Below are 113,063 nucleotides of genomic sequence, written 5' to 3'. Positions count from 1 at the left end.
CGGGATTCTCAGGCAGTACTTTTAAACTTCAAATTTAAGGAGGAATAAAGAAGAGATGAACAGGTACATTTTGATAGTTTATTCATTAGCAATTATAGCATGCTTCATTTATCAAAACGAGCAGTTTTAATGAAAAAGCTGTGAATTCTAGAATTTTATTCTTTGCCTTTTTTATATCATAAATTGTAGACTTTCCAATGTCGTATGTTTCCATTAGAACAGTATTGCTCACACCACGTACTAGTTTCTTAATTATTTCAAGTTTGTCACTCAATTTCAACGTGTTCTTCTTTCTCTTCACACAACGAAGTTTATCTACTTTAGGAGCCATTATTATGGGCTTGTACAGTAATCTGTAAATGGAAAGAGTAGGACTCAAAATATTGTTATATTACAATACAATGGTATTCTATTCATACTGTGCTTGATATAATGCATTCACGGAAATGTAATATTTTTGCTAAAATGACGTACGTATTACAGGGAAAAGTGGGATCAAATCGTGACGAAAACAATGACTTTCGCTTTCTTTCGTTCAAAAGATGTTACCGTAATCGCTTTTCGAATGGTTTAGTTAAAAAACTGTTGTATTACAATAATATTCCCTCCTAATTGACTTGAATAAATACTTGAATGGAAATATACAATATTTTTGTTGAAACTACCCTCGTTTCAGTGTAAAGTGTCGTAATAATAAATGGTAAACAATTTGCCTTCGGCACTCGTGTTTCAGTTTATAGGACGTAGAGCGTTTTTACTGAAGGTTTTGTTGTTCCCTTACCCTCAAAAACGTGGATCGAACTATAAACGAGGAATATCATAAATTAACGACTTCTTGGTCAAAAAATCAGGGTCGACCGATAAACGAGGGGGGGTTATAGATGAGTATATACGGTATGTTGTCACAGTTTGATTGCTCGTTTTAAAGTGGCGACCACGTGGTCGCTTGTTGTCGCTGTGCAGCTGTGGCGCTCACGCATGCGCACATACACACAAAAGCCCACTAAAAAATAAAAATAAAAAATAATTAGTTTTCCAAAAGTCCGGATTCTCGGGTGGTCCGGATTTCTGGCATCCGGATTTTTGGACTTTTACTGTAGGAATATATTCGATTTACTTGAAACCATCGATGGTTAGGGTGACAGTGGCGTGTGGTGTAATGGTCAGCACGATCGCCCAGCAAGCGAGAGGATCCGGGTGCGATCCCTGAGCTGGGTGAAACTATGGGCAAGTTTCTTTATGCCTCTGTCTACTCAGCAGTAATTGGAAACCTGGATGTTAATCAATTTGCAGATCGTATTCAGGAGTTATGGTTAGCCAGCGCAGTTGGCGAGTTGTCCGGTCTTCTTGGACTATTCCTTGACATTAGATCATGCAACTCGTTAACATAGGGTGTGGTTATTGTGCTGGCAACAGCTTCTGCACCTTAAAAAATTCACGCCTATGTGGCCCGAGGGCCGGCCATCCTCATAATACGAGGGGCAACCATTATTATTATCAGTTATAAAGTTCTGCCTCTTATTTGGTGGTCAATTAGCCATACTTTTTTATCAATATACTGTACAATAGCACCTTCACATGATATAAATAATATAATAAAAAATTTAAATACTGTACAGGTATTTAATTTAAAACAAAATTCACAAATGCTCACTGAACTGGGCGGGTCTCTGACGTGACACCACCGACACACTATTAAAACCATGCTGTTCAGTATGGTTTTAATAGTGATGCTTCTGAAGCGGGTAGGATAGGCATTTTCTTGGCGGTCTTTTATGGCATTATTGTACCCCATTCAACAGAATGCGTGAGGAGAAAATAAAAGTAATACATTTGCACTAATAAATAAAAAAACAGAAGATATTACTTCATTGCCATCTGTCAATGTTTCACTAGCTACAGATGGGACACAGGAGACTGCAAACAGCTAAGATCTCCCACTCTGCTCCCCCTTCCCTGATCTGTGTGCTAATCCCACACTCGAAGAAATGTTTAATCCCCCTTTTATTTAATCTTATGATAATTATTATTATTACAGTGAACCCTCGCTTTATGCGGACAATTGAAGCCATGGAGGCCCGCGTAAAGCAAGAAACGCGCAAAGTGAACAACATAACAGATGGGATTAACTGAAATAGAGACCAGGCCGACCCCAAAACTCCACTTTTTCACGACACAATACGTACGTTTTAGTAAAAATAACATCTTAACTTTATGATGGTATGCACACACACATAATATAGAAGAGAACAATCAATAAGAGAACAATATACTGTAGGTTAGGTTAGAAAAAATCAAGGTTAGGTTTAACACTTATGTTAGTAGAAGAGATGGGTCGGCATACGGGAATGGAGGCTGGTTCCGAGGCAGAGGGTAAGCTACTGGCCCTCAGGTGAGTCATCATCACTGTCATCCACACTTACCAGTGCCTCCCTGACAAATCCCTCAAAGTCACCATCACTGTCTCTGTCACTATCACTGGCTTGGACTGGCTGTGGTGGGTTGCGGGCGAAGAACTCGGTAATGCTTTGTTGACGGCTAGTGTTGATGTTGTCGTGATACACCTTGATGTAGGGCTCCATAGTCTGCAACAGCTGGGTAGTGAAGACTTCATACCGGTTATCGTCTGGGTCGTCGGTAAGGAGGAGCTTCAGTTTCTTTACACACTCGATGGCACCCCTTACATTACTATGCGATAACTTGCGTTTTTCTTGGGATGACACACCACCTGCCTCTTCACTGACGTCATCATCATCTAACATCTCGTCGGCAGTCACATCAGGATCCCTTATCACCTCTATAATGTCGTTGTTGGTGGTCTCGGAGAAGCCTTTAGCTGTAACACTCTGCGCAGCTTCTCTGGCAAGGTCCACTGCTACTGCAACAGTCTGAACCTCACCAGTCACAGATTGACTCTGCCTCCCACCTAGAATACCTTGCAACACGTCTCCATGCGTGACGAACCGTTGCTACAGACAGCTGATCCCATGCCTCCACCAAGAAGTCCACAGCTTTCTTGACGTTGAATTTTCTCCAAAAGTGTTTCACAAGTACTTCTTGCTCTGCCAACTGTTGTTCCTTGTCCTCTTCGCTCTTGCTATCGGTGTCACCCAGGTTACGCAACTCATCCTTGGAGTTGGTATAGTCGTTCAGGAGCTTAAACTTCTTTGCAGAGAATGCAGCTTTCACACTGCAGATTAATTCTTGGTCCATGGGCTGTATTAATGACGTAGTGTTGGGAAGAAGGAAGACCACTTTTACGTTAGGGTGACGATCCAACAGTAGGGTCGAGTGTCCTGGTGCGTTGTCAAGCAGCAACAAAATCTTGAATGGAACATTCTGTTGTTCACAGAATTTCTTCATGTTGGGAACGAAACAGTCATCAAACCAGGAGAGGGACAGAGTAGAGAACATCCACACCTTACGTGCGGTCAGCCAGTGGACATTGAGCTTGGTCATGTCCATGCTCTTGTAGGCATGTGGCTTGCGTGCTGTGTGGATCACCGATAACTTGAGCTTACAGGTACTGGAGGCATTGGTGGTAAACAGGACAGTGATGCGTTCCTTCTGCAACTTCCGGCCCCGCCACTTGCTGGCAGTCTTGACAACGAAGGTCTTGGAAGGTAGCTTTTTCCAAAAAAGACCAGATTCGTCCATGTTAAACACCTGGTCGTCGGTGTACTGTCCTTCCTCCATAATCTCACGTAAAAACGGAGGAAAATCCCTAGCCGCAAAACGGTCAGCACTTGCTTCTTCACCACCAATGTTAATGTTGGTGATCTTGTTCCTCTTCTTAAACCTCTGCAACCACCTAGAGGAAGCATTGAAGGGTTTGGGCTCTGCAATTCCCATCTTACGTGACACTGCAGCATACAGTTCAGGTGCGTACTCCTTAACTGAGCGCGTGTCTACCGCCATGTTCCGTCTTGCCTGACAAATCAAGTAGCTCACAAGTAATTTCTCCGTTTTGAGAAGCGCCTGGTTGTGGCAATACTTGATCATAGAAGCAAGTGTAGACTTTGTGATGTTCATGTGCTCCTTTATCTTGGCTGCAACCTTCTTGATCGTCCGGATCGTAGATTCGTTAACACCATGCTGGCGTGCAAGATCAACCTGTCTTGTTCCTTTCTCCAACTCTTGGATGATCTTGTATTTAATTTCGTAGCTTAGGGAACGTCATATCTTCTTTGGCTTAGGGCGGCTGGGTCCAGGTAATGCAAGGTTTCTTTGTGGTGGTGGTGGTCTGGTGGAAGCCATTCTTATGGGACAATAGATACCGATATACACGGTGTAGCCGGGAGGGGTGTAACTGACGCGGGTAGGTCAACGGGCTTGAACGCTCCCGCGGTGGAACATGTCATATTACATTAAACCAATCACAGCTAGCGGGGGAGGGAGGTAAGGATGCTTGGCCCAATCACAGTCCGATACGTCATATGACGTCACCGATAACGCAACAAAAACATACACTGCGCAACCTACTCGCGCCGCTTACCCAACATGGCGGGAGAGATGGCAGGAGGTTTGAACCCAAAAATGGCGCGGCGCGAGATGACCGCCAGCCGCTCTCCACGTAAAAGAGTATACGCACCGCTTAAAGTGAGGACCCCGGGTCTAACAAGGTACCAAGTAAACATGGAAACGCGTAAAAGAAAACCGCGTAAAGCGGGGTAATACTATACAGTGAGTTCTGCTATAACGCGTGTTTTGATAACGCGAATTTGCTCTAACGCGATATATGAATTAGGAACGATATTTGTATAACGCGAACGCTTGTTTGCTATAACGCGATTTTTGCTTACTATTTCTCCAATTTTGTGGTACAGTGGGGTATGCTAACGAATCTAATTGGTTCTAGAACCTTGTTTGTTATAGCATTCGTTCGTTATAGGATTAATCCGTTCCAGGCCCCCAAATACAACCACTTAACACTGAAAAATATAATATAAAATTGTAAAAATTGTAAAAAAGTGCATAAATATGCATCTAAACCCCTGAAATAAAGAATATCATTAATATTTGTAATAAAAAAACAATAAATTAGAAAAAAACAAAAAAAAAATTAAATAATGTTCGTTGTAGGAGTTTCGTTCGTTATAGCATACCCCACTGTATTAACTGTGAATATAGTAAAGAATATCAACGAGAAGCGTTCTGGTGATAGAATTCCCGGTGATGATCGTGAATGAAAGGATATAACACTTGAAGAGAAGCTCGATTTTATCAACCTCAAAATCACCCTTCTCCCCCATCAACTAAAGTGTTACATTTACTGTATGATTTCATTATTAGATATGAATGTAACATTTATTTAGACTGTGCTATCCTTTGTATTAGGCTAACTACTAAATTTTTTCGATTTCGAGTAATCTGCACCTAACCCTATTTTCTCCATAAGCCCTGTTATTTCTATTACCCGATTTTCTATAACACGATATTTTACATGAACACAATTATCGCGTTATAGGAGAACTACCTGTACTTTTTTTTTTGCACATTTTGTGTGCATGTAACAGAGTAAGAAAAAAGCTGTTTAAAAAAAAAGTTTTTGTGATAAAGGCCTGAATGCGACATCAACAACCCAGCCATCTCCACCCCTCGAGAGTTGACATTTGTTTACTAAAACTGTTTTTTTTAGAAAAAAAAAACCGATTTTGTTCAATCCAGAATAAGACGTCTAGCTTTGATTACTCGAGCAGGAGGCGGAGAGGGAGGTGACATTGCATATAAGGTTCCGCTAGCTAAGGTCCAGATAATACAGTTAATTATAAACCTGTTTGGAATATTTTCCTGAATAGGAAACATTTACTGGAAGGTAAAATTATAAGCTACATAACCCATGTCGGAATTCTCACTTTATTTTGATACGGGAGAAGAAGGTCCTGGTTGTGGAGATGGACGAGGTGGAGGAAGAGACCCCAGATGAAGATAGCTGTTTTGAAAACTTTTTGAAGATTTTCAAAAGCCCACTTCTTTGATCTGACTGAGGCTCATATGCCACAAAAAGGCCACAGACCCTGCATATTTCCTGGTGTCATGTGCTAAAAATTTCTTGCCAGGGTCTGCTTGATTCACTAACTGAGATAAATATTTTATCATTTGACTAAGAGACAATTTCTTACCATCTTGTGATAAGAATACATAGGGGCCTCGATTAGGGAATTTGGTTTACCACTCTTGAAGGTTCTTAACTGGGCACAATATATGAGGAACCCTTGTCTCATCCATGGGCCATTTTATCCGGATAGGTTGAACTTGAAAATCCTCCCTTTCATTTTTTTTTTTTAGAATCTCCATAGGAAATAGTGACATTTTCCTCAGAAAATACCAATAATTATGGATTATTGAAAATTGCAATCAGCTCACTGATTCTTATACCTGTTGCTATTGCTAGGAGGACGGCTGCTTTCTGGAGCAACTTGTCCCTGGTCAGATTTATATTGTAGGTAGGCCCAATAAGAAAGTTAGTTACTTTATCTAGCTTTATCTAGTGACCAAGGTGGGATTCTTTTAGGCCAAGGGGGTCTCTGAATGAAAAAGGATGATCTGAGCATTTGATAAATTCTGGGGTTCAAAGTAATGTTAAAACCCCATGCCAGAGGGTCAACCAATGTTGATTTATACGTTGCAATTGTAGAACAATGAAGGCCTTTTAACTCTGAACAGGAAATCCTAAATTTCCAACACCACTGTTTTCGACAATGTGTCTGGAGCAGTTAACAAATATTGTTGAAAAAGGCTCCAATCTTTCTCATACTGTATAGAAGTTTGGGGGCCTATGACCTGCTATCACTTGGTTAACTTTATTGGAATTACCCAACAATCTATTTAAACTTCTTTTGAGAAACTCCAAGCATGAAGTGCCAAGGATGTCTCGAACTGAGGGTGCAGTACCTGGTCTAGACAGTCCTGTTGCAATCGTAGTGGATGCGGGCACCATTCTAACAGATCCAGACACCATGGTTGTAGGAACCAGTGCAGTGCAATTAAGAGGACCTTTCCCTGGAAGGATCTGAGTTTGTGAACCACTTTGGACAACATTTTCACAGATGGGAACAGATAAATTGAATTCCAAAGGTTCCAATCTAGGACTAGAGCATTTCCTAGAATATTCGATCGTTCCAGAGAAGCATAAATTGGCAGCTTTTGATTGCTTTGTGAGGCAAAGAGATCTATTTGTGGAGACCCAAACCTCCTCTCTAGACTCGTGAACTTCGATGGCTTTAGGGACCATTCTGTTTCCGTCGACACTGGCCTGAGACGGGACAACGCATCTAACCAATTGTTTTGCACTCCCAGTAAGTGAGTTGCCTTGAGGTATAGTTTTCGTGTTACACAAACCTTGAAAATTTTTTCTGACAGTGTAAGAAGAGTCCAAGATCTGGTTGAGCCTTGATGATTGAGAAAAAACACTGCCACTGTGTTATCCATGGCAAACAGAATCATCACGTTTTCGAAGTTTAGGTTCACCAACAAAAAGAATAGGACTACTGATAATTCTTTGATGTTTATGTGTTGGTCCCGAAAGGAGTTGCTTCACTTCCCTTGACGAATGGTATCCCCATCCTATCTCGGACGCGTCCGTACAAACGACCAAGTCTGTTTGAGGGGAAACCAGGGTGATGGTCTGATTAGATTGTCCAACCTTGTCCACCATGACAGATAATTCTTGATCTGAATTGGAAGAGAAGAAGCAATATTTCTGTTCCTGTGAAGCAACTTCGACCCGAGATGAGTTAGTTGCTTTTTCCTTAACGTGCCCAAGGGAACTACTATGGTGGCAAAATTCAGCAGACCCAATAGCTTTTCCCAATTGTGCCAAGAAACATTTTGCTTTACACAGAAGGCCTCTACTTGGGTTATCATATATGTTATCTTTGCTTCTGGTAGACTGACTGACTGCTGACTGGTGTCCCACTGGAGACCTAACCAATCTAGTTCCTGACATGGTAGGAGATTTGATTTGACCCAGTTTATCTTTAATCCTAGGTTCTGAAACACTACTAGCGTACATTGGGTCACCCTTTGACAGTCTTTGAAAGTGTTTCCCACTATCAGCCAATTGTCTAGATAAGCAAAAGTTCTTATGCCCTTCGCTGCAAGGATCTCTCTGGGGAAGTTTGCCAGTTTTGTAAACACTTTTGGCACAATTGTCAGACCGAATGGCACCACTGTGAATTGATAACTTACATCCCCCACTGCAAACAATAGAAACTTTCTGTACCTGGGAGTAATAGGCACCCTCGAGATCCACCTTTGAGATCCAAGCATTGGGCGGAAGTAGATGCCTCAGATGGTCGAAAGTGAGCATCTTGAAACGGGTCCAACTAATTACCCAAATGTAGCCAAATATAGCCGGAATGAAGTCAAATAATGGTCCTAGCTGAATAAATCGGACTGCCAATCACTTCTCGACTAGTATTTGGTGTCAGAAAGTAAAAAAAAAATTGGAAAACTTACTTTAATCTGAGTTAATAGATCGCGTGCACGTACCGACGGAGCGAGGAATTACCCAAATGTACCCAAATATAGCCGGAATGAAGTCACATAATGGTCCTAGATGAATAAATCGGACTGCCAATCACTTCTCGACTAGTATTTGGTGTCACAAAGTCACAAAAAATTGGTAAACTTAATTTAATCTGAGTTAATAGATCGAGTGCATGTACCTAACCTAATCTAACCTAACCTAACCTAACCTAACCTAATCTAATCTAATCTAATCTAATCTAATCTAACCTAACCTAACCTAACACAACTCAGATTAAATTAAGTTTACCAATTTTTTTTGACTTTATGACACCAAATAATAATCGAGAAGTGATTCATAGCCCGAATTACGCTTGTATGACCATCATTTGACTTCATTGCGGCTACATTTGGGTAATTCCTCGCTCCGTCGGTACATGCATGCGATCTATTAACTCAGCTTAAAGTAAGTTTTCCAATTTTTTGTGACTTTCTGATACCAAATACTAGTCGAGAAGTGATTGGCAGTCCGATTTATTCATCTAGGACCATTATTTGACTTCATTCCGGCTATATTTGGCTACATTTGAGTACATTTGGGTAATTAGTCGGACCGTCTTGAAACTTCTTATGGTAGTGAACTTGTTCAGGACGGACATATCTAAGATCCACCTCAACTTGTTGCGTTTCTTGGGGACTGGGTAACATGCAGGACATGAAACACTTCTCTAACTGCAACAGTTCTATCACACCTCTGTTTAATAGTTGAGATACATATTCTGTGAGAAATGGGGTTGGTTTCTGACCCCTTTTTGGTAACACTAGGGGAGGGCGCCTCAACCAAGTCCATGTGGGGCCCATATTGAAGAAGCCCACCTGTTTTCCCAGTCCCCCAGACGACCCAACTGTCTGGCTTCATTGGGAGGGAGTGGTCGCTGATGTGGTGGAATAAGATCTCCTTCCACTTCTGAACAAATGGCCACCCCTGCTATGTCTCAAATTGTTTTTTCCTCTAAAGTTTCCATTAGGTTGATGACTGAACTGTGCAGCTACTCCTTCCTCTCTGATCTCCCTGAAATTTCCAAAAGGTCTGAGAACTCCTGGGGACTGTAATATGAATAGTTTGCTCAACAGCTGATCTCTACTAACTAATGCTTGTTCCTCAAACACTGCAGGGGAAAGAGGGGAAAAATGTAGCAATAAATAAGCACTACCACTCAAAGCATTATTAGTGGCTTACTTCCTTAGTTGGGCTTTCAGTTTCAGGGCTTTCAGCAACATCTCCACGAATGAATTGTACAGAGAATATGGAATCCCTTGGATAGCAGCAGCAAAACGTCTGTCTATTTCTGAACTGTCCTCATAGTCCAGCACAAACTTAGTCAATGACTGACACATCATGATTGCAGACTAAATGTCTGCTGCCAACTTCCTAAATTTGAACTCTTCAAGCAACAGCACAGAAGCAACTGGTTTCAAATTTATTTCATAACTTATGTCAGTATATTTTGGAGCCAACAAATACTGGAAAGTTCATATAGGTAACTATTTTTATCAGTGCATTGGAACTTCAAAAAACTGATCTTGTGAGCATTCCTATCTGAGGGAGTGAATGTTAAATCCTTCAATATGTTAGCCCAGACTTCATCTATTTCAGAGTCATTTTGGGGCAAATTTCAGGCCAAAGAGATTGTTGTAACACAGTGGTTCTCAACCTTGTTTGCCCCATGCACCCCTTTCACCATATGTCAGAATGTCATTCCCCCCTCCTTTCCAAGATTGTCTGCCTCAAAAAGTGCATTCCAAATAATATGCATATAATACTGAAAATCCTTTATTTTTCCATATTAGTATCAGTTCCCCCCCCCCCTGAAAACCTGAGGGGGGAAATTCCCCCCTGGTTGAGAACCCCTGTTGTAACAGCCTCATAAGAACAATGAATGATGACCCACAATTGCCTTGCCTTCCTGTTTCTTTGTAAGCGCTGGGAAATCAAGAAGTTTAGAAACATTTTCATAAAATACCTTGAATAAGGAATCCACAGACTCAGATGTGGTTGAAAATAAAGAAGACGTGGATCTTGCCAATGTTACCCAAGGTCTGTTTGGATCATCCTTCCATTTAATGTTCTCAATCAGCTGAATGGGCATCAACAGCAGCCTGATTCCACACGTAGTAACCAACACTTTTGCCCCAGGTGGAAGAGGTTGCCAAGATGGGGACAGGATGAAGTCAGTCTCAACAGGTTCTCCCTGCCCTAGTGACTGAACACTATTCGTACCAACTTCCTCATCCTGATCCTTGAATCCACTAAAATTAGGTTGACTAGGTAGAGGTTTTTGCAACCTTCCTACTGCCTCATTATCTTGAATACCCAATAAGCTACTTTTCTTAGCAGAAGCAGGTTGGTCTAACTGGGGATTAGTCTCTTACCTATCACCCATAAGCTTAAACTTTCTGCCCACTTGGGATCGTTCCAGTGTTTTACATTTACAAATTTACTCTTTAAGGCCTTATTCCATCTATTTTTAATTTGACTTTTCAAAAAACCCACCTTTACTCCTGCAGCTTGATTAATTCTAAAAATTATGTTACAGTATATCAAACTGCACAATCCAATGGTGAGAAACACAGCTGCTATTTATGCAAGCCAAATGAGGATCTAAATTAGTAATCTAAGTAGCCCTACATCCTTGATAATTACATGTAGTATGGTCCCCTTGGGTCATAGGTGAACATATTACTACCGAATTCACATCCTCTAGTGACGAAGACTTTCTTGTCTGCAGTGTTTTTTTTTCTTTTTTTTTTCAGGGATTAGCCCACCCCGGCACAGGTCACGAACCCACATTGGGGCCTGGGGGGCAAAAATGTAATACTGTACAGGTAATAATAATAATAATAATAATAATAATAATAATAATAATAATAATAATAATAATAATAATAATAATAATAATAATAATAATAATAATAATAGTAATAATAGTAATAATAATAATAATAATAATAATAATAATACAGTGGTCCCTCGGTTAACGAACGGTTCGATTAAAAAAATTTTGGTTAACGAATTCACTCTCATTAGGATTTTCAATTCGGTTAACGAACAAAACTTCGATTAATGAAATCCTTACAACAAACACGTTTTGTTATGTGCATCAGCTGATCGGCTAGTCCGCCAATTAATCGGATCTATGTATACATTCGTTTCCAGTGGAGTAAATATCAAAAAGGTTGTATTCTTTAATATTTTTGCTTTTTTTTATATTAAAATTATTACTCATTTTAAAATTTAGTTAACATATTGATAATATATGCAGTACAGGAAATTACAGTGAACCCTCACTTTACGCGGTTAATTCAACCCACAGCGGCCCGCGTAAAGTGAGAAACACGTAAAGTGAACAACATACATATGGGATTAATTGAAATAGAGACCGGGCCGACCCCCAAACTCCACTTTTTCAGAAACAATACCTACGTTGTAGTAAAAATAACTTCTTAATTTTATGATGGTATGCACACACAATTAATAATTAAGAGAAATATCAATAATATTAGGTTTTTTAACACTTACATTAGTAGAAAAGATGGCTGGGCACACGGGGGTGGGGGGTTGGTTCCGAGGCAGAGGGCAGATTATTGGCCCTCACACTTGTATCAATTGTATCACTATCCACCACAGAGGCTTGCAGGGCCTCTTTGTCAAACCCCTCAAAGTCCATATAAGTCCATATCCTCACTATCATTATCACTATCACTGACTTGGGCCGGCTGTGGTGGGTGGCGGGTGAAGAACTCGGTAATGTTTTGATGACTGGGCGACCTTGTGCGCACCCTGCTTGCGCCGCTCTCCGCGTAAAAGGGTACACACACCGCGGAAAGTGAGCATTCTGGTTTCGACAGGGTACCGCGTAAACGTGGAAACGCGTAAAGTGGGACCGCGTAAAGCGAGGGTTGACTGTAGTTTTTTGTGCGCCCATCAGCAGCTTGACTCACCCGCCAAAAAGCGTCAGTTTAACTTTGTTTACAGTGGAATGAACATCGAGTTTGTTGGTCTCTTGAATATTTTTTTAATTTTTACATTAAAATTATTGGTCATTCTGAAATTTAGTAAACATATTGATAATATACAATGCAGAAATTATTATTTAACACGAAGAAAGCATAAGAACCAATGCACTCTGTAAAGGATATGGCATGTCATCATCAACTGCTTCTACAATCAGCTGTTTGATATGTAAACAAAGCTGCCGGGAATACGACATACTGTACAAACCTCAAAGTAAGTTCCAGTGAAAGAGTGTTCGAGGTAAATGATAGGGTGAGAGTTAGGAACATGGCTAAAGGTGATGGTACTGTACATGCAAAGTGGATAACTGGTGTCATTGACAAGGTATGTGGATCTAGGACATATTTAGTGAAATGTGGTAACTCTATTGAGATATGTTCATGTGGATCACATCATTCAGGCACATGACGAGATGAATGTAGCACCAGAACATGATGATAAACTTGACACAGTTTCAGATGATCATCATCATGATGATGTCAAAGATGATGTTACCCAGCATCCACTCACTGTGTCAACTGATTGTAGTGATGATATGTCTGTCACTGATAATGCACAGAGTGCAAGTGAAACCCCTGTAAAACTTGATGGAGGGAATAGTCCTAGAAGATCAAACAGAGTTAGGAGACCTCTAATTAAATTAGACCTCTAATTATCTGAATTGTGAACAGGCCTTTCAAAACCGTTTAGTTAGGAAGTTATATTTGTTGTGTTCTATTCCCTTCTTCCCTGCCATATGTAATTCTGTAAGTTTTGTTTATTTAGAATTTGTAGCAGCCATGCTCTCTTTTGAAAGGGAGAAATAGTGTTATATATGTGTATGTTTATATGCTGCCTTTATTGATTATACTATATACATAATATATTATGTTACTTCTTACCAAAGTCAGAAAGTGTTTAGGCTTGTGTAAACATGAAATGTGTTAGGCACGTCGTGCGAATAACAGAGAATAAACGCTCTAGGTAGACCGACCATGTGACCTGTCATTCTCCCTTTAAATAATGCAAGATACTTCACGAGTGAAAATGAGTAGGGACCCATTGAGGGAGAACAGAAATATATCCGATGTCCTCCCTCGAGGGAAGAAGGAATCATCAACGATAGCTCTAAATAACATCTTCCTCTCGTCAGGGTTATCAAACTACTGCCCAGAATAGGTGGCCAGAGAGCCGGTTACTTAATCCTTAGCTCACCACCAAGTGACGCGACTTCCCGTGGGCACACCTTATCACGTGCTCTGAACATGTACCTCATAGCTAGTGGATAGTTACAGGGGGTGATGGAGTACAGTATATAAAATTAAAGTACGATCCCACATTTATATAAAAACAAAGGGGCTATTACATCGCTTAGTCACACCTTCCGAGCTCTGCGAGGAATAAACTAATCGCGCAGAAAAATCCTAAACATATACCTAACCATGTTACACGCATATGTGTATAAACACTAAATTGGGGCAGCTGACACCTGCAGTTGAACAGCTACTCAAGCCTTAGTCTGAAATGCCTTATAGGAAAGTATATTATGTACAATGGCAAAATTGGAAGATTCTGACTTACAAAAAAAAAAATATTACTGCCAATATCAACATAATAGTGGAAATTGTTAACTTGGGTATAGTAAATCCCATAATACATGGCAGAAATAAATCTTGCCTATTTCGTGTTTAAGTACGCACCTTCTTTGCAATGTTCAACTTTTGCTATAAAATAATCACGCTGGATGAATGAGTGTGTGGTGCTTGAGACACTCTTCGAGGAAACATTCACCTTTGAGGAGAGCAATGGTACTGAGTTGCGAAGGGTTCTACAACGAAATAGCTTTAGATTCACAAAACAATAAAAATCACTAGCAAAATAAAATGGCAAAAATAAATCTTGCCTACTTCGTGATTAAGAACGCACCTTCTTAGCAATGTACAACTTTTGCTATAAAATAATCACGCTGGATGAATGAGTGTGTGGTGCCTGAGACACTCTTCTCCAAAACATTCACCTTTGAGGGCAACAATGGTACAGTTGTGAAGGGTTCTACCACGGTATGGCTGAAAATTTACAGTCTGTGATAATATCATTGTAGAACTGTCATATTTGCAGTTTGAAAAAAATGTGTCAATAACATTACCATTAATAACATTACAGTTAACCCTCACTTTACGCGGTCCCGCATTCCGCGTTTCCACGTTTACGCGGTGCCTTGCCAGAACCTAACGTGCTCACATTACGCGGTATGTGAACCCCATTACGAGGAGTGTGTCCGGCGCGACGCTATTTTTAGATTCGACCCACCCGCCACCCGCCCGCCTGTGCTCCTCGCCTCTCCCTCCTCCTCCCTCCGCTTGGGCAAGCCGCGTGGTAAGGTTGCGCAGTGTGTGTCTTTGTTGCGTTATCACTGACGTCATATGACGTATTGGACTGTGATTGGCCATGCATCCCTACCCCCCTCTGCTGCTAGCTGTAATTGGCTTAAAGTATTATGACGTGTCCACCCGGGGAAGGGAGGGAGGGAGGAAAGACGACTCTTGACCTAGCCGCGGCAGTTTCATCCCTCAAGGCCACACCGTGTAAACGTGCATCCATTGTTCCGTAAAATGGCTTCCGCCGGACCACCACCACCCCCAGAGAGAAACCTTTCCTTACCTGGACCCAGCGGCACTAAGCCAAAGAAGACACGACGTTCCTTAAGCTACGAGGTGAAGTATACCATCATCCAAGAGTTGGAGAAAGGAACAAGGCAGGTTGATTTGGCGTGCCAGCATGGTGTGAATGAATCTACGATTCGAACAATAGAGAAGGATGCAGCCAAGATAAAGGAGCACATGAAGATCACAAAGTCTACAGGTGCTTCTATGATCAAGTATTTTCACAACCAGGTGCTTCTCAAGACAGAAAAATTACTTGTAAGGTACTTGGTGCGTCAGGCGCGACGGAACATGGCGGTCGACACGCGCTCTGTTAAGGACTACGCACGTGAACTGTACATGGCAGTGGCACAAAAGATGGGAATTACAGAGCCCAAACCCTTTAATGCTTCCTCTGGGTGGTTACAGAGGTTTAAGATCCGGAACAAGATCACCAATATAAACATTGGTGGTGAAGAAGCGAGTGCTGACCGTGCTGCGGCTAGGGAATTTCCTCCGTTTTTACGTGAGATTATGGAGGAAGGACAGTACAGTGACGACCAGGTGTTTAACATGGACGAATCTGGTCTTTTCTGGAAAAAGCTACCTTCCAAGTCCTTCGTTGTAAAGAATGCCAGCAGGATTCGGGGCCGGAAGATGCAGAAGGAACGCATCACCGTCCTGTTTACCACCAATGCCTCCGGTACCTGTAAGCTCAAGTTATCGGTGATCCACACAGCACGCAAGCCACATGCCTACAAAACCATGGACATGACCAAGCTAAATGTCCACTGGCTGACCGCACGTAAGGCGTGGATGTTCTCTACACTGTCCCTCTCCTGGTTTGATGACTGTTTTGTTCCCGATGTAAAGAAATTCTGTGAGCGACAGAATGTGCCATTCAATATTTCGTTGCTGCTGGACAACGCACCAGGACACTCGCCCCTACTGATAGATTGTCACCCCAACGTAAAAGTGGTCTTCCTTCCTCCCAACACTACGTCTATATTACAGCCCATGGACCAAGAGTTAATCTGTAATGTAAAAGCTGCATTCTCAACAAAAAAATTCAAACTCCTGAACGACTACACCATCACCAGGGAAGAGTTGCGTAACCTGAGTGACACCACCACCGATAGCAAGAGCGAAGAAGATGAGGATCAACAGTTGGCACAGCAAAAAATACTGTTCAAACAATTCTGGAGAGTATTTAACATCAAGAAAGCTGTGGACTTCTTGGTGGAGTCATGGGATCAGCTGTCTATTGCTACAATTCGTCACGCATGGAGACATGTGTTGCATGGAATACCAGGTGAGAGGAGGAGTCAATCTGTGACTGGTGAGGTTCAGAATGTTGCAGTAGCAGTGGACCTTGCCAGAGAAGCTGCGCAGACTGTTACAGTTCCAGGCTTCTCCGAGACCACCAACGACGACATCCTGGAGGTGATCAGAGATCCTGAAGTGACTGCCGACGAGATGTTGGAAGAAGATCACGTCAGTGAAGAGGAGGAAGAAGGTGCGTCATTCTCCGAAGAACACAGTTTAACTCATAGTGATATTAAGGGTGCCATGGAGTGTGCAGAGAAAATGAAGTCCTTCCTTTCCCGCGACAATGACGATGACCGCTATGAAGTCTTCCATACCCGGCTGGTGCAGGCTATGGAGCCGTACATCACGGTGTATCACGACAACATAAACACCAGCCGTCAAAAAAGCATAACCGAGTTCTTCGCCCGCAACCCACCACAGCCAGCCCAAGCCAGTGATAGTGACAGTGAAGATGACTTTGAGGGATTTGTCAGGGAAGCCCTGACAACTGTAAGTGACAGTGATGATGCTTCACCTAGTAATGGTGATTCACCTGAGGGCCAGTAATCTGCCCTCTGCCTCGGAACCAGCCTCCATCCCCGTATGCCGACCCATCTCTAAGTTTTAGTTTTTCTAACCTAACCTTTATTTTTCCTATGTTAACCTTTATTTTTCCTAACCTAACCTCTTCTATATTACTTGTTTTTTCATACCATCATAAAGTTAAGATAAAATTTTTACTACAACATAGTTGCGTGTCGTCAAAAAGTGGAGTTTGGGGGTCGGCCCGGACTCCATTTCAATTAATCCCATATGTTATGTTATTCACTTTACGCGGGACCCTCCGGGTTACATTAACCGCGTAAAGTGAGGGTTAACTATATTAACCTGACATATTTGCATTTTGAACATTATTATAAAACTATCATATTTGTAGTTTAAAAAGATGTGTCTATGACATCATTAAAATTAATATAAAACTATCATATTTGTACTGTATAACAAGCAGAAATGGATAATAGCAACACAATTGAATTTAATTGATTTTATGTAGTTTTCAGTCTTCGTCTGTGAGATGTTAACGACGCATCACGCATGCTCTATTGACTGACGTCACCCAGTCATGACCAATGATGTATCAATATCATCACGAGAATTTTTTTCGACCAATCACATTTAATTTTTTCGAAGGAAGCAGTCTGGGTAATTTCATTGACCAGTCTAACAATGGCCGTGGTGAAGGTTGGTTGTCATTTGCGCTCCTACAATTATTTTAAGTTTATTGCCGAGTTTTACGAGGCGATTATTCTATCCAATTCTTACGTATCCTTGGTCCTTCCACTTCTAACTAAGGTATTGTACTTTCGGACATGGCGCGTCCCAAAAGTTTTAACTAATGAAAAATTTAGGTTAGTTTAAGCTTGGCCTACCGGGGTTCTGGGGGCAAAGCTGTCGGCTAGGGGTTAGGTTTGGTTAGGATAGATGACTCAGGCTCTCTCCTATTATTGTTGGGGAAATTTCCGCCAAATTGAAGGTCAGATTCGTTTAAAACACCCGAAAATACACTGGAGAAACATATTGGTCAATCCCTAGGGACTCATGTCCTTAAGTAAAATTTACCAAAAGCTGTAAACATGTCAATGGACCAACATCAACTATATAAATACAGATAACAACAATAAGCTCATACCACAGATGGGGGTCTGGAGTAAGTTGTTCCTTGATGTGTCCAGCGTCTGGGCTGGATGGGGGACTAAATAGACCAGGCCTGAAGCTTTATCAGTTACAAGACAGAACATATCCTGAGCTTGGGTCTGTTCAGTGGTAGAGATCTGTGACACATCCTGAGCTTGGGTCTGTTCAATGGTAGAGATCTGTGACACATCCTGAGCTTGGGTCTGTTCAATGGTAGAGATCTGTGACACATCCTGGGCTTTGGTCTCTTCAATGGTAGAGATCTGTGACACATCCTGAGCTTGGGTCTCTTCAATGGTAGAGATCTGTGACACATCCTGGGCTTGGGTCTCTTCAATGGTAGAGATCTGTGACACATCCTGGGCTTGGGTCTGTCCAATGGTAGAGATCTGTGACACATCCTGGGCTTTGGTCTGTCCAATGGTAGAGATCTGTGACACATCCTGGACTTGATACGGGTAAGAGTAACCTGGGATAGTAGCACCTTCACTGTCATTGGAATTACTTGAACTATATTGTTCATTATACAACTCAAGTGTATATGACATGTTTCCCTCCATTACCAGAACAGTCCACCACGACCACTTGCGAGTATAAATTCGATTCTTGATTTAGAACTTCTTAGGCTTATTATTTAGGCTTGCAGTTGTCATTTACACTAGCTTTGAAAGTTTGTTCAGCATTAACATGTGTATCACCGTAAGCTTCTTGTTTTTTTTTAACTTATTACTGGCACAACTTGATATATCGGTAAAAGGGCGAATCTCTACGACTTGAGGCTGATGAGTCATATTTTTCGAGGAACTGAATCAGAGGAACACGTAAGAAGGGCGGTCAGTCCGTAATGGTTTTGTTTACGTACGAGAATATATTATATTACTTTACCATTCATATTGTTGTATCTACATGTATATCGTATTGTACACCCCAATAACAGTAACACCTACTGTATTTATTTCGTGTTCTTTGTATAATTTGTAATTATATACTGATTTTTTTTGTAATTATTGTTTAAATTTCAGGAGATAACTCATATCACTGTAAGAATTGTGAACTCTTAGAACAATCCGCGGTGTGTTGTGACGGCACCAGGGAAACTATATACGAAGAAGCCTCTCTTAAGGCTACTTAATGTATGTCCCTGTATTGCGCGCCTGACCACTAGATGGCAATGATTAAATGGCAGAAACGGTCAATTCATCGTATAACACTGTTGGTCTTTATTTCGATATTAAAAATAGGTTTTTCATATGTATTTTGATGAGTTTCGAACGAATTTGATATTCATTTCCACTGGAAATCACGTGTTTTTTACATACCCTCCCCACCCAACAATCATAACGGGAAAAGTTGGATTTTTTAGAAAAAATAACAAATTATAATACCAACCAACCAAGAAACCTAACCTAACCTAACAATTTACCACCTCACTATTAAAATTTTCATAGATCTTCCTTTTTCACACCTCAGTGACCCTGAGTTTTTACTGTTCCTTAATCAATATCAATGTTCCCACAATGATGATGCTAGTGTCATTCCTTTAGATGTGCTAGATCGTATGTGTTACACCCCCTTTACCCATGGTGTCGACACAATACTCCCTCATATCGATCCTGATGCCTTTCTACAAAACTCACCGAGTTACACCAACCCCAACTGTAACTATTACTTTCCTGACTCTCCCGAGTTTAGTTCTAGTCTTCTACTACCTCATTCCTTCTCCTTGATTAGCCATAACATCAGCAGTATTCCCCTTCATCTAGATACCTTTATCGATCCGTGTTTATCTTCTATTGCCCACAAATTTGATGTACTTGGGTTCTGTGAGACCAAACTTACTAACGACATTGAACATTTGTATAACATTCCTAATTATAATAGACACTGCGTCAACACATGACGACACAGTGGTGGTGTTGTAGCGTACTGTAGGTGGCCAGTTGTCAAATTCTCTTTGTATGGGCTCACATACATACGTACGTGTAAATATCTTACGCTCAGGATTGAGGTAGGATAGAAACTCACAATGCGTTTTCTGTATATATTTTACGTACAGTGCAGAGCTAGTGAGTTGCCGTGTGGTGAGAAACTTGCTCAGAGGTCCTGTTGGGTGAGGAGCTTGCTGAGGGTCTGGTTGGTGAGGAGCTTGTTTGGAGGTCTTGCCGGTTCAGCAACGTGAAGTCGAATGGACTTCAATGGCGAGACTGAGAGCTTATGTACTGGGCCACCGGAAGTAAGACCAGATGTAAGCGTCGCAGGTGAACCCCCCGTCGCTATGGAATCGGCTAGGCTTCTCATTTGTAGGGGAGGGTATCCACTACAATACTCCCCTTCCCCTCTGAGCGCTGCAGGAAACTTGTTGTCGGCAGGGTTGTATCCCACATGTGAGACATAATGGGCAGGGGTGTGGACGACTCGGCCGCTACGGGTGACGACTCCGTCTAGTAATACAGAACCTGTGGGAGAAACAGAGGGGGAAGGAGGATTGTAGATGAGAGAAGGTTGGACAGGCGAGGAATGTGGTGTTTCTCTTGCGACAGGGGCAAGGTCCTCCGGGTCGCTGGTTGGGGTGTCTGGGTCCTCATCAGGAGCAGGGTCCACGACAGGAGCAGGGTCCATGACAGGAGCAGGGTTCACGACAGGAGTAGGGTTCACGACAGGGGCAGGGTCCACGTCAGGAGCAGGGTCCACGACAGGAGCAGGGTTCACGATAGGAGCTGGGTTCACGACAGGAGCAGGGTTCACGATAGGAGCAGGGTTCACGACAGGGGCAGGGTTCACGACAGGGGCAGGGTCCACGTCAGGAGCAGGGTCCACGACAGCAGCAGGGTCCACGAAAAGAACAGTTGGTACCTGAGGATGAAAAGAAGGTGCCCAAAATTGTTGTGGACGGGGTGTTGGTACCTGAGGATGAAAAGAAGGTGCCCAAAATTGTTGTGGACGGGGTGTTGCTGCAGGAGGAAACTGCGGGCAGACTGGTGTAGGCGTAGTTTGTTGGGGGTAGTAGCTGGGCTGGGGGTTCAACGGGTAAGGTGGCCGGCTTCACTCGATCTATGCTGACGGTGTCGTGTCTGCCATAGCAGATGATCGTCAGGAACTTCGCTGAACGTGCAACAACCTGGAAGGGTCCGTCGTAGGGGCGTTGAAGTGGGTTGCGGTGAGCATCGCGCCTGACGAAAACATACTCAGCGTTGAGTAGAGCAGGAGGGATGTGTTCAGGGCATCGGGAAGGCTGGCGTGGGGCAGTGGCTGTGGCTCTGAAAGCAGAAACTACTTGTCGTAGTGTTTGCAGTAGGTCGTGATGGGCAGCAGAAGTGAAGTGGTCGAGGTCAGGAGGGAGTGAAAAGTCTCCAGGTAGGCGAAGGGGCTCGCCTAGGGTGAGATCTGCCGAGCTGCAGTCCATGTCCTCCTTGTGTGATGCACGGATGCCGAGGAGCACTAAGGGTAGAGCATCCATCCAGCTGTAAGGGTCGTGCTGTGCCTTGATTGCGTCCTTCAGCTGCCAGTGGAACCGCTCTTCCATGCCGTTTGATTGAGGGTGGTAAGCAGTAGTACGGTGCCTAGAAGTGCCGAGGAACTGTAGGAGGCTGTGCCAGAGTTGTGACTCAAACTGGGCTCCTCGGTCAGTGATGACGGTCGTGGGGGGACCGAAACGGGAGACCCAACCGGACAGGAAGGCGCGGACGGCAGACTCTGTTGTAGCATTGGGCATGGGAATGGCTTCTGTCCACCTGGTGAAACGGTCGATGCAGGTGAAGATGTAGGTGTTATCGCAGGATGATGGAAGAGGTCCCACGATGTCGAGGTGTACTACCTGGAAACGTCCTTTGGGTATAGGAAAGGTTTCTAAGGGGACCCTCATGTGATGATGTATTTTGGAGGACTGGCAGGCCAGGCACTGGGCAGCCCATTTCCTAGTATCGGTCTTGATGCCGGGCCAGACGACACGTTGCGTGAGGAGGCGCTGGAAGCCCCGCACACCCGGGTGGCTGAGACCATGGATGCGGACGAAAACAGGGCGCTGGTGGACGTGAGGTACGAATGGTCTAGGCTGCCCACAGGACACGTTGCACCACAACTTGATGTTCGAGCCGGGAACGGGGAATTCTTGGAGTGTGAGACCTAAGGGAGATGTCTTGTATGCTGCAAGGTCTTCGTCGTTCTTTTGAGCCACGGCGAGCTGTCTGTAATCCATGGGTGGAGATGAGGGAAGAATGCTGGATATACAACGAGAGAGTGCGTCGGCGATCTCATTGTGGCTGCCCTTTATGTGTTGAATGTCGCTGGTGAACTCCGAGATGTAAGCCAAGTGGCGAAGGACACGATGTGTATGTGACTGGGAGTCTGAAGCAAAGGCGTGGACGAGGGGCTTGTGATTGGTGAATGTGGTGAACTGACGGGCCTCGAGGAAGTGCTGGAAATGCTTGACAGCAAGGTATATGGCCAGGAGTTCTCGATCGAAGGCGCTGTACTTGAGGTGTGGTGGTTGAAGCCGCTGTGAGAAGAAGGCAATGGGCATGAGAATTCCATTGATCTTCTGTTGTAAGACTGCCCCCACGGCAGTAGAAGAAGCGTCTGCTGTGAGAGTGATCCGGGCATTGGGTGCAGGGTGAACCAGGAGGGTAAGGCGTGTGATGTGCTGCTTGATAGTGGTGAATGCTGTAACAGCCTCTTGAGTCCAAATGAGAGGCTTGTGAGACGTCTTGGGGAGTCCCTTGAGAAGATCGTAGAGGGGGACAAGGACGGTAGCAGCGTGGGCAATGAAGCGGTGGTAGTAATTTACTAAACCCAGGAATTCCTGGAGTTTCTTCGCCGTTTCAGGTCTGGGGAACTCCTTAATGGCAGTTACCTTCTGTGGTAGGGGTTGGATGCCGCTCGGCGAGACTCTGTGGCCGAGGAAGTCGATAGAGGAGGCTCCGAAGACGCACTTGGCAGGGTGAATTTCATGTTGTTGTTCTGCAGGCGTTGGAGAAGGAGCTGTAGGTGGTGATGATGCTTGGCAGGCGTCGGAGATGCGACGAGAATGTCGTCTATGTAGACAGTGACAAAATCGAGGTCGCAAAGCATGTGGTCCATGTACCTCTGGAAAGTCTGGGCTGCATTGCGTAGACCAAAACTCATGAAGGCATACTCGAAGAGACCGAACGGAGTGGTGATGCCTGTCTTCTGGGTATCTGCAGGTGCTACTGGGATCTGGTGGAAGGCACGCTCCAAGTCGATCTTTTTGCCATGGAGTTTGTGGTGGAAGTCCTGGACATGCGGAATAGGGTACCTGTCAGGTTTGGTGACGAGGTTCAGGGCTCTGTAGTCACCACATACCCTCCAGTCGTTGGATGATGGCTTTGGGATCATGTGGAGAGGCGATGCCCAGGGACTCTTTGAAGGATGAATGATGCTGTCTTGCAGGAGTCTGTTGAATTCCGCCTTGGCTGTGTTCAGGAGCTCAGGGCGCAGGCGGCGAGGGCGTGAGAAGACTGGAGGTCCTGTAGTTTCGATGTGGTGGAAAATTCCTGACATAGGTAGTGGGGGTGAGACTCGTGGTGAGAACTCGTTGGACGGCGAGAGACAGGTGATAGTGTCGGTGTCTGTGGTACGTGAACCCTGGACCTTGCATGCTGTAGGCTCATGGGTGAGGTATAGATGGCTTGGGTCGACGCCGAGCTAGTGGAAGGTGAGGAAGTCGAAGCCAAGGATGGGTTGAGACACGTCTGAGACCACGAATGACCAGTGCAGAATCTTGGGAAGACCGAGGTCTAAGGCGAGGATGTGTGCGCCGTAGGAGGCGATGGGGGTACCGTTGGCAGCGAACAGGTCATAAGAGCGTTGCTTTGATGTGTCTTGTAGTGAGGGAGGGATGATGCTGACCAATGAACCTGTGTCGACGAGAAATTTCCTGCCGGAGGTGAAGTCTGTGATGTGCAGTAGTGAGACGCCTGAAGTGACGGGAGCTGTGGCGTCTACCAATCCCCATTGTTGCCGTTTCCCGAGTAGGTGCAGTGGGGCTCACAGTGTAGAGCATTGGCGCCGAAACGTCTGTGATAGCAGCAGAGGGTAGATCCGTTGTGCTGGGGGCTGGCGGTGGTTTCCGGGGCAGGAAGGAGGCGTCGGGGTTTGTAGGACGTGGTGCGTGAGTCAGGAACAGGCCCAGCAGCAGGCATGGAGGAGCAGAACTGCTCAATGGTGTCCATCCTGCGGTGTAGGGACTACAGCAGGCCTCTGATGTCTTGTGAGGTGTCGCTCGACTGAGGAGCGTTGATCCGGTTGACAAGATCGGAGGTAAGTAATGGTAAGTAACCCCTGCCGCGGCCTCTGTTCCTGAGTGCGGACCCACACACCCCTCTTTTCTCCCTCAGGTACTCCCTGCTAATGTCCTGCACCCTGCTGCTGTCGTGGACCCAGCGGCTGTCACGAGCCCTAATCCGCTTCTGCTGACGCAGCCCCTGCTCCTGACCCAGGCCCACACACACCCCAGCAGGCGCATCTGACGACTCCGTACCTGTCGTGAGGGAAGCACAACATTCATCGCCTCCACACACCCTTTTCCTACCTCTCTCTTCCCACAGATAGTGTGTATATTGACAGTTGTATTCAGCGACCGGCTCATTCACGCCATCGCCGTTGTCTCACATGAGGCATGCACTGCCTGGTCTGCCTCACATGTGCTAAGCAACTCTACAGACAACAAGTCTCCTACACCGCCTGGAGGGAAGGGGGAGTATTGTAGTGGACGTCTCCCCTACAAGTGCCTACAACTGCGTAGCCGCAGCCACCAGCTGCTACCATCTTCCCTAGCAACCAAACTAGCGGCCCAAGCGGGGGCCGTCACCAGATGCCACCGTATCCTAGCAACTGAGTCAAAAGACCGGCGACTTTCTCGGGTTTTCCCAACATGACTCATAGATGACTCACGGCTGCTGGGTATATAAGCTCTGTCTCTCCATTGAGATTCATTCTGGCCTCACTTCTACAACACGCAACACCTCCTCCTCCGCCGCTGCCTGGCGGTCCTCGCTCCCGCCAGCGAGCATGGCGACCCACCAGCTGTCCTTCTCTGAGCGTCCTCACCAACCAGCCTCTCATTCTGGCCTCTCTTCCTGAACAAGCAACACCTCCTCCTCCGCCGCTGCCTGGCGGTCCTCGCTCCCGCCAGCGAGCATGGCGACCCACCAGCTGTCCTTCTCTGAGCGTCCTCACCAACCAGCTCTCTCATTCTGGCCTCTCTTCCTGAACAAGCAACACCTCCTTCTCCGCCGCTGCCTGGCGGTCTTCGCTCCCGCCAGCGAGCATGGCGACCCACCAGCTGTCCTTCTCTGAGCGTCCTCACCAACCAGCTCTCATTCTGCTCTCGGTTCCTGAACACGCAACACCTCCTCCAGCAAGCTACTCGCTGTTCCGTTCTCATTCAACCTGGAGGCCAGCAACAGGCAACATCTTCTCTAACGAAGCTCCTGCACATCTACCTCCTTCAACACGCTGCTCACCTAACGTGTCTACTGAGCAGCTCCTCACCACACGGCACCTCCAGCACCAGACTGTCTACCATATAACTTATATTATATAAGAAAACCACCTTAGAGTTTCCATCCATCCTGAGTGCTGGACAACATCTTACCACGAAATTCTACAGTACAATTACTATTGGAGCAGCCCAATTGCTCTTGGCGGTTTTCACAATAATTCCCTCACTCACAAGTCTGTCTAATTCCTTCTCAACCTCACCTTTCAATGCATAAGGAACAGGTCTGTACTTAGCATATATGGGTGTAACATCTTTGTCAATGGTGATATGAGCTTCATAACCCTTTATACCATCCTGACCCTTTACAAATAAAATCTTGTATTTTTCAAGCAATTTCTCAAGACCTGGAATACTGTTACACATTCTAACACTAAATATCTCCTTCCAGTCCATCTCAAGTTCACACAACCAGTTCTTACCTAACAAAGTTGGTCTATTCACATAACTAGCTATAATTAATGGCAACTTTAAATTCTGATTTTTGTACTTTACCTCACACTCTAATTTACCTTCTGTGTTCAAAATCTCTCCAGTATAAGTTCTCAACTTGACACCTGAGTCTTCTAAAGGCACATGCGCAAATAGTTTCTCATACATATCTTTACTCATTATGGAGAAATCAGCTGCAGTATCCACTTCCATGGTTACAGGTGTGTCATTAATACACAAGTCCACATTATACCTATGTTTAACTTTCTCTTCACGACTGGCGTAAACAGTAAACACATGGGCACTCTCATCATTATCAGATCCAAAATTACTAACACTCTCATGAATACTGTTTTTCATTTCCTTCTCTCCACCTTCAACGGCATATACTCTACCTTTATCACTTCTACAGGCAGGAGCAATATGTCCAATAAGTTGATAATTGTAACATTTTGAATTCTTGAACTTACACTGAAAGCTTTCATGTTCCCTCGGCACCTCTTACATTTTAAATCAGCATTTGTTCCTTGTTTTGTGGTATAATTATTCCTTTTAGCTACAGTTACTTTACACACTGAGCCACTACTGCTAACTGTTTCACTACCAGCATTGGGAACAAATTCTCTGGTGTTTTTCTCGGCCAATTCCATGCTTGTAACTATCTGACATGCACTTTCAAAAGTTAAGTTAGTAGTGTTCATTAACTTATTCTGCATTTTTTCATAATTCAGGCCTATTACAAACCTGTCTCTTAGAGCTCGGTTCAAGAACTGTCCAAAGTTACAGTGAATGGATAACTTCTTCAAAGCTACTATATAATTACTTACTGATTCATCTTTACCTCTATCTCTGGTGCCAAATCTGTAACTTTCAGCGATCTCAAGTGGAGCAGGATCAAAATGTTGCTTCAGAATCTTGGTAATCTGAATCAGTGAGGAGTCCTTGGGTTTGTCTGGAGTAAGCAGATTGACCAGAGTAGAATAAACATTAGCTCCTACCTCTGTCAAAAAGATTGCTTTCCTTTTCTCTTGAAGGGCTTTCTTCTTTTGAGCATCACCACCGTCGTCCATTAATTCATTTGCCAGAAAGAAGAAGTCCATTCTCTCACAATATGATGTGAAATCTTCCTTGTCGGCATCATACTCCCCCACTCGTCCTATGTATCCAGTGACGCCAGCCATGGTAGCTCTCTTCACTTAAATTCTCCAGGTTCAGAGTAGCCTTCCCTTAAGTGGTCACTATCCTCTCTTCAAGGACTTCACCAACACTTTGTGAATCCCATCCTCGTCGCCAGTGTAGTATCTTGCGTTATTTAATGGGAGAATGACAAGCACATGGTCGGTCTGGCTGGGCGTTTATTCTCTGCTGTTGGTTACGATGTGCCTAACACATTTCGTGTTTACACAAGCCTAAGCACTTTCTGACTTTGGTAAGAAGTAACATAATATATAATATATGTATTCAATAAAGGCAGCATATAAACATACATATATATAACAGTGTTTGCCATGTATAAAGCAGCCACAAGACCTGAAAGGTCTAGTAGAGTCTCAATACAATACAGAGACTACTGCACCGACAACATGCTCCTTTTTGAAAACAACCTAATGAATGCTTACTGGGATCTTGTCTATGCCTCCGATAACCCTAACGTGAACAGCAGCAACTTCTCTTGCATCTTTAATGCTTGCTTTGATAAATGCTTCCCGCTCAAGACTAAGTCAGTGAAAACTGTATCCATTTCCAAACCCTATATCACAAACGAAATTAAGATAATGATAAAATAAAAACGCAAACTCCAAAGGAAATTTGTAAAAAGATCCATAACTTTCGGTGATGCTTACAGAAGTATTAGAAATAGAGTAACTCAAGCAGTTAGAAAAGCCAGACGTAGCTATTATACAAATAAGTTCCAGTCAGCATCAGGCGACAGTAAGAAAACCTAGAATGTCATAAAAACTATTCAGAACAGGAACACTCAGCCTTCGCCCCCACTCAGCTTTTATGATAAATGATTCAGTTGTAACGGAACCCTCCCTCATTGCCAACCACTTCAATTAATATTTTATTAATGTTGGCAAAAATCTTGCAGAGAGCATCCCTGATTACCATGAGGAATTTAGAGCCTACCTGTAAAACAGACAGCAAGATGAGCTGTTCTTATCCCCTGTCAAAGCAGATGAATTACTGGCCCTCATACAAATGTCCAAAGATGCAGCAGCAAGCGAAGACAATATACCAATGAGCTTCATTAAGAAAGTCGCCCACTTATTTCTACCTGTTCTCCTACACATTTGTAACAGCTCCTTCACTGGTGGTGTCTTTCCGGATAAACTAAAAATTGCTAAAGTTCACCCAGCATATAAAAAAAATGGGGACAAAGGTCTCTTCAAGAATTACCGCCCCATATCAGACCTCCCAGCCTTGAGTAAGATACTGGAGAAGCTAGCATGTAGTAGACTAAATTCCTTCTGCAATGCCAATAACATCTTTAAAGACTCCCAGTTTGGATTTAGAGCTAGAAGATCGACTGAGAGTTCTCTGCTATCCTTTACTAATGATGGTATATTTTTGGACCTCTCTCAAGCCTTCCATACTGTCGACCATACCATCCTCCTTTCAAAGCGTAAACATTAAGGTGTTAGGGGCCTGTCCCACAATTGGTTAACCTCATATCTGTCTAACAGGATGTAGTATGTCTGCTATAATAATCACCAATTTGACTCCTCGCCAATCTTGTATGGCATCCCCCAAGGTTCTATTCTCGGCCCATTACTGTTTTTGTTGTACATAAACGACATAGTCCACTGAGATGCAGCTACCTGTCCCCAGTAGCTGCCGGGTATTCAGCTAACACCCACTCTGTGCCTGGAGACAATGATGGGACAGCATCAGGGAAGTCTCACATAAATAACTCACGCACAAGTAAGCTTTCGTTGGGCAACGACAGACGATATTTACGTTACTTAAATTCTTTCACTGGGTACATGCTAATTTCACTATGATACAACATGAACACTGATATTCACAAAATTCAACTAAGTTACTGATTTAATATGGCGGGCGTGTGAAACATACCTGGACACAGAGATATGACTGATCGCTCGGGCGGCTAGCAAGCCGATCTTTTGGTGAAGAGGATAAAAGAAAAGGAAAAGTAATCAGAGACGTGACCGATCGCCCAAGTGGGTAACGAGCCGATCAGTGGTGAAGAGGATAAAAGTAAAAGTAAAAAGACAATGATGGGACAGCGTCGGGGAAGTATCACTGTTCTTCGTACATGCGTTTATACATGGCTAACTGGCAACTCAGCCATGCACCGAACATGTCAGAAGGGCTAGTCTCAAAATTGATTGAAATTCGATTCAACTCAGTTGCTGTACGTTTGACTATCAAATTCAGTGTCATTGATCAGGTGAATTTCTTATGTCTATTCTTATAATCTAATCAGAGACTGAGGTTACCAGGAAAAAGTGAATTGGGCGTCAAATGCCACACTGTTAACGTAATTTTCACAACATCAGCGGGATTTCAGACAAGGACCCTCTATGGGTATACGTTGAGATCTCAGAGATAAGTAGACTGACAGGTACTTTTCAAGAGAATAATAACTTTCTTAAACAGACAACTGACAGTAACTAAACTACAAACATCAGATTTTCTGAGGTTTAGGCATTAAAATGATCTAATTTTAGTAGTACTTGGAAACTCATGGCTATCCCCCACGGACGATATTAGGAGATGCTATTCTTGCTGGCATACTCAACACTCACTTATTTGACAAATTTTACTAACGATAAAGACAGTTAAAGTTTTAAAAATTACTCACAACGGATCTTGAATGCTTCATCTGTAATCAGACATATCTAAGTTGATGCAAAACAGACTTGACCAACACTGGAGCAGGTTCAGGTACATTCAGGAACTGGTGCATGCCCAGTACTTGCCAACAGTGCGTAACAGAGACGTGACCCATCGCCCAACGAACCGATCATTTGGTGTGTACTGCGCACATCATTGTCATCCTTAATATCTCTTTTATTCATATTATGCTACATAACATTCAAACCCACCGTGCTTGTAGAGTCACAGAAAACGGGAAACGTTGGTAAGGGATAACTCACCTTATACTGCCAGATTCTGGGGTCACTAATTCTAAGGGGATAACTTAACTCCCTTCTTAATTTTAAGGTCGCTGCCACCAGACCCCCTCTGGACAGTATGTAGCTCGTTAGGTAGCGGGCAGAGTGAACTAAGCAATGGGTTGGGTTTTTCATTGACCAAATCGATAAGGGAAAGAAGGGTGAAACAATAACATATCTTAACTAAGTTATTCCTTATAAAACATATTGCATCCCGTCAAAATACCAGAAGAGTTGGCCTTCCTCAGAAGAACAACTATGATTTTAGTTACACTGCTCAACAACAGACGTCTTTCATTAATTGCGTGTCATCAACATACTCATTACTCATAACAATCATTGACCTCCTTACCTCGGTCATCCCTTCTTACAACTATAAGGGCAGGGAACACGCTGCCACCATTATAAGGGCGGGGATTTTCTTCTTCTCCCTTATATTCTTATTTCATACTTCTTTCTTTGACTTATTTCCTTCAGTTGTTCAGTCTAAATATTTCATTTCATGGTTACTTCATAACCTCTGACCTTTGGTAGCATGGCGAGGGTTAGGGCACAAATGGGTGCTGTAATTCTGGTATCAATTCATTGGACCAAATAAAGGTGGATACTGAGAGAAAATGATACCCCTAATATACTCTAAGAAATGGTTTATTAATATGAAATTAAATTAGGTAAAAGATATCATTAACATACAACTACAAGGTTCAACTCCTTGGCTTTACCCATCTGCGACTCCAATCTGATACTCTCGCTTCTTCCAACATTACTGGTGGTACATATCATTACATACTGCTACAAGGATCAACTCCTTGGCTTTACTCATCTGCAATCCCAAGTGGATACTCTTACTTCTCACAACATTACTGGTGGTACACTACACAGACTAAACCACATGACAAACTTACATATGGTACTTTCACTAGAATTGTTGGTAGTACATATGGAGGATGCACTCACAACACATAACACGTGAATACTGATACTAACAATTCTTATGGGTTTACTACCCAACATGGGATAAGTATTTCCAGTTAATTATCCCCAATCATATACAACAAACACTGTGGACCAAATAACTTCAAGGAGTGTCTCAGGGTAGAACACTGGCATCTCAACAAATGAAGATTGCTTTTGTGGTCGGTTGTAGTCTGACACGTGGCGAGAGTCTGAGGTCTATTTCCCACGATGCAGACTGGAGCATTCCAACCCTGTCGAATCAGCGTCATCGTCTAATACAGCTAACTGTTAGGTAGCCACCGACACTGGGCAGCCTGTGGGGTGTTCAAATAACCCACACACTTAATCTGGGATAATTTGGAAGTCGTCAAAGGAAGGGCTGATGATGACTCAATCACAAACAATCTTTCGTCTAGCAACGACAGACGACATTTACGTTATAGTAATTCTTATACTGGATAAATGACAATTTCACTGTTACAACATGTTCATATTTGACTAAGTCAAATTGAATGACTATATAAGCGGGGAACACCTGTCTACATACCTGGGATAATTTTGAAGTCGTCAAAGGAAGGGATTTCTCCTTCACGCATGGGTTTATATACGCCGTGAGTTGCCAGAGGTGGCTACTCATGCAATGACAGAAATTACATTCAAAGGTGACCCTCAGTTGAACACGGGTCTGGCGAATTTCTTAAGTTGGTTAGCATAAACTAATTAGCGATTGAGCTTACCAGGAAAAAGTGGAATATATACTTTGACAACTGAAGTACCCCAAATGGGCGGGACTTACGGAGAAGGAAAACGTGTTTCTTCCTCGGGATAACTCACCAGTTATCCACATGTTTTGTGGGCGTGTAGTATAAAATGAATCAACAGGTTTCAACAGACCAGCAGTAATTGTGACCATGACACAACAACACCCAACACATCAGACTGCTTCACCTGTTTGGAATATAGCACCCTAGGTTATTGTACATTACAGCACCACCTCACCACATTACAGCACCATCTCACCTCTTTACAGCACCAACTCACCACCTTGGAGCACCATCTCACCACACCCCGGTTACACTCCACACCTACAAGTATGGAACCCCTTGTTATTTCTAGGTACACACAAGTGATCGTGGGCCCTTCGTGCCCGGTGGCAAGACCGGTGGTACAGGTTACCGAAGCGTGAAAGTTCGAACGCTCCTGCTTGGCTAGCGCGCAACCGTCGTCCGGCTGACAGCGTACAGCGACATAGTTTTCCAGGTGGTCGTGGTTGTTATAATCAAGGTTGTGGTTGTTATAATCATGGTCGTGGTTGTTATAATCAAGGTCGTGGTTGTTATAATCATGGTCGTGGTTGTTATAATCATGGTCATGGTTGTTATAATCATGGTCGTGGTTGTTATAATCATGGTCGTGGTTGTTATAATCATGGTCCTGTTGTTATAATCATGGTCGTGATTGTTACAATAAGGGTCGTACCTGAGACTAACACAGGTAGAATAAACCCCACACCTTATCTTTAATCTCAATAAACCCAGATTATCCTCACCTAATCAACAGGATTAGAGACCATTAGGATTGTACCACCAATACCGATACATTTCACACTGGATTAATAACAAAACATTTAATCACATTTCCAATAGCTAATGTCTTACAGATATCTTATCAAGTTGTGAGTCTTACATGTCTATATAATAATGTTTTATTCTTACAAATATTTATAGTTCGTTGTGTATTGTATTGTATGGTATGGTATTGTATTGTGTGGTATTGTATGGTATTGTACTGTGTTGTATCCGGCTGACAGCGTACAGCGAATGAGGGTGCGGCAAGTCCGTAGACTTGCATGGTTAATTAGGGTGCGTTTTCCTTCGTAAATAAAATGGTTTATTAATGGCTTCCTAAAGAAACCATCGAAATGGGGTAAGGTTTGTTCCACTCTACTAATTTTTTGCGATTCTTCCACCAAGTTTGATGAAAAACGATTGTGCCGTTTCAGCTGCACAGACAGACAAACAGACAGACAGACAGACATTCGGATAGCTCTATAGTATATTAGATATTAGGCACCTCGTTCGCACACCGCCCTCGGTCGGTAGAGAAGAGTGCTCCATTAATAGACATACCAGTACTGTTTCTACTCCTGGTATTATAGGTCGCTCCAAGTGACGACAACGGAGCTTCTCAAGCATTCCATTATGTATTCCTGCTCCTGTGTGGTGATATGCCGGAAATCCACATGTTCACAGTGGGGTAGCATAACTGAGAACAGATATCACACATGGTGGGACGCTCCCGGGGTAATGGCCGCCGTTCTGGTGAGTTCAAAACGCGTGGACCTGTGTTTGGGAGAGGGCCGGACGTTACTACCAAATAATGCCTGATGGGCCGTTATCACCCACACTAACACATTACTACTTCACTTTAACATCAGGCAAGGTTTTAAGATGTAACAACTGTTAGATATGTCTTTTAAGGGCTGAATTAAGCCCAATGTAGGACACTGACCTGTGTTTGGGAGAGGGCCGGACCTTACTAGGGCGATGTCCCATGCTACTCCCTGTCTAGGCCTACAGTTTCCAATTTCTAATTTTCACTTTGATTTCGTATGGTTCTCACTTGAACACTTTCCTATTTATGGTGACCTTATGCCTTATAAATACTTTATTTACATTTATCCTCTTCGCCACTGATCGGCTAGTTAACCGCTTGGGCGATCAGTCACGTCTCTGTCATGCACTGTTGGTAAATACTGGGCATGCACCGGCTCCTGAATGCACATATCTTAATCATAACTTACACACTAAGGGAAGGTTCTGGTTTGCTAGTTCCTGGGTAAATTCATTGGTGTTATAATATCAATGCAGTATGCGCGATGCGTTCTAGCGTGGGTATACGTCACACGAGATAACGAGATGTGTTAAGATCACACTGATGCGTACAAGATATTTCCTTTGAAATATAGCTTCTGGATCATTTCCAACACTTCACATAGGTCTGATACATTTATCCCTTTTCCAAATCAATGTTCTGTTATAGTTTCATTGCTCACCAGTGGGAACTATGTTCACTAATTGTTCACAGACGTCCATGGAATGGCCTTCAAACACAAACTACATTCAGCGCTTATAGTACACTAATCCGTACTGGTTGGACTCTCCCAACCATCTTATAGATACCTTAAGTTCTCCTTAATGCTATGAGTACATACACTTAATATTATATAACCGTACCTGGATACAATTCCTATAGAACTAACATCAACATTCAGTAGGCGAGTTATCCTTTATCAACGTTTCCCGTTTTCTGAGATTCTACCAGCGCGGTGGATTTGAATGTTATGTAGCGTAATATGAATTAAAGGGGTTTTTAGGGATGACAATGATGTGCGCAGTACAACCTACTGTATGTTGTTTTATACGAATTGTACCAAGGTGCAGTCATATAATATTAAGTGTATGTACTCATAGCATTAAGGAGAACTTAAGGTATCTATAGGATGATTGGGAAGGTCCAATTGTACTGCGCACATCATTGTCATTCCTAAAAAACCACTTTTAATTCATATTACGCTATATAACATTCAAATCCACCGCGCTTGTAGAATCTCAGAGAACGGGAAACATTGATAAAGGATAACTCACCTACTCAATGTTACTGAATCATGTGTTGTATTGTACCCAGGTACAGTTATATTATGTTTATTGTATGTAACCATAGTATTAAGGAGAACTCAGGGTATCTATAAGATGATTGGGAAAGCCCAGTTGATCCGAACTAGTGTACTTTAGGACTAAGTGTAGATCGTGGTTTGAAGGTCATACTATTTACGTCTGTGGACGTTTAGCGAACATAGCTTCCGCAGATATCATATGAAAATACATGAGAACAATGATCTGGAAAAAGGATAAAGGTATCAGAACTATGTGAAGTGTTGGAAGTGATCTAGAAACTATGCTTCAAAAAGAATATCTTGTATACCCACGCCATGAAAATACGATGCTAGGCTTTGTTTGGGTTGGCGCCTAGGCCGCCTCGGGTGTGCAGCGTTGATATTATAACCCAATGAATTTACCCAGGAACTAGCAAACCAGACCCTTACCTTAGTGTGTAATTTAGGAGTAAGATATGTATTTATAAAGCATGAGGTCACAATAGATAGGAAAATGGAGATGTGGGAACCATAAGAATCCAAAGTGAAAAATGAAGATTGGAAACTGTAGGGCTAAACAGAGAGGAGTGTGGGAGTCGGGACATCACCCTCAGTGATGCCTCGACTTCTCCCAACACAGGCCAGTGTCCTTCATCATGCTTTATTCAGCCCTAAAAAGACTTATCTAGCAGTTTTTACATCTTAAAACCTTGCATGATGTCATAAAGTGAAGTCATAGTGTACTAATGTGTGGTGACGAAAGCCCCTCCGGCAGTATTCTGAGTGATGCCTCTACTTCTCCCAACACAGGACGACGCATTCTGAGCGCCTACTGGGCGTCAGCTATGCCAATCCACTGTGAACCTGTGGATTCCCAGCACACCACCCCAAATGAGTTGGAACAAATAAGGAGACCGTGAGAAACTCCGAGGTCGTCACTTGGAGCGACCTATAATACCAGGCGTAGAAATAGTACTGGTATGTCTCTTGGTGAAGCCCTCGTCTCTACCCACCGAGGGCGGTGTGCGAACGAGGTGCCTGTTATGTATACCTAGAAATTACAAGGAGTCCCATACTTGCAGGTGTGGAGTGTAACAGGTGTGTTGAGATGGTGCTACAGGGAGTTGAGATGGTGCTACTGTGTATGATAACCTATGGTGCTATATTCCATACAGGTGGAGCAGTCTGACGTGTTAAGGGGCAGTGTAAGAAGGAATGACTGAGGTAAGGAGGTCACGGATTGTTATGAAATAAGTATGTGGATGACACGCCATTAATGTAAGACGTCTGTTGCCGAACAGGGTAACCAACATCTTCGTTGTTCTTCTGAGGAAGGCCAATTCACTTGCATGTTTTTTACCAGTATGTTTTATAAGGAATAAATTAATTAAGACAAGTTATGGTTTTACCCTTCTTTCCCCTTATCGATCTGGTCAATGAAAAATCTAACTCAATGCCTAGTCCACTCTGCCTGCTACCTAACGAGCTACATTCTGCCCAGAGGGGGTCTGGTGGCAGCAACCCTTAAAATTAAACTGTTGTTAAGTTTTCCCCCTTAGAATTAGTGACCCCAGTCTGGCAGTATAAATTGGTGGCAGCGGTGGGATTGTTTTTAATCATTGATTAAATCCGAGGGAATTGAAGATGTGATTTCAGTTGCAGAAATAGACAAGTATTTTAATGAGGGATTGTCTGATTTTTGAGTGATACTTGCATGTGAAAAACATTGATTGAGTACAGAAATGTCAGAAGCATTTTTTAAAATTTAGACAGTACTGATGTAATGTGTGTCATTGATTTGTTTTGTGTTGGTGTTTTACCCAGTGTTAATATGTATTAATAATTACAGAAGTTGTGGATTAACCTTGTTGGCTGAGTCTGAGAGGTGTCTCCAGTGGTTCACCTCTGATGTTTGTTAAGTGGTTCACCTTTGGAATACCATAGGACTTTCGGTCTCCAGTTGATGTGAGTTACAATTTTTGGTGCCATGTTAAGGTGTTGTATAGTGTTGTATTGTACCATTGATCAATTCAGATTGTAGTAGTACAGGAGAGTAGTTGTGTGAAGCGGTTCGTATTTTTCTTTGGCAGAGGGGTAGCATTTTAGGTCAAAATGGCTGAGCCAGTAGAACAGGAAAATAACTCCGTTAATGCCCAATTGTTAGAGAGATTGGAAAGGGCTGTGTCAATCACCGAGAGACAATACTCAGCGCTAGAAGAATTACAGAGACAGGTTAAGGAACTAAAACGAGAACTCCAGCATGCAAAGAACCCAGACACTGATCTAGAGTACGGTGTAGGTAAGGACACAACCCCAACTGACCCACCGGCAGAAAGTGCCCACTCTGTACCACAATCAGGGAACGACACCACACACCCAGGTAGCCTTAGAGTTGATCCAGGGGTTCATTCCAAACTAACGGACAGTGCCAAGAGGGATGATAGGGAAACAGCCGTGTTCAACCTTAGTTATGTTAAAACATTATCATTGGAAAAACTAACAGGGTCGGATTCTGAGAGCAATATTAGAATTTTTTGTAGACAGGTTGAGTGGTTACTTAAGCAGGATGACCATCGGGTAGAAGCGGCTCTAAGCAGAATGGAGAGTCGTGTAGAGCAGAGGGTTCTACAGGAATTGGATAGCAGGGGGATGTGGGATTGGAATACCCTTAAGCAAGCTTTGACAAAGTTCAACACAGGCCAGAATACCCTGAATAATGCATGGGCAGATTTTTTTAGAGAAGAATATCATGTAGAGGACGATCCGGAAAGTCTGACGTGTTAAGGGGTAGCGTAAGAACAGGAATGACCGAGGTAAGGAGGTCACGGATTGTTATGCAATAAGTATGTGGATGACACGCAATTAATGTAAGACGTCTGGTGCCGAGCAGGGTAACCAACATTTTCGTTGTTCTTCTGAGGCATTGAACAGCTTCTTTTCCTCAGTGTTCACAAGAGAGGATGCAACTAACCTTCCTGCGTTTGAGGACAGACGGTTCGACACAGCACTGACCCACATTGTGTTCACAGAAGAGGGTATTAGAAATAAACTGTCCAGGCTAAAGGTCCATAAGAGTCCTGGACCTGACATGGTGCATCCTAGAATGCTAAGGGAGCTGTGCAACGAGCTTGCAGAGCCCCTGAAGATTCTGTTTTGTAAATGCCTAGGATGAACAAATGGTCCCCAGTGAATGGAAAGTGGCTTATGTGAGTCCTATCTTCAAGAAGGGCGATAGGCACTCCACAAACAACTATAGACCGGTGAGCCTGACCAGCATAATATGTAAAGTACTTGAGAGTATTATCAGAGATGCAGCGATGGAACATCTACTACGAAACAACCTTGTAAAAGATTGCCAACACGGTTTTATGCCGGGGCGCTCTTGCTTGACACAATTGCTCAAGGTATTGGATATTTGGACCCATATTCTAGAACGGGGTGGTAATATCGACAATATTTACCTAGATTTTGCCAAGGCTTTCGACAGTGTACCCCACGAAAGGCTGAAAATCAAACTGGAAGGGTACGGAATTCGGGGAAATGTCCTAGCGTGGATAGAAGACTTTCTACATGACCGCAAGCAATGTGTGGTGATTAATGGCACGAAATCGTCATCTGTACCTGTAACAAGTGGGGTACCGCAGGGTAGTGTATTGGGCCCGCTGTTGTTTGTTTGTTTCATAAATGATATGCCTGACGTTGTACACGCCTCCATACAAATGTTTGCCGATGACGCCAAGTTATTTCGGGAAATTAAGAACCAAGCGGACTGTGAAGAGCTGCAGAAGGACCTCTGTGGGCTCCAGGAATGGTCGAAGGAATGGCTGCTGAGATTCAATGTCACGAAGTGTAAGAGGATGCACCTGGGGCGTACCAACGGTAAGGAGGCATACCATATGTCCCAACGGGATGAAGAAAATGTACTAGTTGAGACTGTGTGTGAGAAGGACCTAGGTGTGTATGTTGACAATGAGCTGAAGTTCTCGGGCCATTGTGAAAAGAAGGTAAATCAGGTAAATAAATTATTGGGTCTTATAAGAAGGTCGTTCAGATATCTAGACGGTCCGTCCTTCGTAACGATTTTCAAGAGTGAAGTGCTTCCCCATCTGGAGAACTGTCACCCCGTCTGATCCCCGAGATATGTTAGGGATTGTCAGTTGGTTGAAAATGTTCAAAGGAGGGCCACCAGACTGGTGCCTGCATTCGGCACCTCAGTTACCCTGAGAGATTGGAGCGCCTGAACTTAGCTTATACTACAGACGGGCAAGGGGTGACCTAATTGAGGTGAATAAGCATTTCAAGGGGCACTACTCAGTCGAGTGCACTTACTTGGAGCTGGCGGACGCTCGCCCCACAAGGGGTCACAGCTTAAGATTGAAGAAGCCGCAGGTCCAGAAAACTGTGAGGGCAAACTTTTTCGGAGTAAGAGTTGAGAACTCTTGGAGCAATCTACCAGAAAGTGTTGTGACGGCACCGAGTGTGAGCTCTTTCAAGACAAGACTTGACCAACGCTGGAGCAGGTTCAGGTGTAGTGGATTCCTCCCCTACAAGCACCGAACCTTCTCGAATTCCCCAGCCTACGCCTCCAGCGCCGCCCACGGAGCAGGGGTCAAATATCTACCCACGCCTACCCCTGCCTTATAAGGCCTGACACCGCTGTGACCACCCTCTTTCTACCCGGTGCCACAAGCAAGCAACACCTTCTCCATGCCAGCCTGGCAGCTGCCGCTCCCGCCAGCGACCATGGCGTCCTTCAAGCCGCGTGTCCCTCCTCTGGGCACCCTCACCACCCAGCTCTCTCTACTCAACGCCTATTACCATGCTACCTACCCAGCAACAAGCTGCATTGTACATCCAATACAATATGTATACAGTGAGCACATTGTGAGTTTTCTTTCTCCATCCCATCCTGAGTGTGAACCAAAATCTCATAACCCCACACAAGTATATTCAGGAGCCGGTGCATGCCCAGTACTTGCCAACAGTGCGCAACAGAGACGTGACCGATCGCCCAAGCGGCTAACGAGCCTATCATTTGGTGAAGAGGATCAAAGAAAAGGAAAACTAACAGAGACGTGACCGATCGCCCAAGCGGCTAACAAGCCGATAAGTGGTGAAGAGGATAAAAGAAAAGAAAAGAAAAGAAAAGAAGACCAGCTCTTTTTGTATTGTGATTGGTTGCAATATGTTTTTATAAGGAATAAATTAGTTAAGTCATGATTGATATTTCACCCTTCTTCCCACTCTCGATTTGGTCAATGAAAAACCCAACCAAATGCCTAGCTTATTCTGCCCGCTACCAAACGAGCTACTGTAGGGTTTCGTGGTATTAATGTTGTCTAGCACTCAGGATGGATGGAAACTCTAAGGTGGTTTTCTTGTATAATATAAGTTATATGATAGACAGTCTGGTGCTGGAGGTGCCGTGTGGTGAGTAGCTGCTCAGTAGAGACGTTCGGTGAGTAGCGTGTTGAAGGAGGTAGATGTGCAGGAGCTTCTTTAGAGAAGATGTTGCCTGTTGCTGGCCTCCTGGTTGAATGAAGGCTGGACAGCGAGGAGCTTGCTGGGAGGAGGTGTTGCGTGTTCAGGAACCGAGAGCAGAATGAGAGTTGGTTGGTGAGGAAGCTCAGAGAAGGACAGCTGGTGGGTCGCCATGCTCGCTGGCGGGAGCGAGGACCGCCAGGCAGCGGCGGAGGAGGAGGTGTTGCTTGTTCAGGAAGAGAGACCAGAATGAATCTCAATGGAGAGACAGAGCTTATATACCCAGCAGCCGTGAGTCAGCCGTGAGTCATGTAGGGAAAACCCGAGAAGTAACCGGTCTTTTGACTCAGTTGCTAGGATACGGTGGCATCTGGTGACGCCCCCTGCTTGGGCCGCTAGTTTGGTTGCTATGGAAGATGGTAGCAGCTGGTGGCTGCGGCTACGCAGTTGTAGGCAGTTGTAGGGGAGACGTCCACTACACTACATACTGTCCAGGGGGAGTCTGGTGGGGGCAACCTAAAAATTAAGAGTAGAGTTAATTTTTCCCCTTAGAATTATTGACCCCAGAATCGGGCAGTATGGGTGAAGAGGATAAAAGAAAAGGAAAAGTAAGAGAAACGTGACCGATCGCCCAAGCGGCTAACGAGCCGATCGGTGGTGAATAGGATAGTAAAAGGAGAAGTTGGTTTTGGGAAGTTAGAGAAAAGCTCGTGTAGTGGACGTCTCCCCTACAAACTGCGTAGCACCGCCACCACCTGCTATCACATTCCAACGTGCCGTTGCCTAGCAACCAAGCGAGAGCTGTCCCCAGATGTTACGGTATCTTAGCAACGAAACTATTCACCGGCGACTTCTCGGGTTTTCCCAACATGACTCATAGCGGCTGCTGGGTATATAAGCTCTGTCTCTCCATTGAGATTCATTCTGCCCATTTTCCTGAACAAGCAACACCTCCTCCAGCAAGCTCCTAGCTGTTAACATTTATTCAACCAGGAGGCCCTCGCCAAACTCGCGTCTAACAAAGACACCGTTGAATACAATTTGGGTCTGTCAAAAAGAACCCTTAAAACTGTAATTAGGAAAGAACTTATTGATGAGTTTGACACAAGTAGACAAGTGCAAACAGGCACTAGTCGATCCATAGTTTACCATGATGAGATGTATCAAGTGAAACATGTATATGGAGCAAGTAACAAGATCACTAGATTACAAGATTTTGTAACCGCTAGATTAAGGTTAGGATATAAGTACCTCTGGCAGTATGTTCCTCAAGCAGATGTAAACAAAACTAAATGTAAAGTGTGTGGCCATACATATGGCCACACACTTGAACACTACGTCCTCGACTGTGTGAAGATAGAACCTTTTAGGGACAGGTCCAAGCACACTGTGTGTGAAATGGCACAACACTTCATCTCTAATGGCAAGATAGCCGACATATTAAGATTGTATCCACTTTTTTGCACTCAGTAACTATATCAGTTCTCATGTACAGAACCAAATACGCAATGTGCTTGAATACCTCCCACGTAAATGTGAATAACAAAGTGTGAGGCCAGACATACTGCCTCACACGCCTGTTCTCACGCATTTGTGAATAAGTTACCCTTTATGTATAGAACTAAACAAATAATGTAAATGAAATACTGTGTAACTTTCGGTGCCATAATATCCTGACAACCGGGGTTAATTATTATGACCCTTTGTAAACCCTACTCTGTAATCCTTTTGCGCTACCGCTCACAGGATGAGTGTGGGGTGCACAATAAAGTAGCCGCTGCAAGCGGCAAAAAAATCAAATCTCCAGTCCCAGACTGTCTTCATATAACTTATATATTATACAAGAAAACCACATTAGAGTTTCCTTCCATCCTGAGTGCTAGACAACATTAACATCTCGATACCCCTACACTAGAGAAAACTGTTCTTTTATAGGGCTAACTCACCAGTTAATCACGTGTTTTGTGGGCGTGGAACATAATATGAATCATCAGGTTTCAAACAGACCAGCTGTGCCAACGTTACAATGACAGCCATACACTCAAAAGTCCTAGCCCGGAAGTCGGTCACTTTGAGATCCTAGATTCACCCCTCATGATTATACAGTACATGTATAGGAAATCCCTCAAGTTGATCATAGGAGGAGGCATCCCCCAGGATCTTTGCTATTGTGGACAATAATAATTTTGTACAAGAAATAAATCTAAAGGAAAATTTTGAGTCCTAGTTGTGTGAATTACGGTCGTTGCTAAATATTCATTTTATATCATCGTTTATCGTTAAAAGATAAAGAAAATAGTTCTCCTTTTTGGAGACGCCTGGCCCCTAGATGGCAGGCCAATCGGAGGCCGTAAAGAATTTTATGGAGACGTGCTTCCTTCAATATACTTTCCTTGGACTGCACTGTGTTAGTGTGTGAGCAAAGTGATTGAATCTTGACAAACACCGGAATAGGTACGGTAGCCAGTGCATAACCAGTACGTGCCAGCAGTTGTTAACAGACGTGACCGACTGCCCAAGCGGCTAACGAGCCGATCAGTGGCGGAAAGGATAAAAATAAAAAAAAGCTAGAAGTAAGGAAGTAAGGTCCAACGTGATGAAGTGTTTTTGTTTGTTAATTGTAATTCCTGGCCATGGGGGTTTGTTGTTGTGTTGCAATGCTGTGTGTTGCGTTGAGATCAGCCATTAGTGTTTACTGGTAGGCGTGTGTTGTTGAAGATGGGTTTGAGGCTTGTGAAGGTGATGAGAGTGTTGTGTATGTTGTTCATGCCAGTATTTGTCCGTGTTCAGTTTTGATCTTGGCCATAAAGTGTTTGAAGGTGAAGTCGGTGATGAATTTGTGTTTAATGGAGAATTTGATGAGGATTGCTACACCCTCGTGTTATTCTGTGGCGATTGTCTGCATGTGTAGCCAAACTGCTTGATTCTTGCGTTTGTGTTTGTTGAGTTGAGGAGGATATCTGGGCTGGGGTCCAACTAATTACCCAAATGTAGCCGCAATGAAGTCAAATAATGGTCCTACATGAATAAATCGGACTGCTAATCACTTCTCGACTAGTATTTGGTGTCACAAAGTTAAAAAAAAATTGGAAAACGTAATTTAATTTGAGTTAAGAGATCGAGTGCATGTACCGAACATAACCTAACCTAACCTAACCTAACACAACATAACTCAGATTAAATTAAGTTTACCAATTTTTTGTGACTATGACACCAAATAATAATCGAGAAGTGATTCACAGCCCGATTTACGCTTGTACGACCATCATTTGACTTCATTGCGACTACATTTGGGTAATTACTCGCTCCCTCGGTACATGCACGCGATCTATTAACTCAGATGAAAGTAAGTTTTCCAATTTTTTGTGACTTTGTGACACCAAATACTAGTCGAGAAGTGATTAGCAGTCCAATTTATTCATGTAGGACAATTATTTGACTTCATTGCGGCTACATTTTGCTACATTTGGGTACATTTGGGTAATTAGTCGGACCGTCTGGGCTGTGTTCTTGTAGGAGAGAGGGTATTATGGTATTATTTTAGTTTTGGTCATCCGGGACAAGCCCCTTGCCAGAAAAGGGGGTCTGGACTCTCTGGGGGGATCCAGTTAGGTAAATCTGCGCTTCCACCTCCCACTCTGTTAGAAAGTAAAAAATATGTTTTTCTAGTGTATTTGTGTGTGTTTAGACCGAATATGACCTTCATTTCCTTAGGAAATTTGCCGTTTTTTTAATCGATTTTTTTTCGTGGGACGTTTTTAAAAAAAAATGGCTAAGCGAATAAAAATACACCAAAACACACTTGAAAAACAAAAACCTAACCTAACCTAACTGACTCTCACCATATGATGGAATCGCCTATTTCTTACCTTATTGGCCTGGTTCTTGTTCGTCATTGGATTCTGAGATTCTTACACAACGCCACATATGTTGGTCTTTGCGATATTTACATTCAGTCTTGCACTTAGTACACTTTACTGAGGTTGGAAGAACACCAGACGATCGAAAAAATGCTACAGTTTCTTCGTTTTTTCCCCAAAACTCTAAATCAGCTCCATATAATTAAAGTGACACCCATCGCAGACTTCCATGGTGGGAAATGAATATGAATTTGGAAATATGACACCCAAAATAAAAGTCGATTTTGATTGGGCCAAAAATACCGTGAATTAAACCACAAATCATTTTAATTGGTTGCAAAAAAAAACCGCTTTTGATTGGTCGCGTGACGTGTACGGGAATGCATGCGCGTGATGATTTATGAAGGAGACACGCAGTGTGAGAGGTGAGGTAGGTGATAATGGTGGAAGATTAATGGAAGAAAATAGAGAAAATTTTGGATACGCTATCTCCGTTATTATACATTTGCAACGGTAATGTAATAGATGAAAATGATCTTATAATTAGACGTCTTATTAGAATATGATGATAGATTAGTGGTAGGAATGTGGAATGTGTAAATGCAAAAATACCTCCAGTTAAGTTAGATATAATTCCTGGGTTCTATGGATATAAGTTTGGTTACATAGATGGTATTAATACCGGTAAATTTAGAGTTTTCAGCCACAACTACTGTTTGACCACAAATTTTTGTTTTTACCTTAGTATTTGGTGTGATTCATTCGAATTTGACCTTCAATTCCATCGGTAATAAGTTCTTTTGAATTTATCACCCTCCATGCAACCTGACCTAACCAACCAAAGAAACCTACCTAACCTTACCTAACTTCTTAGCCATCCCTGCTGAATTAAATAGAAAGTACTTATTTTGATATCTGGTACCAATGAAAGCAACTTTGTTGAAACATCGTGGTGTAATTTTCCTTTTTTTGTGGATGTGAGAGTAAGCTCAGAGTCAATGGTCGTCTGTAAACAAACAGACGACATGCAGTGACTGCAGATTTATGTGAATTTACTTTCTTGGTTAATATCCATTTGCGACAGAAGTGATATTACAGAAAGTTGTTGTTCTTGACAAGATACAACTAAATGGTAAACCCAAAATTGCTCTAACCAAGTTGTGGCTGAAACTGTAATACAGTGGTCCCTCGGTTAACGAGCACAATCCGTTCCAGCAGGTTGCTCGTTAACCGAAACCATTGTTTCAATGGGTTTTTGGGTAATTGGTTCCAGCTCACCGAAAATTGCCTAAATTCAACAAAAATGTTAGAAATTGACACTTACCTTGAGGTGCGTATGTAGAAGGCTCCTGGATGGTGATGCTGATGTGAATTTGAAGTGGGAGGTGGAGGAGGAGAAGGGAGAAGAGAAGGAAGTGGAGGTGGAGGAGAAGCATTTTACTGCTTCTTGCAAGGTGAGTCACCTTCCATGAAAATGTCAGGAACCTCTGGACTGACAGATTCTCCACCATGAACATCCTCTCTCCTTCTTGAAGTGGAAGGCTGAGGGCTAGCATCATCCTCTCTCCTTCTTGAAGTGGAAGGCTGAGGGATAGCATCTTGTTCCCTCTGCCTTTTATTGAAGAAAGTGTCAATTGTGGTCTGTGGGGCATCTCTCCTCCTCACTATTAACTTTCGTTTAAAGAAGGAAACCATTGAGTCTTCAACATGACACAAAGTTAGTTCAGTTTTTTCCACATCTGGGTGCTTTGAAGCCAGTTCCCTGAACTTATCCCAGTGGTAAATCACATCTTTCAACTCTTTAGTTGACAAATGGTCATCACTTTCAATTTCCTCCTCACCATTGTCAGCCTCTAACATCTCATCCAGTTGCTTCAAGTCAACAGGAGTAAGTTCCTCCTCATGAGACATCACAAGCTCTTCGACATCATCCTCTTCCACTTTAAGGCCCAATGACTGACCATTGGACACAATCTCCTGGTCCAACTCTGGGTCATCCTGAAATCCCTCAAAATCATGGACTACTGATGGCCACAGTGCTTTCCATGAAGAATTGAGGGATCTAGTGGAGACTTCTTGCCATGATGACACAATCAATTGTACAGCCTCCAGGATGTTGAATTGTGTCTTCCAGAACTGTTTCAGTGTTAGTTCAGGATCATTGGAAGTTGCCTGATGACACCTCCTAAACATTTTCTTCATGTACAACTTCTTGAAGCTACTGATCACATTCTGGTCCATTGGCTGTATGATTGATGTAGTGTTGGGAGGCAAAAACAACACTTTCACAAAGTCAAATTGATACTCCAAAGTTCTGGCAAGTTCAGGGTCATGACCAGGAGCATTATCCATGAGGAGAAGAGCCTTTAAAGGGAGTTTATTGGTGGTTAGGTAGCTCTTGACAGAAGGGCAAATCACATCAACAGCCCATTCATTAAAGAGCTGTCTTGTCACCCATGCCTTACGGTTGGACTTCCAATAAACTCCAAGCTTTGCTCTTACCACTTTCTGTTGCTTGAACACCCTGGGGTTTTCAGAGTGGTAGACAAGCATAGGCTTCAGTCGGAAATCCCCTGAAGCATTGGCATCAAGCAATAGAGTGAGACGGTCTTTCATGGGTTTATGCCCAGGTAAAGAGGTTTCATCTCTGGTGATGAATGTTCTTTTGGGCATCTTTTTCCAGGACAGCCCAGTTTCATCCACATTGAACACTTGCTGTGGAAGATAATTTTCTTCTTCCATCAGTTCTTTAAATTCCACTAAAAACTTTGCTGCCCCTTCCTTATCAGCACTAGCAGCTTCACCATGCCTAACAACACTGAAAATGTCACTTCTTTTCTTAAATTTTTTAAACCAGCCTTTGCTGGCCCGAAAATCTTCAAATTCTGTGCCTGAAGAACCAGGTTGATCTGCCTTTAAATGTTTGTAAATCTCCCTGGCTCTTTCACAAATGAATTCAGTAGAAACTGAATCACCTTTCATCTGTTTTTCCCTAATCCAGATGAGAAGTAACCTCTCAGTTTCTGCAATTAGGGATCTACTTTTAAACACTCTGGTAGATTTGTCTCTCACTTTCACTTCTTTAAATTTGTCTTTCTGTGCAAGAATTGTCTACACAGTTGATGTGGACATGCCATATTCTTTGCATTGCACATTTATTCTAATGCCTTGTTCATGTTTTTTTTATAATTTCCTGCTTGGTTTGGATTGAAATCGCTTTTCTTGATCTCTTAGGCCCCATGCTGGATTCAAACAATCTCAACACGTGATTTTTAAAGTTGAACTAGCTGTAAATAAAGAATATTTTCTTTAAAATAACGCTGCACTGCGCTATATATTGTCAATATGTAAAATAAATTTCAAAATGACCAATAATTTGCTTGGAAACACAGAAAAAAAGTGCTTAGTTGAAGAGAGTCTCAAGCAAGATGTTACCTCCACTGAAAACATAGTGAGACTAACGCTTGTTTGGTGTGTTAAAAGGCTAGATGGCGCGCATAAAACTAGTGACTTTACCTTCAGTTATGTTCAAAAATTGTTAAAATGACTAAAAAAATTAATATTAAACTTATAAAATTATTGAATAGTATAAACTTCTTGATATTTAATAAAATAGTAAGGAATTTAAGCCCTAGAACCGATTACTGTATTGGCGGACTAATACTACAGCTGGTTGTCTGCCAAGTGCAAGCGAAAACATGTTGAGGTCGGCTCGTAAGAAACTCGTTAACCGAGGGATTGCTCGTTAAGCGAAGTTAAGAATCTTATGGGAGGTAACTCGTTAACCGAGGCGCTCGTTAACCGAGGGATCACTTTAATACCTTATTGTCATTTCGGTATTCCGGGGAATCTTAGGAATTTAGGTTAGGTTAGATATAGTTCCTGGGCTTTTGGCTTGGTTAGGTTACGGAAGACCAAAACTATAAATGTACCTTAAAATTTTACTGGTTTTATTGGTTTCACTTCCAATTGAGTTAGAGCAATTTTCAGTTCACCAGAAATATATCTAATCAATTGCAACAACATTTTCTATTAACATTTATGCCACAAATGGATAATAACCGAGATGGTAAATTCATATTGGAAATTCATGTAAAATATCACACAGCCATCAGAGTTGATGTTGTCTCTACAAACCCTCCGAGATTGTGACTATGAGAGACGTCTAGCAGTTTACCACGAAAGTTAAAATGTTACCATCAGTGACATCTGGTGTGTTAGGAATTGGTTACGTTTGGTGGTAAAATTTTAGTTTTGGTCATCCCTGTATTTAGATATCTAATCTAACTGAATCTAACCTAACCTAGCCATAGAACCCAGGAACTATATCTAACTTAACTGGACTCCCCAGACCTTCCCTTTCTGTTGGGGACTTTGCCCTGGATGACCGAAACTAAAATACATAATACCGGTTTAGTTTTGTGTAGTTAGGTTAGCTTCCGTTTTTGCTTTCCCTCCACCCAAAAACCCTGAATTCCCACAGGTCCCACAATATTGTTGGGTAAATTTTTTCACTTGTTGCCACTATACAAAATCAAAGTTTAAACCATGTTTATCTGATGGTTATTGATGTGTTATGAATGAATTTGACATTCATTCCTGGCACAAATCAATAGTTTCTGAGATCAGGTCTAGAGATTTGCTAAAAAAGCATTCAAAACATATCCAAAACCATTGGAAAAACAGTTTTGAATCTAATCTAACCACAGTTGTTCGGTGTCTTGCGTATGTACTGCCACGTACGAACATATACGTAATAAAATGTTAAATATCTCACTTAAACATAATTTGTGCCAGAAATGCCATTGAAGAAAAATGTCTTAGAATTGTCAAACTTACTGATTGTAACTATAAAATTCCCAAGATTTGTTTAGTGGCATCAAGTGAAATTTTACCGATTGTTGGAGGGAAAGGGGGTGATAACTAAAAACTAATAATTTCCGAAGGAATTGAATGTCAAATTCGAATGAATCTCACCAAATACCATGGGAAAAACCCATGTTTCTGGTCAAAAACTAATTGGTAGTGAAACTGCAATTTTACCCTGTTCTTTTGTTACTTTGTTAAGAACTATATTGTTCAATATTATACAGGAGGAAATCTGCCATAGTCCACTGGATAACACCCTTCTCACATCTGAATCTGGTCCCTACATAGTATAAGGGGTGACAGCATTCTATTTTAATTATAAGTACAGTATGCCCTCCAGGTTCGCGGATTTTTACTTTGTGGTTCTCGGTTATTCGCGGATGACACCCTGCATGTACCCAAGAATGTCTGTGGGTAGTTTTAAAGTTGCCGGTGTAGCAGTTAAAAGTGAAGCGCTAGGTAAAAATGAAGTGCCTGACATACGACTCATTTGGACAACAGTCGGTTGGCATTGCTCCGCAGTCATCCTCAGTGGAAGTCAGTTCTGCTTAGATGATGGACATGCATTCCTATGACACTTACGTGCTGAAACGTTTGGTATTGCTTAAATCTTATTATTTTAATACAGTTTAGTGAGTGTTACCCTAAGGTCAGGATGTTGTGTGGATGATATTGTATTAATACAGTTTAGTGAGTGTTACCTTAAGGTCAGGATATTGCGAGTGTTACCCTTAGGTATATATATATATATATACAGTATATATATTTACAGGGTATGTATATTTTACTTTAGGACATAGCGCGCCCGAAAGTTATAAACATTTAGATCTCCCTATTCTGAGCCTTTTGTACCCCCATATATACCAAGCTGGAAGGAAGGTGTGGGTGTGCTTATTTATGATGCCATGTGTATGATTAATTTTCCACCGGTCTGCATTTTAAGAAAAGTTGAATGTTTTAAAACTGAGACGTGATTCTGATTCGTTTTTTGTCAAGGATTAAAAAAATAAACTTTGTTTTGCTCTAGCACATCACACTTTATTAATAAGACAAGATAATATAACTTATACATATATAAATACAACATACAAATATAACAAGATAATACAAATAAGACAATTCAGTAGGCTTCAAAGTTAACCACACCTAAAGATTATTGTGATTAAGGCTATTTGCCTGCAAATACATAATGAAATGATGTACCTGCACAGTGTATGAATATGTATGAACATAATATTAGGTTTCTAGGACGGGTGAAATTTTTTTTTTTTTTGGCAATCTTTTCACAGGCACAATCTCTCTTCAGCACCCAAGTCCCAGGTTGCTGATCTGACTTTCTGCCTCATTTACACAAATCTGCAGGGTCTCTTACTTTGACAACACAACATAAAGTAAAAGTCCTAAAATCCGGATGCCAGAAATCCGGACCACCCGAGAATCCGGACTTTTCGAAAACTCATTTTTTTTTCTTAATTTTTTTTAGCTGGCTTTTGTGTGTATGTGCGCATGCTTGAGCATCACAGCTGCACAGCGACCACAAGCGACCACGCGGTCGCCACTTTAAAACGAGCAATCAAACTGTGACAACGTATGTAATTTTGAGTCCTACTCTTTCCATTTACAGAGTACTGTACAAGCCCATAATAATGGCTCCTAAAGTAAATAAACTTCATTGTGTGAAGAGAAAGAAGAACACGTTGAAATTGAGTGACAAACTTGAAATAATTAAGAAACTAGAACATTGGAAAGTCTACAATTTATGATATAAAAAAGGCAAAGAATAAAATTCTAGAATTCACAGCTTTTTCTTTAAAACTGCTCATTTTGATAAATGAAGCATGCTATATTTGCTAATGAATAAACTATCAAAATGTACCTGTTCATCTCTTGTTTATTCCTCCTTAAATTTGAATTTTAAAAGTACTACCTGAGAATCTGGAAAATCTGAAAATCCGGACTGACCCAATCCCCAAGCAGTCCAGATTTTTGGACTTCTGCTGTACATACAGTGGTCCCTCGGTTAACGAACGCCTCGGTTAACAAAATTTTGGTTAACGAATTACCTTCCATAAAAATCTTCAATTCGGTTAACAAAAAAAAATTTGATTAATGAAATCCTTACGAAAATCAATTTTTGTTTTGAACATCAGCTGATAAGCTGAGGAGGTACTCAGCCAATTCAGTAATCTCTTCTATGTTTACATTCTTTTCCAATGGAGTAAATATCAAGAAAATTGTGCTCTTTAATATTTGTGCACTTTTTTATACAGTATTAAAGTTATTGGTCATTCTAAAATTTAGCCATCCAAGCTCTGTCTACATAAAGTTTTCAACTATTATTTTTGGCTTGATATATGTAACTTTATTCATTTATTGAAACTCGTTTACATGCACACACTGTCCTAAGGGCAAAGCTGAACTGTACATGTAATTAGAATAATGTACAAAATGATTACTAAAATTTTTGTCTAGTTCAAATTATGGCATGTTTACATTCAAATTAATCACCATCTCATAAGAATTCCTGCAATGTAAATTATATTCTCCCCGGTCACTTCTATTAAATTTTATAAGCAAAAAACAAAAATCAATCTAAAGGACATAAATTAACAATTAAATACTTCACACCACAGGCGCCAACTGTCAAACATATCACTGTCACCCCTCCCTCCCTCCCAACCCCCCCACCTTCCCAACAAAGGTTTGGGGGTTTTCAGTAGTCTTTAAGTTTTTATCTTGTATAATACATGTATCTCAGACTAAAGTTAGGAGAATATAATTTGCATTGCTGGAATCCTTGCAAGACAGCAAATATGTTAAATTATATCATTCAAACAATTTAGTATTTTGCTTGAAATAATAAATGTACACTTTTCAAAGGCTTCAAAGTACTTTACTGTACTGAAATAGTTTGCAAGTGTCAGAGAAATTCATAAATAATTTTTGTTCCTCTAAATAAGAACAAACAGTAAAACCAAATTTATCACAGTACCTGTACAGTCCTGTACGTAAATTAATAGTAATCATACTTAGTTTGAAATTGCAAATACAGTTATAGTAATTATCATTCTTGAAAGATTTTAGAAGTACAGTACTGTACTGTATCTGTATTGAAATTGTAATTAAAGTACAGGTAGAAATAGAAATGTGAAATAAAAGAATGATTAAAATTCCCAAATAAGTACCGTATGAGTATATACACAGTACAGTGGTCCCTCGGTTAACGAACACAATTCCTTCTAGAAGGTCGTTCGTTTACCGAAAATTTCGCTAACCGAATCCATTGTTTCAATGGGATATTGGGAAATTGGTTCCAGCTCACCGAAAAGTACATACAAAGTTAAAAAAAAAATGCAGTAAAGTATACTTAATTTGAGGTGTGTATGTAGAAGGTTCCTGGTTGATGATGATGATGGGAATTAGAAGTTGGGGTGGAGGAGAAGGGAGAAGAGAAGGAAGTGGGGATGGAAGAGAAATCACCCCATGCTTGATGCCGTCATTTCACCAATAAAATTTTAAGTTTACTAGGTGTAATTCAAGATTATTTTCTTTAAATCAACACTGCACTGCACTACATATTGTCAATATGTTAAATAAATTTCAAAATGACCAATAATTGTACTGTAAAAACGTAAAAATACTCTTGTGTTCAAGAGACCCACAAGCAAGATGTTTCCTCCAATGAGCAGAGACACAAACTGAGGCCTTGGTGGGTGTGTGAAGTGGCTGATGGGTGCACCAAAAACTAGTTTCCTGTACTGCAATTATGTTAAATAAGTGTTAAAATGACTACAAAATTTAATATAAAACTTGGAAAATTATTGAATAGTACAACCTTCTTGATATTTACTCCAATTTTAACGAATGTAAACCCTAGAACCGATTTCTGTATTGGCAGACTAATCTTCCAGCTGGTGAGCAAGCCAAAACATGTCGAAACGTTTTCGTAAGAATGTCGTTAACCGAAATGAAGATTCTTATGGAAGGTAATTCGTTAACCGAGGCGTTTGTTAACCGAGGGACCACTCTGTATTGTATATGAAATTCTTGCAAAAAATATGTCGAATCTATTTCAGTTTCACAAGAAGTAAAAGAACAAAAAATCATAACAAATGTTTGATCATACAAAATATGATTTTGCATCTCCATTAAGTGCAAAAAACAGCAAACAAAAATATAAAAAAGACAATTAAATTTCTCCAATAAGTATGAGTGTACAATACACAGTATCACAGTACTGTTTATTGTATCTGACATTATATCACATATTAAGTTGAAAGAATTTACGGTATTTGTTTTCACAAAAGAAAAAACATAAATATTGGAACAAAAAATATTTCATATTCTCCATTCAGTGCCTGAGAAAAAATAGTAAACAGAGATAAAAAAATCACAGTTTATACATTACTTCTATCAATTATGACACTGATGGCAAAGTCTCCATAATTTAACTTGATTGCCCACAGCCAGAGGTGGATGTATGGCTGCACTCTTGACATATGCATGCTCTAAATACATTACACACAGATTGGGCTGATAATGTATTGTTCATACTAGTGAAGACCTTTAAAGCCTCCAACATAGCACCATTCAGTTCTTGTGTACTGTCCTTAATAATGGCATTGAAGCATTCATTCCTCTTGTTCACCTGCTTCCTTCTCTTCCCCCTGTGACTGGATGCTGCTGTTGCTGGTGGTGGCACGGGTGATCCTGATGTTGGATCAGTTGAGCTAAGTGTTCCTGCTGGTGCAGACGCTGGCATAATTGGTGGTGGTGACTGCCTTCTCCTTTGAAGACGAACTTTTATTTCTACAACTCATGTTTCTGCTTAATTTTGGATAAGGCGTACCAACCCTCTCGAGTTGCGGCGTATTACTAAATAGTAACCTGATGTTCGGGATTGATATTCGAGTTTGACGAATCCATTTGACGGGTTACCAAACAGTAACCCGACATTCGGGATTGCTCTTCGGGCTTGCTGCCTTGAGTGTTTAAAAAATGGCCGATTGAGGCCATTCTCTTTCCTGATGATCGGAGACATTTGTTGTCATTGCAAAAGGAACATAAATATTAACTAATATAATACTGTATTTGGTAATTCAGTAAAGTCAGTTTTAGATGAATGCTTTTTCCAGATAGATTTCCATTGTATGTACATGTGTGTGCATTTCTCCACTTAAACGTAGGCTACATAGCTATGTATGAGTTGGACCTTTATCAGACCTGACCCGGTTGTCTTGCCTCCCCACCTCCTTTTCTTTACCTCATATTTACTCCTCCCTTGTTCACTGTCCTTGACATAGACACGCTAGCATACCACACTACATAGCTTAGAGGTTGTAACAACTTTTATTCAAGTGCCTTTGCATTGTGACATAATTCTTTCATATCTAACTGACATGTGTAAGGCTAGAGGTATTGCCATTATCATGTTATTTTTGGATCAGTGTTTACATATATAATTTATCTGATATTTTCTTGAGAAGTTACATGAATCAGTAGAAATGAAAAAAAATATGTTAGCAGGTACAAAACAACAACAAAATCAAATTTATTTAAATAAAAATATAGCATTGTTTATTTTCAGTCAGACTGGCCAGACAGTTGAGGCACGTTGTTGCTGCCTCGTGGTCCTATATTAAAACATTCGTCATGGCAAAATAAATGAGTATAACTTTATTATTACTTAGTTTTCCATGGGTTTTTGAGTAATAAGAGGAAATGAATAAAATATTTATGAATACAAAATAGAGAAAAATCATTATACATTCCTATTTAGCTCATTTGTCTGAGAGACCCAGGGAAAATCCTTGAGACTTACACACACACATGTTGATGCGTAGCAGATATTTAAATGACCAGTGTACAAAGTAATGGAAGTTTTTGGTCTTTCGACAACAAAATATGACTTCAATCCTCCCCTCCCCCCCCGTTTTTATTTTTTTTTACCTGATGGGAAGATTTTTACCAGAACGGGTAGATGCTTTATGGGTTAATAGGGTGACCATGGCTTGATCCAGTGTTGTGATTACTAAGCTGACCCTAACTCATCCTCTGAGAAGGAGACCAGTTAATGGAAATATAATGATGATAGAATACGGTATATGTGTATGTATCTCTGGTGCGTTTTTTATATAATACTAGGATGCTATTACAAGATTCTGTCTGAGTACCGATGTCATAGTTTTTTACTGGACAATATTCATATTTCATAATATTAAATGAACAAGCATCCAAAGGTGGGACTCGTGTCAGTAGTATTAATAGTTCATGTTGTCAGAGTTCAAACAAGCTATGCCATTATAGATCTAATATTTATGCTGTAATTATTTTTGTATTGAGCAGAGCTGATGAAGAGGTGGCAATAGAGAGCGGAACTACTGAAGGATACATCATCGTAGGAGAACAACAGTGATGCAGCATAGTGTAGTGGCTCTGGTGTGTCCTGCCCTGTATGCATCAGCCCGCCATCTGACTCTCCTGGGACGAAGACCCATATCCAGGCAGTTCTTTCTTCTCAGGTAATTCTCTTTGTGAAGCATTCTTGTAGCTAATGTGATCTATCCTAATTATGTTAACAGTTTGGTCTCATTTTTTGTAAGTATAGATTCCTATTAAACATACCTTGGTGCCCTTCCCTGAGTACTCGCGGGTGATACATTCTCAAAATGGCCGTGAATATGAAATTCCGTGAATATATTTTTTGATAATTATTCGGATAAAGACCGTCCACTGTTTTTCATTGAAAATGGTCTTAAAGATACAGTAACCAATTTTTAGTGATTTTATTAGGAGATACTGTATTATGTTGGGAAAAATATATAATTGGCTGAAATCATTTACTAACCTAACAAGCCTAAGAAAACCTAACCTAATCTAACTTATATCTTAACTCCCCTATATAGGAGGATCCCCGGGTTATGAATGCGTTCCATTCCTGGGGATGCTCTCAACTTGGAAATTTTTGTAAGTCGGAACACATACTCAATGTGCATACAGTACCTATCTTGGAGAACAATGTTTAAGATCCCACTATATCATAGCCTATGTCCTGTTATACTTCTAAAATCACAAAATTTAAGAGAAAATAAGAAATTTAATGACAAATTACAGTAAAGGACAGTAAAAATTAGTTATCAGGTAAATAAAATATACTGTAGATGTAAAGTTTAACACTTACTGTACATTGAAACCTAGGGCTGGCTTCCATGTAGAGATGGGCTTTTGTAGGAGTAACAGAGGCTCTATTACGATGAAAGTGAAGATGGTGATGATGTTGATGGGATTGGTTCTGGAGAATCTGCTGAGGTAAAGGGAACTTGTTTTTGAGTTGCTAGGAGTTTCTCTGTAGATGCTGCAGAGGTTTATGGGACTGGTTTTGGCCACCTTGCGACTTTCTTAAAACTCGTCAAGGGATGGTTGAACTGAAACTTTCTTCTTTTCATCATAAATCTCTCTAGCATTGTAGAAGTAAAGACATACCTTTATGAATCTTACTGTGTCGGGATCTTGCTGTTAAAATTTAAACAATCCTTCTTCAATAAGCCTGAAACCATCTGCCATTTCTTTTTTAATGAATCCCTTTGGTTCTGGAGTTTATGCTTTCTCTACATCCTCGGACAAAATTTGCTTCTCCAGTTCAATCAGGTTCTCATTGCCTAATTCTTCAGCATGAGACTCAAGCAACTGTGTGACTGACATCATCCTCATGAATATCAAGCTGGAGTTGGAAACATTATGAGATGTTCTTGTACTATGAGATGATATTGTACTTTACCAGATGATACTAAATGTTACATAATACTTCCTTGAGATAAATGTATAGTACAGCTCCTCCCCGACTTACGACGGGGTTAGGGACCTAAATCCAGGTCATAAGTTGAAAATGCTTAAATAATACATAAAAAATCTAAATTGGGTGTCTCTTTTTCTTCTCAGAACCACAAAACTCTCACTTTTAAGCTTGCCAGCCATTTTAAAGTGAATTACAAACGAAAATTTTGTCTGTGGACTGATGTTGGGACTCGAAAATACGTAATTTGACAAAATTTTGGTATGACTGAGGCAGGTCGTAAGTGCGGGTGGTCGTAAGTCGGGGAGGAGCTGTATGTGCCAGGTACCTAAAAGAGAGCTCAGGTTCTCAACTGGCTCAGCCATGTTAATACAGTATTGTTATTATTATCCACTCTGTATCTGTGTTTTTCTGGCTAAATAAACTGTTTCAATTCAAGGTCTACCACTGCCTGTGTCACTTTCCCAATATCATCTTCAAAGCCCCTGAAATTGTGGACAAACTGGGTGCTGAGCTTTTTTTAAACACTATTCATATTGGTTTCTTTGACCTCCCATGAATCTGCAATGTCTTTCACAGCATCATAAATGTTGTATGACTTCCAAAAATTCCTTTAAAGTCCTACCCTCTTTTTGTTCTGATGCCCTGATAACTTGAGCAAATGCCCTTCTCAGGTAATATGCTTTAAATGAAGCAATAACTCCCTGGTGCATAGTTTGTAAAACAGATGTTGTGTTTAGAGGTAGGAACATAACCTTAATGAACATCATCTAAAAATTGCAAGATGGCCAGGTGCATTGTCAAGTACAGGTTGTACCTCTCTAGTCCGGCATTCTGTTGTCCGGAAACTCCCGTGGTTCGGCACGATTTTAGTTTGTCCAATAGGTAGATAGGCAGCTTTTTTTTTTTGCTTATCCGCATTATTATTATTATTATTACAGGAGTATTAAATTTTTGCCCCTCAGGCACCAATGTGGGTCAGTGACCTATGCCCGGGTGGGCTAATCCCCATAAAAAAAACCCAACAAAGCCGCGGGAAATTAAGGTTTGTTTACCTCCGGCAGTTTGGCTGCTCTCTCTCTCTGCTTGTCTATACAGAGTACAACATTTAACCCTTCAATATATATGAGCAGTAAATAAGTTTTGCTTTCATATTCTTATGTAGAGTAATGACGATATGTTTTCACATGTGCGCACTTACATACGTGCAGTCTCACTTTTTTTTCTTTACCATTAATGGTTAGCTACTTATATTGTTCCATTTATTACATTAAATAACATTACTACAAACAAGCATATTAATTTTTTTACATTAATTTTACTACAGCTACAATCAGGGTCTTATTTTCTTCAGTCTTATATGTAGAACCAATCAGTCACTGGTTTTGTAAGCATTAACGAAAACAATGCCGGCAGCCGTCTTGTCTCCTCGTGTTAATATTCCACATTTTATTAATGAATTGTATTGTTCATTTTGCACACATAAACATTAATTCAATAAAAAAAATTCAGAAACATTAATTAAAATATATATGAACGGTAAATTAGTGTTGCTTTCATATTCTTATATAGAGTAATGACGATATGTTTTCACATGTGCGCACTTACATTCGCGATCTCTCTTTTTTTCTTTACCATTATCGTTAGCTACTTCTATTGTTCCATTTGTTAACATTACTTAAAACAACCATATTAATTTTACTACAGCTACAACCAGGGTCTTATTTTCTTCAGTTTTATATGTAGAACCAGTCAGTCACTTGTTTTGTAATCAACGAAAACAATGCTGTCTCATTTCCTTGTGTGTTTTAATATTCTACGTATTATTAATGAATTGTATTGCCCATTTTGCACACATAAACATTAATTCAATCAAAAAGACATTCAGTAATAAACAATAATGAATCTTTTGTACATAAGAGAAATGACGCAGTTTACATGATTGTGCACGTCGTCTGAACGTTGGTGGGCCGTTCAAACACGTCGAAATTCGAGTTTCCGCCGTCATAATTTTAAATTGTTTTGTCTTTTGGTGTGTTCAAATAAAAAACGCCGAATTAAAAACTTGCGAAATTTGAGAAGCTACTGTACGACATTTAACCCTTCAATATGTCTTCAGAGAGACCATGAAGTAGAGAAAGTGGTGCTAGTGCTTCCAAGCATAAGCACAAGTCACTATCTATCCAGGAAAAGGGTGAATTTCCATGGTCCGGCACCGGTCAGGTCCCGAGGTTGCCGGACTAGAGAGGTACAACCTGTAATGAAAACTTTTGTTAAATGACCCACCCACCCACCCTATGTCTTTGTATGTATAGTAGAACTTCGATATAACACGAGATACGTTCCAAGAGTGGTCCCTTTAAACCGAATTCGCACTGAAGTGAAGTGTTGTTTCAATGGAATAATTTAGTTTGGTACTTGAGAGAAACACAAAATACTAAAAAGACTGAGAGTCTACCCAGATGCATCTCAGCCCATCTCCTAGAATAAACAAAACATTGTTTTTTGTAGTATTATGTTAAAACAAACACTCATAAATCAACACAGCTAAAATTATGGGACGTGAAATGGTCTGTTTACTAGCGATCAGCTGATGGGAAGAGAGGGGGGGGAGGTGAGGCGATATGTTTGACAGTTGATGCCAAGGTCTAGTGCTTTTTTATTTATCTGTCCTGAAGAGTGGCTTAAGTTTTTCTCTTATAAAATGTCACTGCACTGACATGTTCCAATTGATTTTATTACAAAGGGCTAAATTTTTTATCTCTTGTGTAAAATATATGACGTTTATATTCAAATTATTCGCTGTCTTGCAAGGATTCCAGCAATGCAAATTATATTCTCCTAACTTTAGTCTGTGATATTATATAAGATAAAAACTGTAAGCCTATAACCACCAAGCCCTGGTTGGGGTGGGGGGGTGACAGTGACACGTTTGACAGTTGGGACCGAAGGTCTAGTGAAGTATTTATTTGTTTATTTATGTCCTTTACATTGAGTTTCGGTTTTTTGTTTATAAAATGTCACAGAAGTGACCGGGAGAATATAATTTACATTGCTGGAATTCTTATAAGATAGTGATTAATTTGAATATAATCATGCTATAGTTTATACAAGACAAAAATTTTAGTAATCATTTAGTACATTATTTTGAGTACATGTACAGTACAGCTATTGCCCTTAGGACTGTCACGTGCCCAGAGAAACATTAGGTGCAAATTTTAAAATATGATGCACCAGATTGACTCGTGCAAAATAGGAAAGATTCGCTTTAAATTAAAACATTGTCCTTAATTGTGGGTGCCGCTTTAAATCAATAATCTTAAATTTAATTGCTTTAAATTCACGTTCTAATGTAATAAGTCATTTTTGTCTTATATATATTTTCAGCCTTCGGGCTGCAGAACTTTTCCAATAAACTGTTAGCTACTATTATTATTATTATGCACACACACCCTGATGCACAAGTGTATAACTGCATGGTGGTGGGTTAAAGATCAGCAGTTGAGGAGCACCTGGCAACACACTATTTCTCTAGACACCCACATCTTATTCACTCCATATTTTAAAATATGATTTAACATTATAAAGGGGGCAAAAACCATTGTCACCGTCTATAAAGGGGCGGATTTCTTATTAGTCTGTTCTTATTAATTTATCCCCCTGCTGTTAACTTTTAAACACTAAAACTTTTTTCTCTCAATTACTTACTTCATTCATGTTCTCACTAGGTGTGTCATAGTTACTCCATAACCTCTGACCTTTGGCAGCATGGTGAGGGTTACTGTAATTCAGGTATCAAGCTATTGGACAAGAATAAAGGTAGATACTGAGGGAAAATGATATCCCTAACATACTCTAAAAATGGTTTATTAATATGAAATTCAATTTGGTTAAAGATGTCATTAGCATACAACTACAAGGATCAACTCCTTGGCTTTACTCATTTGCCATTCCAATTAGATACACTAGCTTCTTACATCATTTAATAGAACACACTACATGACAAGCTTACATATGGCACACTTGAGTACCAGCAATACATGGTACCTGAGATTCTTAACTCTTAATCAGTCACAGGACTCTAGGAACATACCAACAATACTACTTTAACATTATCAGGGGTGTAGCTTCTTTTTGCTATTTTTCTACATTCGCCAAGAAATAAGTGGCGACCTCATACTCTTGCCATTTCCACACACTCGTACCCTGAGGAGATACCTATAGGGTACTCCGATGAATAATACTGCCCCAGCATACTCTACTTAGAGGTTGACTCAAAACACACAACACTGCTACTGAGAGCTGGCCGTGTTTACTATGATGCATGAGATCATCATGGGTGGACGGTCAAAACAGGCTGGCGTGCGCCTGGGCAGCGGCTGGCCAGCCTGGCTGGCTGAGCCGCTGCCCCACACCACTGTGCAAGTGACGCTACTTGGTCTCAGTTGTTTCATCCATCTCCACTACTAGGGTTGGATGTTGTCCTAACATACAGCGACCACTCTTGACCTACAGGAATCTGTGAACAGGGCGATAGCGGAGCTTAGTTTGGGATGACACTAATGTCATACGTTTTTAAGAGCTGAAGGCGTAATAACATTTCATTTAAAACACATTAAAGTTACGTTACTGAAACACTTGCATATTCAAACAAAACACAACTACGTCAAATCATTTAATAGGGCTGGGTAAGATGTACCTTATTTGTCGGCATATAAGACGCACCACCGCATAAGACACACCCCTGTCTTACAAGGATTATTCTTTTTTTTTTGTATGTTTCGTCATACAATTATTGAAAGTGATTCTAAAGTGGTTTTGTAGGGGAAAACATATGTTTTTGTGCATGTAAATACAATACAGGCAGTCCCCGACTTACGACGGGGTTAGGGACCCAAATCCAGGTCGTAAGTCGAAAATGCAAAAAATATTACATAGAAAATCTAAAATGAAATACAGTACAGTAAAAGTAATCAATAATGAAGAATGGATACAGTGTTACTGTGCACTTACCTTTAATGTAGTCAGCTGAATGCACACGGGGCCCCCATAATTTTCTAATTATACATGGAGACTACATTAACTGGATGAAGCAGAGGAGGAGACAGGGCTGGGTGGGTCATCAATGTCACTTTCTTCAGACAGGTTAACATACAGGGGATACTTGCTTGTTGAAGGTATTGGATCATCTTTAGGGTGTGAAGAGGCAGCACTATTGGGGCGTGAGGAGACAGCAATGGGAACTTCTTAAAATATATGTCCAATTTAGACTGCACAGTTTGCCTTTTCTTTTCATTGTAAATCTCCCTGTAGCAAGCTAGTGCATCTTGGATCAGTCTGTCAACTTTTGCAAAACGCTCAACATTTTGATCCATTTCTTCAAACATTTGCATCCCTTATTAATAGTAGCAAATGCCTCTGCCATTTGTTTCTCTGAAAACTTTTTGGGGGGTGCAGGTTCTTCTTTTACATTTTGTCACTCTTCTTCCTCTGCAAATTTCTGTGCTTCCGATTCAATAAAATCCTCATTACTTAGCTCTTCTGCTACACTTTCCACCAACTGCTCAACATCTTCATTATCAATTTCTAACTCCAGATGTTTACCCATCTGCACTATCTTGTTACTAATCTGAGAAATTGCTTCATCTTCATTAAATCCTTTGAAACTGTTCACATATCTTTTCAGGACCTTCTTCCATATTCCATTCTTGCACTGACCTGTAACCTCATCCCATGCTGCAGCTATGTTCTTTGTACATTTCAAAATGTTGTAGTCCTTCCAAAACACTCTTGAGCGTTTTCTCACCTTCAGTAGCAGCAACAGCCTGAGCGAAGGTCGTACGTAAATAATACGCTTTAAAAGCGGCAATAGCACCTTGATCCATGGGTTGGACAATAGAGGTAGTGTTAAGTGGAAGGTATACTACCTTAACATCAGGGTGCAGGTCGTCCAGGTGTGGTGGGTGTCCCGGAGCATTATCTAAAATTAATAAAATCTTGATGGCAACCCCTTGTTGAAGACAATACTCCTTGGCTCGTGGAATGAAACAACTCAGGAACCAATCCTCAAACAGTGCTAGGGTCATCCATGCTTTCTTATTACTGCGATAAAACACTGGCAGTGTGTGCTTGCTGACATTTTTAAAAGCCCTTGGGTTGTCTGAATGATATATCATGAAGGGTTTTACCTTGAAACCAGCTACATTTCCCCCCAACAGAAGTGTGATTCGGTCCTTGAATGCCTTGAATCCCGGCATGGTTTTTGCCTCTTTGTGGATGTATGTCCGTTCTGGCATGCACTTCCAGAATAAGCCAGTTTCATCCACATTAAGTATTTGTTCAGGCAAATAATTTCCCTCCACGATGATACAATCTAGCTCCTCCTTAAAAGCTTCAGCAGCACCCACATTAGCACTTGCTGCCTCTCCACTCACCTTTTCACTGTGCAAATTGTAACGTTTCTTAAACCTTTGGAACCACCCATGACTTGCTGTGAAGCTTTGGTTGCACTCATCTCCTTCCTGCTCTTTCAGGCTTTCGAAAAGGCTTCTTGCCCTAGCCTGTATGGTTAGAAGGCTTAAGGGTACATGCTTTTGCAGCTGATCCTCCATCCACATCACAAGTAATTTCTCCATCTCATGAAGAGGACCTTGTCTTTTTTTCATTATTATTGTTCCCTTTATAGGTGCTGATCCTTTCACTACCTCACGAATTCGTTCCTTGTCCTTCAAAATTGTTGATATCGTCGAGTGAGAGAAGCCTCTGTTGCATGAAATGGTTGCTTCTGTTTTTCCATTTTCATATTGCATTTTTAATTTCATTTTCTTCAAAAGTAATTGACTCTTTTTCTTCTCAGCACCACGAGAACTCTCACTTTTATGCTTGCCACCCATTTTAAAGGGAATTACAAAAAAAAATTATGTCAGTACACAACGCGATCACTAACAACAACGAAAGCCAAACACCAACTGAGCAGGCTACGGCGTGGATACTGTACACCACGAGGCGGCCCAGCCAAGCTATTGTATGGCATCACATTATGACCAAACGTCGGGACTTGAAAATACGTAATGTGAAAAATATTTTATATGACCATGGCGGTCGTATGTCCGGGTTGTCGTAAGTCGAATATGTTGTAAGTTGAGGAGAGACTGTATGTGTGTGTGTGTAGACACACAAAACACATACAGATAAATAATAATGGGAAAATCCTCTCACAAATGATCAGAAACAAGACAACAAAATGTATTAAAAATGTTAGGGTCTACCCTCAAGTCAACTCCGTTCTTTGTTATAACTTTAATAACAAAGCATGGAGTTGATTTGAGGGTAGACTCACATTTTAGTACATTTTCGTTTTGTTTCTGATTATTTGTGAGGATTTTTCCATTGTTATTTATTTGTACAGGTAAAAGAAATTACTGTCTCTAGAACAAATGGCTCCCTGTCCCGGCCACGAAAATGCCAGCAATTTTTAAACTACCCTTAGACATTCTTGTGTACATCCAGGGTGTCATCCGCGATTAATCAAGGTCGTGAATTAAAAATCCTCGAATTGTAAGGGCATGCTGTACTGTAGATCCTAAATAAAATTCTCATTTAGAAGGGGAGAGAGTCTTGATTTAACATATATCTATAAAGCTCTCATGTACAATATTCATGAAGATAATGTGTGAAATAATTTCAGAGCCCCTTCGGTGTGTGCAAAAGTGTCTTGGCATGGTGCACCAAGTTGCCAGCATCTACAGTGGGCTGGTGAGACGGTGAAGGGTGAGCCACAACTTGGGGAGGTTAAATGGTACTGCACTTCAACAAAGCCATACACACACAGTGAAATAGGTGGTAGTGCTGTGAACAGTGCCAGAGCTGGTGAAAAGTTACTAACTAATACAAAAGAATTTGAAAGCAGTTATAACAAACCTGGGAGTAGAAGAACAAAAGACAAAGGTGTTTTATCAAATGCCATGCATAAAATAGATGAGGGCATTGTAGTAGAAGAAACTAAGGCTACAGCTGTTGTAGAAGTGAGTGAGGGAAGTATTGATTCATTTTATGGATCAGAGGAAGAAGTGGACTTAGAGGAGTTGATTAAATTAGAGATTGAGCTGCACCGCCAGGAAGGTGTCCCAGTACCTTCTGAAATCACCCCAACCCAGTGGGAAGAATTACTCGCCAAATCTTCTATGCAGGGACGTAAGAAATATCTTAAATTTCTCTTTAAAAATGAAATGAAGAGGGAAAATACCAAAAAGAAAAAGGAGTTGAAGAGGAAAATTAGAGAAGAAAAAGAAAAAGAGATGGAAGAGAATCCAAAAGTTGGGGAAGACCAAGATGTACACATTCAATATGGTCTCTGGAGAAATAGCATATTTCTCAAGATTCTTGACACCACAATGAATCATTTCTATAACTCGCGGGTCATCTCTGCCATGATGCATGGCCAACCCTTGGTGATAGATATGGGCTTCGATGATCACATGGTGTCAAGGGAACGGCAAAACTGTGCCTACCAGATCCAGGTATGTAACGTCTCGGGAATTATTTACATTTGTGTTGTCTTTATGTTTGGTTTATAAACTAGCAATTGTTGTTAATAAATTATTATAATGATAGAGTAAAGTCAACCAGTAATGTGTAGGACCAAGAGTCACAAAGTGCATACAGTACTACCTTGAACATGTGTCCAAGGAAAGGATGCCATTAACCATAGTACATACTTGTGTCAGTTTGAGAATATTTTTAGTTTCTTCAAATACAATAATCTCCTTGCTAGCTGGAATCCCCAAATCCTCGTAACTCTCCATTAGCTGGAATTGAAATTGGCCTGAAAATTCTGGGAAACACTCCATTCTGGGGTCTGTGAACTACCGTATATCTCGGCCTATAAGGCGTCGGGGTGCATAAGACGGTCCCCCCAAATTTCCATTTAAAAAGTAGCTTTTGAGCTCTATTCGCTGTATAAGACCAGTACCCCAAATGTGACACTTACCCACTGACTCAGTAGTCCTTTACCAACCATCCTTGGTTTTTTAAAATAAGGCCAATTCACTTCAAGTAATGTCATCAAATGTTACCCGCTGGTGTAGTGTAAACACTAGTGACGTCACTGAAGCGTCTGCTATTTACCGGTAACTGGAACTAATGTCGGTGTCGAGTAAAATTTTTCCATTGCAGGAAAAAAAAAAAAAAAAAAAATATATATATATATATATATATATATATATATATATATATATATATATATATATATATATATATATATATATATATATATATATATATATATATATATATATATATACATTAACATGTAGTGAGGGTTAACTGTGTATATATATATATATATATATATTTATTTATATATATAATATATATATATATATATATATATATATATATATATATATATATATATATATATATATATATATATATATATATACAGTTAACCCTCACTTTACGCGGTTAATGTAACCCGGAGGGTACCGCGGAATGTGAGGAACGCGTAAAGTGAATAACATAACATATGGGATTAATTGAAATGGAGTCCGGGCCGATCCCCAAACTCCACTTTTTGACGACACACAACTATGTTGTAGTAAAAATTTTCTCTTAACTTTATGATGGTATGAAAAAACAAGTAATATAGAAGAGGTTAGGTTAGGAAAGATAAAGGTTAACATAGGAAAAATAAAGGTAAGGTTAGAAAACTAAAAATTAGGTGTAACTTACGGTAGTAGAAGAGATGGGTCGGCATACGGGGATGGAGGCTGGTTCCGAGGCAGAGGGCAGATTACTGGCCCTCAGGTGAATCACCATTACTAGGTAAATCATCATCACTGTCACTTACAGTTGTCAGGGCTTCCCTGACAAATCCCTCAAAGTCATCTTCACTGTCACTATCACTGGCTTGGGCTGGCTGTGGTGGGTTGCGGGTGAAGAAATCTGCTATGCTTTGCTGACGGCTGGCGTTGATGTTGTCATGATACACCTTGATGTACGGCTCCATAGCCTGCACCAGCCGGTTATGGAAGACTTCATAGCGGTCATCGTCATTGTCGCGGGAAAGGAAGGACTTCATCTTCTCTGCACACTCCATGGCACCCTTAATATCACTATGACTTAAATTGTGTTCTTCGGAGACTGACGCACCTTCTTCCTCCTCTTCACTGACGTGTTCTTCTTCCAACATCTCGTCGGCAGTCACTTCAGGATCTCTGATCACCTCCAGGATGTCGTCGTTGGTGGTCTCGGAGAAGCCTGGAACTGTAACAGTCTGCGCAGCTTCTCTGGCAAGGTCCACTGCTACTGCAACATTCTGAACCTCACCAGTCACAGATTGACTCCTCCTCTCACCTGGTATTCCATGCAACACATGTCTCCATGCGTGACGAATTGTAGCAATAGACAGCTGATCCCATGACTCCACCAAGAAGTCCACAGCTTTCTTGATGTTAAATACTCTCCAGAATTGTTTGAAGAGTATTTTTTGCTGTTCTAACTGTTGATCCTCATCTTCTTCGCTCTTGCTATCGGTGGTGGTGTCACTCAGGTTACGCAACTCTTCCCTGGTGTTGGTGTAGTCGTTCAGGAGCTGGAATTTTTTTGTTGAGAATGCAGCTTTCACATTGCAAATCAACTCCTGGTCCATGGGCTGGATTAAAGACGTAGTGTTGGGAGGAAGGAAGACCACTTTTACGTTGGGGTGACGATCTAACAGTAGGGGCGAGTGTCCTGGTGCGTTGTCCAGCAGCAACAAAATATTAAATGGGACATTCTGTCGCTCACAGAATTTCTTTACATCGGGAACAAAACAGTCATCAAACCAGGAGAGGGACAGTGTAGAGAACATCCATGCCTTACGTGCGGTCAGCCAGTGGACATTTAGCTTGGTCATGTCCATGCTCTTGTAGGCGTGCGGCTTGCGGGCTGTGTGGATCACCGATAACTTGAGCTTACAGGTACCGGAGGCATTGGTGGTAAACAGGACGGTGATGCGTTCCTTCTGCATTTTCCGGCCCCGAATCCTGCTGGTATTCTTCACAACGAAGGACTTGGAAGGTAGTTTTTTCCAGAAAAGACCAGATTCGTCCATGTTAAACACCTGGTCGTCACTGTACTGTCCTTCCTCCATAATCTCAAGTAAAAACGGAGGAAATTCCCGAGCCGCAGCACGATCAGCACTCGCTTCTTCACCACCAATGTTTATATTGGTGATCTTGTTCCGGATCTTAAACCTCTGTAACCACCCAGAGGAAGCATTAAAGGGTTTGGGCTCTGAAGTTCCCATCTTTCGTGCCACTGCCATGTACAGTTCACGTGCGTAGTCCTTAACAGAGCGCGTGTCGACCGCCATGTTCCGTCGCGCCTGACGCACCAAGTACCTCACAAGTAATTTTTCTGTCTTGAGAAGCACCTGGTTGTGAAAATACTTGATCATAGAAGCACCTGTAGACTTTGTGATCTTCATGTGCTCCTTTATCTTGGCTGAATCCTTCTTTATAGTCCGGATCGTAGATTCGTTCACGCCATGCTGGCGCGCCAAATCAACCTGCCTTGTTCCTTTCTCCAACTCTTGGATGATGCTATACTTCACCTCGTAGCTTAAGGAACGTCGTGTCTTCTTTGGTTTAGTGCCGCTGGGTCCAGGTAAGGAAAGGTTTCTCTCTGGGGGTGGTGGTCCGGCGGAAGCCATTTTACGGAACAATGGATGCGCGTTTACACGGAGTGGCCTTGAGGGATGAAACTGCCGCGGCTAGGTCAAGCGTCGTCTTTCCTCCCTCCCTCCCTCCCCCGGGTGGACACGTCATAATACTTTAAGCCAATTACAGCTAGCAGCAGAGGGGGGTAGGGATGCATGGCCAATCACAGGTCTGATACGTCATATGACGTCAGTGATAACGCAACAAAGACACACACTGCGCAACCTTACCGCGCCGCTTGCCCAAGCGGAGGGAGGAGGAGGGAGAGGCAGGCAGGCAGGCGGGCGGGTGGCGGGTGGGGCGAATCTAAAAATAGCGTCGCGCCGGACACTCTCCGCGTAATGGGGTTCACGTACCGCGTAATGTGAGCACGTGAGGTTCTGGCAAGGCACCGCGTTAACGTGGAAACGCGGAATGCGGGACCACGTAAAGTGAGGGTTAACTGTAATTGGTTCCAGCTCACCAAAAGTACATACAAAGTAAAAAAAAAAAAAAGTGCAGTAAAGTACTGTAATGAGACAAATCTCACAAGAAGACGATTACATATAGGTAGAATATTGATAGTATAAGGGTATAAAAGAGAGGAAGATTTTGGTAGCGTGGCCGTGATAGTTATTTGATAATGACTTTCACTTATCATATCTTATACGTCAATACACATCTATTACGTCTTAAGGGCGACTTCTCAAACACCGCTTCGTTACAACTCTTTATTAATTACGAACATGACATGGACACATTAATAACACCTTCTATTGAAGTTACTAGGACATTATGTTTACGTTACTAGGACATCATATTACGTTACTAGACACTGATTCTCGGACACGAACATGAAATGAATACACTTCCCACGTAAGTAACTCATCCCATGGAAAGCTCTGACAAACACTCACGTGACCTAGGGGAGGCCTAGCAGGTGGTCCTGGGTTGTCTCTATGGGAGACTGCTTAGCTGGCGCCGGAGGGAAGTCTCGGTCCTGACCGGAGGCGACTGCCTCCGGTCCTCTCTGACTCCTCTCGAGCGGGCCTGGTGGTGTAGTAGCTGGCCCTTCCTCCTTACAAGACACACTCTCTCTCTCTGTCTCTCTCTCTGGTGGGAGGGAGGACTAGGACGTCCTATATATTGGGAGGCGAGCCGTCAGGTTGAGCTGATCGGGGGGGCGGCGAAGGATCTCCTTACATTTGCCCTCGCTAATGTAGGGTCAGGTCTGGACTTTTTCAGAGACTATAAGTTGTATATTCTGGAGAAATCTTCAGATGGGGCCGTGTGACATGAGAGGCCCTGGTTGATTTGTGGCCCCTTGACTTGGGTTCGAGGGTTACATTTGACCTGGCTAATGTGAGGTCAGGTCTGGACTTCTTCTGCGGTGTAGGTTATTGTGTATATTGGGAGAGAGTCGGCCGGTGCCTTCTTACATGTTTGTTGGGGCCGTGTGACATGGGAGGGGAGCTAGTTGATTTGTAACTCCTTGAGTGGTTGCGAGGGGTACCCTTACATTTAACCCCCCTAATGTCGGGTCAAGTCTGGACTGTTTCTGAGATGTAAGCTGTGGTCTGACAACCCATCACTACAGTACAGGTGTGTATGTAGAAGGCTCCTGGTTGATGATGATGATGGGAATTAGAACTGGGGGTGGAGGAGAAGGGAGAAGAGAAGGAAATGGGGATGGAGGAGAAATCACCTTCTTTGGACTCATGCTTGATGCCGTCATTTCACCAATAAAATTTTAAGTTCACTAGGTGCAATTCAAGATTATTTTCTTTAAATCAACACTGCACTGCTCTATATATTATCAATATGTTAACTAAAGTTCAGAATGACCAATAATTTAAATGAAAAATGCAAAAATATTCAAGACACCAACAAAATAGGTGCTCTCTCGACAGAAAACATACCCCAACTGACGCCTTGTAGCCGACTCACGCATCTGATGGGCGCATGACAAACTAGTTCCCTGTACTGCATAAATGTTAAAATGACTAAAATTTTTAATATAAAGCATTCAAAAATATTCAAAAGCTGAAATATATTTCATCCATTGGAAACGAATTTAAACTTAGAACAGATTACAGAATTGGCAGACTGGGCCATCAGCTGACCAGCTGATGCTCTCATCAAAACGAGATTTTCGTAAGGATTTCGTTAATCAAATTTTTGTTCGTTAATCGAATTGAAGATTCTTATGGAAGGTAATTCTTTAACCGAGGCATTCGTTAACCGAGGGACCACTGTTTATTTTGCACAAGAGATAAAAATTTTTGCTTTTTGTATGACTATTGCAAACTATAGCATGTTTATATTCAAATTAATCACTATCTTATAAGAATTCCAGCAGTGTTAATAATATTCTCCCTGTTCACTTCTGTGACATTTTATAAGAGAAAAACTTAGTCACTCTTAAGGACAGATAAATAAATAAGCACTAGACCTTGGCATCAACTGTCAAACATATCACCTCACCTCCCCCCCCCCATCTACCCATCAGCTGATTGCTAATAAACAGACCATTTCACGTCCCATAATTTTAGCTGTGTTGATTTATGAGTGTTTGTTTTAACATAATACTACAAAAAACAATGTTTTGTTTATTCTAGGAAATGGGCTGAGGTGCATCTGGGTAGACTCTCAGTCTTTTTAGTATTTTGTGTTTCTCTCAAGTACCAAACTAAATTATTCCATTTAAACACTTCAATTTAGTGCGAATTCGGTTTAAAGCGACCACTCTTGAAACGTATCTCGTGTTATATCGACATTCTACTGTACATGATTGTGCTCACACTGCATCGCAGCTCAGCTGGGATGTTTCCTCTGCTGACCGACCCTGACCAACTGTTGCTAAGGGTCAGTCGGCAGAGACACAGAACCCAAACCCCCTCCCCTGGTCAGTACACGTGGCAGCTGAGGCTGAGAGAGGTGCGAGTGGAAGTATTTTCCCCAGTCATAAGCTCCTACGCTCACTGCGTCGTTTATCCTTTTCTAAGCCAAACGTGTTAAGTTGAATGCGCATAATTTAAGTGAGTGTAACACTGTACACTGAATAAAGTTCGGAATTGGACAGATTTTTTTATTCCTATTATGCCGAAAACCTCCCTATACCGAACTGGTTGCTCACCAATTTTATCGGTATAGAGAGGTAATACTGTACAGCATATGGAAGACCGAGGCAGTGTAGAAATTCTTGTTGTATTATTTATTCACTGACTGTGGCTTAAGAATATGGAACTGTGGAACTGTGCACATGAGTATAGTAGTACAGTTCTCAGTAGTTTGTTCTGGATGTTTATGACTATTTTATGTACTGTTGCTTTTTTAATCCATGTGACATATAATAACTAAAGAGTGTAGAATATTAATAGTGGGTAAGATAGTAATAGTGCAGCTTGGCATGAAAAATGTGCGTATATCTTCCTGAACTTTATACTCTTCAGTCATAAACTTGTAATTCTATATTTGACAGATGATGTTAAGTGCCAACAGAACCCATGCTGATCCTTATGCCTTACATCTGTGTAATGCACGCAGGTCTGCCGACACCATACAGAGGCTAGAACGATATATCCCTCCATTGTTTGAGGTAAGGACTGTGTTTATTATGGTCATTCAAATACCTGTACTGTACTTATTGTATTTATAGTATGGATAATTTGTACACTGTTTGTTGCTTATAGCTGTCTGTATCAGCATCCTTCTTAATATACTGTACAGGGTGTTTCAAGAACATTTATACACACACCCTCCAGATCACAAGAATGCATCTAATACAACAGCAACTATTGTTCTCACTTGTGGGAGACCTTGCACATGATTGAGTGAGGACGATGTTGCTGTTGTAACACATTCAGTCACTCCATCTCCAGAAAAGTCAGCAAGACAATATGCATACATTTTTCTGAGACATCCTGTATGTTTTAATAGCAACAAGAATGAATTAGAGTAAATAGGCAATGTAAATGTAGGCAATGAAGAAATGTTTTACCACAGCACAGCAAGCGAAGTGAACTAGTGAGGGATGGTGGGAAGAATGTCATGTCGAGTAATGTGAATGATGGGAGTGATGGTGAATAAAGGTAAAATTGTTGTTCTTGATAAAGTGGGACTGCATATACTGTACAGGGTGGACCCCCAAAAAAAACAATGTCCATTAATACAGATGGAAGTATTGCTGATTACTGTACAGCTTGCAGTGTCTCACACCTAACACAAAGATTACTTGTTGATGAATTATGAATGATTATGGGTTTTAGAATTTTTTTAGGATTGTTATACTGTAATTGTGTGTAGAAATGCAGTGCAGTATTTAGATATTAGAGAAGGATTGAAATATTTAGTAAAGGAATGAAAACATTTCCTATCATTTAAATGTACAGTACTGGTTATGTCACCAGACTGTTGAATTATAGATAATTTTAGTTAATAATGTACCATGTAAAACAATACAGTAGTGGACTTGTTGGTAAATTCTTTGTCGATGTTTCTTACAATTCAAGGTGCTACTTTTCAGCCAGACTTCCCGCTGATAGTGTCCCCAGAGAGCTATGTGGACAGGTACTCCCGGGACCAGCTTGTGTATCTCACCCCTCACTGTCAAGAAGAAATGATTCATTATGATCATAATGCTGTCTATATCATTGGGGGAATAGTGGACAAATCTTGTGGTGAACCTCTGACTCTTGCCAAAGCAAAGAAGGAAGGTATAAAGATGCAGAAGTTACCCCTTGACAGGTGAGACACAACATCAGTTCTTTGTGTGGACTAAAGATGGGATGAAAACACCAAATAATTTTTTAAAGTTTAAACCATGCCACAAGAAATATGTTCGAACACTCATCATTCTTTTATGTCACAAATTTGTTCTTATAATAATTAAAGAATGTTTTCCATTTTTTAAACTTTCCAATGTAAATTTTTATATCCAATTTTCAAACCCTTTTCAATTACAGTATAAGGTTTTTACATTAATGATGCCAATGGTTGTAGCAGCAAATATTTGATATACCTGTATGGTTTAATGGTTCCTATCTTCATATAAAGAAGACACAGTACAACAGTTGATATTTTGTCAATGATGAATATTTCCAGATACTTAACATGGGGAATGGGTGGAAAGTCCCTCGCATTGAACCACATAGTCAAGATTATGTTGGATATGAAGCTAACAGGTGGGTTATAGAGTGTTTCTTTAATAATAATAATAATAATAATAAACTGTTTTTAATAGAGTTGCAGCCGGTGGCTGAAAATATACAGATTTACATTTGATTTAGACATAATGATATAATATACGTTGAATACACTTACAGGGCTGTACAGTGCATAAATCAGGAGTTGTTTATTTTTTTAACAATAGATGGGATGGTGCTATTCTTATATCTATCATTGCAGGCTCTTATGGGCTGGATTTTGTTGTAGTGGCGCACTGCACGAGGTGGGTGGGGAGGCTGCGATGACGAGGGTGGTGCAGTAATTCACTGCCAAACCTTGCCAGTGCTTGGTGGTGGAGGTCACTGAAGGATGGCATTTCCAGGGTGGAGAGAGCGTTGATGTAGCCGTAGTATTCTGCTCCGAGCATGATTCTGCAGGCCCTTTTCTGTACCTTCTCTAGCCGACGTTATTGGGTGGAGTTGAGAGAAGACGACCAGGCTGGTGACGCATACGTTAGTTTGGGGAGAATAAAGGCGTTGTAGATAGTCCTCAGCTCTGTCGTGGGTGTCCCAAGTGACCTAAGTCGTCGTAGCATGTAGAGTCGGTACGAGGCTACCTTGATTGTGTTATTTACTTGGGCCTTCCAGTCCAGTTTGTGGTCTATGGTAACACCCAGGAGTTTGGCAGACTGCACTAACTGGAGAGGATGGGCACCCACTGTGACTGCTGGAGCTTGCACTGCAGTGGTGGCGGTATTGATGTGCATGACTACGGTTTTGGTGTGGTTGATGGTGACCTTGTTCTCCGTAGTCCATGCCTGTAGCCTGTCCAGGGTGCCTTGTAGCGATGAGTAGTCTGGTGCGGTCTTGTCCACAGTAACCCCCACAGTGCAGTCATCCACGTACTTCCACCTGTGAGAAGTGTCTGATAAAGCGTCGTTGATCAGGATGAGGAAGCACAGTGGTCCCATCTTGGTCCCTTGGGGAACACCACAGGTGAGGTGTTGGAATGTGGAGACCGAGCCCTGATACCTCACTGCCTGACGACGTTCACTCAAGAAATGAGTGAGCCATGAGACCAGGTTGGTGGGCAGCCCTAGTGCAATTGCCTTGTTGATAACAGTGCAGTGATCAACAAAGTCAAAAGCCTTCCTGAAGTCAACAAGGGCAACAGCCAGTGATGTCTTACGTTTCTGCAGGTTTTCGTGCAGAAAATCCAGAAAACTCACTAAGCACTGTGATGTAGAGGAGGTCCTCATATTGCCAAATTGCTGTGGATCAATTGACTGAAAGATTCTAGCAAATGCCCACTCAAAAACAAAGTCTTCACAGAGTAGACTGGGTATGGGGGTGATGGCAACTGGCCTGAGGTCGTTATTGGACTGTGGGGTGGTGACTTTGGGGATAGGGGTGACAAATGCGGTTTTCCATTCATTAGGGCATTTGCTTTGTCTGAGGGATGCATTAATAATAGAACAGAGGTGGGTGGCAAGTTCGACTTCAAACTCCTTGTATATTTTGATTGGGAGGTCAATTGGGGTCGTGGAGCATTTGGATTTAAATTTCAGGAGTTTGTTGGCGATTTCAAATGGTTGAACACTGGGAGGGGGAGAGGGGGAAAGGTAAGTGAGCCGGGAGGAGAGTGAGGTCAAGACTGGGTAGGGTATGACATACGGTAGCAAAGTGGTTATTAATTATCTCAGCTGCCTCCTCACTAGGTAAATATGAGATGAAAGGAAGTGTGGGAGACTGACGGTTAAGACCACAGAGATCTTTTACCTTGGAGTACCACTGACCGATGCCGACTTCCTTGAGGCCGTGCACTTTCCTGGGATAAAAAGACTTCTTGGCCGACTTGATTTCCCTGATGATCTGGTTATGTAGACTTTTGTACAGGCGGTTGTTGGAGTAGTATGCCTTGTTGCGCTGCTCAATAAGTCTTTTTATGCGGGGAGTAATCCACGGGACATCATTGGGGTGGCTCCTCAGTGTCTTGGCTGGAAAGAAGTGGTGGTAGGCTTTGGTGATAGTGTCCAGGTAATTATCCCACTTGTTCTGCACATCCACCATAGTGTGTGTGTGTGTGTGTAATAATAATAGTAATAATCGGTTTATTAATAGAGTTGCATCCGGTGGCTGAAAATATACAGACTTACATTTGATTTAGACATAATGATATAATATGCATTGAATACATTTACAGGGCCGTACAGTACATAAATCAGGAGTTGTTTATTATTTTAAAAATAGATGGGATGGTGCTGCTCTTATATCTATCGGTGCGGGCTCTTATGGGCTGAATTTTGTAGTAGTGGCGGACTGCACGAGTTGGGTGGGGGGCTGCAGGTGGCAGGAGGTGGCGATGACGAGGGTGGTGCAGTAGTCCCCTGCCAAACCTTTCCAGTGCTTGATGGTGGAGGTCACTGAGGGATGGCATTTCCAGGGTGTGTGTGTGTGTGGAATGATAACTTACGATGGGATGAGGTTCATTATTAGGACTGCTTGCATGATGATTCTACCTGACATTCAAGTAGCTTTTACCTTTAAGCAAATATCCTCTCGTGCTCCTTCCCTAGCCTATCCACCACCACTGGTTGGTGTGAGGTCTTAGTGGTGGCAGGAGTGTGGTGGTAGATGGTGTGAGGTAGTGGTGGTGGATGGTGTGAGGTGGTGGTGGATGGTGTGAGGTAGTGGTGGTGGTGGATGGTGTGAGGTAGTGGTGGTGGTGGATGTTGTGAGGTAGTGGTGGTGATGGATGTTGTGAGGTAGTGGTGGTGGTGGATGGTGTGAGGTGGTGGTGGTGGTGGATGTTGTGAGGGTGGTGGTGGTGGTGGATGGTGTGGAGGTAGTGGTGGTGGTGGATGGTGAGGTATGGTGGTGGTGGATGGTGTGAGGTGGTGGTGGTGGTGGATGGTGTGAGGTAGTGGTGGTGTTGGATGGTGTGGGAGTGAGTGGTGGTGGTGGATGGTGTGGGGTAGTGGTGGTGGTGGATGGTGTGGGGTAGTGGTGGTGGTGGATGGTGTGGGGTGGTGGTGGTGGTGGATGGTGTGAGGGTGGTGGTGGTGGTGGATGGTGTGAGGTGGTGGTGGTGATGGATGGTGTGGGGTGGTGGTGGTGATGGATGGTGTGGGGGTGGTGGTGGTGATGGATGGTGTGGGAGGTGGTGGTGGTGATGGATGGTGTGAGGGTGGTAGTGGTGGTGGTGGATGGGTGTGGTGGTGGTGGTGATGGATGGTGTGAGGTAGTGGTGGTGTTGGATGTTGTGAGGTAGTGGTGGTGTTGGATGTTGTGAGGAGTGGTGGTGATGGATGGTGTGAGGTAGTGGTGGTGGTGGATGGTGTGGTAGTGGTGGTGTTGGATGTTGTGGGGTAGTGGTGGTGTTGGATGGTGTGAGGTGGTGGTGGTGGATGGTGTGAGGTAGTGGTGGTGGTGGATGGTGTGGGGTGGTGGTGGGATGGTGTGGGGTAGTGGTGGTGTTGGATGGTGTGGGGTAGTGGTGGTGGTGGATGGTGTGAGGTGGTGGTGAGTGGATGGTGTGAGGTGGTGGTGGTGTTGGATGGTGTGAGGTAGTGGTGGTGGTGGATGTTGTGAGGTAGGTGGTGGTGGTGGATGGTGTGGGGAGTGGTGGTGGTGTTGGATGTTGTGAGGTAGTGGTGGTGGTGGATGGTGTGGTGGTGGGTGGTGGTGGATGGTGTGGGGTAGTGGTGGTGGTGGATGGGTGTGGTGAGGTGGTGGTGTTGGATGTTGTGAGGGTAGTGGTGGTGGTGGATGGTGTGAGGTAGTGGTGGGTGGTGGATGGTGTGAGGTAGTGGTGGTGGTGGATGGGTGGGGTAGTGGTGGTGATGGATGGTGTGAGGTGGTGGTGGTGATGGATGGTGTGAGGTGGTGGTGGTGATGGATGGTGTGAGGTAGTGGTGGTGTTGGATGGTGTGGGGAGTGGTGGTGGTGGTGGATGGGTGGGGTAGTGGTGGTGATGGATGGTGTGAGGTAGTGGTGGTGATGGATGGTGTGGGGTGGTGGTGGTGATGGATGGTGTGTGGTGGTGGTGGTGGGTGGATGGTGTGGGGTGGTGGTGGTGTTGGATGTTGTGAGGTAGTGGTGGTGGTGGATGGTGTGAGGTAGTGGTGGTGGTGGATGGTGTGAGGTGAGTGGTGGTGATGGATGGTGTGGGAGGTAGTGGTGGTGGTGGATGGTGTGAGGTAGTGGTGGTGTTGGATGGTGTGAGGAGGTAGTGGTGGTGGTGGATGGTGTGAGGTAGTGGTGGTGATGGATGGTGTGAGGTAGTGGTGGTGTTGGATGTTGTGAGGTAGTGGTGGTGTTGGATGTTGTGAGGTAGTGGTGGTGATGGATGGTGTGAGGTAGTGGTGGTGTTGGATGGTGTGAGGTAGTGGTGGTGATGGATGGTGTGAGGTGGTGGTGGTGGTGGATGGTGTGAGGTGAGTGGTGGTGGTGGATGGTGTGAGGTAGTGGTGGTGATGGATGTTGTGAGTAGTGGTGGTGGTGGATGGGTGAGGTAGTGGTGGTGGTGGATGGGTGAGGTAGTGGTGGTGATGGTGTGAGGTAGTGGTGGTGATGGATGTGGAGGTAGTGGTGGTGATGGTTGGTGTGAGGTATAAAAGAAATCATGTTTTAGTTGCCTTTTTCAGGTTAAAACAGTATTGGTATATTTTTCCATGCTTCAGATTATGAACCTACCTTAAAATGATTCATGAATAAGAATGTCAGCTGGAGTGATGTTAACACACGGGCCAAAAGAAAATGTAGTTATGACACAATATTCAACCGGACAATTCAGTACCAATGATAATTTATGTTTTCAACATCAGTTATTTGCCGATTAGGGACATTTTGTGATCTGCAATTTACTGAATTATTATCTATGTACTCTCCACTATTATCTATGTATGTTCCACTATGCAATGGTATGCGTCTCGTAATAGAACCCGATGGAATTCATGGTTAATTTCATTCATTTGCAACTTGCAATGAATATGCAACATATGGCATTTAATGCATTATTTTTAGTATCCGACAGGCAATTCCTGATAGAAAATAATATACAGTAGGATCTCAAGTATAGTGATTTTTAGATTTGCAATTTATCTGTTTTGCTTCACTTTTAAAATTTCCAGCCTCTCAAGAATATCGAGTTTCATTACTGATTTTGCGAGTCAATGGAGAGTGGGCAGCCTGCATTGTCGCGGTCATTTGTTATATTGTTTTTTGTTTACGGCAGTTAGTTTGAATGAGCGAGATCGAGCGGTGCAGGGACCTTGAATTATATAACCTATTGTGCTTACATTTTGTGAGAGTCTTGTGTAACTATTAACGATTCTTGTGTATGAACTATTAGTGAGGTGCGTAATGTAAATGTGGGGAGGCGGTTCTGGTGGTAATGATGGCCGTAGAGAAGGTCAACAAGGAAAGCCCCAAGCAAAACGTGACTACTGTAAGGGGGTCAAGAAGTTATCTTCCTTCATCTTAACACCACATTGCTTCTGCAGCCACTTGATTATGAATTCATCAGTAATGTTAAAATGTTCTACTATCAGTCACTTTATAAAAACTTTCATCAGCAGACACTCATCAGTTGAGTTACAACAAATTGAGGCAGAACTCTCTGACAGTGACCAGGCTCTACCAGCACCAGCTTACCGGGAGGCGGAGGAGGAGATGGTAGACTCCTAGTACCTCCCCACCTAAAACCGTGAAGTGTTATCAGTTTGTGAATTTTGGAAGAAATATAATATTAAATAATGCAGTGGGCAGAATTGTTGAGGCATGGCGTAAGATTAATGTTGCAACAGTGCTACACGCATGGAAGCCTTTGTTCACTAACTCCAAGGTAAGTGGAGCAGAGCAGACCGAGGCAAGTGGGGAGAGGCAGTCCGTAGCTGCAACACTAATGGATACGGCCGAGGCAGTGCAATCAGTCCCAGCACCAGGATTTTCAGATGTTCAGGTTGAAGATTTGCAAGAAATCGTTGGTCAACATCAGCATATCGACAATTGAAAAAATGTTGGAGGAGGATGAAGAAGAAGAACAGCAAGCAACACAAGGATGATGTTAAGCCTGGTGAACCTACAACACGCCAGCAGATTGAGGTCTCACAAGCATCACACGTCTCAGAGAGCAGGTACAAGAACACGATACCTTATCTTCCCTGTCCTTGATAAGGTTATGGAGGAATATAAGGCCTTTTTCATGTCCCGTGTTACTGCTCATAAAGCAGGCCCATATTACTCAGTACAGTTTCGGTTAACGAACACAATTAGTTCCAGAGAGTCGTTCGTTAACCGAATCTATTATTTCAATGGGATATTGGGTAATTGGTTCCAACTCACAGAAAAAGTATACAGTATAGTCTCGATTTATGCGGTCAATTAAACCCGTGGAGGTCCGGTAAAAATGAGGAACATAAACGAAATAACAGAACATATGGGATTAATTAAAATAGAGACTGGGCCGACCCCCTAAATCGGTTAATTCGGACAATCGGCAAACAACGGACACCCTTCCCCTATTAGTCTGAATTAACAAAGTTCGACTGTATGTACATTTCAGCTTTGCACTAAGGTCATTTATTTCTTTTACGTTTCTTTTAGTATGGTGTGTGCATGTAAATGGATGAAAATAAATGAAGAAATTTGGTAAATCTACCCAAAATACAGTTGAAAAACTTTATATTATAATATGTACTACAGTACTGTACACTAATGCACTACAGTTTTATCTCTTGAGCAAAATATATAGCGTTTATATTCAAATTATTGGCTGTCTTGCAATATCAATTCAAATTATAATCTCTAACTTTAGTCTGAGATATTATATACCGTATATCTCGGCCTATAAAACTTCTAGGGTTATAGAACTGCCCCCCAAATTTCATTTAAAAAGTAGCTTTTGAGCTCTATTAAACTAGTATAAGACCAACTGACACTTACCCCACTGACAGTGCCTTTTCCAACCATCCTTGGTTTTAAAATAAGGCCAATTCACTTCAAATAATGTCATCAAATATTTACCCTGGTGTAGTGTAAACACTAGTGACGTCACTGAAGCGTCTGCTATTTAAGTAACTGGAACTAATATCTGTGAGTAAAATTTTTCCATTTACTTGAAATATATATATATATATATATATATATATATATATATATATATATATATATATGTATGTATGTATGTATGTATGTATGTATGTATGTATGTATGTATGTATGTAGTATGTATGTATGTATGTATGTATGTATGTATGTATGTATGTATGTATGTATGTCCTTGACCACCGAAGGGTCAAAGGCATTACCTGGCTCGGGCAGCCAGGTCAACTATTAATTGGCCCATACCAACCCTCCCTGAACCACTTCTCCCACGAGATATCAACAGGTTCGCCAGAAGTTACAATTTCATTTGGGAAGGAATGGAACCAGTGTTAAACAGGGTGAACATTGGTGAACAGTGCTTGAGTCAGTGAGAACAACTCAACAGTAAAGTCATATTCAAGTTAGCCTTCACAGTGAGGTCCCAGGTACCAGTGATAACGGCCCGTGAGACCCAACAACCGGCGATGTGTTAATCCGTCACGATAGGAAGGCCTGGGGCCACACCTCACTCATATAACACCATCTGTGGGGAATTACTACACCACGTCAAGTCCCTCATGACACCATCTGTGAAATTACTACACCGCGGTGCCTCATAACACCATCTGTGAGGAATTACTACACGTCAAGTCCCTCATAACACCATCTGTGAGAATTACTACACCACGTCAAGTCCCTCATGACACCATCTGTGAGGGAGTTACACCACGTAGTCCTCATAACACCATCTGTGGGGAATTACTACACCACGTGCCCCTCATAACACCATCTGTGAGGGAGTTACTACACCATGTCAAGTCCCTCATGACACCATCTGTGAGGGTTACTACACCACGTGAGGTCCCTCATAACACCATCTGAGGGAATTACTACACCACGTGATGCCCTCCTACCATCTGTGAGGGAATTACTACACCACGTCAAGTCCCTCATGACACCATCTGTGAGGAATTACCACAATCAAGTCCTCATGACACCATCTGTGGGGAATTACTACACCACGTGATGCCCTCATAACACCATCTGTGAGGGGTTACTACACACTCGTCAAGTCCTCATAACACCATCTGTGAGGGATTACTACACGTGATGCCCTCATAACACCATCTGTGAGAATTACTACACCACGTCCAAGTCCCTCATGACACCATCTGGAGGGAATTACTACACCCGTCAAGTCCCTCATGACACCATCTGTGAGGGATACCACCACGTGATGCCCTCATAACACCATCTGTGAGGGAGTTACTACACCATGTCAAGTCCCTCACGACACCATCCAGGGAAATTACTACACCACGTGATGCCCTCATAACACCATCTGTGAGGGAGTTACTACACCACGTCAAGTCCCTCATAACACCATCTGTGAGGGAATTACCACTGCAGTGAGTCCCTCATAACACCATCTGTGAGGAATTACTACACCACGTGATGCCTCATAACACCATCTATGAGGGAATTACTACACCACGTCAGGCCCCTCATAACACCATCTGTGAGGGAATTACTACACCACGTCAGGTCCTCATAACACCATCTGTGAGAATTCGTACACCACGTGATGCCCCTCATAACACCATCTGTGAGGGAGTTACTACACCGTGAGGCCCCTCGTAACACCATCTATGAGTGAACTACTGCACCACGTGAGGCCCTCATAACACCATCTGTGACGGAATTACTACACGTGAGGCCTCTCATAACACCATCTGTGAGGAATTACTACACCACATCAGGTCCCTCCTTACACCATCTGGGAGAGAGTTACTACACTACGTGTTTGCTGTTCAACACCTACATTAATCTGAATGTTCACTGTATGTTCCTTTACCTTTCTCTAATGAAGGCTTTTGTTAAACCACCAATGTATGTAATAAGTCATTTATGTCCAATGTATATTTTCAGCCTTCGGGCTGCAGAACTTTCAATAAACCGTTAATTATTATTATTATTATTATTATTATATTATTATTATTATTATTATTATTATTATTATTATTACACACACACACACACACATATATATACAACAAAATATATGTGCAAAAAATAAATGTTAAATGAATTATTTATGGTGCATTAGAGTACTGGTCACTTCAGACTTACAAAGACAGGCTATAAATAGCCTTTTTATCTCCCTCCATCTCACCCTGAGCCAGAGGAAGGGGTGGTGGTAAATAATATTTGTTTGCTTATTTTCCATTTACTTGAAATAGATTTACCGAATTATTTGTTTATTTATTTAAAGTCATTTACTGAATATTCTATGTAAAAAATACATTTTAATTAGTTATTTATAGGAGATACCGTAAATATTATGATCAGTAAATATATGGTATTACTGGCCACTTCAGACACAAGACGGGATAAAAATACCATCTCCCCTCTTCTTACAGCTGCCAATGGGAAGCGTCTTGGTAATTAAATTTGATGTTTATTTTCATTGTCTAATTTATCATGTATCAAAGTAATATTACTAAAAATGTGTAGGTAGAAGGCAGCTACCACACATGTAGATACTACCGCCTGGGAAGATATTGGAAGCATAATGTGTTGTCTAATGGTAGACCCTGCTGCCATATGGCATCACAAATTGTGACCAAGTCCCAGGTTCAGCACTGACCTGACTTTCTGCCTCATTTACACACAATTGCAGTTTGAATTGTTCCTCTAACTTTGACAACACAACATACATACAGTATATTATTTCTCACTTTTGACCTTTTTTTTACTTTTGTATTTATTTATGGTTAGTTACTTTACATAAGGCCAATTCACTTCAAGTAATGGCATCAAATGTTACCAGCTGGTGTAGTGTAAACACTAGTGACGTCATAAGCGTCTGTATTTAACTGTCAGTAGTTTCAGAATTAATGCAGTCATTTACTGAATATTCCTTGTAAAAAATAAATTTTAAGTACAGGTTGTACCTCTCTAGTCCGGCAACCTCGGGACCTGACCGGTGCCGGACCATGAAATTCACCCTTTTCTGGATAGATAGTGACTTGTGCTTATCCTGGAAGCACTAGCACCACTTTCTCTGCGTCATGGTCTCTTTGAAGACATATTGAAGGGTTAAATGTCATTATAGTAGCTTCTCAAATTTTGCGAGTTTTAATTCTTAGCATATTTATTGGAACACAAAAAAATAAATAAATAAAAATTTTGGCGGAAACTTGAATTTCGGCGGGTTTGAGCGACCCGCCAGCGTGCAGACGGCGTGCATGTCATTAACAGCGTCATTTCTCTTATGTACAAAGATTCATTATTGTTTATTACTGAATGTCTTTTTATTGAATTAATGTTTATATGTGCAAAATGAGCAATACAATTCATTAAAACGCATGAGGAAAATGACACAGCATTGTTTTTAGTTGATTACAAAACCAGTGACTGACTGGTTCTACATATAAAACTGAAGAATATAAGACCTTGGTTGTAGCTGTAGTAAAATTAATATGGTTGTTTTTAAGTAATGTTATTTAATGTGAATAAATGGAACAATAGAGTAGCTAACGATAATGGCAAAGAAAAAGAGATAGCATATGTAGTGCGCATGCGCTACGTGACTATCGTCATTACTTTACATAAGAATATGAAAGCAACACTTATTTACTGTTCATATATATTTTAATTAATGTTTCTGAATTTTTTTTATTGAATTAATATGCGTGTGTGCAAAATTAACAATACAATTTACTAATATCGTGGAATATTAGAGGAGATAGGCTGCGGCATTGTTTATGTTAAAAGCATCTGAAACCAGTGACTGATTGGTTCAACATATGAAACTGAAGAAAATAAGACCCTGAGTTTAGCTGATAAAATTAATGTAAAAAATGAATATGGTTGTGAAGTACCTGTAATGTTATTTAATGTTAATAAATGGAACAATATAAGTAGCTAACCATTAATGGTAAAAAAAAAAAGTGAGACTGCTTCCGTATGTAAGTGCGCACATGTGAAAATATATCGTCATTACTCTACATAAGAATATGAAAGCAGCACTTATTTACTGCTCATATATATTGAAGGGTTAAATGTTGTACTCTGTATAAACAAGCAGAGAGAAAACAGCGAACTGCGGATGTAAACAAACCTTAATTTCCGGCTTTTTTTTAAGGGGATTAGCCCACCGGGCATAGGTCACTGACCCACATTGGGGCCTGAGGGCAAAATTTAATACTCCTGTGATAATAATAATAATTCAGATAATAAAATATCTACCTATTGGACAAACTAAATCGTTCGGACCACGGTTTCCGGACCACAGAATGCGGACTAGAGAGGTACAACCTGTATTATTATCAGTAAATATACCGATATGCATTACTGACCACCTCCCGGCTAAAAATAGCCCAATCATGCGGTCACTTTCCTTTCTTGTCTCCTCACTGGCAAATGGGCGTGGGGAGGGTGTGAGTGATGTACTGTGTTTATTACAGGGGTATAATTCTCTTTTACGGTATGTTAGACAGGTTTATAATACATTTTATTATTTTCATATACGGTAATCTTAATTTGAATCCAGCTTCCAAGCGTAAGTTTCAGTATAAAATAATTAGTGGTAAGACCTTGTGAGTGGCTTCGGTGTTTCCATCACCACTCTTGACAAACTAAACCACAATATTTAGAGGTAAGAATTTTATACTTGGTGGTTTTAAGTCGACCCCTAACTTTGGGCAGATTTTTTAATGTTCAAATTCCGTCTTATAAGCGAGATATCACGGTAAGATAAAACTGTAAGCCTAAAACCTGGCTGGGCAGATGGGGAGAGGGAGGGCGTCGTGGGGGAGGAGGCCGGGAAGTGAGGTGTACTGACAGTTATAGTACAGTGGTCCTCGGTTAACGGCGCCTCGGTTAGCAATTTGGTTGTGAGTTGCCTTCCATAAGATTCTTAACTCGGTTAACGAGCAATCCCTCGATTAACGAGTTTCTTCTGAGCCAACCTGAACATGATTTAGCTTGCATTTGGCCACCAGCTGTAGTATTAGTCGCCAATACAGTAATTGGTTCTAGGGCTTAAATTCCTTACCATTTTAGCAAATATCAAGAAGTTTATACTATTCAATAATTTTAAAAGTTTAATATTAAATTTTTTACTCATTTTAACAATTATTGAACATAATTGAAAGTAATGAAACTAGTTTTATGCGTGTCATCCAGCCTCTCAACACACCATACAGGCGTCAGTCTTTGTATCTTTTCAGTGGAGGTAACATCTTGCTTGAGACTCTCTTCAACTAATTGCCTTTTTTCTGTTTTTGCAAGCAAATTTTTGGTCATTTTGAAATTTATTTTACATATTGACAATATATAATGCAGTGCAGTGTTCATTTAAAGAAAATAATCTTGAATTGCACCAAGAGAACTAATATTTCATGGGTGAAATGGCGCCATGGGGTGACTTCTCTTCCACCCCAATGCCTTCTCTTCTCCCTTCTCCACCCCCATTCTAATTCCCATCATCACCATCCAGGAGCCTTCTACATACACACCTCAAAGTAAGTGTACTTTTCTACCTTTTTTGTTAAATTTAGGCAATTTTCGGTGAGCTGGAACCAATTACCCAAAAACCCATTGAAACAATGGTTTCGGTTAACGAGTTTTTCGGTTAACGAGCAACCTTCTAGAACGGATTGTGCTCGTTAACCGAGGGACCACTGTACAGCGGCATAGCCAAACAATTGTGCATTTTATGATGAAAGCATTAACTTTGGCACAGATATAGAGTAATACATGGTGAATATTTACAGATATGGAACCACTAGAAACTCAACCTCTGTGGGCGCCATATTGAATTTCAAGATGTCAGCCGTTCAGGATACGCTAAACTATGTATTTCTGTTTTTACAGTTGCATATTTCATTCCAATGCATCAATATACATAATCCGGGTTACGAAAATCATTTGTGATAGTTTTCGAAGTTTATTACAATGAAAAAGACAAGCAAAAGCATTACCCTGGAAAATTAACATACAAATTTTCCGAACTCCCAAAACTTAAAAAAAAATTCTGAACATTCAGCTATTGAGGCCGAATCTCTGTAGATATATGGCCTTAACAGGGAGATATAAGGGAGATAGCTGTCCCATGGAAGGAATCTTGTGCTGTGGCGGAGCTGGGATTGTGATCAGTGTTATCTACAGCAGCTGTAGTGAAAACTCCTTCACGGAGGTTTGGTGGGCAGACCATCTTCTCCTGTCGAAATCGTTCACAGACACTATTGCCCATTTCTGCAGAGATTCTGAGAACTCGGTCATACGAGATGTTCATACCTAAACCAGCCATGGTGTCTACCATCTCTCTTTTTCTGGTGTGAGAGTGAATCACCATACCGACATATATCGGTAACAGCGTTTCTTGCTTGACTCTGTGCCTAACATTGGCAACACCATGTGGTTCTTTCCTACTATGCTTGACACTGTTATATTTGAGCAGCTGAGCTATGGTTAAGGATGCTGCAGAACGTTGTCGTGGCGAGTCGATGCTAGGTCCTTCAAGAATCATTGAAACCAGTGTCATGAGGAGGGTTGAGACACTGTTCTCTTGGCATTTGTCAGAAAAGGATCCAGTGAATCCTTGCCCTTCTGTGAACATATCCCTTCTCACAATTTGTGCAGCTCGTAACAGATGTACAGCATCATTGTCGTGATCATATTCGCATGCCTTTGCTAGAGCGTCTCCTTTGTCATCTTCGAAGGCCAGGATAATGTCACGTCCCATGTTATGTTCCTGCATATTTGGGAACTGGGCTAATATGCGTTCCTTTAGTCGGGTGCTGTGGACTCGTTGGTTCAGCTTTATGCCATGTTCTTTCATTCTCTGAGTATAGAGCTTGACCAAGTCTGACAACTTGAAAACAGGTGCACTGATTTTATCATCAGTGGTGCCTTCTATGTATGAAACTAACTCAGCTAACACCACTGATGACACGACTATCTCATAGGTTGTACCCCGTTTTTCAGTTTCTGATACAGCTCTGGCGCTGTTGTATAGGAATGTCAGACATCTTTTGTGATACTTGGCTTCCCTGGCCATCATGTCGCCTTCACTCAGTTGGGCCAGCAGCGCTGTGTCTTCCAATAGCTCTGCAGCTTGGCGCACATGTTTGTCCATTCCAAGAGTCTGTACCTGGTGATACTGTTGTCCAAGATCCTGGTGGCAGAAAAAGCACAGTGCATTTCTCATGCTGTCTACACTTGTGGTGTTAGATCTGGTACTCTTTGTTGAGCTTGCTGAAGTGCCAGAACCAGCCTCCTGGCCTGAAGACTCCTTTCACTTCTGAGCGCGTTGCAGCTTCAAGTTGTCATATCTAACTCGACAGGATTTATGCCATTTCGCTTGGCGTGTGGTCAGCGTACGTTCGATGCCTTCACCTTCATCAAGACCTTCAATGTTCACACCAACAACTTCTCCCAGTTCATTGAAAGCCAATATATTGTCAGCAAGTGATTTGTATCCTGCCCCACCATCATGCCTTTTTGATGCAGCCGGGCATATTAGTGGCTCTGATTTCCTATCTTGACATGTCACACAGAGTTCCCAGTTGACTGATGCTGGTTGACTGATGCTGGGGTTCTTGGGGTGTCTAGACTGCTCACATCAACGAGCTTGAACTCCTTCGATATGACTGTTACCGCTAAGTTGACTGGCTTGAAGCACACAGTTGTTCATAAACTCAATAGTACACCTGAAACAATAGAAACAAACTAATTACAATTATTATGTTACAATAGCATATTAAGCACATTAATTATATAGCACAATAGCACATTAATTATTATGTCACAATAGCACATTAAGTAAAAAATATATTTTGGGCGGCCGCCCCTGATTTATAGCTGCCACTCAAATCCAGTATCGAGTGGTTCCATATCTGAAAATGTACATATACCACGACTCCATTGCTGTGCCAAATTTGGTGCTTTCATCATTAAATGCACAATTGTTATGAAAATTGTAGCTATGCCGCTCCACTATTAGCGCGAATGTCTGGTGAAGTATTTATTTGTTTATTTATGTTTAAATCAGTTTTTGTTTTTTGCTCATGAAATTTCATAGAAGTAACCTGGGAGAATATAATTTACATTGCTGGAATTCCCACAAGACAGCGATTAATTTGAATATAAACAAGCTATAATTTGCATTAGACATACAAATTTTAGATCTAATTTAAGAATTTTATTAGAGAGAGCAAAATTTTTATCTTTTGTGCAAAATATATGACGTTTATATTCAAATTATCCTCTGTCTTGCAAGGATTCCAGCAATGCAAATTATATTCCCCCAACTTTAGTCTGTGATTTTATATAAGATACAAACTTAAAGCCTACTGTATAACCAGAAACCTTCGCTGGGAGGAGGGAGGGAGGAGTGACTGACATGTTTGACAGTTGGCGCCTGTGGTGTGAAGTATTTAATTGTTAATTTATGTCCTTTAGGTTGAGTTTTTGTTTTTTGCTTTTAAAATTTAATAGAAGTGACCGGGGTGAGGGAGGTGTCGGTTTTGGTGTGAGGGAGGTGTTGGTGTTGCTGTGAGGGAAGTGTTGGTGGTGGTTTGAGGGAGGTGTTGGTGGTGGTGTGAAGGAGGTGTTGGTGGTGGTGTGAGGGAAGTGTTGGTGGTGATGTGAGGGAGGTGTCGGTGGTGGTTTGAGGGAGGTGTGGATTGGTGGTATGAGGGAGGTGTTGGTGGTGATGTGAGGAAGTTGGGAGGAGGTGTCGAAGGTTGAGGTTAAGAATGGTGTGTGAGGAGGTGCTGTGGTGTTGGTGAAGGAGTGAAGGATGTTGGTGTTGGTGAGGGAGGTGTTGGTTGGGGAGGGAGGTGTGGTGGTGGGTGTGGGGTGTGGTGAGGGAGGTGTTGGTGGTGGGGTGAGGATGTATTGGTGGTGGTGCAGGGTGGATGGACAGTGGTGGAGGGAGGTGTTGGTGGTGGTGTGTGAGGGAGGTGTTGGTGTTGGTGTGAGGGAGGTTGGTGTGAGGGAGGTGTTGGTGTTGGTGTGAGGGAGGGAGGTGGTGGTGTGAGGGAGGTGTTGGTGTTGGTGTGAAGGAAGTGTTGGTGGTGGTGTGAGGGTTTTTTTTTTTTTTTTTCCAATGGGCCACGGACGTATATGCGATCGTACGTTGTTCGGTTGGACGTTAACCGGCGCACGACTGGACATATAAAGCACTGTATATCGGTAATAGAATTAACAATACATTAAATATAAACTAAATACAGTACTGTACTGTCCAGTATACTGTACAATAATAAATATATAACAATAGAATACTGTATTTTAACTTACTGTGAGGTGTGTATGTTGTATTCCCGGCAGCTTTGTTTACATATCAAACAGCTGATTGTAGAGGCAGTCGATGATAACATGCCCTATTCTTTACAGCGTGCATTGGTTCTAATGCCTTCTTCGTGTTTCATAATAATTTCTGCATTGTATATTATCGATATGTTAACTAAATTTCAGGATGACCAATAAATTTAATGTAAAAATGCAAAAATATTCAAGAAACCAACAAACTGGATGTTCACTCCACTGTAAACAAAGTTAAAGTGAGAAGCGTTGTTGGGTGATTCAGTCAGCTGTAAAACTGTTCCCTGTACTGTATTTGTTATCAATATGTTAACTAAATTTTAGAATGACCAATAATTTTAATAAAAATTTCAGAAATATTCAAGAGAAAAACTTTCTTGACATTTACTCCACTGGAAATGAATGTAAACATAGAACTGATTACTGTATTGGCAGACTAGTCGATCAGCTGATCAGCTGATGCGCACAAAAAACGTGTTTGTTGTAAGGATTTCGTTAATCGAACTGAAAATCCTTATGGGAGCTAATCCATTGACCGAAATTTAATTAATCGAACCGTTCGTTAACCGAGGGCCCACTGTATTTTGAAATGTTTCATATTTCAAAATTTTACCAAATAAGTCACAATTTGTTTTATATATTTCGTAAGCAAAACAATACAAATTATTAGCGATTTCAAATTTTAGGTGTATGAATTATGTTTTTTTCTGTAATATTGTTTTTATATTATGTATTCAGTAATTCAGTAATATTTCCGTTAGCCAGAATCCCTTAAACCCGGAACTCTCTGCTAGCCGGAATTGAAATTTTCTTAGAAAATCGTTCCCAAAGCCGGAATTTTCCGGAAAATTCCGGCTTTGGGAACAATTTTCAGGGATGGGGGAATTTTTTCCGGGTTTGAAAGATGAAAATCAGGCGCTTTTTCTGGAAATTCTGAAAATAAATTCCATTACCCGGAAAATTCCAGAAAATTTCGGGGATGAGGGATTTTTTTCTGGGTTCGAGAGATGATGTAATGGGCAATTTCTGGAACTTCTGAGAAAATTTTTCCGTTACCCGAAAAACTCCTGGGATGAGAGATTTTTTTCCGCCTTTGAGAGAGTCGTCTCGTTACCCGGAAATCTCTCATCCCCGGAAGTGCTCTGCACCAATTGTTCCGGCTAACAGGGATATCACTAATATTTGTATAATTTTTTTTAAGTAAAATAAAGGTAATGCCTTTTTTGGTTCATTATTGCCTATTTTTGCTGTTTGTCTTTCTTATTTTCCTGCCTTTTTTAGTGAGATTAAATACCTAAACATCTGGGCTCAAGGTATGACTAATATGAGCTATCAGTCTATCAGTATTTTAACTGAACCATTGTGGGAGAGGCATACAAAAGTGTAAAAAAAAATTAAGAGAACAAATTTGATTTAATTTTTTTAATGGTTATTTCATTCATGAATGTAAGCAATCATTACAGGTGATTGGCGATATGCTCTACGTCATGTCCCAAACAGAAAACTGCGACCCCAGCCAACTGGAGAAGAAGTTGAGGACTTAATCCGCAGGAGACTCGAGAAACAAAGAAAACACAGATCATACTCTTCCAATTATAAACCCAGGTACAGTAAACACTCCCTTATTAAATGAGTAGTATAGGTCAGTATAGTGAGGTGAGTCACCTTTACAACTACAGTAAAAAAAACCCAAGTACCAGACTATTTAAGCCACTGCAATGTTAATCTGAAGGGATCCCTTATTCAGAAGGCCATATCAGCCAGCATATTGTACTAACACAGTTTGGCTCATAATAAATTAGCTCAAGTATAATAAAAAATATGATATACTTTCAGTAAATTCAGTTGTTTTTATTTAAAGTGTTAATATATGTAGAAAAGGTTCTAAATGCCTTCAGACCCGCAGAGAAGATTTTAGAAGGTTGTTGAGACCTGACATATGTGCATGTGGCATGGATGGCTTTGTGCAGCGTGAGATAAAGTGGATGATGTGGATGTGTACAGTATATCTCTAATGAAGGATTGGAAGCTATTTCATCTTATTCATTGTTAAATCTCCATATGACTTCATTGGCAATGAGGTGGATATGTTCATAAAATGCACTTAATTCTTGGGAACTTTGTTGCCATAGGGAGGTTTAACAATGGGTAAAATGGAATACAGTGATATCCCCATTAGCCGGAAGAAATGGTACAGAGCATTTCCGGGGATGAGAGATTTCTGGTTAACCAGACGACTTTCTCAAATGAGGAAAAATCCCCCATCCCCAGAAAATTTTCCCGTTACTGGGAAAGGTTCCGAGTTCTGATTGTCTAAACTACGCATCTTGCAGACAGATAGACACTAGCCCACATCCTCAGAATGTTTCTGGGTGCTGGGAAAAGTTTTCCAAGAGTCTAAACTACCTGAGTCTATAAAAACATTTCTAATTAAGTTAGAAACTCCATTTCTTCACTAAAATAATGCAGAATAGTTTTAAAAGATTGGTTGAATAAATATATTTTCCACTCATGGAGCTGTGGGGGATTAGTGGGTCTCATGTAACTGACCTGACCTGACACAATACCAGGTGGAGGTAGGGTGGGGGACTAGTGGTCTCGTGTTACTGACCCTCTGATGCAATGTCAGGTCACTCATTGTTGGATGGGGGATCAGGGCTTGAAGATGTCTTGAATAAAGACGAATGCTAAAACTCAGTGTTTTTAGGGAGATTGTGATAAGTGTAAGTATAAATGACCAACGGTGTACAGTATTCCTTCAACATTACGCTGCATAACATTTTAAAATATGGAGTGAGAAAACCGAAGGTGTGGGTGATTAGAGAGGAGTGGAAGAGAGTGTAGCGCACCAGTGTTGCCAAGCGCTCCGCTCCTCAACAGCTGATCTTTTAATTCGTCTCCACGCAGTCACATACTTGTGCATCAGTTGACCACGCATAAATTTGACATACAGCGGTCCCTCAGTTAACGAGCACCTCGGTTAACGAGATTTCGGTTAACGATTTACCTTCCATAAGATTCTTAACTTCGGTTAACGAGCAATCCCTCGATTAACGAGTTATTTATGAGCCGACTTCAACAAGTTTTCGCTTTCATTTGACGGTCCACCAGCTGTAGTATTAGTCCGTCAATACAGTAATCGGTTTTAGGGCTTAAATTCCTTACTATTTTAGTAAATATCAAGAAGTTTATACTATTCAATAATTTTAAAAGTTTAATATTAAATTTTTTAGTCATTTTAACAATTATTGAACATAATTGAAGGTAAAGAAACTAGTTTCTGGCGTGCCATCCAGCCTGTTAACACACCAGACAGGCGTTTGTCTCTCTGTTTTCAGTGGAGGCAACATCTTGCTTGAGACTCTCTTCAACTAAATGCTTTTTTCTGTGTTTCCAAGCAAATTATTGGTCATTTTGAAATTTATTTTACAAATTGACAATATATAGCGCAACGCAGTGTTATTTTAAAGAAAATATTCTTTATTTACAGCTACAGTAGTTTAAACTTAAAAGATCACATGTTGACATTGTTTGAATCCAGCATGGGGCCTAAGAGATCAAGAAAAGCGATTTCAATCCAAACCAAGCAGGAAATCATTAAGAAACATGAAGAAGGCATTAGAACAAATGCGCTATGCAAAGAATATGACATGTCGACATCAACTGTGTCGACAATTCTTGCACAGAATGACAAATTTAAAGAAGTGAAAGTGAGAGACAAATCTACCAGAGTGTTTAAAAGTAGATCCCTAATTGCAGAAAAAACTGAGAGGTTACTTCTCATCTGGAATAGGGAAAAACAGATGAAAGGTAATTCAGTTTCTACTGAATTCATTTGTGAAAGAGCCAGGGAGATTTACGAACATTTAAAGACAGATCAACCTGGTTCTTCAGGCACAGAATTTTAAGATTTTTGGGCCAGCAAAGGCTGGTTCGAAAAATTTAAGAAAAGAAGTGACATTTTCAGTGTTATTAGGCATGGTGAGGCTGCTAGTGCTGATAAAGAAGGGGCAGCAAAGTTTTTAGTGGAATTCAAAGAACTGATGGAAGAAGAAAATTATCTTCCACAGCAAGTGTTCAATGTGGACGAAACTGGGCTGTTCTGGAAAAAGATGCTCAAAAGAACATTCATCACCAAAGATGAAGCCTCTTTACCTGGGCATAAACCCATGAAAGACCGTCTCACTCTATTGCTTGGTGCCAGTGCTTCAGGGGATTTCCGACTGAAGCCTATGCTTGTCTACCACTCTGAAAACCCCTGGGTGTTCAAGCAACAGAAAGTGGTAAGAGCAAAGCTTGGAGTTTATTGGAAGTCCAACCGTAAGGCATGGGTGACAAGACAGCTCTTTAATGAATGGGCTGTTGAGGTGTTTTGCCCTTCTGTCAAGAGCTACCTAACTACCAATAAACTCCCTTTAAAGGCTTTTCTCCTCATGGATAATGCTCCTGGTCATGACCCTGAACTTGCCAGAAATTTGGAGTATCAATTTGACTTTGTGAAAGTGTTGTTTTTGCCTCCCAACACTACATCAATCATACAGCCAATGGACCAGAATGTGATCAGCAACTTCAAGAAGTTGTACATGAAGAAAATGTTTAGGAGGTGTCATCAGGCAACTTCCACTGATCCTGAACTAACACTGAAACATTTCTGGAAGACACAATTCAACATCCTGGAGGCTGTAAAATTGATTGTGTCATCATGGCAAGAAGTCTCCACTAGATCCCTCAATTCTTCATGGAAAGCACTGTGGCCATCAGTAGTCCATGATTTTGAGGGATTTGAGGATGACCCAGAGTTGGACCAGGAGATTGTGTCCATTGGTCAGTCATTGGGCCTTAAAGTGGAAGAGGATGATGTGGAAGAGCTTGTGATGTCTCATGAGGAGGAACTTACTCCTGTTGACTTGAAGCAACTGGATGAGATGTTAAAGGCTGACAATGGTGAGGAGGAAATGGAAAGTGATGACCATATGTCAACTAAAGAGTTGAAAGATGTGATTTACCACTGGGATAAGTTCAGGGAACTGGCTTCAAAGCACCCAGATGTGGAAAAATCTGAACTAACTTTGTGTCATGTTGAGGACACAATGGTCTCCTTCTTTAAACATAAGTTAATGGTGAGGAGGAGAGATGCCCCACAGACCACAATTGACACTTTCTTCAGTAAAAGGCAGAGGGAACAAGATGCTATCCCTCAGCATTCCACTTCAAGAAGGAGAGAGGATGATGCTAGCCCTCAGCCTTCCACTTCAAGAAGGAGAGAGGATATTCATGGTGGAGAATCTGTCCGTCCAGAGGTTCCTGACATTTTCATGGAAGGTGACTCACCTTCCAAGAAGCAGTAAAATGCTTCTCCTCCACCTCCACTTCCTTCTCTTCTCCCTTCTCCTCCTCCACCTTCCACTTCAAATTCACATCAGCATCATCATCCAGGAGCCTTCTACATACACACCTCAAGGTACGTGTCAATTTCTGACATTTTTGTTGAATTTAGGCAATTTTCGGTGAGCTGGAACCAATTACCCAAAAACCCATTGAAACAATGGTTTCGGTTAATGAGATTTTAGGTTAACGAGCAACCTGCTGGAACGGATTGTGCTCGTTAACCGAGGGACCACTGTATCCAGGTTGTCATCCGCGAATAACCGAGAACTGCGAAGTAAAAATCCGCAAACTTGGGGGGACCCCTGTTCTGTCATTAACAATACAATATTTTTTATTTATTATTCATTAATTAATAGCCAACACACACACACACACACTCTACTACTACTACTAGTGCTACTAATGCTACCTTAAAATTAATTATCCTAATACAGTACATAAGTAGCTATCCTAGTAGTGTTGAGTTAGTTGAGCCGCAGATTTATGCGGCATTCAGTGACTGTTGCCCTGTAGTCAATATCTGCAACTGTTGTCGGCTTTGGGGCCGATGCTCTCGTTCCTCTGAGGCAGAGCAAAGCAGACCTAAGGAGAGAGAAGGACAGTCGACATCACATCTAGGCTGTAACATAACTTCTGGGATGTTGCTTCTGTTCTGATAGCACCTCCGCGAGTCTGGCATCTACTGCTACTACTACTTCTACTATTACTACTTTACTGTCACTCAGAATCGAATATAACAATCAGCCAGCTAAGAGACAATGATATGAGTTATTAGGGATGTCACTTAGGTTGGTGAGTTTTGAGGTGACTAAAGGGGCCGATACGGGACCCACAGCGTAGTTCACATTTGTTGCCCATGTGGAGGGCTCCATTTACTGTGGGAGGGGTGGTGGCAGCGTCCTTGCTGTTCTCTGCACTTTTCCTTTATCTGGCGGGCAGCAAAGATCATGTCAGTGGTGCCACGTGATAGTTTAAAACCACTTTGAGATTCTGGGATGAAGTTTTCTGCCTCAGGAAGGAGTCTGTTAAGGAGGACTCGGGCGATAATTTTGCCAGCCACAGAGAGCAGCGAGATCCCACGGTAGTTGCCACAGTCTGACCGGTCTCCCTTGTTCTTATAAATACAGTCAACCCTCACTTTACGCGGTCCCACATTCCGTGTTTCCACGTTTACGTGGTGCCCTGCCAGAACCCAGGATGCTCACATTCCGCGGTGGGTGTACCCCTTTACACGTGTGAAGTATAATTTTTTATTTAGCTCATAAAATTCATACAAATTATCCGGCCAGAATATAATTTACATTGCTGGAATTCTTACAATTTGATGATCATTTTGAATATAAACATCATAGATTTTGCATTAGACATACAAATTTTAGATATAATGTTTACTCTGCGTAAATATGTTATCTTTTGTGCAAAATATATGACATTTATATTCAAAATATTCCTGGTCTTACAAGGAATCCAGCAATGCCAATTATATTATCCTAACTTTAGTCTGATTTATTATTTATTACTAAAAAGGTAAACAGTCTGGTATTCCCACACATTTATCTGGTAGGGACGGTTGGTGGGGGGTGGGGGAGAGGGAGGGACCGGCGACCGACCACCTGGCATGTGTGAAGAATATTTTTTTTTTTTTTATTAACTGAAGATTTTTATTTTAGCTCATAAAATTCATACAAATTACCCGGCCAGAATATAATTTACATTGCTGGAATTCTTACAATTTGATGATCATTTTGAATATAAACATCATATATTTTGCATTAGACATAAAAATTTTAGATACTGTATAATGTTTACTCTGAGTAAATATGTTATCTTTTGTGCAAAATATATGACATTTATATTCAAAATATTCCTGGTTTTACAAGGAATCCAGCAATGTCAATTATATTATCCTAACTTTAATCTGAGGTATTATTTAATACTAAATGTTAAAATCTAGTTTTTTCACCCAACCTTTCTCTTGAAGGGAGGGTTGGTGGGGGGTGGGGGGGAGGGTTGGGACGGACCGACCATCTGGCCAGTTGGAAGAGGGGGGAAGGCAAGGTGGGGTACTTTGATTGACAGATAGTGTCATGAAGAATATTTTTTTTTTTATTAACTGAAGATATTTGCTTTAGCTCATAAAATTCATACAAATTACCCGGCCAGAATATAATTTACATTGCTGGAATTCTTACAATTTGATGATCATTTTGAATATAAACATCATAGATTTTGCATTAGAAATACAAATTTTAGATATAATGTTTACTCTGAGTAAATATGTTATCTTGTGCAAAATATATGACATTTATATTCAAAATATTCTTGGTCTTACAAGGAATCCAGCAATGTCAATTATATTATCCTAACTTTACTTTGAGGTATTATTTATTACTATACCTGGTTTTCCCCCCAAAATTTCTCAGAGAGGGAAGAGCCAACGAGTGTAGTGTGAGAAGAGGGGGAGGGAGTCGAGTCCATTATTTGAATGGACATTAACTTGGCGACTGTATTTCTCTATTTCTCTTAAGTATTAATTGTGTGCATGTAGCATCATAAAATTAAGATGTTATTTTTACTAGAACATAGGTATTGTGCTGGAAAAAGCGGAGTTTGGGGGTCAGCTGGTCTCTATTTCATTTAATCCCATATGTTATGTTATTCAATTTACGCGTTTCTCACTTTCCGTGGTACCCTGTGGGTTACATTAACCGTGTAAAGTGAGGGTTGACATATATATATATATATATATATATATATATATATATATATATATATATATATATATATATATATATATATATATATATATATATATATATATATATATATATATATATATATATATATAATCACAGTGAGATGATTTTATACAGCTCCACAAAATGCACATGATTTGACTTGAGAAGTACAGTAAAATCTAACAAATTAACATAAGGTTGTGGGAAGAAAATTGTGGGGTTTATAGTATGTTAAGCATTATAGACAACATTTTAATAAATTGTTTTAGTTTTAACTTATTGATGTTTTATCAGAGATTGTGACTACAAGGAAAATCATTTTTTTTTTGTTTCATGAACACAATATTTATGACACCATGTATGTTGCATTGCCTACATACTGTATCCTTTATTATTATTTTTTTTACTCTACAGGGAGTATAAGAGGTATTGAATCTGTTCAAGAAAAACTTGATTCCAGGACCAGGTCACAATTCCAAGTGAGGTGGACGACGAGGCTGTGTGAGTTTATTTAAGGTGACAGACATCTCTGACCTGTGAACATGCTGATGTCTTCTCCTGTGATAATTGAAGGCACTTTGCTACTTTTAGTTCCATATACAAAGTTACTTTACATATTGTTGCTCACTTCATTAAATTATATCAAATATGAATTTTGAAATAGAATGTATAAAAAGAAATTGTTTAAATTATTTTGAGTTTTGTTTAAAGTAGTGGAGGACCTTTGCGTAGAAAGGGGGAGTACAGTACAGTGGAATCGAGATAATTCATGAAATACAAATTCGCCGGTACCTCTTTACTGCTATTTTTTTGTATTTTGTGGTCAAATATTCATAATTTGTGACCAAGCAATGGCTGCTGCAGCATTTATTTACATAGGAAACCATAAAAGTGTTAGAAAGATCATTTCAATGTTCTGCTATGGGAAGTAGTGCAGCTGGACTGAGAGGAACAATTCCCTCCACACCATCACCCTGTGTCTCCTCTAGCATGTCAATATGCAATTTCACCATAAATCCTATACTATTTAGGTTCATTTAATGGTAGGTTAATAAAATATTATCATAATATAATAAATTTTTGTGAAAAAATTACTTTCAACCCCAGATGAGTTAATGTGCCATATTAAATTCCCAGTGCTTTGTTTGTGTTGTGTGAACAGCTGATCAGCCCCACCCCCACCACCACTCCACTCCCTTCCAGTGTCGTGCTGCCTGTCTCAATTTTTGACCTATTGGTGTCTGTCACCCAGAGGATGATTATGAGTAGGGAAGAAGCTGTTTATTTAATGTAGAGCTACTTTTTGTACATCTGTGTTTTACTGTATTTCTTTATATATTATTTACAATGTTAAGTGTTTTTTAAACCAGGTTTGAAACAGTTTCTGCATTTTTTTTTGCCCCTGGAACCTAATTATTTCAATTTAACTAATTTAAACTACAATTCGTGGTGTCGTTTGACACCTTATCTGTGAATTATCGAGACTCCACTGTACTGCCCTTTGATAAAAATCTGCTCTCACCTTTTTTCCAACAGTGGTTTAAGTGATTATCATATTTGTTTAGTGGAACAGAGGCTAGATACTGCTTATAAATCCCCACTTTAGAGAGTCCGTAGTCTCTCATAGGTACTGAAAGCTTGCTACCCCCTGATCCTTAAATATCATGGATTTGGTATTTGTTATGACCAGTAGTGAGGTTTGATTCATGTGTTATAAGAAACAAATTACTGTATAAACCAATAAACATATTGTAAATATAACCTTGTCTTTGCACTTTTTATGTGGCTTTATCTGTTTGGGTGTTGTATGTAGTAACCCTTAACCCTACCTGGTGCTGGACGGGGCTTTTTTACTCCCCCCCCCACCCTCAGCTTATTCCTTGGTGCATATTTAACTAAATACATACAGACTTACTTGTATCTCCAAGAAGACTTACGAAAATATGAAAAATAACCTGATTATTTAAGTATCATTGTCCTTTCTGTCCAATGAATTCTTTTTGTTCAACTCAGAATGCGACGCTCAGCATGTTACCTAGGTATGTTAATTCCTAGCTAACTCGCCAGGGCAACATACAGGCAATTAAAACATCTAATAATTACTTAATAAGAAATATTACGAGGACACGTCGCTACCTGGCATTTAATTGCAATTCTCAAAACCCCCTCCTTCACCCCCCATCATACGCATCACGACCTTCATCTTCTTGCTTGGCGATTCAGCTGTAAATACACACAAAAGAAGGCTCCGCGAATTTCTGTTGTAATTGCTGAAATACTAAGTCCCACGAGGATTTTATATCCGGTATTTATACTTATTAGCACAGTGACGAAGTAGAGTGACTATTATTTTGTTTATGTCTCTCAATTATTGTGTTTTGGACAATTTCTAATACGATCTCTGGTCAGCATCATGGCGACCACAACATGTCTTCTTTATGAAGTTGCTAAGATTGTTTGTGACTATTCCTTGCCTTTAAGTCACTCGGTGAATGTCGCTGCGCCCTCCCGGGCTCGTCTTCACTGAAAGAAAATATGTGGATATATATGTTTATATATACATATCTATGTATACTGTTTACGGTTTTCTTTGTCCCGATTATTCACGTGCTAGTATGAATGCCATGACTGTCTCTCTTCCTACTCTTATGTTTGTTCACAAAAAACCTTTGGGTTTCCGCCCTCGGTTTTCTAATTGCTCTCAGCATAAAGGCCAGAGTTGAGTTTTCTCTTCATAACTTTATTTTATTGATGTCCTCAGTAGCGGGTTCAGCCTTCCCAAGCGAACTTTAGCAAGGCTGCTAGACTTAGCGTTCCTTCCGGAATGCTAACCTCCCGGTCTTCCTAGCAATTTAGAGTTATGTTGAAATGGACTTTACATCCTTATATGGGTTATATGAGAACAATTCAGGGTGGAATTCTCAACCCAATAAATATTGCTAGAGTAATAGTGAACGCTGTTGTCAATAGAGCGCTATGTTAGCGGCTCAGCACTGTCAACCCTGCCTGGTGATACTACGCACGTAGGCATTTTCGCTTAAGTTATTACTTGGGGGATAATGTCTGTGCCCCTGATTGGCAACAAATAGAGATCTTGATGATCCCTCTACATAAAATGTTCTAAATGAAATTAGTTATGTAAAAATAATTTCTTTGAGCTAAGGAATACTTGAGATAAGAGTGGGTAGACGGATACAACTAGCGAGTTAATTGTTTATAATTGTCAAACGAGTGACTTATTTAACAATAAGAAATCTTAATGAATTAAGTTACTAATAATATAACAATTATGAGTCATATTAATTAGGTTTTGGAGGAAATGTTTTCTCCCTTATATTTTTATAATAATATGATGTGACTCATGGTGTCCTCCTAGTTTAGATGAGTGATGTGCAACTGGAGGATGAAGGACAAGAGTCTGGGCCTATGGATGATGGGGGAGACTATGGAATTGTCCCTGAGGAGATAGTATTGAGTGATGAGCTACAAGGATTAGAAAGTTCAGCTCAGGCACTACATTCAAGGAATTGTCTGTCAGTAGAGAATTTGAATTCAGTAGTAGTAGTTTCACCTAAGACCTAAGGGGGCCATACTACATGTAATTATGAAAAATGTAGAGCCACTTGGATTACGAAGATAGATCCTCATGTGGTTTGCATAATTTATGGCAGCTGTCTCAAATAACCTATTTTCACCAATGGATTGTGCAGTTTGTTGTGATCAAATTTTTCAATTTCATCAAGCTACAGGTGATAAGAAAGATTTATTGCAAATACATATTAAAAATAGGTGGAATAAGGCCTTGAAGAGTAAATTTTTTAATGTTAAACAATGGAAAGATTCCAAGTTGGCAGAAAGTTTTGGTTTATTGGTGTTAGGTAAGAGACTTACTCCCCACTTAGACAAGCCTGCTTCTGCTAACAAAAATAAGTTATTGGACCCTCCAGACAGCGGGGCAGTAGGAAGTCTACAAAAACCTCTATCTACTCAGTCTGATTTCAGTAGATTCCAGGATCAGGACGATGAGGCTGGTTATAATCATAGTATTCAGTCTCTTGAGCAGAAAGAACCTGTTGAGACTGACTTCATCCTATCCACATTTTGGCAACCACTTCCACCTGGGGCAAAAGTGTTGGTTACTATGAGTGGAAACAGGCTGCTGTCGACTGCCACGCAGCTGCTGGATAACATTGAGTGTAAGGAGGATCCCAACAGGCCATGGATAACATTGGTAAGAGCTAAGCCTTCTTTGTTTTCTACTACATCTGAATCTGTGGATTCCTTATTCAAAGTATTTTATGAAAATGTCTCTAAGCTTCCTGATATCTCAGCAACTACAAAGAGACAGGAAGGACAAGAAACTTTGGGTCATCATTCTTTGTTTTTGGAAGGTGATACTACACTTTCTTGGCCTGATATTTGCCCAAAGATGATCTCTGAAATAGACGAAGTCTGGGCTAATTTATTGAAAGACTTAACATTCATTCCCGCAGACAGGAATGCTCACAAGTTTAGTTTTTTGAAGTTCCAATTTAATGACAAAAAGAGTTCCTTCTATGAACTTTCCCAGTATTTGTCAGCTCCAAAATATGTTGATATAAGTTATGAAAAAAAATTGAAATCAGTTGCCCCTGTACTGCTGCTTGAAGAATTTAAAATTAGGAAATTGGCAGCTGATGTTTGGTCTGCAATTATGATGTGTCATTTATTCACTAAGTTTGTGCTGGACTATGAAGAAAATTCAGAAGTGGACAAATGTTTCGCTGCTGCTTTACAAGGGATCCCATATTTCCTGTACAACTCATTTTTAGATAATTTGTTGAAAGCCCTAAAACTGAAAGCCCAGCTAAGGAAGCAAGCAACAAATAATGCTTCAAGTGGTAGTGCTTATTTATTGCTACGTTCTTCCCCTCTTTCTCCTGCTTTGTTTGATGAACAATCATTGGTTAAATATTCAGTAGATCATCTGTTGAGAATACTATTAATATTAATGTCCCCAGAAGTCCTCAGACCTTTCGGAAATCTAAGAGAGGAAGGTTTTACAGGGGAACAGGACCAGTTGCTCGGTTCAGTTATCAACCTAGAGGAAATTTTAGAGGAGGAAATAATAAAAGACGTAATAGAGGTGGCCGTTTGTTCAGGAGCGGAAGGAGACCTTATTCCACCACATCAGCAACTACTCCCTTCCAATGAAGCCAGACAGCTGGGTCGTCTAGGGGGTTGGGAGAACAGATGGACTTCTTCCATATGGGCTTACAAGACAATCAAAGGGGGCCTCACATGGACTTGGTTGAGGTGCCTTCCCCTAGCATTTCCTAAAAGGGTAAAAAACCAACCCCCTTACTTACAGGATTTGTAATTCAACTACTAAACAGAGGTGTCATAGAACTGTTACAGTCAGAGAAATGTTTCATGTCTCGCTTATTCCCAGTTCCCAAGAAAGGCAGCGACAAATTAAGGTGGATTTTGGATCTTTCAGTCCTCAACAAATTTATTAACAAAAGAAGTTTCAAAATGCCCACTTACGATCACCTGAGGCATCCACCAAATGCTTGGATCTCAAAAGTGGATCTATTATCATGTTCTTGTTGCTCCCAGGTACAGAAAATTTCTGGTGTTCATAGTAGGGGATGTAAGTTATCAATTCACAGTGATGCCATTCGGCCTGACAATTGCGCCAAAAGTCTTTACAAAACTAGCGAACATTCCCAGAAAGATCCTTGCGAAGGAGGGCATAAGAACCTTTGCTTATCTAGACGATTGGCTGATAATGGGAAACTCTTTCGAAGATTGTCAAAGGGCAACCCAACGTACACTAGTACTATTTCAAAACCTGGTCAAATCAAACCAGGTCAAATCAAATTTAATACCATGTCAAAAGTTAGTTTGGTTAGGTCTCCAGTGGGATACAAATCAGCAGTCAGTCAGTTTACCGGAAAAAAAGTATCAGATTTGATAAACCAAGCAGAAGCCTTTTGTATAAAGCACAAGGTTTCTTGGCACGATTGGGAAAAACTTCTGGGTCTGTTGAATTTTGCCACAATAGTGGTTCCATTGGGAAAGTTAAGGAAAAAGCAACTATCTCATCTGGGCTCGAAGTTGCTTCACAGAAACAGAAATGTTGCTTCTTCTCTCCCTATTGAGATAAAGAATCATCTGTTATGGTGGACAAAGTTGGACAATCTAATCGGTTCCTCTCCCTGGGTTCCACCTCAAACAGGTTTGGTCGTTTGTACAGATGCGTCCAAAATAGGATGGGGATACCATTCCTCAAAAGGGGAGTTCAGTCAAGGGAAGTGGAGCAACTTCCTTTGGGACAAACACATAAATATAAAAGAATTAGCAATGGTTCTATTCTTTTTGTCGGCAAACCCAAATTTACAAAATATGACGATCCTGTTTGCCATGGACAACAAAACGGCAGTGTTTTGTCTCAATCATCAAGGCTCAACAAGGTCTTGGCCCCTTCTACAACTGTCAGAAAATTTTTTCAGTATTTGTGTAACACAAACACTTTATCTCAAAGCAACTTATATACCGGGAGTACAAAACAATTGGGCAGATGCGCTGTCCCGTCTCTGGTCATTATTGACAGAAACAGAATGGTCCCTAAAGGTATCAGAGTTCAAGAGTCTAGTGAAGAAGTTTGGAACTCCACAGATAGATCTTTTTGCCACCCTAAAAAATCACAAGATGCCACTTTATGCATCTCTGGAGAGGTCGAATCTTTTAGGAAATGCCCTACTCTTAGATTGGAACCTCTGGAATTCAATCTATCTACTCCCACCTGTGAAAATATTGCCCAAAGTGGTTCACAAACTCAGATCCTTCCAAGGCAAGGTCCTCTTAATTGCACCATATTGGATCCTACAACCTTGGTGCCTGGATTTGCTGGACTGGTGCCTGAATCCGCTACAATTGAAGCAAGGATGTCTAGACCAGGTACTACATTCTCAGTTTGAGATATCCTTGGCACTTTACGCTTGGAGTTTCTCAAAAAAAGTTTAAATAGGTTGTTGGGTAATCCCAATATATCTAACCAAGTATTAGCAGGTCATAAACCTCAAATTTCTACTCAATATGAGAAAGCTTGGAGTCTTTTTCAACAGTTATCAAGTTAACAACTCCAGAATCATTATTGGAAACAGTTGTGTTAGAATTTTTAGAATTTCTTTTCAGAGTTAAAGGCCTTCAAGGATCGACAATTGCATCTTATAAATCAGCGTTGGTTGACCCTCTGGCTTGGGGTTTTAATATTACTTTGAACCCAAGGATTTATCAAATGCTAAGATTGTCCTTTTTCATTCAGAGACTTCCTCGCCCCAAGAGAATCCCACCTTGGTCTCTGGAAAAAGTTACTAAATTTCTTATGGGGCCTAATTACAACATAAATCTGAACAGGGATAAATTACTCCAGAAGGCAGCCTTCCTTCTAGGAATAGCAACAGGTATGAGAATCAGTAAACTGATTTCAATTTCCAATAATCCACCATTATTGGTATTTTCTGATGAGGATGTTATCCTTTTTCCTACGGAGATCCTAAAAAAAAATGAAAGGGAAGATTTCCAAGCTCAACCTATTAGGATAAAATGTCTAATGGATGAAACAAGGGTTCCTCATATATTGTGCCCAGTTAAAAATCTTCAGGAATGGTTAACTAGATTCCCTAATCGAGGCCCCTATGTTTTCTCATCAAGGGATGGTAAGAAATTATCTTCTAGTCAAATGACAAAATCCTTATCTCAATTAGTGAATAAAACAGACCCTGGCAAGAAATTTTTGGCACATGACACTAGGAAATATGCAGGGTCTGTGGCCTTTCTGCGGTATATGAGTATCAGTCAGATCAAGGAAATGGGCTTTTGGAGATCTTCAAAAACTTTCAAAGAGAGCTATCTTCATCTATCTCTGAAAGATGCTTCAAATGTGGTGGTGCTGGGTTCCCCTCCCCCACCTAGTCAATCTCCACAACCAGGACCTTCTTCCTCATCAGAATAAAGTGAGTATCCTTTTTGAGCAAATTAACATTTTACCTTCCGGTAAATGTTCCTAATTTTGGAAATATTATAAACGGTTTATAACATAATCTGGACCTAAGTCAGCGGAGCCTTGTATGCAAAATCACCTCCCTCTCCACCTCCTGCTCGGGTATTCATGCTGAGCGTCGCATTCTGAGTTGAACAAAAAAACTTTTTTTTTCTAAAAAACAGTTTTGCGATATAGCTCAGAATGCGACGCCAATAACCCACCCATCGCCACCCCTCGAGAGTTGTCTTTTGTTTACTGCTCGCTCTAAGACAAGAGATGAAAGTCGTGATGCGTATGGTGGGGGGTGAAGGAGGTGGTTTTGAGAATTGCAATTAAATGCCAGGTAGTGACGTGTCCTCCTAATATTACTTATTAAGTAATTATTAGATGTTTTAATTGCCTGTATGTTGGCCTGGCGAGTTAGCTAGGAATTAACATACCTAGGTAACATGTTGAGCGTCGCATTCTGAGCTATATCACAAAAACTTTTTTGGAAAAAAATGGCTTTTTTTATTTGATATATGGCAAAAAATAAAATAATGAACATGAAAAGATATAAAACTCAGACGAACAATTGTGAGAAATATGGTGCTGCTGGCCCACGCTGCCAGACGTGTGATTAACACTCGCGGCTCTAGAGTCTTATACCCTGTCCACGCTAACCTGGCCCATAAGCCACGCCCCTCGTCTATAGCTACAAATAACTGATTCGTTCCCCTGAGCATTTTACCTCCCCCTGGCTGGACGTTTACTAGAGCTTATTTATATCTTCCTAACATCCTCTCTGAAGTGCTAATGCCTTGAAATCATTTGCCTTTTGATAGTTCAGATAATTATTTAACATTATTTTAGATAATAACAGGTCTGCTTACCAATTGTGAACACATTTATTTGGAATTTTCTATGAACCAATCAGCTATTAGTATAGAAAAGGGGCATGGCTTATGACCAGATTAACGTGGAAATACTGTACTTATAGTTCGTCAATTTTTTTTATTCACCTTAGTAATTTTTCCTGCTGCGCATATACATGTGTGGCATTGCAATAATATCCCTATATGCAAAATCATGCAAGGAATCTAAAGAGCAAATACAAATTTTAAAAACAAAAAACAAATGCATGTTTTGGCGAGTATTATTTGAAATTTATCATTGCATCAACTTACGTTTTAATTATATAAAAAACATTCTGAAATTTAGTTAACATATTGATAATATAGACAGTACAGGGAACAGTTTTTGTGTGCCCTTCAGCTGATCGAATCACCCAACAACGCTTCTCAGTTTAACTTTGTTTACAGTGGAGTGAACATCGAGTTTGCTGGTCTCTTGAATATTTTTTTTCATTTTCACTTTAAAACTATTGGTCATTCTGAAATTTAGTTAACATAATGATAATCGAGGGACCACTGTACTTTGATATTTCAAGATCAAAGAGAAAAATTCTTCTCCCAATAATAGTTCCATTTCATAATTTTGGCATAAACATTCAGAACTAAAAGTCATATATTCTCTCAAAACTGCCATGATACGTAATCAAATTTTTCCATACTGAGAATACTGTACTCTGATATTTAAAAAATTAGTTTCAAAATTTATCCTTCAATTAACCCCGTTCACTTTATGATTTTCCTAATATATTTATTTTTATTATATAAACATTTGTACAATCTCCTCAAAAAGAATTGGCCCCTTTTCTCATTGTTACAATGTGTCACAATGTACGAATATTTTTGATCACTAATTGTGATTCCTGCCTTATGTTGGTAGGCCTGCCTTCATAGTATCTGTGAGGTTGCTAGTTATTATTTCTGGCCATTGCTGTAATTATGGTGAATCACCGTGCTCCATCTTTAGTACAATAATATAATGATGTTAACGTAGCAAAAATATATCAACAGCAGTCAAATAGTGGGTGTTTTCTGCTGGAAATCCATGACCAACATTAGTACTGTACTCTAGATTTATTGAAAAACACAGCTTGCACCGACAGACATGGAGAAATGTCACTTTCCGAATAACAGCATAGCTATAAATCAATGAGTGTTAGCATTATGTTTACTTAATTGTAACTGTAATAGGCATAACGATTAAAATAGTGATATAATGCTAATGTATTAAATAATAACACTAGGTTATCCAGGTTGGATGTGAGTAAGGCACATGAACCGGACGGAATACCCCCCCCCCCCATGTGTTCTGAGGGAGTGTGCTGAAGCCCTGGCCCCTGTGCTTGCTCGCCTCTTCCGCCTGTGCCTCAAAACCCAAACTTTTCCTTCTTCTTGGAAGCATGTCTTGGTTCAGCCCATCCCGAAAAAGGGTGACCGTTCTAATCCCTCTAACTATCTCCCCATTGCCCTAACTTCATCCCTCTCTAAGATTTTCGAAACTATTTTGAACTCCCATTTTCTTCGTCACCTTGAATGCCTTTCTCTTTTGTTGGATCACCAGTATGGCTTTCGGCAGGCGAGATCTACTGGTGATATGCTCTCCTATTGCACCCATCTTTGGTCATCCTCTCTTAGGGATTATGGGGAACTTTCGTCGTGGCCCTCGACATCTCCAAAACATTGACAGGGTATGGCACACGTCTAAACTTCCCTCTTTTGGTTTCTCTCCCCCACTTTGTTTTCTCATCTCTAGCTTCCTTGAGAACCGATCCATGGCCGTTGTTGTCGAGGGATTGATCTCTTGCTCTTTCTCTACCAGTAGTGGTGTCCCACAGGGTTCTGTTCTTTCACCTACTCTCTTTCTTCTTTTTATCAATGATTTACTTCACACCAACTAATTCTATCCATTCTTACGCTGATGATTCTACCCTTCATTCTTCTTCACATTTTCCCCTTCCTCCTAACTCTCAAATTAGATCTGTTTCTAGAACTGATATCATTACTTCTATCAATGCGGATCTGTGCAGCATCTCTGAATGGGGAGGTACAAACTTGGTTAAGTTCAATAGTAATAAAACTCAATATTTACCAATTACACTTTGTAAATTAGACGATCTCCCACCAATTATATTTCAGGATGCTACCATCCTGCCAAATTCTGAAATAAATATGTTAGACCTCACCATTTCCTCCAATATGTCCTGGAGATCACACATCCTTAATATAGCTAAAGCTGCCTCCCGAAAGTTGGGAATGCTGTACAGATGCCGTAGCTACTTCACTCCTGAGCAGTTGCTCCAAGTATATAAGGGATTCATTCGTCCTAACTTGGAGTACTGCTCTCATGTCTGGGGTGGCTCTTCTTCTGTCCAACTATTAGATAGGGTGGAATCAAGGGCATTTCGTCTTATTAACTCTCCTCCTTAAGTCGACAATCTCTCTTCCCTTTCTCTTTGCTGCAATGTTGCTTCACTCTCTTTTACAGGTACTTTAGCAGGCAATGTTCAGTGGATTTGGCATCCTGTGTACCGCCGGCAAGGCCATGGGCTCATAACACATGTCTTGCCAGCGGTGCCCACCGTTTCTCTGTGAATGTCGGTCACACGAGAATAACCCGTTATAGTACCTCCTTCTTTCCTCACACAGCCAAACTGTGGAATGCTCTCCCTTCTTCTGTGTTTCCGTACTTATACAATCTGTCTCACTTTAAAAAGCTGGTTTTCCGGCATCTTCGTGGTGTAGATTAACACAGTACAATATAACCTTTTTCTTCTCTATTTTCAATTTCTTTCTGTTCTTTTTATTTCGCCCCCCAGGCCCCGTTGTGGGTCGTTTGACCTGTGCCCTGGTGGGCTACTTCCCGTAAAAAGAAAAAAAGGTTAGGTTAGGCAATGCCATTACATTCTAGGAAATGAAAATAATATTCATAGAAATCTTTTTTACTTTTTAATTTTATTATTAGAGTTTCTACCTATCAATATTTAGTTTATCCACCCCCTCAAGTTTCTGTGATGTCTCCATAATGACTGTCAATCCCATGAGAGGACTTGACGAAATCATCTCGTAGTGTGTATCAGATAATGTTCCGTTGCGAGCATGAATCACGATACGTTGTATTACCTCATCAATTGAGGTAGAAATAATATCAAAATACAGTACTGTAGCTCATAATGTCATTTTAATTGGATATGGCAAATGAATATGATATCGGATTACTGTATAGTGCTACTTATTTCGTTCAAAGCGATTCCATTGTAACCTCGGTTCATGAAAACATAGTAACGTTATATTCCTATTTGGCAACCCATTCCCTGGGGCTGAAATAGTATCTTAAGGTTCATAAGTCAGTAGGGTTACTTATGACGTTATTGGTTTTGCATATGGTATCACAACTTGTCCTATTTCATTACATTATGTAGAGAATAGTTGGAAAACTGCAGATATTATGGTGATATTCAGGTGCAAAAAGAAAGAACGAAAGGTGCAACTCGCAATCAGAAATACCAACCGAACCAAGACTGCTGTGTATATGTTATTGTGTTCATTTTCAAATACATCATGTAACAGATTAGCACTCTTAGTTATGCTGTCAATGGAAATTCATTTACTAGTAACAAGGAGACAAGGACAATAAGGTATGCCTGCTAACTATAATTGTATTATATGACGTATATACAGTAGAATATGAGAACCAGTCAACAGTAACTGTTCATATATCTATTGTTGTAAATGCGACAGAATGTAAAGAAACAAATATATGTCACTAACTAATGAAAGAGGAAGTAAAGAAACAAATAAGTTTCCTGTACAATATTTGAACAATGTCGGTCGCCCAAGCCTAAAACTCACTGCTTTACAGTAGCTATGCACTTTCTTGATAAAACATTTATAGTGAAACATAATACAGTATATGCTAATTCATCTTATAATGTCATTGATAATCTTGATATAAGGGCCATGCCTCTTATAACATTTTTCTTTACTCTAATACTTATAACCATTGGTAGCGTGACGAGAGGAGGCTCATGGGTAGATGTAATGATAGTATCAAGTAATAGGGAAGAAATAACGGTAGATACTGTAGGTAAATAATAGACACAATATACAAATACAATATTTATTTAAACATTAAAATGGAGGTAGGGGAAAGTTATATGTACCAACAGACGAAACCTCGTACTATGCCCACAGGCTCAACATACTCACACCACTACTGGGTGGACATACTCAATAACACAAACTCTTACAGTAACTTAGCACCATTAAGACCAGGGGCAACTGCCACTACAACACTCAGTCGTCAGGAGTGATACTCAAGCACCCGCCATGGGGTCCTGCCACTATGGGGTACTTTCCACCGAACTCTGAAGATCCCAGTGGAATAACCCCACCACACAAATAGCCCTACTGAGTTAGACACTCATCCACCAATGATGGGGGCTGGTAGTGGTGTGTGGCTTGGTGATCCAGGGTCACCTCGCGGGCCGAGCGTTAGGGTCAGACGAGCCAGCTATGGGGCCCATAGGTAGTCTGAAGTGTCTGACGGTCGGGTCTCACGAAGGTAACTGATCCTACTGGACCTTGGACATCTCCCCAGACATAGTGGATACAACATCCACGCTACAGACACAGCCTAGGCTGCGTTAGGGACCTGTATGGGTGAAGGGGCGAGCACTTACAAACGGTTGAAATGCCCGCGGCGCCCTCACTCAAAATAGGTCAGGGAGTCCACCTACTTCTATTTCGATGAATTACTTTACTATACACTCTGACGTTGAAACTGAGACTATGAACTCAGTTTCATTCCCTACCATTATCCTCACTAACAATGCTCTGACTGACCTATCAAAAGCAAAAATCAAATTGATTACAAAGGGTTGGATGGCAACAGGTCCCAATATACAGCGTCTTGCTACGAAATCCGCGGATTATATTCAAAGTTCCCTTCAGACAAAGACGGCCTATCGTCATCAAGGAAACAGAGAAAACTGGGGACATTTCCACTGGGGGACTGAGAAGGTTTTGTGGACGTTTGAGCGTATTATGAATCTTTAAGGTTTTCAGGTTATCCGTCATCACGATCATGACATTGACAATTTTCTTTGTTCTGTTTGTGTCGCTGTTATTTACTTACATCAAATCAAATTGCTATAAGATTACAGTCGACATCCCGATGTCGGTTTGTATAGATTTATACAGTATGCATATTACATACAGTATAGTCTTCATTTACGCGGATTTTGTTTACGCGTTTGGTCATTTACGCGGCACCTTGCCAGAATGAAAATTTTTAATTACGCGGTAAATTTCATCATTTACGTGGGAAGCGGCTTGGGCAGGGTGCGCACAAGGTCGCCCAGTCAACAAAACATTACCAAGTTCTTCACCTGCCACCCACCACAGCCAGCCCAAGTCAGTGATAGTAATAGTGAAAGTGAGGATATGGACTTTGAGGGGTTTGACAAAGAGGCCCTGCAAGCCTCTGTGGTGGATAGTGATACAGGTGATACAGGTGAGGGCCAATAATCTGCCTTCTGCCTCAGAACCAACCCCAATCCCTGTGTACCCAGCCATTTCTTCTACTAGATAAGTGTTAAAAAACCTAATATTATTGATATTTCTCTTAAATATTAATTGTGTGTGCATACCATCATAAAATTAAGATGTTATTTTTACTACAACGTACGTAACGTAATGTATTGTGTCTGGGTGAAGTATAATTTGTTTATTTACTGAAGATATTTTTTAGCTCATAAAATTTATAGAAATTATCCGGCCAGAATATAATTTACATTGCTGGAATTCTTATAAGATGGTGATTAATTTAATAAACATCCTAAAATTTGCATTAGACATACGAATCTTAGATCTAATTTAA

The 113,063-nt window shown here is 41.1% G+C and overlaps 2 protein-coding genes across 6 annotated transcripts in view; one reads left to right on the top strand and one right to left on the bottom strand.

Moving 5' to 3' along the window:
- LOC121868989 overlaps window positions 1-19,241 on the bottom strand; it is a 21,162-nt gene extending 1,921 nt beyond the window's left edge. Inside the window, exon 1 of the mRNA XM_042370043.1 lies at window positions 18,164-19,241. Within this exon, the coding sequence (XP_042225977.1) occupies window positions 18,164-18,728 (565 nt within the window). The 5' untranslated portion in view covers window positions 18,729-19,241. The remainder of the gene's footprint in view (window positions 1-18,163) is intronic.
- Window positions 19,242-42,699: 23,458 nt separating this feature from the next.
- On the top strand, window positions 42,700-100,027 carry LOC121868988 (mitochondrial ribonuclease P protein 1 homolog). Of its 5 annotated transcripts, none has more exons than XM_042370038.1 (8): window positions 42,700-42,805; window positions 55,426-55,601; window positions 64,560-65,391; window positions 72,035-72,151; window positions 73,079-73,299; window positions 73,657-73,736; window positions 91,604-91,745; window positions 98,681-100,027. In XM_042370038.1, the coding sequence occupies exons 2-8, from the start codon at window positions 55,495-55,497 to the stop codon at window positions 98,697-98,699; spliced, it is 1,518 nt and encodes a 505-aa protein (XP_042225972.1). In that variant the 5' UTR covers window positions 42,700-42,805; window positions 55,426-55,494; the 3' UTR covers window positions 98,700-100,027. The 5 variants fall into 5 exon arrangements, with proteins under 5 accessions (XP_042225972.1, XP_042225971.1, XP_042225973.1 ...); XM_042370037.1 differs by having other exon boundaries at window positions 42,733-42,924; XM_042370039.1 differs by having other exon boundaries at window positions 42,733-42,932.
- Window positions 100,028-113,063: the final 13,036 nt, after the last annotated feature.

The sequence above is a fragment of the Homarus americanus genome, unplaced genomic scaffold (assembly GCF_018991925.1).
Source record: "Homarus americanus isolate GMGI-L3 unplaced genomic scaffold, GMGI_Hamer_2.0 scaffold24694, whole genome shotgun sequence".
In the NCBI taxonomy this organism is placed as follows: Eukaryota; Metazoa; Arthropoda; class Malacostraca; order Decapoda; family Nephropidae; genus Homarus; species Homarus americanus.
The sequence above is the reverse complement of the archived record's forward strand: the minus strand, read 5'-3'. Positions and strand labels throughout refer to the sequence as shown.

Bases quoted from the DNA above. Each gene is read 5' to 3' on its own strand.
- LOC121868988 (XM_042370038.1), top strand. From the start codon at position 55,495: ATGCAGCATAGTGTAGTGGCTCTGGTGTGTCCTGCCCTGTATGCATCA. The intron at 65,392-72,034 runs GTATGTAACGTC...TATATTTGACAG, and splicing joins ACTGTGCCTACCAGATCCAG to ATGATGTTAAGTGCCAACAG. The intron at 73,737-91,603 runs GTGGGTTATAGA...CAATCATTACAG, and splicing joins GTTGGATATGAAGCTAACAG to GTGATTGGCGATATGCTCTA.